This window comes from Mus caroli, unplaced genomic scaffold, assembly GCF_978045245.1.
Source record: "Mus caroli unplaced genomic scaffold, Mus_caroli_1 scaffold_4, whole genome shotgun sequence".
In the NCBI taxonomy this organism is placed as follows: domain Eukaryota; kingdom Metazoa; phylum Chordata; class Mammalia; order Rodentia; family Muridae; genus Mus; species Mus caroli.
The window spans coordinates 126,760,413-126,903,617 of record NW_028227259.1 but is presented as its reverse complement, the minus strand read 5'-3'; the positions used below and the strand labels follow the sequence as shown (position 1 = coordinate 126,903,617).

Genomic DNA, 143,205 nt, shown 5'->3' with positions numbered 1-143,205 from the left:
GCAGGCGGATTTCTGAGTTCGAGGCCAGCCTGGTCTACAGAGTGAGTTCCAGGACAGCCAGAGCTATACAGAGAAACCCTGTCTCGAAAACCAAAAAAAAAAAAAGAACTTTACCCTGCGAAATGAACTGCTCACGGCCTCAGACCACGGCATTGCCCACGCAGTAGACCAAAAATAAAGATGCAAATATCATTGCTGCTGAAGAAAGCATCATTTTTATCCACAGAGTGACATGTCACCCTCAGGAGAGCACCAGTGGCCAAAGGCACAAGGAAACGCTAGAAGAGTCCAGTGGTCAGTCACTGTCTGAAGCCTTAGCAAGGCAACATAAGTACACTCGGAAGCAAGCATCAAAGATAAAGGTGTAGAGACTGGGAGGCTACAGGGAGGGAAGCCTGTAGCTCTTCCATAGAATGCTTGGAGTAAAAAGCTCAACTCTGAAGTCAAATACAGTCTACTTTTAAAAAATATCTCTGAGCCTGGTGGTGGTGCTACACCCTTTAGTCCCAGCACTCGGGAGGCAGAGGCAGGTGGGATCTCTGAGTTCATGGCCAGCCTGGTCTACACATGAATTCCAGGACAGCCAGGGCTTTCCAGTCTTGAAAAAGAACAACAAAAACAAAAACAAACAAAAATACAGTGAAAATGGACTTAAATTCATTTACTGGGAGACTAGGAGTGGACACATGCCATGCTTGCATGTGGAAGTCGGAGGACAGTTTGTGGGAGTCTCCACTGTGTGGGTCCCGAGGATGGAACCGAGGTCATCCGTCTGAGGTCATCTGTTAGGCTTGTGAGCATGGGCCTCCTTCACCAAGGCGCCTCAGCCCTACCCTCTCCATTGAGAGCATGGCTTCTTGATCTTAGACGCCTCAAAATCGCAAGTTTTAGAGTCAGCCATGGCATCTCATAATACTCAAAGTCTCTGTTCTGTGAGAAACAAGTATCTAGGTCTAGAAGAAAAAGACAACTATCAAAATGAAATCCCGAGGCAGGACCCCAAACCTGTGAAGGTTCCCTCGTCCATGTTTAGTGGTTGTAGAAAACGGTGAAGGGCACTGGCTTTCCTTAAAAATTACATCTATTTTATTTATTATTAGTGTGCATGTATGATGTGTGTGTGTGTGTGTGTGTGTATGAGTGTATGTGTGTGGCTCATGTGAAAGTCAGAGAACATGGCTCTCTAGTTTCACCATGGGTTTCAAGGTCATCAGATTGCAAGGCAAGCTCTTTTCCCACCCCCACCCCCCGCCCCCGCCAAGCCATGGTGACAGGCCACATCCAGACTTTATGTGGCTGCTGTGACATAGGTCCTCATGCTTGAGGAGAAAATGCTCCAATCCATGGAACCATCTCCCTAGCCTCTCTTCCCCTCCCTTTTCTAATTATCATGATTATGATTTTAAGACATGGTTTTGAAGATGGAGAGATGGCTCAGTAGTTAAGAGCCCTTGTTGCTATTGTGGAGGACTCAAGTTCACTTCCCAACATCAACATGGTGGCTCCCAACCACCTGCAGTTCCAGTTCCAGGGGGTCCGACACTCTCTTCTTACCCCCACCGGGACCAGGCACGCACATGGGTGCAGGCTAAACACTCAAACATAAAATAAATCTTACAAAAATAAAAAATAAAGACATGGTATGTCATGGATGTAGCTCAGGCTGGCCTAGAGTGCCTAACCTTCCTGAGTCGGCCTTCTGAGCATGGGTTGACTCCCCTCCTCGCAGCTTGGGCTACTTTCTAAAGGAGCGTTCAGATTGCCTCGGACTCATTGGCTGTACAGTCCGGGACGTGAAAGGCACAGAGGCAGCTTTTACCAACCGGTGTCACACAATACTAGTGACTTGGAACCACAGGAGAGCAATGCAGGTCAGACTGTAACTTGTATGCAGTTAGATTTGATGGCTTCTAGTCTGGTTAATGTGACCCCTTACAGCTGCCCAATAGAAATAGTTGTTTTATTTTGTAGCAACTCCGGGCCTCAGCATCTCTTGTCCCAGTTGCCTATTGCTGTGTGACAACCCACCTCCCCCAAATGACTTAAGGCAGCAGAGTGGTCCTTGGGGCTGACTGGGCAGTCGTCTCCTGCAGTTTAAGTCACGGATCTGAAATCACCTGAAAGTGGCAGCTTCTCTCCCTGTGTGGTAACTGCACTTAGAGGTGACGAGCTGGCTCGGATTGGGTACTTCGCCTTATTAGAGCTGCTTGGACTTCTTCACAGCGGAGAAGCTCTTATTGTCAGACTCTTAACTTGGGCTGGCTTCCTCTCAGCAAGAGTTCTAAGCATAGGAATCAGAAGTTGCTAGCCTCTTAAAACAAGGGCCCCAAATAAGAGATGTAACGTCACATCTGCTACCGGATGAGAGGAGAGAAAAAACCACCTTTGGGTCTTATGGGTTGGGTTGCGGAGGATGTCAAAGAACTTGCGGCCATATTTAATTTCTCAGAGTACTCTCAAATCTCTAAAGGTTTGGTTTTCGGGGTTGCACCTTTGCATCCATGGAGCCGTGTAAACGTGGACGGGAGAGAACACCTTCACCATCTCCACAGTGCTAGTTCAGAGAAAGTAGGTCGGGGAGGTTGGGATATGAGGAGCCTATGTACACATTTTAAGCTGAGGGTGGCGCCGCAGACCAGGGTCAGGCTGCAGGCTCAGATCTGCATCCGGTTCTCATGCACGTGGAGAAGGGTTTGCGAGCTCGCCCTTGGTCTAATCAGCTCTTCTTCAACACAGCTTACGAGGGAGCAAACCTTAAGTTCCCGTGGGCTGAAAACGTGTCTCTAGGTCTTTCCAAGGGAAGCTGTATTGTGAGCCACCATGATGTGGCAGCTGTACCATCAGTAGGGATACTTGAAGCCACTATACTGCCCCTCGGTCTTGGGGAACTCTTTCCGGATCCTCCAGCGGCAGCAGCTGGGCAGAATGGCAAAGTCGGCTATGTCCTGGGAGCTGAAGCGCCAGGTGGTGTAGCACCTGTAAGCACAGTGTCGCAGCCTACTGTTGGTGGCCTCTTCCCCCAGCACCAGCAAGGGATCCTGGTAAAGCAGGAGGAGCTGCAGGGCGTCTCGGGACAGCACGAGCTTATGGAAGAGCTTGGAGGTGGTGATGCACCGCCCCGGCTTCCTCCGGCAGCACAGCTCCTCCAGGGCCCTGCGTTGCTCCGGTAGGCGAGACGGGAGGCAATTTCCACACTGGCACCAACTCGGGCTGTCCCCGGACCTAGGGGCCACCTCTTCATGGAGCAGCTGGATTTCTTCAGATTGTCCAGGAATTGGGGGTGAGTCGTGGAGAGATAGGGACAGCTTAGACAGGTCTGAGAAGTCCATCTGGGGTCTCTGAAAAAGTCAAGTTTCCAGATGCATCAGCAATGACAACCCCTCAAGTGATAAGTTCGGTAGCTCTATCAACCGACATAATCGCATTCAGTATTACGGTATCTGGCGCAGCTACCACTTATCAAATGTCTGTATCAGGGCTGGGCTGCTGTTAAGCCTGCTAAGAACCTCTTGTAGTATAGATGCTTATCTTTGGAAAATGAAAGTTCAGAAAAGGCAGCTGTCAAATGGAACAGGGCCTCTTGTCCTGGCTGCCTTCTGAGGGTGGGGCTCTTCCTGGGAGATTCTCTCACATCAAGATAGTGGACTGCAGCTGGGCAGTGGTGGCACAGGCCTTTAACCCCAGCACTCAGGAGGCAGAGGCAGGCGGATTTCTGAGTTCGAGGCCAGCCTGATCTACAGAGTGAGTTCCAGGACAGCCAGGGCTACACAGAGAAACCCTGTCTCGAAAAACCAAAAAAAAAAAACCAAAAAAAAAAAAAAAGATAGTGGACTGCCTTCTTCATGGAATTGGCCCCCTTCTGAAAAGATCTAACTAGTTAGTATGTCTGCTGGTTGACTGTTGTCTTCCATGGGAAAGCAGGAACTCTGTTTATCTGCTGCATTTCCTTGGTGCCCGGGGCAGAGCACAGTAGATAGCAAACATTCATTGATTCATTCCTACACTCTCCATGCCTGCCAGACTCTCTCTACTGGCATAGCCATCTGTCATCTCCCAAAGAAGTTGCCAGAATAGCCATGCCTGGTCTTTGTGACATATGCCTTTATTCCCTGGATGAAGACTCGAGTCAAATACATTCAAACTGTCTAGTTTGTGTATGGGAACAGTTATAGCGGCACTGTTCATAATAGCCAAAAGGCCGAAACAACGCCAGCATCCACCAGCCAGTGGGTGGGTAAGCAGACCCTGATCTATCCAGGCAGCCTGTCTATCCAAGAATACTACTATCAAGCCACAAAACAGACTGAAACAGGCACCCAAAGCAATGTAGATGAGCCTGGAAAAAGCAGTGCTAAGTGACAGAAGTGCTACAAAGGGTCACATGGTATAGGACCCATCTTATGCAGAATTTTGAGAGGAAGCTGGCCAGTAGGAAGTAGGCGAGTGGTTAACAGGAGCAACTGGGAATGGGAAGTGGCTGCTTGATGGGTAAAGGATTTCTTTCTGAGAAGATACAGGAGTTGGTAGCCTTGACTGAATAGCATTGTGACATATGGGACATCACTGAATTATGCACCATAAAATGGTGAATGGTTACAGATTCAAACTTTTTTTTTTTGAGACAGTTTCTTGTAGCCCAGGTTGATCCCAAAAACTATGTAAGGCTGGTCTTGATCTCCTGGTATTCCCACCTGTACCTCACAAACGCTTGGACTACAGAGATCTATCAGGACCCTCAGCTAAGTAGTTCTCTTTCTACCCATATTCCACAAGGATATTACAAGAAAGGAAGGTTTTGATCAAGTTCTCCCCAAGATGAGGTATAAAAATCCTAAGTCATGTCATCAAATCCATTAGTAACGACAAAGAGTGGCACATCACATTAAAATGGAAAGGTATAGGATCATGCAAGCATAAGGACCTGTGTTAGGTCCCAAGTCAAGCCTGGTCCACCTCAGGTCCCAGTGCCAAGGACACAGACAGGAGGATCCCGGTCTGGCCAGCCAGCCTAGTGGAATTAGCAAGCCTCAGGTTCAATGAGAGTCTCTGTCTTGAAACAATAATGTGGAGGGCAATTGAGGAAAACTAGGGGTGTCAGCTTCTGGTGTGCACCACACTTGTACAGACGTTCACACATACCTCCACACATACCTTAGCCTTTGTAAGTCAATAAGTCCCAGCAGCCTGGAAAGCCAAGGCTCATCAATTTGGACCATCCCTAGCCATTCGCCAAGACTTTGTTCCCAAATAACACGCAGAGGGGTGTGATGCAGTAGTGCCACATTTACCTATGATATGCAAGGCCCTAGGCTCAAGCCCCAGTATTGCCCAACTTAGATCAGTCCTTGAAATTCATGACATCACAGGGAAAAAAAGGAAACCTCACTGATTATTTCAAAAGAAGTAGAAAAAAATAATTTAAAATTCCAAATCCATTCGGAATAAGAATTTCTGACAAACTAAACATGAAAGGGAATTTTCTGGAATCTGATACCACATTCTTAAAAGCTCACCAAGGGCTGGCTAGATGGCTTGGCGGTTAAGAGCATGGACTACTCTTCTGAAGGTCCTGAGTTCAAATCCCAGCAACCACATGGTGGCTCACAACCATTTGTAATGAGATCTGATGCCCTCTTCTGGTGTGTCTGAAGACAGCTACAGTGTACTTACATATAACAATAAATAAATCTTAAAAAAAAAAAAAAAGCTCACCAAAACCCTGTGTCAGAGAGAGAACTAGACAGGCTGTCTGCTGAGACAGGAAATGAATCAAAATCCTGTGATTCCACACTATTGAGGCAGCCTGCTGGGGGCCTAGCCAGTGCTGGGACTGGGGGAGTGGGGGGAAATGATTCCCCCCTGAAGCCTCCAGGGGGAACCAATGCCCTGCAAAGACCTTAGCTTCAGCCGTTTACCCTCCGGACTGGCAGAGTAAGCTCTGACGGTTTATGATATTTTCATTTGTGGTCATTGGTTATGGCCACAGGAAATCAATATGGCTGGCAAAGGTGCCCAAGGACCGGAACTGTGAGGGAGCACAGATGAACGCAGCCGCTTTGTGGCTGTTTGCTCATAGCCTCCGACACTGAATATATGCCAGCCGAGACTCTCTGGTGATCACCCGACAGAATGCTGGATGTCTGCCATCATGAAGTGATTGGCATTTGTCGCCACCCCCACCCCCCGACCACCAATATTCAAAACTTCCCAAATGCCCTTCTGTGCTGAAATGGGTAAATAAACTGAATGCTTACAAAGCAGAAATTATACAAAAGTGAGAATGAAATACCCCCATAGGCAGTGTCAGGTAGCTCACTAAAATGATATTGAGTGACAGGTCAGACTTGCCACCTCGTGCATAAGGAGACTTTATATACAGTTCAGTTTTCCTCTGTACCTCGGTCTCATTTGGTTTCCCAAGCTGGTCTGAATTCCTGGGTCCAAGTGACCTCCCTGCCTCAACCTCGAAAGTGCTGAAGTTATAGGTGTAGACAGCTGTACCCAGCTTGCACAGGTCAACTTTTATAAAATTCCAGAATCAACAATCCTTAAACTGGTGTGGTGGCACACACCTCTAATCCCAGCCCTCCGGAGAGCTCTTTGAGTTCTAGGTCAGTCTGGTCTCCATAAAAGTTCCAGTCCAACCAAGGCTGTGCAGTCTTGTCTCAAAAGAGGAGCAACAAACACCTAATCTTTAAATGCAGGATGAGGACATTTTTAAGGGAAGATGGCAATTTAGGAGAGGCATAGAAGGGACTTTTGGAATATTCAGTCTTTCTCTGTCTTTTCTCTGGATAAATACTCTCTCTCCTACGAAATCCCAGCAGTTAGGAGGCAGAGGCAGGCAGATCTTTGAGTTCAAGGCCAGCCTGGTCTACAGAGTGAGTTCCAGGGCGGGCAGGGCTACATAGAGAGACTCTGTCTCAAAACAAAACAAAACAAAACAAAACAAAACAAAACAAAACAAAACAAAACAAAACAAACTAACCAAACTTAACTTCTACCCGCCCCCCCCAAAAAAAACCCTCTAATATGAGCTATACCCTAACCATTTAACTTTAAATCATTTTATATGTGTGTGTGTGTGTGTATGTGTGTGTATGCGTGTGTATGCGTGTGTACCACAGCGAATGTAGGGGGATCAGAGGCTAACTTGCTGGAACTGGTTCTTCCCCTTCTCATGTGGGTCCCAGGAATCCAACTCGGGTCATCAGCCTCGGCAGCAACCCACCTTTACCCTCTGAGCCATCTGACCAGTTCCCAAAGAACTGATTTTTTTCATCTGGATGTTGGATTCTCGGGTATGTTTATTTTGCTAAAATTCATCAACTGTGATTTATATAAATATCTACAAGTGTTTATATTGATGAGAAAAAAAAAAGTCTCCTAAAAAAAGACTCAGTGTTTTCACTTACTGGAACTTCTTGGCCTTTGACAACTTGCAGACTTTTCCCAAGCAGCTGCTGGTCCACCATGCGAATGTGCGGCTCGTCCACAAAGGACACATACTTCAACGTCTAGGAAACAAAGGTTAAAAAGTGTGTCTGCTTCTGTACAGAAGTCTCAAGAACCCCCTCTTCTGACATGCGTGGACACATCTGCTAAGCACGTTTACCACGGGATAAGGCAGGTTAAAGTCCCAAAGGGAAGTCAGACACAGACCCCCCCACACACACACATGCTGACTTGGAGAGTCACCTCGCCCACAGTCCAGCTGGACCCCAGCACGGTGTAATGGCCTGTGCTGAGCTCGACTCAGTTCAGTTTACCCAGATGCAGTTTTGGGAGGGTGATAAATTTTACTCATCCAGGCAGGCTGTGGAGAATGTAGTTAAAAAAGTGAGCTAACCTCTTTTCTTCCTCTTCCACTTCCTCCCTCATCCCCTGCCCCCTCTCCTCTTCTTTCTTTCCTTCTTATTCTCTCCTGATTTTCTTCATCTCTTCTTTATTTTATTTTATTTTATTTTGAGACAGGGTTTCTCTGTGTGGCCCTGGCTGTCCTGGAACTCACTCTGTAGACCAGGCTGGCCTCGAACTCACAGATCTGCCCGCCTCTGTCTCCTGAATACTGGGATAAAAGGCGTGGGCCACCACTGCCTGGCTCTGATTTTCTTTTCTGAGGCTCAGTCTTATTCTCCAGTCTGGACTAGCCTCACAGGTGCCATCCTCCTTCCTCCGGCTACCTACTGCCGGTGTTGTGGGCCAATGCCACCACACCGAGCTTGGCTGAACTTTTCTTTCCATCATGAGCCCAAGGACAATGGACAATAAACAGTGAACTGTGCATCCTGCTGCTGGAAAAGACAGTGATGTGCCAGGTGGGGGAAGAGCAAAGTAAGCCTATTCGTCTTCACGGAGCCAGTGGTTTCTCTGGGGGGTCAAGGAAGTGCGTGGAGTGGACCTGCCCCACAAAGTCCAAGTTAGTAAATCAAACAATACATATGTGCCTACTCCTCTACCTTAGGCTCTTTGACAGAACCCACCAGCAACCATGACTACCAGCACTCCTGTGTGTGCCCAGGACCCACCTATGCATGTAAACATGTGTGTGTGTATGTATGAAATGTACATACAGAGGATGTATGTAAACAGTTATCTTTCTTTTCTTTTCTTTTCTTTTCTTTTCTTTTCTTTTCTTTTCTTTTCTTTTCTTTTCTTTCTTTCTTTCTTTCTTTCTTTTTTTTTTTTTGGTTTTTTGAGACAGGGTTTCTCTGTGTAGCCCTGGCTGTCCTGGAACTCTGTATACCAGACTGGCCTTGAACTCAGAAATCCACCTGCCTCTGCTTCCCAAGTGCTGGGATTAAAGGAGTGTGTCACCACTGCCCGGCAACAGTTATCTTTTCAGCGTACAGACAGTGACATATGGTTCTTTTATTTACTTTTTCCCCCTCTAAACAAAAACATCTTGGATATTTGCTCATGTCATTAGCTATACCTGAGCAGTTATAACAGATTCAAAGGCCAGCCAGCCTCAGGTGGGCCCTCAGCTCTACTGTTTATTGTCTGTATGACTTTGGGCAAAGTCATGTTTAATCTCAATCTCTCTCTCTCTCTCTCTCTCTCTCTCTCTCACACACACACACACACACACACACACACACACACACAGAGAGAGGGAGAGAGAGAGAGAGAGAGAGAGAGAGAAGGTCTTACTATGTAGCCTAGGCTAAACTTGAACTAAAGGCAATTCACCTGCCTTAGCATCTCTTGTGGACTATAGGCATGAGCCATTGTATCCAACTTTTTTAGGTATGTTTGCTGTTTGAATCAAGATCTCCAGGATGCCTTAACCTCCTGCAATGGGGTTACAGGCATATGCAACCATATCACACACACACACACACACACACGCCATATGAAGGCTTTCTTTTCTTTCTTGCTGTCAGTTACCTGAGTGGTGACTAGTATTGTTTACTATGGATTTTCCATGCCATCTTTCGCCCATTTGGGTAGATGTGTTTTGTTTTGTTCTTCCTATTTATTATTTATCTATTATGCAATACTGGGGATCAAGCTCAGGCCCCACACAGGCTGAGCAAATCCTCTATCATCAGTGAACATCCTGAACACACATACTGTGCATGTCTTAGGTGAAGGTTTCTCTAGAACAGTATGGGGAAAATGGGGAAACTAGGATATGAAGCAGCCCTGTTTAAATATTACTGGTCACTGCCAAATGACTTGTTCTCTGAAGCCATTGTGCTTTGTGGGTGGCTCAGGGAGGTGGGGGAGGGGGGCTGTGCCAATGTAATAAATGACAGGAACCTGAACATAGCAGCTTGTCTCCCTGGATATCGAGCATCTCCATCTTCAGCTCTCTTCTTTCTCAAAACCAAGGACTCATCAGAGACTCAGTTGTTTGGGTTGTCAAGGAACGTACCCACTTAGGGACCAAACCGTGATCGCAGCCCATTCTTTCCCACGTGTCTTAGCCTCCTAGAAGACTCTGTGTGTGGGCGTCTGAGAGCGGCAGCTTGACTTACCGGCTTGGGTTCCATGATGGGCTCACACTTCTTTCTGTAGTAATACTCGTTCACTGTGCAGGGCTCACAGCACTTACAGTAGGGGTAAACCCCTGACCTGCAGAAAGCACTGGAGTATGTGTTGATGAGCAAGTCAATGCACACAGTGGCCTGCAGGGGAAGTAAGCACCCCAACCGTGAGACAACTCTTCCCAAATTGGTATTTCTTCATTGGTTTTTTTTTTTTTTTGTTGTTGCTACTGTGTTTTCGAGACTGGGACTCACCACATAGACCAGGCTGGCCTCCAAATTACAGAGATCTGCCTGTCTTCGCCCTCCTGAGTGTGACAACCCCTCACCTGCCCCAAGCAAGATCACTATCTTAAAGGATAAAGAAGAGAATCTCTTACCAAGCCAAAGTAGGACAGGGTGGATCCAATGTATACAACCAGCTGGATGATGTCAAATTTTCCTCCCTGAAACAGAGCAGGAAGCATAACTCAGTTGAGCCGGGTGGTGCCTTCCTTCCCCCCCTCGCCCCCCCCCCCCCCAATAACTTGCACTCGCTGCATCTAGTGCATGCAGTGCCTGGGGACAGCATTGATACACACACTGGAGTGCTCACTGTCACTGTCAAAGAGGCCGAGAAATCTCGTGCTTCCCCTTTCTGCCATCTAGAATGTTTTAGAGAGATGTGGTCAGTAAGGGGAGGCACACCAAAGGGTGTTTTCCGTATGAGATGGGGAGTTTCAGACAAGCTCTCCCATAGCGTGTGATTACTTGGGAAGCAGAGATGTCTTCATGCGTGTTTGTCTTCTTTTTGGTCTCTTCAAGGTCCCCTCTCAGTAGACTTTCTGTTATATCTTATGGGTTCTTTACTCTTCTTTCCTATTTATTTATTTATTTAGGGACAGGGTCTTCATGTATGTATTTAGCTTTTACTGGCCTAGAATTTGGTATATAGGCCAGGCTGCTCTCGAACTCCCGAGATCCATGTGCCTCTGCCTTCAGAGTGCTGGGATTAAAAGTGTGGATCACCACACCCAGCTTTACACTTCGTTGACACCTATGCTACAATGTGACATCAATCATGTGCTGCCAAGCAGGGTGCTGTGGCACCTGATGGTTTCTGAGTGCCTGGGCATCTTCTCCCTTCCTTCATCCCAATTTTCCTCTGGAGAATTACTTTATCCTTAGTACATGCCTAGTCCTGTCCTCTGGCCCCTTGCCCCGGTCTGAAGTGGTCCAAGAGCAGCCACTGAATATATAGCATGGCTCTGATCATAGTGATGGGTGAAGCAGTGGCCATCTGACCCACACGGAGCCAAGCAGAACCAGTGCTTTCTGCCTAAAGCCTCTGCTGAGACTTCTGGCAAAGCAATACTTTGTTTCTGGCAAAGCGATACTTTGTTTCCATGGAAGTTGCTAACCTGCTAGATGCCAGAAGCTATGGGATGCCACTGTGTATAAGTGACCAGCCTGGGGAGAGTAGCAAACAGAGTGGATGGTAGAGCAGAGGCAGGTTCCTGATTATCTTCTCTAAACACCTAAATTCCACCGCATCTGAAGCCTGCAATTTTGACTCCATTTCTCTGTTAAGTAGTCCTCCGGGCAAAACAAGGACTTCTCCCTGAGCCTGATTGAGTTAGAATCTGTTACAAAATATTTTGCAGAGAATTTCATTTATTCATTCATTATTATTTTTTTAAGTATCAAAGGTTATTTATTTTTTATTTATTATTTTCTGTGTATGAGTGTTTTGCCTACATGTCTACACACCACCTGGGTACCTATGCCCACAGAGGCCAGAAGAGGGCATCGGATTACCTGGCATTGGAATTACAGATGGTTAGGAGTTCCCATGTAAGCCGGGAGTGGTGGTACACACCTTTAATCCCAGCACTCAGGAGGCAAAGGCAGGCGGATTTCTGAGTTCGAGGCCAGCCTGGTCTTCAAAGTGAGTCCCAGGACAGCCAGGGCTACACAGAGAAACCCTGTCTCAAAAAAACCAAAAAAACCAAAACCAAACCAAAACCAAAACCAAAAGGAGTTCCCATGTGGATGCTGGGAATTGAGCCAAATCCTCTGAAGGAAGAGCACTCACTGTTCTTAACTGCTGAGCTATCCCTTCCTTCCTTCCTTCCTTCCTTCCTTCCTTCCTTCCTTCCTTCCTTCCTTCCTTCCTTTCTTTCTTTCTTTCTTTCTTTCTTTCTTTCTTTCTTTCTTTCTTTCTTTCTTTTATAAGGTAGAATCTCACATATCCTAGGGTAGTCTTGAACTCCACATCCTCTTGCCTCTGAATCTCAAAGGCTGGGATCTCAGGTGCGCACCAGTTTATGTGGTGATGGAGATCAAATCCAGGTCTTCTCATAAACACACATTCCTCTAGTGACACACACCCTCAGCTCAGTATCAGATCTATCTATCTATCTATCTATCTATCTATCTATCTATCTATCTATCTATCTATCTATCCATCCATTCATCTAGTGTGTGGCATCTATAATATGCACATGCATATATGTGCAGGTGCTTGTCCACACAAGCATGTAGAAGAGGCTAGTTTTGGTCTTTCCTCAGCTGATCAGTTGGGTGATTGTTTTTTTGAGACCGAATCTCTCAGTGACCCTGGCTGGCCATTGATTTCCCGGGGTTTCTCCTCCTGTGTTTACACCAGTTTTAGGATTACAGGCATGCATTGCCACGCCCAGTTTTTTACCTGGACTCTGGTGGTCTGAACTGGGGTCTTCACTTTTGTCCACTGAGCCATCTCTCCAGTTCAGTATTAAAGTATTTGAAAAGTTTGACTAGCAGAGCTAGGCGTGGTGGTGCCACGCATATAGAGGGGATAAGTCAGGGAGATTGAGAATCTAAGGCCAGCTGGCTATGCAGCGAAAGTCTGACCCAGAAAAATGAAAGCAAGCTTGGATCTTCGAATTCTTCCTCAGTCACATTCTATGTTTTCAGATGGTTTGTACATCAGCAGACCCCCAATCACATCTCTTCCTCCTCTCATACCACATGTGGGTAGCACAGAGCCAACAACTGACAGCTACTGCTAGCATTCATTCCTCACTATATCCGTGATTAGGCAGTTGTAGGATGGAGATGCTGGGGCCAGGAGAGACTTACAGTGCCAAAAACCAGGATGTCAAAACGGATGCCGAAGGCTTTGATCAATGTCCGCGTTTCCACGTTGTTCTCCTTATAGTACTTGGCATATCTGTGGGAGAAAAGCAGCCATCTTTATAGCATCCTCTCTGACAAGTGCTGGTATCTTATGGGGAGAAAGAACAAACCAGTAGGTATTCCAGTCTTGTCTGCTCTTGAGGTCATTCTAGATCGTAATGGAGGGCAAAGATTATGTGGGGGAAGGCTATTCAAAAAGGGGGCCTCTGGACCTGAATGAGTGCCAAAGAGGGGTTTCAGAAGGTCTGAGTAGCTCCAGGAGTCTACCTTGGTACAGGCAGGTGGTGAGTTGGTGAGGGGTACTGGACAAGGTGCTTTTCTGCACATAGTGGATTAAATAATGCCCTCCCCGAAAGAAGATAGGCTCAAGTCACCCCCGCCCCCAGGCCAGCACCACGATTATGACCTTATTTGGAAACAGAGTTTTTGCACATGTAAATAAAACTCTCAAGATGAGATTCCTGGAGGTCCTACATCCCATGATTAAGCAGGCATCCTTATATATTAAGTAGAGAAACCCTTCAGGGATGAAAGCAGAGGTTGTTCAGCTACGAGGTAAGAGATTCCTGAAGCAGATAAAGATGGAGGATGCAAGAGAAGACTTTCAGAGAGCAACAGCCCTTCTGACACCTGGTCTGCTCAGACTTCTAGTCTCTATGAGAGAATGTCTACAGCCTTATACAATTTATAGTAATCTGCTATAGCACCAGGAAACTAATATGTACCCAAACATGTTCTGGACCCAAGAAGTGCATCTTATCTCCCCTGTATCATACGCGAGTCAACGGAATCAGGCGCTCACCAAAGGAGGACATTCTGTAGTGTATCTTCTTCATTTTAGTGTGTGTGTGTGTGTGTGTGTGTGTGTGTAGACCAGTGGTCTGTATCAGGAATCTTCCTCAATCACTCTCTCTGCCTTATTTCGTCAGACCTGGTCTCTCTCTGAACCTTCTGAACACCAGTTTGTCTGGACCAGCTGGCCAGTGAGCCCCAGGAATCCCCCTGCATAAGTTTGCGTGGCACTGGGATTCTAGTCACACACCATTAGGCTTGTTTTTCTGCACGGATGCTGGAAATCCGAACTCATGTCCTCTCGTTTGCATGACAAGCACTTTTCTGACCGAGCCATCTCCCCAGCTCCCATAAATCTTTTTCTTGAGGACTAAGTTACATAATGTGAACTTTTAAACTTCCTGTTTAAAAAAAAAAGAAAGCTATATTTTCCCCCCATACCTCATATAGCCAGTCATTTCCTTCTCTCTTTTGATGCTCTTTGAAAACAACTTGTCCTCTTGCCTATCAGATCTCCATAATTTATTTTTGGCCAAAGCTTTCTCCTGGTGCTCATTCAACAACAAATTGGCTAACGTTTTATTCTAAAAGAATACTGACGTCACAGTGCTTTCGGGTCTCAGGAGAGCTCAGATCCCACCAGGACCGAATGTTCTTAGGTTTAGCTCTGAGAGCAGGCAGATGCCGGCTAATGTCTGCTTGGTACACTGTCCTTGCATGCTCTGTCTGCTTGATAAATTAAAATGCCCAGAACAGCCAGGGGACCATTCATTCTGGCCATAGCCTATTCAGCACATCACATTGTTCTGCAAGGATGATCAAAAAGATGCCTGAACTAAGAGCCTCTTCCTGAGCCCAGGATGAGAGTTCACCGACCCCGAGGAGGCAGAAAGCCTCAGCCAGCTTGAGGGTTGAGTCAAGAATCTCCAGAGGGGCTGGGCATAAAGCATGCCAGTGACATATAAAGACAGAAAGGAGTGGCAAGGACAGTAACATCACAAAAGTTATATGCTCTTTCTTCAGGGGGGCTGATCTCCAGCTCCCAGCAGTGCTGTTGTAATGGGATAGGAGCCCAGTGTTATTAAAAGTTAACCTTTTGTCAGATACTTCAGTTTCTCGGGAAGAAGAGCCCAGATCTTTGTGTAGAATATCACAAAGTTGAAAACATTCTGTACATGCAGAAACAAAAACAAAAACAAAACTGGAATCTCCAGGGGATCTTGTTCCAGTGATGGTATTTGCTAAGTCGGGATAGCGAGGTAGGGCACTATGAACTTCAGCATATAAGCAAGCATCCAGGGGAGGCCCATGACCCAGGATCCAGGATGGAGCTCTGAGAACAGGCATCTGGCTCAGCAGTATTCAAATTCCAGCTAAGAGCAGAGCCCCACGGAGACCTGTGATAATACAGGTCATGGACCGGGCCCCTATACACTCTGACACAGGCTGAGCATCTAGGCTGGGCCCAAGAATGTGTGTTTTTGACTCACTGTGTTGCTGGTGATGAGGGCTGCTTTTGGAGAGCAGCTAGTCCAGGCTGTAGACACGAAAGGCATTCATTCACAGAGGCTACTTGATTTTGCAAGTTGCTTCTCAGAGCCCTGTTCTCTTCACTAAGAAAGGGAGCCATGCCTGCAGGAGCGCCTGCTCCGAGAGGCTTCCCTGGCCACGTTTGCCCATCCCCTTATCTTGCTGAATTTTTTTTTTTCAGAGCACTTTTCCATCGTTAGACGCACAATACTTTGATTTATCTGCTTGTTCTATTGAGATACCATGTGCACGTCTTATAATGCATATGTCTTAAAGGCTCTGTTCAGCGGGGAGGGGGTTGTTTGTTTATTTTAGGGTTTTTTTTTTGAGACAGGGTCTCTCTAAGTAGCTCTGGCTAGCTTGGGGTTTGCTATGTAGACCAGGATGTCCCCAAACTCACAGAGATTTACCTGTCTCTGCTTCTGCATGCTGGGCTTGAAAACACATATACCGCCGTGCCTGGCAATGGGTTTTTGACAAGCAAAAATCTGTATCATCAAACAACTAAGAGAGTTCCATTTTCTCAGAAAACTCTCTGACTCTTTTTTAAAGCCCATAACCCACTATTCTGTCTTCTTTCATCATAGAGGAGTCTTGCCTACTGTTTTTAAAGTATTGCTCTAAGAGAGAGAGAGAGAGAGAGAGAGAGAGAATGCAAGTGCGAGTAAGTGGGGTCTGTCTGTGTGCATGCCATGGTACTAACTGAGGAAGAATGTCTACAGGGGGTGTTTGTCTCCTTCCATCATATGGATTCTGGGGCTTGAACTCAGTCACTAGGCGTGGCAGCAAGTGCCCCGCCCACCAAGCCATCTCCAGCCCGTGTTTTGCCTATTCTTGAACTTCATCTGAGCAGCGTCACGTCTTGCAGCATAGACCACTGAGGTCTGGCTTTTCAACATAATGCCTGTAGAACCAACTCCCAGGTGGCACATGTGTCGCTAGGTCTCTCCTTTCTCATTCACACTGAGTGACGTGGCCCTGTACCAATATACCGCAGGGTGTCCACTCATTTGTGCTTGATATTGAAGGTCATGAGTAAGGAAAAATGAGAAGTCCTGAGAGTGGGAGAAGCCCCCGAAGAGGGGTACTTGTGTTGTGATGTTGTATTCTAAAATGTATCTTTATTTTATGAGTGTTTCATATGTATGTATGTATGTATGTATGTATGGATACCTCATGCATGCCTGGGGCCCGAAAAGGTCAGAAAAAGGTATTAGATTAATCCCTGGAATTGGATATATAGATGGTGAGCCACCACGTAGTTGCTGGAAGTCAAACCTGGGTCCTCTCAAAGAGCAGCCACTGCTCTTAACTGCTGAGCTATCTCTCCAGCTCCTATCTTTTAAAATGATAGCCATTCCAGTGGCTGTACAGTCGAATCACTTTTTTTCAATGTTAATCTTAACAGGCATGGACACATCTGTGCACTCGAGTGTGCGTGCATGCGTGCGTGCGTGTCGTGTGTGTGTGTGTGTGTGTGTGTGTGTGTGTGTGTGAAAGTCAGAGCACACTTGTGAGAGTCAGTTCTATCCTTAGACCGTGTGTGTTCTGAGGATCGATGTTAGGTTTATGGGCTTGGCAGCAAGCCACCCTTACCCGCCCAGCTATCTATCTACCTGGCTCCGCAATATCATCTTATTGTGGTTTTGATTGACATTTCCCTAATGGGTAGGAAGGTTGATAAGCTACGATGTTTTATTTACTTACATGTTCATCCGTGTGCCCTTATTCAAATATAGCACCAAGCATGAAGTGGCACCTTGTCTGCTCTGTCTGCTGATGTCTGCCCATGGGCACTGTTTGGTACTGTTACCTGAAGTTGTAGCCGGGGACGAAGGACTCATCCGTGTTCTTGTCATCCAGGCGGCGGAAGCTGTACCTGGGTTGACAGTGATGGGACCAGCTGTCCAGGTTGCAATCCCAGTAGATCTCGATACCCATGATTCCTCCCTGGGGGACGGGGGAGGGGACAGTTAAATAGAGAGGTCACTAAGTCTGTTGGGTGTGGCTTATGCAGCCACCAGCCACTGTCCTGCTCCGAAATCATCTCCGGGAAGGTTTTCCTCTCTGGGGAAAATACCCATTAGAAGGTTTCAGTGCCATAAATGTGGGCCAGCATACCCACGACGGCAGCAGGCATGCCTTCCAATGCTGCCCATCTGGGGCCCCACTACCTCACACTTACTCTTAAAATGTAACTTTCAACAAACCATCCCTGCTTTCAAACTTCCCTCCTGACTCCTCCCCATTACAGATTAAGATGAACTTGTTAGCTTGGAATCCAGGCGGCTGCGGGAAAGGCCTTCTCTGCTCTCTGTCTGAACTCCCTTAGGAAAAGCTTCAGGGCTCCTGAGATGGACCCTGGTCTTATGTGCCCTTCCTATGAATGTCCTTCTCCTAAAGATAAAGTGGCTTTTTGTTGTTTGTTTGTTTTTGTTTTTGTTTTTTAAATAAGAGAGAGCAATCAGGCAAATACTGTATCACACTCGTCGAATCTTAGCACTTGGGAGGCTAGAGAATTCCATGCCAGCCTGGGCTACCTAACTCGACCCACTCTCAAAGAACTGAAAACAGTCAGTTCAGCAGTGGTGGTGCACACCTTTAATCCCAGCACACCAAGGGAGGCAGAGGAAGGAGGAGCTCTGAGTTTGAGGCCAGCCTGGTCTACAGAGTGAGTTCCTGAACAACCAGGGATACACAGAGAACCACACACACACACCCATCTCAAAAAACAAAACAAAACAAAACCCAAACGAAAAACAACAAGTCCTTGTGGCCACTGACACAAGATGCTTGGTTGCTGGCTTTAAAGATGGAGGAAGTGACTGCCAACCAATACAGGACCCGCCCCTCCCCCCCCCCCCCCCAGGTGGAAATGCAAACAAGCACTCTTCCCTGGAGCCTCCAGCCAGAGTGCATTGCTGCTGACACCTGGAGGTCAGCCGAATCTGGACTTCGACTCCAGACACAGAGAAAAGACATATGCTACTATTTTTTTAAAAAAGATTTATATATCTATATTATATATGTGAGTACACTGTCCCTGTCTTCAGACACAGCAGAAGAGGGCATCGGATCCCATTAGAGATGGTTGTGAGCCATCATGTGGTTGCTGGGGATTGAACTCAGGACCTCTGGAAGAGCAATCAGGGATCTTAACTGCTGAGCTCTCCAGCCCCAACATATGTTATTTTAAGCTGGCATGTTAGTGGTAAGTTGCTACCACAATCAGGGGGAGAAATGCACCTCACAAGCAGCTCACTCAGGACTGTGGGATTCCTTGAAAGAATATAGGGAAAGCCCTGGGCACTGGGTATAGTTGACCGAATATAAATTGAGTCATGATTTCAGAACCCAGAATGTCAGCCTCTACCATCGGACGCTGTCACTTGACATTTGACACCCTCTACCCCACCCCACCCCCCATAAAACCACTGTACAGAGACCTCACCAACCTGAACTGCTACTTCTGTAAAGTTCTCTCCTGCTTCCTGGAAGATGTCCCCTAGTCGGAAGATGGAACACTGAGGGTCCCAGGTCTTGTGAAAGGTACAAGAGCCGTTCATAGTTGGCAAGATGTTTCTCCTGTGCAGAATTGCAAACAAACGGATGCTTTAGCAACCATCTCTCTAAAAGAAAAACAAAAGCCTGATACATATGGCCTGCTGATTACCGCGGTGTAAATCCCTCTACCCCAGCTGCTATCAAGCTCCCAACTCGACATTACTGAACTTGACATTGATCAACTACAAACAGATTTATGTGAGTTATGTGGCAGCCCCCTTGTCTGCTGGGGTCCCTTGTAAAACGTCCTCTTACACTGTGCTAAGAAGCTGGGCAGTGGCGGCACATGCCTTTAATCCCAGCACTTGGGAGGCAGAGGCAGGCGGGCTAGCCTGGTCTACAGAGTGAGTTCCAGGATATCCAGGGCTACACAGAGAAATCCTATCTCAAAACACAAAACAAAACAAAAAAAAACACAAAACAAAATAAAACAAAAAACAAAACCCAAGCCAAAAAAAAAAAAAAAAAAAAACCAAAAAACCAAACAAACAAAAAAAACCCACTGCCCTTGATAATCCACTGCTATCCAAATTGTTTGCCCAGGCAGAGCACCCACTGTGTCCTAAGGATGCTCGAAACGTTCCTTGGTCAAGATGAACATGGTGAGGAACTTAGCCCTCCTGCTCCAGCTACATGGGGGAGGCTCAGAGAGGGGCTCAGCTCTAATCAAGTCTAGAGGCAAGCATAGCTCTGACTGACAGCTCTGGAAAGAATGAGAGCTGGAACCACCCAGCAAAGACATTTCCAGACTCCTGATCCATAGGTGGGAGAGATAGAAGAAGCTTTTGTAGTTTTAGGCTCTTAGGCTTGGAATCATTTGTCTCACGGCAGATCATGGATGACACGGACAGCCAGGCATCGGAGATGCTTACGTGGTATAGTTGTGGCCGGGGAAGTGGATATTATTCTTGATGAGTACGGTGAAATTTTCGGCGCTCCTCAAGAGTGCAGGTCTGGGAGAGAAAGACGAGGAACCGTGATGTCAGGGACAGAGTGCATGGACCAGAATGGACAGGAGGGTTATGGTTTTGTGTTTTTGAGTGAAGAGAAATGAGTAACTTAGTAAAACGTCCCAAAGTTCCCCATGAGCCCCGCAGCTTCTCCAAGAAGTCTCCTCCCTTCTTGAGAGCCCCCCCCCCCCATGGCAATGATGGGGTCACGTCCAATACTGATACAACTGTGTCTGTGCATGGTGGCATGTTAACATCTGACAGCTAGCTCTGCAAGGGAGAAGCTGGAAAGAGCCTCAGATGTAGCACTTGGTGATTGTCATGGCAGAAGTACCCCATACCATGGCTGGGGTCAATTCCCACCCCCCACTCCCCCACTGGTAAACCTTGAAACTGATACTGAACTAGCGTAATCAGCTTGGAGCCAGTGCTGGTCAGCTCTTGAGCAGCCATGTTTGTTGCTTCCTGAATCGGCTTGAAGTCCCTACAAGGCTGAATAATAATTTTACTTTGGTATGCCCAGCCTTTATCACAGGACCACACACAGAATTGTCTATATCATTCATTCATTCATCAGAGGCTTTGGGGAGTATTTAGTTCTCTACCAAGTTAAAGGAACTGAAATTCCAGGCCACTGGAAGGGGACCTTGGGGTCTTCAAAATAAGCTCTTGCTATAGTTGTTGGTTGCTCCCCATAAGTTAAATTGATAAGCACATTTTACTGAAATGCTGACACCCTTTGAGCATGGAGAACTGACCTGGAGAGTTCCTCCTTGCCTGCTAGTGCCCAAGAGTGCTATTCCGCCCACTGAGGGAGCAAAGTCCTCAGCAGTATTACCCAGGGGCAGTGAACTCTGTGTTGCAACACCAACCTTCCCCGCAAGATTTGCAACATAGTGGCATGAAAGTTATGGGGGTAACCAAGCGCTTTCATATTGGAGGTGAGGCCCGCTGCACAGGAGGGACTTCCTGTCTGGTACTGCAAACCTGGTTAAAAGCTCATGGCTTAAGTCAGAGGCCCTAGGGAGACCCTACTATTGTTTTTTGTTTTTGTTTTTTTAAATGAACATGTCAAACCGCCATCTATGTATTTGCTTCTACTCCAGTGAATGTTCCTGAATTATTGTAAAGGGGGCGGGGCACGAAGGGGGGAGGGGCATGAAATCAGAAGAAGAAACATTCAGAATCCTCAGTGAGAGAAGCTTCTCTTTGCAGTGGACAGCAGCGAATGCACAGACTCACAACTGGTCAAGGTGCTAAGGAAAAATAAGAGTTGAGCAATCAGCCCTGAATGGGCTATTTATATCACCGACTCCCCCGAAGACTCAGGACATATCAGAGACGAGGGCGTGGGAAGAATGTGAAGAAGTCGAGAACGGGGACCAGAGCTGTCTCCCGGGCATGGTGTGGCTGTTGCATTCATAAACTCTATCAGTTATGGTTCCCTACATAAGATCTACAAGAAATCAGCTAGTCAGCATCCCAGCATAGAGGGGAGCTGGCGTCAGGATGCTCCACCCACAGCTGAGGAACTGTTTGCAAACCATGAACGACTGCCTGAAGAGGGGTCCTTTCTCCTCATGCTACGTTACCCACTTTGAGGTGAGTAGGCCTACACCTGTGTTCATGCAGACACAGCTAACTGGACACAATGAATTATTGTAAAGGGGGAGGGGCATGAAGTCAAAAGAAGAAAGTATTTGAGAAAGGAACCCAGGGAGAGTGGGAGGGGATATTTGGGCTAGATATTATCAAATACATTATACATAATATGTATGAAATTGTCAGAATAAGTTTTAAAAATGAATGTGTATATATAAAGAATAATTAAATGTAAAAACTAAGACTCCAAAGACTGCAGCAGCATCACATACGACATTTATAGCATTTTATTTTGAATTATGCTTTCTCTGCATATCTTACCTCATCCATTACAGAGCAAGATCCCTGTCTGGTTTTTTTTTGTTTGTTTGTTTGTTTTGTTTTGTTTTTTTAGATTTTCATTTTATATGAGGTGACTTGCAGGAGAAGTAACTGAAGAAAGTCAACTCCTTGGTAGCTATCCTGAATGAGCGGAGAGTTACGTGAACCATCGTACCCGGTTCACATGCCACGTGAGGAGACTGCTTGCCTAAAGTCCTATCAAAATGCTACCCAGGAAGCTGGTTTAGTGGTTTATGCCTGTAATCCCCAAAACTCAGGAGACTGAGGCAGGAGGATTACAAAATGCAGCCAGCTTCAATTCCACAGTAAGACCTCGTCTCAAAAAGTAACAAGAATAAACAAACAAACAAACAAACAACCCTCAGCAGGTATGGGGGTACAGATCTTTAATCTCAGCACCGAGGAAGGCAGAGGATCTCTGTGAGTTTGAAGCCAGCCAAGGCTACATAGTGAGACCCGATCTCAAAGACAACTACAGTAACAACAAAAGGAATGAAGAATGTAGCCCTGGGACAGGCGAGTGGAGACGCACAGGACTTGTCTGATGAATGAATTGGTGGCAAAGCTGAAAGTTACAACCCTAGAGTCTTCTGGGAGGAGCTAAGCAGTCCTGGGTATAGGCTGGGGTCCCACCTACCCCGAAGTACCCTCTGCACAAAGAAACTTTCCTAACCTAGAAATAAAACTGGAATGATAACCGAAGGCCTGAGGGGGTTGGTACAGCCTACTGCTTGCACCTTGGCACTGGATGCTGGGGTGGATCTGGGCCTGGACCACCTATATGTCCGCTGGAGAATCACTTTGTCCCACATATAAAGTGGTCCTGAGTCCTGGAACGTCTGGGGAGCCTTAAAGCACAAGTGGCTATGGGATTAAAATTAGGGCCAGTGAGGCAGCTCAGTGGGTAAAGGTGCTTACCACTAAGCCTGATGGCCCGAGTTCACTTCTGGGACCCGCATGGTGGAAAGAAAGAATCAATTTCTTCAAGTTACCTCATGAGGTCCAGATGCATAGCATGGCACATATACAAACAAACAAATGTAAATAAGTATAAATATAAAAAATTAAAAGTTAAGTGTATTTTCAATTAAAATACCATTCCTGATTTCATGTGTTAAATCACCATAGGTGGCTACCATATTGGACACAACCCGGGTACCAAACGTTCCCATCACTGAAGAAAGTTCTGTTGAACAGAGCTGTCTAGAACCGCTACTCTTCTAGGAGGAGTGTGTATGTGTGTGTGTTGTTCATGTGTATACAGGTATGCGGGTCTTAGAATCCTCAGGTGTGTGGCAGCTAGAGACTGATACCTGGTGTCTTCCTCAGTCACTCTCCACCTTGTTTTTTGACGCAGTGTCTCTCACTGAACCTGGAGCTCACTGATTGGCTAGAGTAGCTGTCCAGCAGCCCACGGACACGCCTCACGCTGCCTCCTCAGCTGGGACTACAGCCATCAGGCTTGCTGGACAGCACTGGACTCGCTGAGAGCCCTCTCTAGCTCGCCCTCCTCATATCCTCTGTCATTTATATGAACGCCTATGCATCAGAAAAAGCAACCAACCCTGCTCTGGCTCTTGGGAAGGCTCTCAGGGCAGCCATGATGGCGGGGGCGGGGGGGGCAGTCACCCAAGGGTACTCCTGGGTCAGGATTACCATAACATGTTAAGGGCATATGAACCGTGCCACCAGAGGAACTGGCATAGAGTTGGTGAGGTAGAGCATGCTCAAACCCTGGAAATCTCAGACTTGAGACCAGCAGGAGTCCAGCTAACTCCCTCCCTGCTTCCATGGCTGCATGGGAACACGTTCCAGAGATACCCAACCAGGTGGTCACAAGTGGCCTGTCATGTAGCACAACACCTGGAAGCCTTCCCCGCGCAAATAGAGCATCGCCAGTGTCTTAGCCTCAGCCAATAGAATTTATTTACTGCCCCCCAAATCCCATCTCACTCCCCAAGGTTCATAGAGCCCCTGTCCACATGGAATAAAGCGCACAAGTTCTTTCACCAAGGATTGTCTAAGACTGGCTATTTTTACTGAGCTGTAACACTTGGGGGAAGGCTCTCTCCCCCCACCCCAAAATATTCATTCTTGGGCTTTTGGGCCCACCTGCCTGGCCAGGCTCCCATCCCTCACAGAGGCTCACATCGGAGCACCAGCCCTTGACGTTGTCACCTACCCCTCGCAGGCCACCTGAACTTCTTTATGCCTTTCCTCCTTTTTTTAAATTTAAGATTTGCTTTATTTATGAGTGCACTGTCACTGTCTTCAGACATACCAGAAAAGGGCATCAGATCCCATTACAGATGGTTGTGAGCCACCATGTGTTTGCTGGGAATTGAACTCAGAACCTCTGGAAGAGCAGTCAGTGCTCTTAATGACTGAGCCATCTCTCCAGCCCCTCTTTATTCCTTTTCTAAGAGCTGTTAACACTTAACGCCATTCTCTGCCAAACCAGAGTTCCATGGGCCCCTTTACCCCTTTCATCCCAGACCTCACTTTACCCTTTCTGGTCTGGCATACAGCAGCATATGATGCCCTGGAGGGAGAGGAAGACTATAGAACCCACTTGTTCCAGACTTTGCCCTATCCTCTCTGAGCTGGTATACCTGGGGCATCCGGAAGAGGTGGAACGCAGAACCGCAGAGCTGGCATAGAGATCTCCAAGCCCGGGCTTTGCAGCCAGGGTTATGTTGATCAGAGAAGCTTAGGAACCCTGGATAGGTTTGTCACCCCAACCATGCAACTCACCGGGGGGCTTCTTTCTCCTCCTCAGTAGGACACCAGGCAGAGACTTCACAGGTATTCCTTGTCTTGTCATATGGAACACACCTGCCAGTCTGGATTCCTACAAGTCCCAAGGGGTTGAAGAACCACAGATGTGAATGTACCGGGAGAGGAATATGTCTGAGGGCGGGGGTACCATGTGCTCAGCCCATGTATAGACTCTGCACTCATAATCCCAAGCATCTCCCTCACCCTCATCACATAGGCACCCCAAGCCAAACAGAACACTTGACAGTACATCCTTAGAGAGGCCCAGAGGGCCGGGCGGTGGTGGTGCACACCTTTAATCCCAGCTCTTGAGAGGCAGAGGCAGGTGGATTTCTGAGTTCGAGGCCAGCCTGGTCTACAGAGTGAATTCCAGGACAGCCAGGGCTATACAGAGAAACCCTGTCTCAAAAAACCAAAAAAAAAAAAAAAAAAAAGGAAGGAAGGAAGGAAGGAAGGAAGGAAGAAAGGCCCAGAGATGGAGAGATGGTGCAGAGAGATGCTGGAGTCTGCTTGCCTTTTCTTTTGTTTTGTTTTGTTTTTTCTTTGCAGGGACAGATGTCTGAGAGACGAGTTCTATATTCAATGTCTATTATACATGGACCCAAAGTATAGCCTCTTACATGACATCTGAGTACCTCCAGGGTACACAGCTTATCTGGGAATGTGTAAAGCCCCACGACAAAGGGCTGGAGAGATGGCTCAGTGGATAACAGCCCTGACTGCTCATCTGAAGGTCCTGAGTTCAAATCCCAGCAATCACATGGTGGCTCACAACCATCTGTAATGAGATTGCATGCCCCCTTCTGGGGTGTCTGAAGACAGCTACAGTGTACTTACATATAATAAATAAATCTTAAAAAAAAAAAAGCCCCATGACGAACTAGGGAGCATCTTTCTGAGGCCTGAGGAAAGTAGAAAGCTTCCTAGAGGGCAGGCCACAGTGCAGTGATCTCCATGGCAACTCACACACGCATGTTATGGAGTGAAAGTCAACACTCGGGTGTCTTCCTCTGAGTGTAAGTGTATACATTGTAACCGCTGGTCATCCTTCTGGTTTTGAGATGGGATCTGTCTATTTAAGCTCTAGCTGGTCTGGAAGGCCTCAAACTCAGAGATTTGCCTGCCTCTGCCTCTGCCTCTCTGCCTCTCCTCTCTCTGCCTCTCCTCTCTCTCCTCTCTCTGCCTCTCCTCTCTCTCCTCTCTCTGCCTCTCCTCTCTCTGCCTCTCCTCTCTCTGCCTCTCTGCCTCTCCTCTCTCTGCCTCTCCTCTCTCTGCCTCTCTGCCTCTCCTCTCTCTGCCTCTCCTCTCTCTGCCTCTCCTCTCTCTGCCTCTCCTCTCTGCCTCTCCTCTCTCTGCCTCTCCTCTCTCTGCCTCTCCTCTCTCTGCCTCTCCTCTCTCTGCCTCTCTGCCTCTCCTCTCTCTGCCTCTCCTCTCTCTGCCTCTCCTCTCTCTCCTCTCTCTGCCTCTCCTCTCTGCCTCTCCTCTCTCTGCCTCTCCTCTCTCTCCTCTCTCTGCCTCTCCTCTCTCTGCCTCTCCTCTCTGCCTCTCCTCTCTCTGCCTCTCCTCTCTCTGCCTCTCCTCTCTCTGCCTCTCCTCTCTCTCTGCCTCTTCTCTCTCTGCCTCTCTGCCTCTCTGCCTCTACCTCTGCCTCTGCCTTTGCCTCAGGAGAGCTGGGATTAAAGACCTGCATAATCACTGCTCTTTTAAAGATAAAACACGAAGCAATGTCTTTTTGCAAGGCTGAGGCTGTAGCTGAGTGGTACAATGCTTATCCAGCCTGCATGAAGCCCTGAGTTCAATCTGGGTAGAATGGAGAAAGAAAGGAAAGTAGGAAGAAGGGAAAGAGGGTGGGAGGGAAAAAGGGAAGAAGGAAAGAGAAGTAAAACTGGAAAAGTTAAGTCCCCAGGTCCTTGGAGGTTCAAGTTCATATTTCTCCACCAAGTGTTCCAACAATTAGACCCTTAACTGGCTTCTCTTACTGGGAATTGAAGTCCTGTTTATAGGCTTCAGCTGGTTGTGGGGTACAAATCAGGGGACAGACAAAGTCTCACCTATGATTTGGTAGAGCAAAAGACGACTGAAAGCCAGAGACTAAGGACCCGAAACTGGACATCATGAGTGTCACAAATATGTCAGACCACCCCCTCTCAGCAGCCCAGGGAAAGCCATAGCAAAGTACCTTTGCTCTGTGGGTCCATCCATCCCTTTTTACAACGCCGGTCAGAAGAGCACTGTGCACCTCGCCTGGGATACTGCAGGAAGTAACAGAGAGTAAATACTGACCCGTGAGCCATCAAGATTCCACAGTTCATTGCAACACTACTTACAGTAGCCAGAAAGGGAACACAGACCGAATCCGTTAGTGTGAGAGGAGACAAGAAAAGGTGGTACATTCATATGTGGACTGTGTGTGTGTGCTTATGCATTCTCAGTGTAGGCCAGAGGTCAGCATCAGCTGTCTTTTTCTATCACTCTTCCATATATATATTTGAGACAGGGTCTCCCATTGAGACTGTAGCTTACCTATTTGACTGGGCTGGCCAACTACCAAGCCCCAGGGCTCCACCAGTCTGTCTCCCCAACAGTAGGATTACAAGTGTGCACAGCTGTACCCTGCTCTTTATGTGGATGCTGGGGATCAAACTCAGATCCTCACACTTGATAGTAAGTAGATTAGACTGATCCATCGTCCCAGGCCCCCATATGTGGCGTCTTATTCAGCCAGGCCCTGACACATGCTACATTGTGGACTGCCTTCAAACCATGGTGTGGGGCAAAAGGAGCGAGCCACAAGAGGACACGTTCTGTGTGGTTCTCTAGATGGGAAATGTCCTGTGCACGTGAATAGGCAAATCCAGAGTCAGAGAGCAGATTGATGGCTGTCCATGGGAGGGTGGAAGAGATTGATCGCTAATGGGGACAGTTTGTTTTGGGGAGTCAAAGTTTCTTTGGGGTGGGGGTGATAGAAAATTTCTAGACTTGGGCGATGATTTGCATGATATATACTTGGAAGTCATGGGTTTTAGAGTATATGATTCTATCTCAATTAAAAACAAGAATAAAACAAAATGTAAATAGCAGATGTCAAGGCAGCCAAGAGGCCTTTTCCGGGATGGTCTCTGGGGTGGAGAGCAGGTGGCGAGGTTGAGGGTTATAGTGGCCTTGCCACCACAGAACCAAGTGAGCAGACCGGTACCACGATGCAGCGGGCAATGTGGGGAGGAAAGGACTCAGCCAGCACACACCAGCACGCTCCTGGCTGGAGAAAATGGGTCAGCTATGTCTGGGGGCTCCAGGGCAGAATAAGGGGAGAGGGATGAGAGCATTTTACTTTCTGCATTTTTGGCTTCATGCAGCCGGTCTAACAGCAGTCTTGGGAAAGACAGAGCAAATACCGGTGCACAATAGCCTCTGCCCATTGTCATCTGGGCATTTGTGTCTAAGATCTAGGCCAAGGTTCTAGGTCTTGAGTCCAGGTACTCCTGGGTTATGTGAGATCAGGTTTCTATGTGGGTTGTGCTGCCTTGGCTGAGTCATTTCACGTCCTTTAAGCTTTGACCCCTCTGTTAAAGGAGGGTAACTTGCTTTGTCTGGCATGGCGGATGTGAGGGTGGAATGGGTTTGGGAATGGGTTTAGCATGTAGTCCTTGCTCAGTGGATAGTTCACACAGTTTTCAGACTCATTTTCTCTTTACTGCCTGGATTGCTTCCTTTCTGTGACCCACCAGGCCCCAGGGTCCTTCTCTAAGTGACCCCTAACTGCAACTGTGACTCTTTTTGCCTGCAAACCCCAAGTCACATCTTTCTAGCCTAACCACCTGCTGGGTTCATTATAGGTCCTGAAAATCATTGAATGAATGAATGAATGAATGAATGAATGAGTTATTATGTGCTAATGCTCTTGGGCTACTGTGATTTTCCTTTATCAGTTAGAAGGATCTCCCAGGAAATAAACCAATTCTGGGTTTGTTTGTTTTCTTTGATTTTTTGGGTTTTGGTTTTGTTTTGTTTTGTTTTTTAATCTCTAAAAGAAACTCTATTAGTTTTGTGGTTGTTGCATGGGTTGGGGAGCTTTTTGACCATTCTCCTGGCTGACAGACCAAGTATTTCCCTCCCTTTTGAGCTGGGCCTCTCTATGACCACAGAACTACCAGGAGGCAGCAGAACTAACACTTGAGGCCAGCTCCAGGCTTAAGCCTTCTTCCTTCTTGGCTCTGGGATTCCTGAGCTGTTGGAAAGACCCTGAGGAGGGAAAAACTCTTTAATAGAGTCCCTGGAAGGGGAGAAGAGCCCAGCACTTTTGAGCCTCCAAAGGAGCCTAATGGCAGCTCTGTGAGAAAGAAGCCAAAACAACAGAAAACCCACCCCGCAGGGATCAGTCCACCACAGAACTGCGATAACAACCCCAGCTGTGTGAAGCCCTTCAGGTCCACAGGAGTTTGAATAGCTAGACCACACTGTGTATGTTCAGATGCACATTAGGGCTTGGATGTGTTTACTGAGTGGACCAGAGATAGAGTATGGACAAACGAGAGGAGACACTCATGCAGGTGGAATGGTCCAGGCCAGAATGTAGTGTAGACTAAACTCCCCTCCCCAGAGTCATGTGGTGCCCTCCAGGCTGGCTGCCTTGTGGAGGCCTTGGGTTTCATCTGCTGTGGGTGATCCTCTTGGTTCAAACAGCAGCATGTTTTCTGAGGGCTCACGGTGTACCGTGAGGCTATGCCTTAAGTAGTCTCTGGTATAAAATAGGGCCTTCCAGTTATCCTCCTGAATTTGTGAGGCTTCAGTGAGATGTGAACTAGATCACACACATGCCAGGAATCATACTGTTGTGAGCTGTTGCACAGAGCGCCAGCAAAGGAAAGAGTAGGTGTTTGCACTGGCCCCTGGGCTGCAGCCCGAGACCAGGGCGTGGGCAGACGTTCCCAGAATGCATCTCAGCCCTGCGTCCTATCAGAGTAGGTCCCCTGCTTACCTCAGGACACAGCTTCTGCACTTGGCCTTCTGACTTGACATAGTTTGTCATGACAAAGAACGAGTTCCCCTGCAGAGAGAAATGGAGGGACAGAGGCCAGGCCTTAGGGAGCAGAACTCCTTAAGCTGTCATAATGTGTTTTGCTAAGTGCTAGGGGGGGCGAGCCTTTGTACTCTTGGAAGCCTTTTGAAACCAGCCGTGGGCAGCGCACGGACTCTGCTGAGGGCTTAATATCAAAGCCACAGGAACTGTTCCCACTGGGCAAGGGGGAGCGGAGGAGATTTCAAAGGAGGGAGAGCAGTCATTTTCTGAGCCAGCCTCAAAAGCAGCTGTGTCATTTTCTGACACAGTAAAAATCCCATTAAATCGAGACTCTGGAGAGCCAGGGATGCGGAGGTGGGGTGTGGGCTGCACCCTGGGCAGGCTGTTCAGATTTCTCAAGGCTTAATGGAAGGCCACAGGGCTTCCCACTACCTGGGCAATCAGTGGCTTTTGTGGTTTCTAGTTGGAAACAAATAGCAGCTTGGGTCTGATGCTTTTGCCAAGTGCCCTACCTCCCGAGGGTGGCGAATGGGCCATTTTGTTCCTCCCCCTCCATCTGTTCCTAACTCCTCGGCCCCTCTTTTATTTCTCCTTTTTTGGTAACCGCTTTCATTTTCTCGGCTTTGCAAACTCAGCTAACCATACACTTCTCTGTGGTCTACCCCTTCTCTTTCTTCGTCACCACATCCTTTCTTTCGAAAGACTTGAGAATCATCTCCTGGCGACCTTTTTCAATAACAGGACACGCAAGCCTCATAGAGGACACGCCCTCTGCCCTTCTGAACCCAGGCTGGGATCGCCAGGCGGTGACCCTACTCCTAAAGTCCTGTGCGCCCCCGTGTGAGTGAATGAGATCGTGTTTGGAACGCGCCAGGATGCTCCGTGCTATTTTGAGCAGCCCGGTAGGACTGGATAAAGCAAAGACGCATCTTCTTTGATGCAGCTGGATGTGACCCAGTTTTGCCATTTTTAGGTTTTCTCAGTTGGGATTTTTTTTTCTCACAGGTTTTAAATAGGGCCAGTGCCTCTCTTTTCTTTTGAGACAAGGTCTTATGTATTCCAGGCTGACCTCAAACTCACTGTGCAGCGGAGGGTGACCTTGAACAGCTGATTCTCCAGCCTTGACCTCCTGGGGCTGCAGGGTTTCGTGCTTACTAGCCAAGCGTTCTACCAGTTGAGCTACAATTCTTAGTCCCAAGCTCTTTTTTATTTTTATTTTCTAATGAGGCCCTAGACCCCTAAGGATGGGGATGGGGACAGAAACGTGGCCCGGAATTCCCCGGCACTTACCTGCAAAGGGAAGGTGTAGTCTGCAGTGTCAAAGATGCTGGGTACTAACTTCGTCACCCCACCCTCTGTGACATTCTCCATCACCTCTGCTATGCCTTTGACCTTGGTGTGCACGGAGCTGATAACAGGCTCTTTCCGCTGGTACAGCTTATCGCTCACCAAAGCAAAGCTGAGGACAGAGGAAAAAACTTCAGTGGCTTCCTCACAACAGAGGACAGTAGTTTGGGCGGCTGATTCTGGGGGAAGGGATGTCACTGGACCTGCTGCTGGTGACAGTCTGCTTCAGTTTCCTTGGGACTCTCCCTGCTACAAACTGGGGCTAGCAGCCATACCTGCCCCTCCCGTTATCACTACCTACTTTAGATGGCAATCTCAACTCAGAGGTCTGCTCTGGTCGAGTTGAATGGCTCTGTCTAGGACTCAGCGCCACACTGGCTTGGCTTGCTCTTGTTTCAGGAGATTACATTCTCTCTCTCTCTCTCTCTCTCTCTCTCTCTCTCTCTTTCTCTCTCTCTCAGACAGGGAGACAGGGCCTGTCTATCCTGGTGTCATCCCGGTCCACACCGGGACACCCTTCAAACTCACAAAGACCCTCCTAGCTCTGACTCTTGAGTGCTGGGATTCAAGGCATGTGCCACCACACCCTGCATTTATAAGAAATGCACAGAATCAATAAATCTATATAGAAGGAAAATGGGTAGTTGCCAGGAGAGGAGAAACGGAGAAGGGCAGTTAATGGGTATATTACTTCCTTTTAAGATGACAGAAATACATTGCTAGACAAAGGCATTATTACAGGATATCGTGTACCTCTTAAATGACACTGGTGACATTAAATGACATTTTTACATTAAAATAGTCCTTCATTCCTCCCCCTTTTAGGTGGTCAGTTTTATGCTCTATGAATTTCACCTCCATAGGTGAGATGAATATCACACATAGACAGATGCCTATAGAAATATCAAAACAAAGGAACAGAGATCTAGGTCAGGATGATGCTTATGGAGAAAAACAGTGAAATGGGGCAAAGGATAAGTTTACAGGGCACAGAGCTGGATCAGCGAACTGTTTCTTAAGTCGCACAGAAGCACATCGATATTACATTATCCACAGTACATTCTAGTGTTTCTTCAGGAGGGATTAAAGAAGGAAAACATTGGTCTAGTGAGGTGGTCTCCATGCGTAAAATCACTTGCTGACAAAATTGACGACCCGGGTTCAAACCCCAGGCCCCACCTGATGACCGAAGGCAAGAACTGACTTCTGAACATTATTCCCTGACTTCCACATGCACACCAGGGCACATGAGCATGTAACTGCGCACAAAATGTAAACAGTTTAAAAAAAAAAAAGACATTAGAGCTAGAAATCCAGATTTGGGACCCACTCAGCATGTCTGATGCAGAGTGCAATAGAACACATGTAGACAAATCCAATTACGAGTGCTCTGTCTCACCCCGGCCTCAAATCACATAGAAATACTTGGGATTTTCTTTCAAGCTATCCCTTGCAACTTCATCCCAGAGCAACTGGTGCTCTACCTCAATCTGATGTATCATCCCCATTCTAGAATATGCAACACATGATGATCTCCGATTGAATCCGATTGAACTTTTTCGAACTAGTAAAGGCTTTGCAAACGTAATGGACCTTTGTATCATAATGAACACGAAAATTCTATTAACATATTCCAGAGATGAATCAAAGGAGGGACGAGGCAAAGAGAGTCTGCAGCGCCTTGCCCTTTAAAAAGAGTAGTCTAATGATCAATTCAGTCACCAACTCTTTTGTTTGTTTGTTTTTGTTTTTCTTATTTTTATTTTTTTTTTTTGGTTTTTCGAGACAGGGTTTCTCTGTGTAGCCCTGGCTGTCCTGGAACTCACTTTGTAGACCAGGCTGGCCTCGAACTCAGAAATCCGCCTGCCTCTGCCTCCCAAGTGCTGGGATTAAAGGCATGTGCCACCACACCCGGGCCCAGTCACCAACTCTTGATTTCATGGAATGATTCAAGAGAAGCTAGGCCTCTTCTCTGGGCCATGGGTTCAGTCCATGAATGGGAGTGTGTGTGTGTGTGTGTGTGTGATAATTCTCTAATCTGTAATCCCAGTGACTATTAGCTCTAAGAAACAGATGTTCAGTGCTTTCGAGTGCATGCAAAGCCACCAGCCCCCAGAGCAAGCACAGTATCAAGGGGCTGGAATCTAGCTGAACCTGGTAGGATGGGCGAGATTGAGAGGAACTGGAGAACCTGGCAGGCAGAAGAGATCAGACAGAGGAGAAGCTAGGGTCACCCAAAGTAAGGGTAGCCTGGAAGAGAAGGGATGCAGTGGAGGTAGAGAAAGAGGTTGGGCCAGGGAGCCCTGAGATTGGCTCTGTCTGGACTCACCAGATATAGATGCAGATGGCCCCTAGGAAGGTGTTCTTCAGAGTCCCAATCCATATGCTATGGATTTCAAGGACTTTCCCGGATTTATGGCTGCATAAGTGGCTCACGGGCAGCATGGTGAGAAGGTTCTCAGAGCACCCCAGGGGAGGAAGTGACTCGAAGCAAAGTCTGCCTATTTCTTTTAAAGGAACCCCAGAGTTCTGAGCAAAGGTAACTCTAAAGCAAAAGCTCTGAGAGAGACCTCCCTCTTCAAGGAGCTGGGGCCTCCCGTCAGGCTTTGCTTCCTGTACTCACACCCTCACTCATGGGGCCGGGCAGCATCTGTAGGAGCATCTTCTTCCCCAGGTCAAGGGCAGACACATTTATGGCTCAGTTCCTTGGGCCAAACTACAGAAGGCTACATTGTTTCATGCAGTGAACATCAGCAAAGCAACAGTGTTGCACACTGCCTTTCACAAGTCCGTCTCTCCCCCCCTCCCCCCATAGTTTTTCGAGACAAGATTTCTTTGTGTGACAGCACCCTTGGCTGTCCTGGACTGGCTTTGTAGACCAGGCTGGCCTCACAGATATCCTCCTGTCTCTGCCTCCCAAGTGCTAAGATTAAAGGCACGCGCCACCACCCCTGACCACAAGGGTCTTGACAGCTCTGTCTACATTGACATGACTGAGATGATGAAGGGTTCCAGACAGCACCTTGGGTATCAGTCCGGAGATGAGGACAGATGACACAGCTGTGAGAGCCCTCTGAAGGAGAAGAGTGCAGGATGGACCTGTCACCTGTCATGGGTGATTACCAAAGGAAGGGGACCAGGCAAGCTCCCCCCCCCCCCGCCCCATGGTTGCTGGCTGGTCCCCGTGAAGATGACCACGGTGATGGTGGTGATTTTTCATTGATCTGTATCCCTCTTTTCCCCATCTACATTTAAATATAATATTCCCATCTTAAAAATAAACCTTCCCCCCACCCCCCGCCTTCCATTCTTCTCTGCTGCCGCAATGCAGGACCTGACACCTCCTATGATCCCTAGTCTTTTGAAAGAGTGAGTCACCGCATCCATTTCCGCACTTCCATTCACTCCTCCACCCACTCCAGTCTGGCTCCCACCCCCACCCCACCGCTTCTCCAGAGCCTCCTTCAACAACCCGTGCTCTCTCCCTCTCTCCCACCCGGGGCCAGCGGGCAGGCTGCAGATGCCGAGACTGACCCCAGTGACTTCCTTCTTCTTCTTCTTCTTCTTCTTCTTCTTCTTCTTCTTCTTCTTCTTCTTCTTCTTCTTCTTCTTCTTCTTCTTCCCACAGCCTCAAGGAGTCTACATTCTTCCGACCTCCTTGGATATCCCTAACGTCTGTCTCAGAATGCTTTGGGAAGTTCTGCATCTCCCTGCTCCTTGAATGTTAGTGCCACTCAGGGCTCTCCCTCTCTTCAAAGCTTCTTGCTTTCATCTAGTTACCTCTCTTGCTGGTCCATTGACGATATCCATGGCTTCAATGACTATCTATAGGTTGGTGGTATATAATCTGTCTTAAAGCTCTGAAGCAAATAACTACACAACCGATATGCGTAGTTCTGAATCTCATGGACCCGTCTAACTAAAAACCTTAAGTTCTGAACTCAGCCTTTAACACCGATTGCCTTTTCTCCTGAATGTATTAGCCCTGAAAGGTATTCTACCAACTTCTCATTAGCTGCCCAAGTCAGGAATGGGGCACACTCTTGATCCTCTCTCTCCTTACCCTCACCCACCTGCCCCTTGTTCATCCAGTCTATGATAAGTCCTACTGTTTGAGCTTGGCAAGGTGGCAGTATTTGCCAATAATCCTTCCACTTGGGTGGTGGTGGAGGCAAGGGCATAGAGTAGATGTTCAAGGCTAGGTACAGCCATGTATGGCGCTACTAAAAACCTCATCTCAGAAAACCAAGATCAAAGAAAGTCCACTACTTCATCTTCCTCATGTTATTCAACCCCACCTGTCTTCTGTCACTGTCACCTCCTCAGGCCAGGCCACCATCAGTTCACAACCGGGTGATCCAATACAGTTGAGTCTCCCTCCAGGTCTTGGTCCTGTCCCCTCCAGTCTCCAGTCTCCAGGGTGAGCGTGAACTCTGGATGAAGTCTGGATGAACTTGGTCACTGTGAAAGTTCGATTTTGGCTCGGCCGCCGACTGGCTATGTGACTCTGGCCACCGAGGAGATTTGTAAATCTTGTTAAAAAAGACAGTTCATCAGATGATCTATCATGTGGTCAAAGGCTGGATTCACTTAGGCACTGAATAGTCAGGATAAAGATCTCTGTGGACCACTGTCCAGTGGAAACCCACAAAACCAGCAATGTGAGAACCAGACACCAGTACCTCAGCTGCAGCTGCCTCCTGAATAGGCTGGATCCTCCCAAGTCACCCATCCTGTAGCAGGGGCCCAAGGATCGCCAATCCTCACTCATCTCTGGAACCAAGCAGTGGTACCTGATCAGGGAGCACCGTCTAGACCTGTGACTGAGGACTTTGAGGTTTAAGTTCACCTTAGGTAACCTGGGTGAGTCTCATGCTCAGTGCCCCTGTGAAAGAGACTGAGGGTGGCCTGGCAGACAGAAAAGGAGACATGATGGAAACACAGTGGCTAGAAGACAGGAAGAGGTCGCCTTCCTCTTGATGTTTCCCAGGGTCCTCAATATAAAGCTCAATTCTGTCCGCAGCCTGGGCCCTGATGGTTTCTCCAGCCCCCCCCCCCCCCCGCGCCCCTCTCCCCCGGCCTCCCCTCTGAGACACTGTAACACCAGCCTGATGCTGCTAATCCCTGACCCAGTGCTGTGTCAACAGCCAGGGAGGCTGAGCTGGCACAGACTCCAGAAGCCCTGTGGGTATGCAGCAGTCTATTCAGGAGTAGTGCCGTGGAGCCTAGGAGCCAGCTGTCCCAGGGCAGTTTTCATAAAGCTAAAAGAGAAAAGGGTTGTGCTAATTTTTTTTTTTTTTGGAGATTATGTGTTTCAGATTTTGCTTTTAACACTTTGGGGCTATCATGTTATAAAAGGATATCACAAACTGTCTGTCGTAGGCAAAACATTTTAAGCTGGGCAGTGGTGGCACATGCTTTTTTAATCCCGACACTAGGGAGGTAGAACCAGGTGGATCTCTGAGTTCGAGGCCAGCCTGGTTAGAGCAAGTTCCAGAACAGCCCAGGCTACACAGAGAAGAACTCTCTTGAAAACAAAACTAAAACCAAAAAAGAAAAACCAAGAAAACAACAACAACAACACCCCCCCGCAACAACCTCCCCCCGCCCCCAACAACAACAACAACCAACAACGTTTTAACTGCTTGTTCAGCATCCCTACCGGTGCTGAGTAAACTTGTCTCTCTTTGATCTTGCATGGAAAAGACAAAGACACCCTCATCCACAGGTCCCCCCAGCCATCTTTCCCCCAGAGCCATCTCAACTTGGCTCATATCTCTCCAACCCCACCACTCCATTCTAGGCCAAGCTGCAATCTTCTATCAGCTAGGTGACTCCAGCAGACTCTCCGTGGCCCCTTGTACCCTGCTCTCATCCTACCTAGTGCCCCATTCATGCTCTCTGCACGGTAGCCACCGGAGAGTCTTGAGATACACCAATCAGAAGGTTCCACTCCCCAGTGATAGATAATAGGCTCTGCAGAGAATCACAGTCTTCTCTGCCCTGGCTCCTGTTCCTCCCTCGTCTCAAGAGCTTCTGGATCCTGGAAGTCCTTGCTGCCCCTCTTGTTTGCGTCTTCCGTCTTTACAGTTAATATTCTTTCTGTTTTATGTGTCACGTGGCTGGATTCTTTGCCTCCAGGGGTCTCCTCCTAAGTGGGTCTTTTCTAATCCTCCAGCCGCCCAGACTCTATCTTATCATCCAGGGCCAAGGTCATGAGTTGCACATTTCATTCCCCCCCCCCCCACCCCGAGGCCATAGAGACTGTGCCAGGGTTGGTTTGGTGTCTGGTATCTTCTCCACCTACGTCTTGGCTTCACAGAAGAGGCCTGGCCTTACAGGTATGAGGCCACCCTTTGGGGAACAGCCAGCCAATCTGGGAGTACATTTTGAAACCCATAAATAAGCACAAGCAACGCCTTCTCCCCAGCAAAAGACAGCCTGGGGCTTTCAAAGGGCAGCACCGTGCCTGCAGTTGGTGGAGGTCGGCTGGGCCTGGGGAAGCTGCTGTAAAGGAGATGAGCCCTCTCCAATCTTCTTTGGCCACTGAAATATTTCTCAGCTCGGTCTCTTGGGAAGAGGAAAACCTCTTCCCAGTAGCATCGGTGATAAGGCAGGTACCTTTTCTCCCATTGTTGTCCAATGAGTGTATGAACAGACAAACTGAGGCTCGGGCAGGCTAAGTGACTTGGCCAGGAAGATGTATCCAGGATTATAGAATAGGCCACCTCCGAGCTTGGTAAATGGCTCCGTGGGCTAAGTGTTTGCCCTGAAGGCAGAAAGATACAACTTCGACCCACAGCACCCACGTAAAAAATTGAGCATAGCAGCAGGTGCCTGTAAGCCCAGCACCGGGGAGGCGGAGACTGTAGGATTCTGGGTACTTGATGGCCAAGCCAGTCTAGCTGAATTGGTGAGCTTCAGGTAGCTCACCCCTGGCCTCCACATGCACACAGACCCCCCTTACACACCAACAGGTACACACTCAGAGGCTACTCTCACTCTCTGTAAACCACAGCAACGCCACACACGGCGTCAAAAGCACCATCTGTATCACCATCAGGGACACGGGAGCCAAAGCCACAATGAGAGAGCACTTCACACCCACTAGGTTAGTTCCAGTCTGAAAGCCACAGCATCGCCTGTTGGTGAGGATGTGGACAGAGTGGAGACTCGGATGCTCTAAGGTTGTGAAAAGGTGAAGCTGCCACGGAGGACAGTCCAGCAGTGCCTCCCAGGGTGACATGCAGTTGTCACGTGACCTAACAAGTCCCCCTCTTCCACCCCACCCCCAGGTAAACCCAGGAGAGATTAGGACATATGTCCAGGTGACAAAGAGAGAAGCAATCCCACGTAAATCTGGTGAATGAGTAAAAAGTCTCTAGGGGGCTGTCTACTTATATAGTATTGTACTTACATACAGTGGAGTGTTATCCAGTCATAAATAGTCTACAGCATCAATACACTCGTTCTAACACGTACCTGAACACTGAAAACACGCTAAGAGGAAGAGTCAGTCACAAAGGACCGCATGCCATGTGATTTATTTATATGAAATATATGTGTGTGTATACATACACATATATACATACACATATACATACATACATATGTAAACCCACAAGAACAGAAAATGGATTGGTGGGTCCCTGGTCTAAGGGACAACCTTTTAGGCTGATAAACAATGTTCTTGTTTGGTTGGTTTTGTTTTTCACAAAAGGGTTTCTCTGTGTAGTCCTGGCTGTCCTTGAACTTGCTTTGTAGATAGACAGGCTGGACTCTGCCTCCCCAGTGCTGGGACTAAAGGCATGCACCACCATACAGGGCTGAAAATGTTCTTGATTTTGGTGACCGCTGCACCGCTCAACAAATACATGGAAAGCCATGGACATGAACGCTGTAAATCAGTGAAAGTCCGGGGTACACATTTTGTACCTTCATAAGAGGTTTTTAAAGGACCCCCTAGATGCTCTAAAAACGACATTTGCAAACCTGGTTCTATCTCTCCTAAGCAGGAAGATAATTCAGAGCCCACAAGGGAAATCCCCTCGTCTCTGTGGGAGCCCAGGGTGTTGGCCTGTGTCTTCCAGGTTCCCCGGGCATGCCCTGCCCTGCTCGCTCATCTTGGCAGGCCTTGGCTGCAGTTGAAAAGGCCAAAGGGAGGCACACAGCCTGCCACCCTCTCTCTCTGTGGCTTCCCTCCAGCTACAGCCAAGCACAGCTTCCTCTTACTGTTTCCTCCCAGCGGGCTATGAGAGTGTGTCTCAGATTTAAGGACCCACATAGAATCCAGCCAGTGCACCAGCAGCTGCCTCGTGGGGCTGCCGACGCTGTCCAGTGCTGCAGAGATCGGCCCATCCCACGCCCCGCTTACCTAATGTAGGAAAAGACGATCATGTGCAAGATCCACTTGACGGTGCCGTAATTCGTGCTCTGGATCCGGGTGACTTTGTTTGTCTCATACTGCAAGACATCGTTCCAGCTGCAGCAAGCCGGCATGGCGACAGGCTCGCTCCGTTCAGGCTGGACTTGGGCTAGACCTACTTCCCAGGCTAGACCACAGCAAACCCCCACCTAGGAGCAGCCAAAGGAAACACACGGATTTCTCAGCAGGAACGGTTAACTTCCAGTTCCTCCAGCGACTGCAGCGGGGGCGGGTCCTGGCAACTGCCCTGAATGTGAGTGGAATAAACAAGAACCAAGTGCTACAGGCCTGGTTGGCAGATGACCCCGCCCCGCTAGCCTCCCCCAGACGCCCGCACAAAGATGGTGTTCAGAAGATGGGCATTTTTAAAATTCCCCCTCCCCACCCCCTTTCCTTTTACTCTTTCGGAACTCATTTCATTGGAGAGAAAAGGGCAGTCCTTCAAATGTTGTAAGACCCAGTGTGACTCAGACAAGGGCCTAGATGCGACCACTGCCTCAAGCCCCCCCCACCCCCACTCAGACGCATCCATTTCTTTTGTTGCCTGTTTGAGACCTGTTCTCAAGCAGCCAGGCTGACCTTAGTTTTGTTACTTACTCGAGGCTAGCTATGAACTTCTGATCCTCCTGCCTCCACCTCCCGAGTGCTGGGATTATAGGTGAGCCCCACCGCACCCCACAGAGATTATCCCTTTGTTTTCCGGACAACCCTTTGTTCAGTCCACATGTACAGGTGCACCCAATGGCTGAATGGCATCTTTGTCCTCCGCTGCTCCACGCGATACTCTGGTCTGCCAAAGATGGCTGCCAGATCAGATTCATTGTGGGATGGGACGATTATAGCCACACTTGTCTCACTCTCTCCTCTGTCTACACTTCATCCTGCTCGGGGGGCCCGGGAGGTCATCTCATGACCTGGTCCAGTCAGTCCTAGACCACCAAGAACAAAGCTGCATCCAGTAGCCCTCCTGACTATGGAGACACCTCATGAGAGAGGACCAATGCTATCTCCAAATAGTAGAGGAGGTAGCCTCATTGTAGAATTCTGAGGAAGGTGGAGTTGAGAGGAAATCTTGTTTGGTTGATTTTTTTTTTTTTTTTTGCTGTGCAGTTTTGTTGTCTTATTGTCTATTTGTTTTGTTTTGAGACAGGGTCTCGTGTAACTCAGGCTTCTCTGTAACTTACTGTGAGGCTGAGACTGACCCTCAAGCCTTCATCTTTCCCACACCTCCAGCTAACAAATTCTGGGACTATAGTTGTGAGGGACCACACCTGGGCTGAAACCCTGCTCGAACAGGCTGAAGGAAAGCAGGATGTATAAAATGGGCCTTTCCCAGACGGGTTACACAGTGGATCGTGGTCCTGGGTGATAAAGACACGATCGTCCTCAAATGAGTCACCTGCAGACCCTGGTGTCTGAGGCTCTGTCCTAACATAGCTATGGCTGCTGCTTCTCTGGATCGAGACTTGGAATCTTCCAGGCACAAGTGGAATGTCAGAGCACAAGGCTCTTCTCCCCGAGAAAGGAAGCAACAGTCACTCAGGTGTTGTCCCTCCCTAGCTGGAAAGAACCATCTCTCCGAGGCAAGCATCCCAACCTACTGCAGTCTTGCCTGCTGCATTATGGGCCAGGCAGACTTACATGTTTCCAGCCTAACTTAATTTGTACTTTCTCCTCCATTTACATCAAGGCCCCTGCCCCTGTTGGCTCAAGTTCAAGGGACTAGAAGGCAGCGATGCTGGATGAGTCTCCCAACCCTCTCTGTTTACTTGGGAGGCCCCGGAGGGGTAAGGGCTTCCCTCTGTTGCCCTCTCCAGCCAGCACACTCTTACCGCTTTCTCTTAACTCTGCCCCGACCTTTGTCACTACTCTTTCAAAACTCCGAGGAGTACAGTAACCTTCAATAAATGGGACCAGTGAGATGATGAAGGTGCTTGCCACCAAGCCTGATGGCCTGAGTTTGATCCCCAGGACCCAAATACTCGGAGAGAACTAACTCCATTAAATTGTGCACACAGATGCACAGATGTTCACACAAGCTACACACATATACACATAAACACACACACCTCAAAGATGAATGTAACAAATAGTAGGCCAAAGGGCTTCCATTAGAGCAGTAAAATCTAGTGGGTAGAACTAGAGGGCTAGCTGCCTGATTTCCAAACCTGGCTTCATATTGTAACAACTCTATGGCTTCCGACGGTTCAGTTCCTGCCCTGCATTCATTTCTTCATCCCCCCTAGGAGCCCAAGGAACTAGCGGATACAGCAACGGATGGGCGTACAAGTCCAAAAAATATCCATCCACTAAAGAGCGCATCAACAAAACCGTGGCACATCCGTATGAGAGAACAGTAGTATCCAGTCATAAAAAGGAGTGAGGAACAGCAGGCGCTTGCTGTAATGTGGACGAGCCTTTGGAGACGTGAAAGGAACCAGACACAGAAGGACATCTCATGATCCGATTTCTAGAAATGCCCACAACAGGCAAATCAGTAAAACGCTTCCCTTGCCCCCTCTGCTGAGCCTTTCCCATGGATCTTCTATGGTATATCCCTTGGGGCTTTTTCTTTTGCCACTATAGCAGTCCGTGAAGGCTGTTGTCTTAGTCTGTGTTCCATTGCTGTGGAGAGACGCCATGGCCACAGCAACTCTTATAAAGGAAAGCCGTTATTTAGTTGGAGATGGCTTATGGGTTTAGAAGCTTAGTCCATTATCATCATGACATGCAAGCAGGCATGGTACAGGAGAAGTTCTACATTTGGATCAGTGGGCAGCAGGAAGAGAGAGAGGACGGGGGAGGGAGAGAGGGAGACAGACAGACTGACTGACTGACTAGGCCTGCCTTGAGCATTTGAGACCTCAAAGCCCAACCCCCACTCCCTAATAGTGCCATGCCCTGGTGACCAAGCATTCAAGTCTATGAGCCTGTGGGGGCCGTTCCTATTCAAACTATCAGAGAGCTGTTATTAATAAGATTACCCATACTCCTCAGTGGCCAGTTTTCCTGGACATATATGTATTCCTTATGTTGCTTGGCCTCTTGGACTCAATCAACATAGCACAGCCACTTACTCTCTATTTCTTGGACTAACTCCTCCCCTGACATCTGTGAGCTCCTGGTCTCAGGTTGTCCTAATTTCTCATTGGCCTCTGGGACTCTTATCCTTCAGTGACTCTCTTCTTCTCACACATCAGCTCCAGCGACCCTTCCTCAGAGCTTCTGTGTTCCTGTCAGTCAGCACAGGACAGACTATGCAGCCGTAACACAGCATCCTAGTGGCTTAAAGTAGCGGCTTTATTTCTCATCAGTGCTACATGTCCATTGCTAACAGAGCAGCCTCATCTTGAACTCTTGAATGAGAACTCTGGATTCTCACAGCAGCTAATTAAATGCTGACCTAGAAACAAAGCACTCTCTCCTGTGTGTCACTGATTGGCCAAAAGTAATGTCTTGGTCCCACCTATCCAATAGCGAGCCAGGGAATTCAGTCCTACCGTGTATCCTTGGTGTACCCAGAAACAGAAGCAGCAGAACTGTTTGGTGAATAGTGTTAATGACTATGGTTGTGTGCACATGTGAGCACACACACACACACACACACACACACACACACACACTTCCTCCAGGTATGTTGCGTTAAGAAGTACACAAAACTTACCCTGGAGAGATGATTCCACAGTTACAAGTTCTTGCTGTTTTTCCCAGAGAACACAAGTCCACTTCCCCAAAACTGACTTGGGTGGCTCACAACTGCCTGTAACTCCAGCTCTAAGGCATCCGACACCCTCTTCTGGCCTCTGTAGGCACTTGCAACCCCATGTGTGGTTGCGTACATACAAGCATACACACATACACACCTGAAAGTAAATCTTTAATTAAAAAATATCTTCAAAATCTGGGGCTTGGATGTGGCTCCCTGATAAAGCACATAAATAGCATGTGTAAGGCCTAGAGTTCTATCTCAGCAGCGCTTTAATTGATTAATTAGTTAATTAATTAATCATTTCATCACTAGATGCTAAAAGCCAAAAGGATAGGAGGCGGGACACATGTATATGTTATTATATATTTAATAAGGCGTGGACTGTGGCTGGAAACAGGGCCTGCTATGTAATTTTTGAAGCCCCCCTGATTTTTTTAAAAAATAAAATAAAGTCAAGAGTTTCAAGATGGCGACAAAGCCACATTGGGTCCCTTTAAGCATGGGTAGGACTTGCTGTGAACACACAGCTCCCACACCCACAAAGCGGATGCATCTGGAAGAACAGAAAGCTGGTCTCTAGGAAGGGAAGTCACTGGTGGAATTCATGACTAACAAGAGACTTGTCCCCTTTCTTGTAGCTAGTTGCCCCCCACCCCCCCACACCATCCCTAGCATTTACTTCTCATTCTTGTTGACAAAGCACCAAATATAAAATCTCCGACTCCAGATTAACTTCCCTTCTGAGCCCTGAACCCCTGTAGTACCTAGATAGCCCACAGACAAATCACATCCTCAAAACCCTGCACGGGCTTGTAGCTCCACCTAGGCACTTGCCTGTCATAGCTGAGGCCCCTGGTTCTAGCACGTGTGCCATCCAAACCCTCCAAACAATCAAAGCCACACTCCCAGCAGAACAAGCATCCTAGTAAGGAGTCATGAAAGCAGGAGAGAGGAGGCAGCCAGAGATTTGCCATGTCCGGTGTAGGTGTGGCTCTGAGGGAAACAGACACAACAGTTGATTTGTTGTTGTTGTTTTGTTTTGTTTTGTTTTGTTTTGTTTTGTTTTGTTTTGTTTTGTTTTGTTTTGAGACAGGGTTTCTCTGTGTAGCCCAGGCTGTCCTGGAACTCTCTCTGTAGACCAGCCTGGCCTCGAACTCACAGATCCACCTGTCTCTGCCTCCTGAGTGCATAGGCGTTGGTCTAAATGGGGGGATATGCAGTCAAGGGAACACTGGGCAGGGGGCTGCTGAGACAGAAGCAATGGAGCCTTTCAAAGAATAAGCTGGCTTGAAAAGTATGTCATCATTGGTGATCTATTTCTTTGTGAAGTAGAAAGCCAGGTTGTGATGTGAACAGAGGTTGTAGGATTTGAAGGATGACTTTTTTGGAAAAGGGTGTGTGTGTGTGTCTGTCTGTCTGTCTGTGCATGTGGTGTGTGTATGTGTGTGTGTCTCTGTGTGTGTAGTATGTGTGCTTGTGTGTGTCTGTATGTGTGTAGTATGTGTGTCTGTATGTGTGGTATGTGTGTGTGTCTGTATGCATGTGGTGTGTGCGTGTCTATGTATGTGTGTATGTTTTGCATGTTGTGTATGTGTGGTATGGGTATGTGATGTGTGTATGTATGTGTGTGTGTGTAATTGTCTGGTTACAAATTACTGAAGGCCCAGTATTTTTAGGAGAACCTGGAGGTTTTCTCTGAGTAACAGATAAAGTTGTCTGCAAAGATAACAGGAAACGGTATCTCTCTGTAGCTATGGGAGTGTCTGAAATGTGGCCTGATCTCCTAAGGACCTATGCATAGCATATGAAGCTAAAATCTTTCCCTGTGCTGAGGCTGCTCTTTCAATTCCACCTGAGCTCTGTGGTTCTGTCTCTCTGGACACCCACTGGGTGTCTCTAGAACACACAACTTCTCTGCTTCTCAGAAAGCATCATTCCACTGGGCTCTAAGTCCAGATCCACCGACTCCGGCATCCTAGGAAAGCAAACCTGGTTGATTTGGTCATTTCTCCCTGACCAAATCCATTATGACTACGGATGGGGCCACAGGACAGATGTCATCTGGAGCTACCTTCCAAAAGGGGGGATAAGAACGATGGCATGAGGGTGCGCCTCTCAGAATAAACCCGAAGCCAGGGGGCCCCAGGTCCTCTCTTGGGTAGGAATGCTTTCTGGTTCTTCCAGGCCATTTCCCAGGGCACTAAACCTTACTGGTAAATGCTTATCAGCAGGGACTTGCCCTCAACTGCCTCCACTTTCCCTATCCCCCAGCCCTGACCAGCCCCCAAGACTTCCCCATTATCTTCCTGTTGTCACTCCCCGAGGAAACTACTGATTCTAAAACCCTTGCTGGCGTGTGCGTAGAGGGAGACCCCTGGCATTATGTGACTTGCTGCTGAGTTTGAGTTTGGAAGCCTCAGGGGAAGCAGCCAGCAGGCCCAGCAGAGGGAATCTAAAGTGTCCTGATGACACCAGACCATGAGAAGAGGCAAGTGGGAAATTGGGGGGGGGGCGACAGGAGGCACCTTGCCCTCAGAAGCCATAGGAAGAAAGCTACTCCAATAAGCCAGCGGGTCACAGACTTAAGGGCTGGTACAGAGCTTTGTCATTAAGCTGCACTTAGTCAAGTGTGGGCAGATAAACCATGGGACCGGACAGAGTCAAGGATTAAGCGCGGTGAGAGTGGGAGCTAGGCGTAGGAACAAAGCCTACAGCATCTGGGGAGAAAGGATTCATTTACGTCACACACTTTGGAAAGGACAGGCTAGCCAAGTGGTGTGGAGGTGGCTGGAGACGGGGGACTGTGGTACTTGAATTCACCAGGTCTAAGATGTTTAGTTCTAGGAGACAGAATGGAAACACCAGCAGAGAACTGGTTCAGCTACACAGGATGGGCTTCTTTGTGTTTCGACTGCTTGCATTTGGGATTAAGGAGAAAATAAAGGTAACAGGTTGTTGCCCTTTGCAATAGCTCAGCGATGACGTCATGAAATGACGTCACCACTGGAGGTTTTACCTCCCCCACTCCCTCTTCAGCAGCTGGTGTTGGACTCTTCCTCCTTCCAACTCCGTTCATCCCTGTCAACACTGACGTGGCTGCATTGATGACTGCCCCTCAGGTGTGTCATGTGTCAGCACAGTTCATTGTGGCCGACCGTCGAGAGCAATGCCAAGTGGTACTTTCCCTACTTTGTGGCTCCGTGGCGGATCCTGGCTGCAATCCTCTCAGCCTTCACTCCTCCGCCTCTAATCCAGAGTTCTTAGGTCCTGCTGCTCAGCGGTGGCACAAGACTAAGGGGAAACTCCGGATTTAAAAACGCTTTCAAATAACTAGATAAACAAACAAACAAATAAATAAGGCTTTTTGCTGAGTTTTAAGCCTCTCCCACATGTGGCTATTTAAAAAAAATAATTTAAATAAAATAATATAAAATAAAACCCTGAAGTGTTCAGTCACACCGGCTGCACATGCCTAGCGGTTCTCCTTTTAGGCATTGACGGTATAGAAAGTTCTATGGGACAGACCAACTACCCGTGCTAGCTGGGAAGGAAAAAGAGGAGAGTTTAGTGCCAGGTCAGTGATGAAGGGGAAGACAGTCCCAAGTCAGGTGGCCTCTGTTTTCTGCATGAAGGAAGAGGAAGAGGAGCCTGATGGGAGGGAAGACACGGGGCGAGGCCGTGGGATAAGAGTAAGGAAGAGTCAAAGCTGTTGCTATGGTGAACCGGGGAAGAGAGCCAACAGGGACCACAGGAATTCCAGGGTGCTGTGGAAAACTGGAGATCGTGGATTTGTTATTGCAATTGTCTGCATGGCTGCCCAGGGGACAGGATTGAGCCTTTCCCCGAGGACAACCTAACGGCCCACCAGTGCTTCCCAAAAAGTTGAGCGGCTCTTAGGATTTGTAGCTGTTGGTGCCATCGGGGTATGTTATGGGCATCAACTGCAAGCAGAACCCCAGACACGGGAACAAGAGGAGGACTCTATGTCCCTGCTGCCTCTTGCCCCTAAGCCACATTTCTCTGACTCTCACACCCTTGCTGGCCCCATGATGCAGGGAAGTGAGCTCTAAGTCAACTCAGGCATGGAGAACAGCTTCAATCACTCTCCTTTACCCTCCTCAAATTACCAGTCCCCAGATGTAATTGACACCCCTCATGGCCCACTCAGAGCCCACTCTTCCTTTCTTGGATAACAGAATCCTCGTTTGTTGTTTGTTTCTGACAAGGTTTCCCTGGGTAACAGTCCTGGGCATGCTGGAACTCACTCTGTAGAACAGGCTGGCCTTGAACTCCCAGAGATCTGCCTGCCTCTACCTCCTGAGTGCCGGGATTAAAGGCGTGTCTGGATATTATTTAGTTATTTTTTAAGACAGTGTCTTGCTACTCAGCCCAAACAAGCCTCCAACTCCCGATCCAATTCCTGATTCACCTGCCGGAGCCTCCTCAACGCTGAGAGTTCAGTCACGCGCCACCAAAGCTGCCCTTTCAGATCCCCCAATTTTATTTGAAACCCTTGGGAAAGATACCTCTATCCTCCACCTGTATCAAGCTGGTCCCGTTTAACCTGGATGTGATCGGGTATGAAAGCTCGTGGGGCCACGTAAAAAAAAAAAAAAAGCATGAAGGGAATTTTACCATGAGGAGGGGCCTCCTGAAGAAAGATTTCATTCAGAAAAGACCAGGAGAAGAGGCGGGACTTCTATATTCTCTGAGTGGCAGAGCAAATAGGAAGGGCTTGACGGGAGTTAAGTCACGTGACCTGACTTTTTTTTTTTTTTTTAAAACTTATAGCCAGTGTGCTCTGCAGTATGGTTGTGGCTAACTGCTACTACAGTCTGTGTCACAGGTCCCTTTCTGTCATCTTCCTCCTAGCAACTCTAGAAGTTCTTTGGCACTGAAGCTTTTGATAATTGATAAGATGAGGTTCCATTTCTTTTTATCCTTTTTCTTCCTGCCCTGCTTGCAAGGGCCCTGACAGCTTCTTTGTTAGTGTAGCTAGCGTAAAAGAAATCTCACTCTAGTGATGAATGGGTTCCCAACCTCTAACTCCCATAAATCAAAAGAATTTTGTAGTTGTTGGAGACAGGGTTTCTCATTTGCAGCCCTGGCTGTCCTCCAGCCCTGTGTAGACCAAGCTAGCCCTGAATTCAGAGATCCACAAGCCTCTACTGTCCAAGCACTGGGATCAAAGGTGTGTACCACCATACCTGGTTTTTCATTTTATTTTTGAGACAGGATCTGAAGTAGCTCAGCCTACTCTCAAACTCCCTATGAAGATAACTTCTGACCATCTTAGGTCCTACCTCCCAAGTAGTAGAATTCCAGGCACGTGCCAGCACATGAAGCTTGAATTTATTTTTATTGATGTGTGTGTGTATGTGTCTTTGTGTGTACATGTGTGCTACCGCATGTGTGTGGAAATCAGAGGAGTGGGAGTTGGTCCTTTCTTTCCACCTTGTTGGTCTAGGTGACAAATGCAAGCCTTCAGGCTTGGTAGCAAACTCCTTTACCCATCGAGTCCTCTTGCCAGCCCTTGAATTACTTTTAAGTATACAGTGGAGGGTTGGAGAGGTGGCTCAGCAGTTAAGAGCACTGTCTGCTCTCCCAGAGGTCCTGAGTTCAATTCCCAATGACCACGTGGTGGCTCACGACCATCTGTAATGGGATCCAATATACTCTTCTGGTGCGTCTGAAGACAGCTACAGTGTAGTCATAAAATAAAAAATAAATCATAAAAAATATAAAATAAACCAAGCAGTGGTGACACATGCCTTTAATCCCAACACTTGGGAGGCAGAGGCAGGCAGATTTCTGAGTTCAAGACCAGCCTGGTCTACAGAGTAAGTTCTAGGACAGCCAGGGCTATACAGAGAAACCGTGTCTAGAAAAACCAAAAACCAAAACAAAACATAAAAATAAAATAAAAATATCTAATATATATACTCCACTAATATATATACATATATATGTGTGTGTGTATGTGTATATATATATGTGTGTATGTGTGTATATATATGTGTGTGTGTGTGTGTGTACTTGTGATGGTTTGTATATTCTTGGACCAGGGAATGGCACCATTTGGAGGTGTGGCCTTGTTGGAATACAGGTGTGACCTGGTTGGAGTAGGTGTGTCATTGTGGATGTGGGCTTAAGACCCTCACCCTAGTTGCCTGGAAGTCAGTCTTCCACTAGCAGCTTTTGGATGAAGACGTAGAACTCTCAGCTCTACCTGCGCCATGCCTGCCTGGATGCTGCCATGCTCCCACCTTGATGGTAATGGACTGAACCTCTGAACCTGTAATCCAGCCCCAATTAAATGTTTTTTTATAAGACTTGCCTTGGTCATGGTGTCTGTTCACAGCAGTAAAACCCTAACTAAGACAATACTCCACTGTGTATACATACATACATACATACAGTGAAGTAACATTAAGTATGCACACGTTGTTATGCAACCATCAACAACATCTGTCTTCACCCATTTACTATTGCAATAGCAATGCCTGGAACCAGGCAATTTGTAAAGAATAGAAGTCCAGGAGCATGGCCCTGACATCTGTTTGGGGTTTTATGAAGGCTTCCTGCTGCATCAAAACATGGGAAAATGCATCACACAGTGGAAAAGCACACTTGTGTCTCAGATGTCTCCCTGACTCCTTTGTTATCAGGATCTTCCTGCATAGCCCAAGGTGATCTTGACCCTGTCCCCACTCTGTCTCAGCCTGGTAAATGCTGAGATTACAGATATGAACCACCATGCCTAACTGTTCTGTTGAGACAAAGCCTCGGTCTGTAGTCTATCGTGGCCTCAGGTGTAACCCAGGCTGGCTTTGAACTTGCAACAGTACTGTCTCAGTCTCCTGAATACTGAGATGATAGTGTGAGCTGGCACACCCAGCTCCTGCCTTTAATTCTTTTAGGTATAAACAGCCCCTAGAGGAACTACTGGATCATGTGGTAATTCTATATTTAAGCTTTGTGGAATGGTAGTCGGTTTTTGCTTAATCTACAAAATATATATCCATTATCCATATGTACCTGATAGCAGCTCCTTTTTAACCCTAAAACTTCTCTCTCTCTCTCTCTCTCTCTCTCTCTCTCTCTCTCTCTCTCTCTGAAACACTTCTGTATTAGTGAGGAATCGCCAGCTTCATCTCTTTCCCGGATATCCCCAACAGAGACTTGCTCCCAAGCAATCCTGACCTAAGTGCTGCTTCTCTCCTCTTTTCTGTGAAGTGCCATCCCCCACCTTAGCATAATAAATCCTCATAGTGTGACACAGGATTACTGCCAGTTACATACACTCAAGTCACTTAACAATGCAAACTCATTCTGCGTAGACAGACAGCACCTTCATGCCAGTGACCTTGACTCTCATGGGCCTGTGTTGTGGGTATCCATCAGAGAGGTCTCAAGAGACCCAGACCAAAGGGAGAAGCCAATGGAATAGGCTGGAGCTAGGGTTAAGTTATCAGGCCATGGTACTGCAGGAAAAGGCAGGATCAGTGAACAGGAAGAGAGATGAGAGCCAAGGAACAGGTCAGGGGGCTAAGCTCAAAATGTGTGTGTGTGAGGGGGGGAGGGCTCAAGAATAAGAAGTGGAAAGAAACCCTTGATCCTGACTCCTGCTGAAGAGGAGAGGGCGTGGCCGCCGAGCCCAGGGCTTTGTGCTTTCCCACCCAACTCATTGCGCCTGTGGTGGTTTGTATACTCTTGGTCCAGGGAGTGACACTATTAGGAGGTGTGGCCTTGTTGGAGTAGGTGTGTTACTGTGGGTGTGGGCTTTGAGACCCTCATCCTAGCTGCCTGGAAGCCAGCCTTCTCCTAACTGCCTTCAGAACAAGAGGTGGAACTCTCAGCTCCTCCTGCACCATGCCTGCCTAGATGCTGCCATGCTCCTGCCTTGATGATAATGAACTGAACCTCTGAACCTGTAAGCCAGCCCCAGTTAAATGTAGTCCTTCTAAGACTTGTCTTGGTCATGGTGTCTCTTCACAGCAGTAAGACCCTAACTAAGACAGCTCCCATTAAAGCCTTTCTTCTCACTGCCCATCTTATGGACTCAAGACGTTCCCCGGGTGCTTACACCCATCTTCTCTCTTGCTTTTTGCTTACCCACCCCCCAGTAACACTCTCCCACTTAGCATCTACATGCCCTGCCCGTTGCCTTCCCTTTAGGCTCCATCTACCACTCAGCAGCGTGTCTCTGATGAAGAGCAAGTTGAATATCAGTACTTGTTTCTCTGAAATGCACATTTTAAATCTCAAATGTCCCTGGGGTTGCTATTCACAAAGAAAGAGCTCTGATTGCCTAATTCTCATTAAGGGAATTGTGTGAGATTTCTAAGAATAAGCACCATGCCCAAAGTCTAATGAACTGCAACTATTAACATGATTGATGATGGTGTTGATGATGATGGTGGTGGGGGTGGTGATGATGATGGTGTTGATGATGATGGTGTTGATGATGATGGTAATGACAATGATGACGGTGATGATGGTGATGATCATGGTGATGTTGGTGGCAGTGATGATGATTGTGGTGATGATGGTGATGAGCTATAAGTTCTTGGAAAACAAGGATAGTGACCAGTCCATATCCAGGTTCAGAATTCCACTATTTATTGTTTAATAAATAGTGTATAGACTAGTATATATTTTTTCTGCCATGCATGCCCGTGGTGGTTTGAATAAGAACGGCCCTTATAGGTTCATATTTGAGTGCTTAGTCACTGGAGTGGAACTCTTTGAAAGTCTCCCATTCTCTCTCTCTCTTTCTCTCTCTTTCCCTCCCTCATTTTGGATCAGGATGTAGCTCTCAGCTGCTTCTCCAGCATCATACTTGCCTGCTACCACACTCCCCACCATGACAGTAACGGCCTCTGAAACCGTAAGCAATGCTTTCTTTGATAAGGGTTGAGCTGGACACAGTGTCTCAGCACTGCAATACAACAGTGACTACGACTATGCCCTGCTTTCCTTTCCAGCCTCAACCTGAAGTCAATAGACCCTGGTGTGGCCAGACTGTTGGCTGGCTGGAGGCTAGTCATGACTTCTCTATGAAGACTATAAAGAGGGGTGGAGAGATTGGCTCAGTGATTAAGTGCACCGGCTCCATCTTTGGGTCACTGTGCACGGTGCTGCTCTAGGCAAGTTCTCTTTTGCAAGGATGTGTTTGGGCAACTGGTTTTTTTTGTTTTGTTTTATTTTTTGTTTTTTTGTTTTTGTTTTTTAACTCTTTGGGGGTAAAAATCTAAGAGCAGAATTCTTCCACCATACCATCACCAGCTCATGGCAGCTGTTCTAAAGACCTTCCCTTTACCATTGCTTCATCATGGTTTGCCCAGAAAATACCACTTGGCACATTTAGGCATTCAAAACACACATTAGTTTAAACCATCATTTTGCTTTATTTTATTTTATTTTATTTTATTTCTGAGGCAAGATCTTCCTTTGCAGAGCTGAGGGACCTGGAACTTTCTATGTAGACCAGGCTGGGATTTTTTTTTAATTAAAAAAAGATTATGTCTATTCAAGTGAGAGCATGTGGCATTTGCAAATGATCCATAGTGTGCCGGGCCGTGGGTGTGTGGGAAAGAGGGGAGTGGGAGAGTGCCCGTGTCCCTTCAGAGTTCTGGTGCTCTGGGTAGGCAGATGAGGGAGGACTGCCAGACAATATCCATGTGGCCCCGGGTGGAAATCTGGCTGTGTTAGGCCACTGACCCCACATGGCAGGTGGTGGACAAGGGGCAGCCCCAGGTACCAGGTTCTCAGCCTCCGGCATCCCACACTGGATATGGCAGAGGAGCTGAGAACAGAATAGGGGCCCTAGGGCAGTACTCAGCCCTGGGGATAAGGGAAGTCAGGAGAGGACAGGGGGAGAGGGGGTGCTGGGTGGTTCCCACACAGGCGAGAGTCCTTAGTCCGGGTCCATGGTTGCAGCATTGGAAGGCCTTCTGGTGGGAGGTTAGACACGGCTTGCTAGGAAAAAGCCTATCCCATTGTTCAAGCATGGCGGGCCTTCATGATCAGAGACAGTCTATGGTTTTAGAGCTTTATTGTAGAAAGTCAGGGTGAAAGAGAGAAGGTAGAAAGAGAGGGAGAGAGGCCAGCCATGGCCACATGGAGAGAAAGGGGAAAGAGAGAGAGAGAAGGAGCTAGAGAGTAAGAAAGGTGAAAGCTTAAGAGAGCGAGGAGGGGCCAAGCAACCCCTCTTATAGTGGGCTGGGCTATCTTGCTGTTGCTAGGTAACTGTGGGGAGGAGTCTAGCCAGAATGCCAGAAGCTTGGGACATTGTCTATGTGACTGATAGTCATATGCCCCTCCTGTGGAGGGCTGAAGGGGCAGTAACTTTGACAGGAGCCAGGGGTCCAGGAGACATGATCAAATGACTTCCATCCCATGTAGGTGGAAATTACCACCCACCAGGTCCCACTGGGGTTCAAGACCTAAGCTCGACTGGAGACCAGGTTGTTTGTGCATAGCCCATAGCCCCACAATAGTGTGTGTGTGTGTGTGTGTGTGTGTGTGCGTGTGCGTGTGCGTGTGCGTGTGCGTGTGCGTGTGTGCGAGTGTGTGTGTGTGTGTCGAGGTCAGAGAATAATCTGTGGGTGCCATCTCTTTACTCCCACTGTATGGGACCCAGAAATTGAACTCACGCCTTCAGGTTTGCTGGTGTGTGCCATTTCTCTCAGTGAACTCTTACATAATAGTTTCAATACAAGTCACTGTGATGGTTTGCCTCATTTTGAATTTTGGTGGTAGAATCTTTACTCTGAATTTGAACTCAAGAGAGTTCAAGTTCGGCGTCCACATTTATTGACTGTTAGAGCCCAGACAAGTGTGTTAACCTCTCAGAGCTTTGGTTTCCTAGCCTACCTTACAAAAGACACCAGAGAGGTAAGCACCTAGCACCCAGCAGAATGTAGGGCCTTGGGTCTGGGGGCTCCTACTCCGGTTTATGTCAAATGACAAGAACTCCAGTCAGTTTGAGGCTCTCTTAGCTTCTTTGCTCTAACAAAAGCTTCCTTAGGAAGAATGGGTTTATTCTGGATCACAATTTTGTGGGACTGTGAAAGGCAGCCTGTTTTGGTTGAATGAGGCTTGCTCTAGTGACCCAGTAGAGACAGACCCACTAGGAAACTCTACAAGGGACAGAACAGTGAGCCACGTTCCCAGAGACAAGTGCCTGACACCGCAGAGCCCCCAACTTCATAATTCTGTGACTATAAATCATGCAGACAATGTCCTAAACTTCTAGCATTCTGGCTAGAGTCCACCCCCACAATTACCTGACTATATCCAGGTATGCTCCTTCCTACAGTTACCTGGCAACAGCAAGGTAGCACAGTGCACTATAAAAGGGGCTGCTTGGCCCCTCCTCACTCTCTTTAAGCTCTCACCTTTCTTACTCTCATCTCTAGCTCTCTTTCTCTCTCCCTTCCCCCTTCTCTCCACATGGCCATGACCAGCCTCTCTCTTTCTTTCTACCTTCTCTCTTTCTCCCTGCCTTTCTACAATAAAGCTCTAAAACTATAGACTGTCTCTGCTCATCAAGGCCCACCGTGTTTGAATGTTGGGATAGGCTTTTCTCTAAAGAGCCTCATCTAACCTCCCGCTGGAAGGAAGGCCTTCCTGCTCTCCAACCATGGACAGGACCAAGGACTCTCGCCTGTGTGGGAACCACCCAGCGCCCCCTCTCTCCCTGCCTTCTCCCTTTGGCCCAGGGGCTGACTGAGCCGCCCCCAGGGCCCCCATTTGTTCTCAGCCCTTCTGCTGTGTCCAGCAGTGTCTGGAATGCCCAGACTGAGAACCTGTTATCTCTGGCCTCCATGAGGCCCAGAGATCTAAGACTGCCCCTTGTCCACCCCCATAGGATAGGTCCGTAGCTTCCTACATTCAGACACTCACCCAGGGCTGCATGGAAAGGGTGTGATAGTCCTCCCGTGTCTGCCCTCCCAGAGCACCAGAACTCTTGAGGGACGGGGTTTTTCTCCCACTCCCTTTATTCCCCCATGCCCACTGCCCTGTACAATTTGAAGGTGAATCTTTGATGGCAGAGAGAGTCGAGGCAATGGGAGCTTGTGGCATGGAGACACATCGCATCCACACTCTGAAAGCAGAGAGATAAGAATGGATGTGCGGGGGCTGGTGAGATGGCTCAGTGGGTAAGAGCACCCGACTGCTCTTCCGAAGGTCCAGAGTTCAAATCCCAGCAACCACATGGTGGCTCACAACCATCCGCAACGAGATCTGGCGCCCTCTTCTGGAGTGTCTGAAGACAGCTACAGTGTACTTACATATAATAAATAAATAAAATCTTAAAAAAAAAAAAAAAAAAAGAATGGATGTGCGGTTAGGAGCACTGACTGCTCTTCCAGAGGTCCTGAGTTCAATTCCCAGCAACCACATGGAGGCTCTCAACCATCTGTAATGGGATCCGATGCCCTCTTCTGGTGTGTCTCAGAACAGCTACAGTGTACTCATATACATTAAATAAATAATATTTAAAATGAAGGAGGAAAAGGAGGAATACGCTCAGCTCCCTTTCTTTCTCTTTCTCCACAAGCCCAGCCCTGGGAATCGGTGCCATCCACAGCGGGAGAGTGTTTCTACACTAGTGAGCCAAGTTAGGATAACCCCATCCCACCCCCACCCTTGTGGGTGTGCACAAATACATCTATTGCAGGAGGTTCTAGATTATGTCAACTTGACAGCTAACACTAGCCATCACAGGTAGCAAAGGAGAGAGAGAGAGAGAGAGAGATCCCAGACTTTGGAAAACCCTGAGAGTCTGAGCAAACTACACCACATAGGTACATTTTCTCTCTTGTTATGCAGATCAGAGATTAGTCCCCAGTTCAACTGTCTGCTCAATCCAAGGAGAGATAACTCTGTGCCTTTGGCTTGCTTGTTGTCCAGGGGCTATGGGCATGACCAGCAGAGGGCAGCAATGCACCAACATTCAGTATGGCATCTGCACTGTTTTTGTCTGACCCTGGTGAGATAATAATGCAGTATGTCGCTATTTCCAGATAAGGTTATTTTACCCTCAGTGCACAGTAGAACAAGATCTTCCCACTGGATACAGATGAAAAGGTTGGGTCTCCAAAACCTAAGGAACGGAACAAGGCTCTGTCTAAACCATAGACTCATATATAGGGTCACAAGCGTCCCAAATTTAGACAGCATTGAAAGGCATGACTGCTGTGTCTGGGCTGCAGAGCATTGGTGACCTTTTACCTGTTTTACGTCTCACAAAGCTCTTTCTGAGCCTTGATATGAGAGAATTTGCATCCTAAGCACCCCAGTTTACAGGTCAGGAAACTGAGGCCCCTAAAACTCATCTGCTTTGCTACTTGGCTTGATCTTAGAGGTTAAGAGTGGATTCTCAGGAATAGAAGCAGAATAACAATGCACTCTAGATGTCCTGTAGCATGTTGGTTTTTAAATTTTTAATTTAATTTTATAGGTGTGTATACCTGTGTATGTTTATGTGCATCACATCTGTGTGTACCATGCGTAGGCAAATGCCCAGGAAGCCCAGAGGGCATAAGGCACCCTGGACCTGAAGTTGAGGATGGTCGTGAGCTGCCTGATGTGGATGCTGGGAATTGAACCTGGGTCCTTCCCAGGAGCAGCAAGTGCTTTTAACCACTCTCCAGCCTGTTTGTTTTTAGTTATGTGCATATATGCTAGTTTATGTCCCGTTGTGTATGTGAGTGCAAGTTCCCCTCAGAGGCCAGAAGAAATAAAGTGTGGGATCCCCTAGGGCTGTTGTTACAGGTGGTTGTCACACACACACACACACACACACACACACACACACTCAGTGTGGGTACTGGCAACTGTGCTCAGGTCCTCTCTCTAAGAGTAGCAAGTGCTCCCTATCTGCTGAGTGGTCCTCTTGGCTCCTTGCGGAGTGTTTTGATGCAATAATACAAGATAATTTCTAGCCCAGGTATCAGCCCTGCATTCAGATAGTTAGGCAGGCTGCTTCTCTGTCTCAGCGCCTGCACCAGCGCTTAAGGATTCCTTCTAGAACTGGAATCGCTTTTGATCAATCACAGTCCTCAGAGGATTATCAATGGAAGCGCCAGGAGCAGCTTCCCACCACCCTCTGCTACCCACTCCACCCTCTGCTACCCACTCCCTGTTGCTGATGGCTGTTTGGCCAGTTTGCATGTGCAATGTCTTCAGCAGATGCCTGGGTTGGAGAGGATGATGTAATAACAAAGCTCGACTCAAATTAGCTCCAACATAAGGAACATGTAACTTGGATGTAACAAGATTGCAAGGTGGTGCGGTCAGCTGTTCACCAACTTCCAAGGGGCTGGAACCCATTTGCGCTCTCATTTCATTGGTCAGAAGTGTCACATGACTCCGCCTAACCCAATCTCAAGCGGGGACAATGAGGTTGCCATAAAGACTTAGACCAGGTTATCAACTAGAGACTTGATTTTGTGGGAAAGCGATTAGTAGTGTCTTGGTGATCCCCGCTGCCATTACTGTAGCTTACAGAGAGCGATAACCCGTTCTGATACTGTGGTCCCTGCCTTCAGGAGTGAGGGACTAGGAAAGAATCAAGTCCGGGTTCTGGTCTCCCACGGGCCCTGGGATGATTACACCAGGCTCGCTTTACTTCCTTTACGCTATGGCCGCTTCTGTCTCTTTCTCATGGTGGAGAATTTGACAAAGAAAAGGAAAAGCACAGGCCTGATTTCTCAGGAACCCGCCATTCAGAGGTGGCCGCTATGCTACTGACAGTCCCCACCCCACAATCCCAACTGTTTTCTAAAGATTGAGGTTCAAGCGCAGTGTCTCCTGGTCGTCCGTTCAGCCCCAGCGCTGCAGTATGTGATTCAGATTCTCTGTGTACCAGGAACTTTCAAACCGTTTCAATGAGACCCAGGGATGTTGAATCCAGGAGGCTCAACCGGGACGCAAATGTCCATTTGAACCGAGGAAGAGCGTTTAAAGGAGGCCTTGCCCAAAAGAGGGCATGCCTCAGGACCACTGTAAGTAGCAAACACCTTTTTCATGAGAAGAAGGCTCACTCAGCATTCAGGCTCTTTCCTGATAACATCAGCCAACCGTCCTCGAGAGGACGTATTTTTAATCCTTTGTCCCTTCCTCTTTTTCCGGCCTGTCCCCGCTTTCCAGTGATTGGTGGAAGGTGGGCACATGACCACATCAGGCCAATCAGGACCAATGAGGTTCAATTTCATTTGGTAGGACGAGGTCTGCAAGGGCCGTCCTGTTGGATATGAGGCTAAATGGGAATCGAGAGCTGGCAATTTTCTTGCCATTATGAATACATTGGTTGCTTATCTATAGGGCCAAGGGGATGGAGATGAGGCTCAGTTCGTAGAGTGCTTGCCTAGCCTGCGCAAGGCTGTGGGTTTGTTCCTCTACACAGAATCAACCTAGGGTGGTGGCACTGCTTGTAATGGCTCGACTTGGGGAAGTACAGACACTGGTATCAGAAGCTCAGCTATGCAGTAAATTCAATTGTCATTTTTCTATGTATGGCTGTATTTTGAGGTAGGGTCTTTCCATGTGGCTCATATGACATTGAATTCATGATCCTCTTGCTTCAGCCTGGTGAACACCGGACTCTCAGGCATATACCTCATCGCTACCCGGTTGCCTATCTTTGCATATACAAGTTTTAGTTAATTTCTGTCATGTGGGTTGGCAGGGCAGCGCAGTGCTTGCTGTACAAGCGCATATGATCCGACTTCCATCTCCCAAACCCCACAATGGAAAGACAGAGCCGACCCCCAAAAGGATAGCCCCTGGCCACACACGCCTGTTGTGACGTGCGCGCTCCTGCATGCAAACTCATCAGACATACAATAATTATAAGCGAACTAAACATTTCGGTCTTGTGCAACAAAAGCTGGATTCCATTTTGTTACTAAAAGTAAAGGGGAAATGTATCAGAATTAAGTCAGCGAGGGGTTGGAGGGGGTGCTTGCTGTGTCCCCGCCAGCCAGCTGTGCGGTCGACCAGCTCAGCTCTTCCTCTCTCCAGGCTCTATGCTGGGAAGTAGGGGAAATAACCCATACTTTGGGGGAGCGCGGTGGGGGGGAGCGCGGGGAGCGCGGGGGGGCGCGGGGGGGCGTGATTGACTCTGTAGCTGATAGTGCTTCATGAATGTGATGAGAAATAAAAATGTAAGAAAAAAATTCTTCTGAAATGTCAGGGATAATTTTAGAGATTCCAGAAGGGCTTCAGAAGGGCGGCAAATCAGAAAGTAATCCCATGCGCTGCAGGAGCTAACTGGCCACGGGAAGGAGCGAGGTGACTGGAGGGATAAGAAAGCTCCCCTACTTCCTTTATTATTATTATTATTATTATTATTATTATTATTACTATTATTATTATCTCACTTTGTAGACTAGGTTGGCCTCGAACTCAGAAACCTGCCAGCCTCAGTGTCCACCACGGCAAAGTTGAAATGCCCTGTGTTAAATGGAGATATTCATGGGCGCTACTTGAAGAGCTTGTCTTCAGAACCGAGGGCTCATCCCTATCTGTCATTTCTGCCTCCTTTCAGTTTCCTGAGTCTATGAGGGCAGAGGCCAGATGACTCTCTGCCAATGTTCTGCATCATCAGTAGTAATGAACATGGGCAGAGTTGAGCAAATATTTTTATTTGTTGAAATATGGGTCAAGTCTTTCCAGCCTCTGGAGCAAGGTCCGAAAATAAGTGAGTCTCAGTATTTGTTGAATGGCTGGTTCTGTTTGTTTGTTTGTTTGAAAATGTCATTACTGTTGGTACTCTGTCTGGACTCCACCTCCACAGTTACCTGGCAACAGCCAGGTATGCTCCTCCCTACAGTTACCTGGCAACAGCCAAGTAGGCCTGGACCACTATAAAAGGGACTGCTTGGCCCCTCCTCTCTCTCTTGCCTCTTCTTACCTCTCTTGCTCTCTTGCCCCCCTTGCTCCCCCTCTCTCCCCATACCCTTTCCCCACTCTCCACATGTTCATGGCTGGCCTCTTCTCTACTCTCTCCCTTTCTCTGCCTTTCTCTGCCTCTGCTACTCTCTTAACTCCCCTCCCCATGCCCTGAATAAACTCTATTCTATACTATACCGTTGTGTGGCTGGTCCCTCAGAGGGGAGGGATGCCTTGGCATGGACCCTCTGAGACACCCTCTTCCCCCACACCTCACCACACCCCTATAGAACATATCTTACTAGCTCTTTATATTTTTACAATCACAACAATTACCCACTAATGTATGTGCTTTGGGAGACTTGTATGTGCTTCTTTCTCCTTGTGTTCTGTGACAAGGTAGATGGTTCTTCAAATAAATGACTTCCAAAGGCCTGAGACCTCTGTCAGCCAACCATGGAGCAGGGAGCCAGAAACAAAGTCATGGAGAGTTTTGGATAAAAGTCTTGCTGTTTAGGGAAGAAGAAGAAGAAAAAAAAGAAAGGAAACCAGGCCAGGCTTTGTGTAGCCTCACTGTGAAACAAGAGCTGTTTTCTGGGCCCAGAACCTGCTGTGTCCCATGTTTAATTTCTTCCATCTGTCTGGTATCTGACCTCTGCTGCCCTCTAAGCCATTGCCACATATTGTCTGCCTATGTTCCCATATAAGGCCATCTCTCTCTCTCCCTCCCTCTTGTCCTCTCCCTCTCTCTCTCTTTCTCAGGGTTGGACAGCAACACTGCTAGCTTCCTCCCCCCTCCCTCCCCCTGCCTTCCCTGGCAGCCTCTGCTGCCTGGATGGCCGGCTGAGAGGGGCAGGGGGCTGCCAAGGAATTCGATCGGTTTATTTTTACTCCAGCTGAATTCTTTGCTTGGCCCGCAGGCCTCAGCCACTCGGGGATGTCACATGCCGATAAGCTAGTGGGGTGACTAAGATCTGTGGCTCAAATCTACAATACCCCAGGTGTGAGCCTTCGTCATGGAGTTGGGGGCAGAGGGGAGGGAGCAGGCAGGGACATTGAGGTCATGGGATTAGCCTGTTTCCATTGCTCTGGGTCCTGTTCCCAGAAGGGCAAGTTTGGTCCTTCTGAGAAGCAATGTCAGGGCCTGAGTTCTGTAACCACTGAGGCCCGTCTCTGGGCAAAACTCCACACCTGCTAGGACGTGGGGTGAAGCTAGGTATCAGAGTGAACTGAGTAGCCTTGTGACCCTTTGAGACCTCACTCTGTTTTCTTCTCTATCAAAATAGCAACAGTACATTTGTTTGACACTATTCTGTTGTTGTAATGAAAACGTGCCCCATCGGGCAGGATTTTTTGGTCTGTCTTGTTCTGTACTATTGTACTGTTGTGGCCCTTGTACGTGTAGTGCCTGGCATACAGTAGGTGGACACATATGTATAAAGCAACGCCATAAAATGTTTTTGTTTAGTGGCACCCAAGAAATAAAAGCTGATTTGACCTTAGCCTATTTTGTGCTCACGGGCATCTGATAGACACCAGTTAAGTGCCAGACCATTTTAGGCACTGAACAACATAGCAGTGGACAAGGCAAGAAGGCTAGAAGATGGCTCAGTTGCTAGAATGCTCACTTGCTCAATATATGTCCTTTGGGATGGGGTCTTTCCCTCAGCACAGCGTCCTACGGGTTCGTCCATGGTGCAGCATGTACCAGTACTTCATGCGTGTGTGTTTATATACACAGATACCTGCAGATGCACATGTGTGCCCATACTAATGGAAGCCAGATATCAATGTCCACTGTCTTTCTCAATTACTGTCTGTCTGTCTGTCTGTCGAGACAGGGTTTCTCTGTAGCGTTGGCTGCCCTGGAACTCACTCTGCAAACCAGACTGGCCTCGAACTCACAGAGTCCCTCCTGGTTCTGCTGCCTCCTGAGTGCTGGGATTAAAGGCAGACGCCACCATTGCCCAGCGCTACCTAAGTTACTTTCAATATGGTCTCTCACTGAACCTGGTACCCATCATTTTGGCCTAGACTGACGAACCATTGAGCTCCAAGCGTCCTCCTGATTCTCCCTTTCCATGCCTGACATTTCCCCATAGACTCTAAGGATTTAAATCAAGTCCTCACGCCTGCACAGCAAGCCCCTCACTGACTCAGCCCTCCAGCCCCTATTTTCTCTGCTTCTTAGGCAGACTCTCGTTTTTACAGTACAAAGCACGAACCACGGTTTCCTTGTTCATTCATCGGCTTACCCATCCTTTGGGTTCTGTCATTCCATCGGGGGCCCTATCAAAGACCTTGCCCTGACGTCACCCGTTCAGGAGACTGAGAAGGTCTTGGTCACGTGATGTCATCCGTTCAGGAGACTGAGAAGGTCTTGGTCATGTGACGTCATCCGTTCAGGAGACTGAGAAGGCCTTGGTCATGTGACGTCATCCGTTCAGGAGACTGAGAAGGCCTTGGTCATGTGATGTCATCTGTTCAGGAGACTGAGAAGGTCTTGGTCACTCGAGGGATGAAGCCCACCTGTGTCCCTCTGTTCCTGGCCTCTTCTCATCCTCTCCCACCCTCCCGTCAACCTTTTCCCGAATGGTTCTGAGTTTTGTAACGGCCCCAGAGGCAGCTCTATCACTGGCTACCCTTAAATACTCCCCCTGAAGTCTATAAATACACCAAACATTTAGCTCAGGAAAAGAAGAGAGAGAGAAAAAAAAAAGCATCGGAGAAGCATCCAGAACAAAAATATACTTTCGTTTTTCCATCACTAGTCAATGTGTGTGTGTGTGTGTTTGTTTGTTTGTTTTTGTCCATTTTCCTCTGCTTTAACTCTGAAGTGTTTGCTTGGAGTTTTGTTTTGTTTTTTCCAACCATTAGCCCCACATGGGTGGAGACAAGGCTGCTTAGCTGAATGTAGCAACACACGCCTGCAATTCAGTGCAGAAGACAAGAAAACTATGAGTTCAAGGTCAGCCTGGATTCTGAGGTTCTAGCTCAGAAAGGGAGGGGAGGGGAGGCAGGTAAACGTGTTTGCCACACAAGCCTGATGACCTGGATCCAATCCCCAGAACCCATAAAATGTTGGGTATGGCAACACCTATCTATATCTCCTACCTTGGGAAGTGGAGACAGGAGAGTTTTCCCAAAGTTCACAGGTCAGATAGCTTGGAGTAAGAAGACACAAGCGAGCTGCTATTTAATGAGTCAGAAGGGAGGAACTGACTCCTCAGGGTTAGTCTCTGACCGCCACACAATCAGGTTTCTTCATGCACATATTCACATAAAATAATACCAACAAAAGCTAGACTATAGGAAGAGCGGGCTGCTTCAAGAGCCCCCTACAGGCAAAGAAAACCCCACAATATGTTGATGTCAACCCTTGCAGAGTCCCTTAGCCACCTACCTTAGCCACCTTCCTTCACTCTTCCATTACCCTGGGGGTGGGCCGCCTCTACCTTAATGGGATTGCCAACCGACAGAGGTCATCATTGATCTGCATGGATGACTTTATTATTTTGTAACTGCTGAAGTCTGACGTTGAGTCCCTCTTGTACTATGAATGGACTCTCATGATAGGGTGCCCCCCCTCCATGGGCACACATGCTTAGGGATGCCAGCTTCCAGGGGTTTTCTGCAGGAGTGAAACTTTTGAGTATGCCCACTCATCATCCCAGCCTGCAGCTCCATTCACAACCAACAGCTCTTCTGCCTCCATGAGAAGCCCAGGACAAGGACCGAGAGTCATTCATATCGGAAGCCACAGGATTTGTGGCGTGGCCTCTGTGAGAGTGCTCCCATCTTTTCTAGGGCCCTGTCTCTAACCTGGAATACCTCTTGTCTCTGTTGACCCCCTTGAAAGGGGGGGTGTTTCCTCTTCTCCCCCAAAGATTTCACGGCTTCTGTAGCAAGTGCAGATTTGCTATGGGAAGCATAGCCCAGTATCGGCAATGGGAATTGCTTCCAGAGGAGGAGAAATTGGGCCGTGCCACACACAGTAATATTGGAGTCAGTTCTGACAGGTTTGTGAAGTGTTTCTCAAGGCTGCTGGTAAATAGCTCTCAGCCTTACTGATGATGGTTTGAGCCCCTGGGAGAATGTCGGGTGATGACTATATTTCAATCCAAATGGATAACCAAGGAGTCTATATAAATTGTAATAGAATTTTGGCTACTTTATTTAGCCCATTCATCTGGACGGCGATTTTCGGGCTTTGCAAAGTGTAGTCCATTTGCAAACACAAAATCCATTACTGGGAAAGCCTGACAAAGTGTAGCACCAGGCATGCATTTAATTAGACCTCCTGGAATCTCGTCCGTTTAGCTGAATGTTTCAGAGACTATTTATCTTTCTGCCTTTTAAGAGAGCACATCCTGCTACCACATGTGCCCACAAGATCCAACCGCCAGAGCAGAGAGAGCTTGGGGTACACTCAAACCTCAATTCAGGTTTCCATTTAGATCTAATGACTTTCATCTCCAAGTAGCCTAGATGGCCAAGGTGTTAAATGACAATTCTTGGGTCACGAAATGACCCACTTCTGAGTGTGTCCCGGTGTCTGGGTCATTTTCCCCTGTTTCCAAAGGATAAGATAACTCGGGTAGTGTGCACAGCCACCCCAGATGGGATGGCATCTTGGAAACTGGCATTCACTGAATGCTCGTTCAGGATCCAGAAATATCTCCTGGTCAGGATAATAAGTCTAAATTTAAGGCCCCAAACAGAAAACTGGCTTGGATTCCTTGGATTCTGCACAGGGAGGCTTTTGTTTGGAAGTTCTGAACTGAAAAGGGGCTGGAGACGGTACATGTGTGGCCCCCCTCAGATGTCTGTGAAGATCTAGGGACTCTACTGTTGCCCCTGTGGACCCTTGTCTCCCAGTGGGGGCCAGCTCGAGAGACAGATTTTTTTTTTGGGTGGGGAAACAAAGAAGAAACATTGTATCCACTCCATACAATGAATACATGTGCATTTCCTTTCATTTTAAATTATCTCCTGTGCCCTTGTGTGGAGCTCAGAGGATGAGTTTCAGGAATCTGTTCTTTCTGTCCACTCTGTGGGCTCCAGAGATCAAACTCAGGTCATGAGGCTCTGCAGCAAGAGCCTTTACTACTGACTCAGTTTCCCCCCTCCCACCTAGCACAGGCTGGCCTCAAACTTACTATGTGGTTAAGGATGACCTAGAATGGCTGAGAGTCTTGCCTTTAACTCCATGGCACTGCGATAACAAGCACACACTACCCTGCTCCGTTTTAAGTGGTGCTGGGGATCAAACCCAGGACTTTGTGCATTCTAGGCAAGCGCTCTACCAACTGAGCCACATTCCCAGCTTTGAGACATAGCGGTCTCTCCCAACACAACTGGCCAATACTTGCTCTTGATAAAACAGCATCTCTTCCTCTGCTAACAAGCCCAGCCCTTCCTTTTGGAGAGCCACCCTCATCTACTGTTCCTGTTGCTGTAAGAAAAGAATTGATTGATTCAAGAATGGTTTGAACCGGGGTGTGGTGTCCGTGCCTATGTAAGGTGGAGGCAGGGCAGAGTTTGAGGTCAGCCTGGGCCACACAATGACTTCAGAACAGGTCTGGGCTATATGTTAAAGACCATGTTAAAAAAACAAAAAACAAAAACAAGCAAACAGAATGGAGTGTGGCACAGTGGTATCCCAGCTACTCAGGAGGAGTACCCCAGCTGAGACAGGAGGACCAAAGATCCAAGGTCAGCATGGGTGACTTACCAAGACTGCTTCTTTTCCTCCTCCTCCTCCCCCTCCTCCTCCTCTTCTTCTTCTTCTTGACTCAGGGCATCTCTGTGTCTGTTCTTTGGCTGTCCTAGAACTCACTCTATAGACCAGGCTGGCTTCAAACTCAGAGATCTGCCTGCCTCTGCCTCCCAAGTGCTAGGATTAAAGGCGTGCACCATCAATGCCTGGCTTGTAAAACTGTTTCAAAATCAAATATGACCAAAAGAATTTTTTAAAAATGTAAAAAGGGAATCATCTGGGGGTCCTGGGAGATGGCTTATGCATTAAAATCATGTGCTGCTCTTCCAGAGAACCCAAGTTTGATTCCTGTCACATACACATAGTGGCTGGTAGCAGTCTCTAACTCCATTTCCAAGGGTCTGATGCTCTCCCTTCTGGCCTCCATGGGCACTGCATGCACGTGGTGTACACACATGCAGACAAAAACATCTGTACACATAAAATACATAAAATAAAAGTGAACATATCGGGGCTATAGTCTAACATCTTTTGGGCCAATGGGAGTCTTCGCTGAGAACTTTCTGGAACACTAGGCTGCCAGGACAGGGGTAAGCCTCCCAGTACTAGCAGCCCATTCAGAGCAAAGGGGGAGGAGACAGAGAGAGATGGAGGGAGAAAGCAAGTCAAGATGACAGTGAGCTCTTAGATTAAGTCATACAGGAGTGATAGCCTCGACCTTCCCAAGGACACAGCATCTAAGCACCTGTTTTAGTTTGCTTTCTATTTCAGTAATGAACTACCATGACCGGAAACAACTTGGGGAGGAAATGATTTACTTAGTTTACAGATCATAGTCCGTCATCAGGAAAGAAAAGGCAGGAGCTTGAAGCAGGAGCCACAAAGGAATACTTCTTACTGGCCTGCTTCTCCTGAGATTCTCAGCTCCCTTTCGTACATCGGCCAAGCCCACATGCCCAGGGGTGGCCTTGCTCACAGTGCGCCCGGCCCTCCTACACACAATAAATTAATGATGTCATAAAAGTAAAAAGCAAGGTTGGAGGTGTAACTCAGTGGTAGAGTTCTTTCCTAGCACAGGCTATAGGAGAACAGGATGAGGAGGTGGAGGAGCGGGAGGTGCGGTAGAAGTGACAAGCTCTCAGAACCGCTGTCGCATAGGGTTAGAGCCTGTTAGAAATCTATTCAAAATCTCAAACACAGTTCAGTTAAAAGGTACCATTAGGAGCTTACATACCAGACTTGACCAGGTGTCTGCGGGGGGGGGGGGGGAAGAAAAGCTGCCCACAGTTTGTTTCAGACAGAATAAGCAAGGTCTCTATGCTGTAAAACTGTTGCTAGGCATGTCTTCTTAGACTCCTCAGTAAATCACACCAAGGAATCACAGGGTGAAGTCAGTTCCTCCTTTGGTCTGTAGCAGGTGGGGACACAATCTGTCTCTGTGGAACCTGTCGCTAGGTTTGTGTGCCAAGTGTCTTTAACCAGTTGAGCTACCTCACCGGGTCATTTGGATTCTTTTTACTGGTCTTTAAACAGGGCTCTGTCTAATGGAGACATGACAGTATGATTCCTCCAGCCATCCCTGTCCCCCAGTAAACATCACACGTACTCTCTCATCACTGGGACATCTTGGTACATTTCTCTCGGCCGTGGGCTGTTTAACTATATTGCCTCTCTTTCCCCATCATCTCTGTAAGGACAGAACCAACCCTATTGGGTCTTGCTCTCTATTACATTCCCAGCAGTCAGCAGTATGGAATGCCTAATTTATCATTTGTTAGTTTGAGATGGTGGCAAGTCTGGTATTACATTTACTGTCTCTCCAAGGATGTCTGAGCAGCTAACCTAGTTTTCAGAGTAGGCCTCCATTTGTCCCTGTCTGTCTCTCCTCTCCATGTCTGGGTCTCTCAATCCATAGTTTATAATTGTTCCATGCATGATTTAACCTGGAGATTCTTTCGTCGAAAACCTAAATTCGGAAACCACGCGCAATGCTTTCTGACCCCAAACCCTATCCAGTCCTGCTTCAAACAAGTCGTTGCCCCAAGTTTGGTAAATAAATGAATGAATGAATGAAACAGCACACGCAAACAGCACAGGTTAAGCCCTTTGTCAAGGTGAGAACGGTAGACGGTTCGCAAAGGTTATTATCAGCAGGAGTCTAAGTGGGAAAAACAGCCCGAGTCACCCTAGGCTTTCTGCAGCAGTTCTGAACCCCAGGTACCAGGGCCAAGCTTTCCAGCCCGAGGCTCCGCCCTCCGGTGTACGCGCGCCCCCTCCTTCCCGAGCCAGAGGAAGTGACGTCACCGCATGGCAACCGTTGCCAAGGAGCGGTCTCTAAGAACCCGCAAGCGCCCCAGTGCCTCCCGAGGGTGGGGAGGTGGTTTCGTGAGGAGGTTTTGAGGTAACCCCGCCAACTCGCGGTCGGGAACTCCGCGAACCCCCGAGTCCCGTCAAGCTGCGCCCGCTCCCGGCCGGTGACGGCAGCAGGGCCTGGCGGGGGGCGGGGGGTCGGCCGCGCGGGTCCCCCTCGGTTCCCGGGCGTCGCAGGAGGCCTTGGGCCTGCGCGCGCTGCCCCGGCTGGGCCGGATACCACGCGCGTCCTGGTTTTAATTCTTGCCCCGGCTCCCCCTGGGTGCTGCAGTGGGTGAGTGCTGGTGAATTAGCTCGGCCGGTTGCGCTGGAAGAGGGAGAGTAATTGCTTTTGCTAATTTTAGCACGCAGCGCCCGGCGGGCAGCGACAGCCCTACCTGGTTCAAGAGCATCTCTGTCCTCTGAAAGCTGGTGGGGCAACGCGGGGCGCGGGCACCCCAGCTCATTTCTTTCCTTAAAAAAAAAAGTTTGGAAACTTGGCGTGTATTAGTTGCGCATAATGGGTACCATTGTATTCACACATGCATACATATAGTGTATTCCATCACCCCATCCCCGTTTCTCGCTCTTCACCTTCCTGCTCCAACTGAATCCATTTCCTAACCCATCTCCCTTCGACTTTTTTGCCCCCACCTCATTCCCCTTTTCTTTTTTGGAGGTCCAATGAGTTTAATTATGGTTTCCCTCCCCTAGCAACCATTAAGTTGCCTGTAATAATCGTGAGCCCCTCCCCTTTTCTTCTCTTGACAACATTTCCTTGCTTATCCAGATATTTGGTTTGGTTTTGTGTTTCTCAAAGAAGAAAAAGTCGTATGGACAACTTCTAAATTAGTTTAAATATATGTGGATATCAGGATGTGTATTATATTTTTACAGTTGAAAACTTGAGCCTCCCAAGTTTTTAAAAAGTAAAGATATTCCCTGTAATTTATTTATTTATGGCTTGTTTTTTGAGACAATGGTTCTCTGTAGAGCCCTGGCTGCCCAGGAACTCACTCTGTAGACCAGGCTGGCCTCAAACTCAGAGATCCTCCTGCCTCTGCCTCCTAGCACTGAGATTAAAATTGCACACTACTATCCCTGAGATAGTCTTTATATATAAACTTAAAAGAAACCTTAAATTTAGCAACTATACTGGTTGTGCCATCCTTTATCTTTTAAAACAACTTTATTTCCTTCCTTCTAGCTTCCTTCCTCCTTTCCTTCCTTCCTTTCTTCCTTTCTTTTTAAATGTCTTCTAAATGTAAGCTTTACCCACCCAATTAAAGAACCCATTTCATGCCAGACTTGGTGGCTCTTGATTTTAATCCCAGCACTCAGGAGAGAGAAGCTTGGTCTACACAGTGAATTCCAGGCCAGCTAAGGCTACACAGCAAAACCTGTTTTAAAAGGAGAGAGAGAGAGAGAGAGAGAGAGAGAGAGAGAGAGAGAGAGAGAGAGAGAGAGAGAGAGGTATGGAGTAAGATGCTCAGGGCTTACTTTATGTCTTGAGTGAAACAGTATCTGTCTCATAGTTTTAACTAAGAAAGCATTGAGATGACTTTGTCTTCTTGTCCGCCTCATCTTTTCCAGTTTAAGAGGGTCTTATAGTGCAGCCCCGGCTGGCCTTAAACTTTGCCTCCTTCTTTCTCAGCCGCCCCACTTCTGGGCTTACAGTGTGGTGCAGTACTCAGGAATAGCAGTTCAGTTTTGTTGCTGTGATTTTGACAAGGTCTCAAGTCGCCCAAGCGGCTTTGACCTCATACTGAGTAGCCAAGCAAGGGCCACCTTGAACTTGTGATCTTCCTGCTTCCACCTCCTGAGTGCTGACGTTACAGGCCTGCTCACGGACCTCCAGTTAATTCAGTGCTGGGAATCAAACCCAGGGCTTCCTACTACATGTTAGGCAAGCCATCATAAATCCCCAGCCCAGCACTTCATTTTGTAAAGCAATTTCCCTTGGTAAAGCCATTTCAGCTGTTAAGAAATCAGTTATTCAATTTTAATTAAAAATTTAAAAACTAAATTTTAAAATATTTATTTTATAAATATGAATGCTTTGCTTGTTATGTATGTGTGCCACATGGATGCCTGATGCTGCAGATGTTCAGAAGATCCCCTGGAAACGAAGTTAGGGGTACTTGTGAGTCACCACATGGGTTCTGGGAACCAAACCCAGGGTACTCTCCAATTTTTTAAGGCTATGATCTTCTGTAACAGCCTTTTATGCTCAGGCTTCCAGGTTGTTTGTTTTGCTTTCCAGCTCGAGGCCAATGAACAAGTTCATTCAGCCTAGCAGAAAAAAATCACCGCCTCAGTCTCGATATGTGTTCAGAATGGAACTGGATAGATTCTGAGAGAGAGAGAGAGAGAGAGAGAGAGAGAGAGAGAGAGAGAGAGAGAGAGAGAGAGAAAGGCCCCTAAGAAACTAGAACAACAAAAAGTTGCCTAAGGAAAGCTGTGCTGGTGGTGTGATGGGCACGGAGGACAGACAGGCTGTGTTCCTTGAGGATTTCCTGAGAGATTGTGAACCCGAACAGGGCCTTGGAGAGTGGTGAGATCCACTCCAGCTAAGGAGGGAAAAGGAGGAGCAATCATTGCTAGGCAGAAAGAGAACAGCGTTGATTGAACGTAGGCGGAAGTGGGAGCAGCGACTGGGCTCAAGTTTCAGAGTGAAAGGTTGAGTTGAGTTGGGTCATACAGGTCTTGAGAGCTTTATTTCATAAGAAATGAGAATCTTACAAATGATCTGAGGAAAGGTGGAGGCCAGAATGCTGGAAACTGCTTCCTCACTGAAGGCAAATGGAAACCAAGGCCTGAAATACACAGGGTAGCAGAGCTGAGGTCTACCAGGCTAACCCAGTAATAGTAACATGGGGGCAGGGAGCATTTGGAGATCTAAACAGCACTGAAGAATAGGCCTGGCCTGAAGTGTATGGGCCCCATTTGCATTCCCTGGTTGAGGCAAAGCACAGATACGGGCTCAGGGTTGCCAGATCTGATTTTCAAAGGGATAAGATCTGGATTCTATCATGAAATATGATTTTTTAAAAATATGAGTTAACCAATTAAAAAAAAAAAGCTTGCCTATAATTCTGTCTTTAAGCCAGGGTAAAAACTGTATTGGGGGCGGTTCTAATGCGGGTGGACATTATTGTCCATTTGTCTGTGTTTAGGTGCGTCAGAGTTGATACTGAAGCAGGTCGATATTGAATATTAGCAGCATATACAGACTTCATACTGAAATCTTCATATTCTGATTTCTTTCAATAAAACTGGCTTGTCCTAGCATTATGTATGTAGTGCAGAAGTATCCCTCTCTACCTACTTCCTATGAATTTAATTCTGATTTCTCCCAACACGTTAGCTACCAAGATTGAGGATTCCTCACTCCTCTTTTTTTCTTTTCTCTCTATAGTTTTAAGCTATAACATTAATCATGAGTGACCAAATCAAATTCATCGTGGACAGCCTTAATAAGGAGCCTTTTAAGAAGAACTATAACTTAATCACATTTGATTCTTTGGGACCAATGCAACTATTACAAGTTCTCAATGATGTCCTGGCTGAGATTGACCCCAAGGTAAGTTTTCAAGATGTTTCTTTGTAATGAAAAGTGTAGGAGGATCGCCCACCTTTGCCTCTTAATTAACTGTTGTGGGTGTGTGGAAGAGTCCGTTCCTGGGTCTCATTTACCTGCTCGTAAGGAGGAGTTAATGAACTTTCAGGCGTCTCTGCCAACCCACATTTATGTTACCTACTTAAAGGTTTTAGTTTTTTACATTTCATTTATTTTGTGTGCATGTGGGTGGGGCATGTACATGCTGTGTGCATGTGGGTGGGGTATGTACATGCTGTGTGCATGTGGGTGGGCATGTACATGCTGTGTGCATGTGTGGGGACATGTACGTGCTGTGTGCATTTGTGGTGGGTGTGTACATGCTATCAAACCCGTGTGGAGGTCAGAGGACAACTTGCAGGCATCAGTTTCCTTCACCATGTGGATCCCTGTGATCCTTGCCAGGCTCGGTGGCAGACCCATTTTTACCCAGTGAGCCGTTTCACTGGTCCCTCAGTTATCTACTTATTTAGACATTATTTCTCTTCTTCTAGACACAAATAGATTTGGTCCTGGAATAAAGATACATTTTATAAAAGGTTTTATTATCTTGCAAGTTAGTTCATGTCTTTTATTCACTTTCCCATTGGAGACTTTAGAAGCTTGACATTAAAAATGTGAATCCTGATCTGACTTGGAATTAGGGAGTCTGTGCTTAATCTGTTTTATGAAGAGACCATTCTTTGTGGTATGCTGTAGCAGAACAAACTTGTCGATGAGTTTAAATATCTTTCTTTGTTAAACACACAAGGATAACATATCTTTCAACTTCTTTGTTTGTTAGCAAGATGTTGATATCAGAGAGGAGATGCCTGAGCAGACAGCCAAACGAATGTTGAATCTTCTTGGTATCCTTAAGTACAAACCTCCGGGAAATGCCACAGACATGTAAGGATCTGCTCACATACCATGCTTCTTACAGCCGCTTTAAAGTCTGAAACTCCAGATGATACAGTTGGTCTTTTTGGGTGCCACTTGGTCCTCCCTCATCTGATGGCCTTAGGGCATCACAGAATTTGAAAATCAACAATTCTAATCCTTCTAACGCTGTTTTGTTACATAGAAGTCTTAAGTAGGTCAGTTCTTCCTCTCTCACCAGCAGTCAGGCACATACCATTTATGATTTGTGTCATTACATAAAAACAGCTCTGGGGCCCGAAGAATCTGCTGCTCCTCCAGAGGGCCTGAGTTTGGTGGCTCACAACCACCTACAGCTCCAGCTCCAGGGGATCATACATTCTCTACTGGCCTCTCAGGGCATAAACACACAGACACACAGACACACAGACACACACACACACACACACACACACACACACACACACAGAGCATATACTTACACAAATATACACATGCACGTTAATATAAATAAATAAATCTTAAGAAACCAAACCAACTAGAATGCTGGCCAGCCAGTACAGTATTAAGGTTAACTCTGCCGACTAATGGTTTCAGCACAGCTTCTTGGATACTTGAGTGCTTTCCTGAGGATGTAACTTTCTGACTAATGTAAGGCTCATCAGCCTTGTATCCATATTTTAAAAGTAGTTGTCTATAGCAATCGGGATTAACCCTGTAAGTCACCCTTTGAACAAAGGCTGCCTTTTCTAGCTGTGCTGACGAGCATCTCTGTGTTTCCACTTTAGGAGTACCTTCCGTCAGGGCTTGGTAATTGGAAGTAAACCTGTGATTTACCCAGTGCTCCACTGGCTTCTTCAGCGGAGTAATGAACTAAAGAAAAGGGCATATTTAGCTCGTTTCTTAATAAAACTGGAAGTGCCAAGTGAGTTTCTTCAAGATGAGACCGTGGCTGACACCAATAAACAGGTACACAGCAATGATGAACACTGCCTGAGCCAGTGTAAATCGCTTTTTAATTGTTATTTTAGAGTTCCAGGTGATACCAGAAGGGAAAATGGTATCAGCTCATGGTCAGCTGGAGTTAAGTCTAAAACTGTGGCTTTTTTTTTTTTTCCCCACAAATACTGTTTAGTGCTAGGACCTATGAATAGGAAATGAAGATGTTCAAGTACTTTCTGTGCTTAGTACTTCTCCCAAGCTTGAGATTGCAGGGCGCTGTGCTCATCAGTAAGGCAATCGTGTAGTTTGTCATCCGATTGAGAGAGAAGCTGATCACCAGGACAAATGATAGACGTTCATTCATCCTCCCTCCGCCCAGTTGGAATATGTGGGCCCTGCAGCTGAGCTAGGCCTTGCAGTTTCTCAGGACAGAGGGAGGATGGGAAGTTTGAAGTTGCAATGTATTTTTCTCATCATCATTGCATTCTGACCTCGGGTCTTTATAGCTAGTGATGATGAGGATTCAGCTGCTCTGGGTCCTGGGTCCTCATGTCACCAGGTACTTGCCTGACCAAAGACTGTAGAAACAGAGTAACCAGTGTAGGCTTCAAAGAGTTTTAGTTTTTTATACTTTCACCTCATAGTAGTTAGGTTGATTTGGGGCAGTTTGTTACAAAGTTTGTCATTCTGTCTTCTTTTCAAGTAGACTATGAGGTCCATGGAGACAGGTGTCAAGTTTATAATGTCCATCTTTTTTTTCCTCCAGGATTTGGTACAGTAGCTTCTGTATGTTGATTGCTCAGTACTGGACTGAATCAAAATAATGAACTGGAGGCTTTCATTTTTCATCAGTGTAGTGTTAATGGTGGCACTAAAACTGTAGTTAGTATTGATGTCTTAAAGCCGCAGCTATACAAGTACACAGGTCAGATGCCCTAGTAGGCATTTATCTGATAAAGGAGACAGGGATGTGTGTGTGTGTGGAGTGTGTCTGCTCCTCCCAACACCCTTCATAAATGCTCCCTATATATCATGTAGACCACTAGCAGGGATTTTAAAAGAGTGCATTTTGAATATATGTTTGATATGTATTTGATAATGTAAATAAACCTTCTAGAGGAAGTTTATTAATAGTATCTTTTAATATGCTCAGCCAATTAAGGGGATAAAAAGTAATAAAGATGTTGTTCTTGAAGCATGTCCAAGGGTATATGTTCTAAAAAAGAGACACATTTAGCAAAAACACTAATAAACATTGTGTGCTATCTTTCTCAATGAAAAGCTTTAGAGTGGATACTTTGTAGATTTATAGCATATTATCAGTCACAAGTATTGATTTTTCTGATATTGTTATTTTAAAAAACCACAGTGGTGTGTGTGGTGCTAGAGATTGACCAGATCTTAGGCATACTAGGTACATGTTCTACCACTGAGCTACACTTTCAGACCTGACAGTGCCCTAAAATTAGGATAAGAGCTGTGGATGGTGAGTTTCATTAACTCGACTACTCTGTATTACGCACCTATGCAGATCATGTCCTACAGAATGCCCGAGGGCTGTGAAGGTCTGTATGACAAGTTCTTACCCTCCTGGCTCTTGCTATTTCCTGGAAGGAGCCAGACAGGCAACTCCTCTGTTATAACATGATATCTCTGATAGACAGCCTTAGGATAGTGGTATCTATACCACTATTTATTGGGATGAATCTGTGATTCGGATTAGGAGGGAATGTGTCGTGAGCGTTCTCAGAGGACATAGAGCAGGTAACCTGCAGGTGGGAGCATAGACTGTTCCAGGTTGGCAGAGCTAGAGGGTAGACTGTGAGGAGCCGAGCAGTTCTTGTTTTTAGATACTATCTAGTGTGCAAAAATGTGAGGAGGTTTTGTTTTGTTTTGTTTTGTTTTTGAAACAAGGCTTTGATATGTAGCCCATTCTGAGTTCACACTCGAGATCCTGCCTCAGCCTTCTAGGGCCTAGAATGATGCTTATGCACCATACTGTTTTTAGTGCTGTTCCTCCAAGGACTGAAGTGATTGGTGAAGGGAGTGGGTGGTTCGGTGACGAGGACACTGCAGGATGGCGCTGCAACTGCTAACCTGCTGACTTCCTTTCCAGTATGAAGAGCTGATGGAAGCCTTTAAAACTCTGCATAAAGAGTGTGAGCAGCTCAAAACATCTGGGTTCTCTACAGCAGAAATCAGAAGGGTAAAGAAATATCTATTTGGACTTGAATAATGCTGTGTTTAGCTTTTTCTGATTTTAGTTATTCAACATGAGTTTTAACTGTATGGAAACTAGGTATATGACTGCTTTTAATGACCTTTAATATGTTGTGTGTATGTCTTTGCATGTAGACATACGTATCCGTGTGTGTGCATGTAGAACCTAGAAGTCACCTGGAGTCTTTCCCTTCTATGTATGTTAGTTTTTGAGGCAGAATCTCTAATTGAACCCGAAGCTTAGGCTAATCTGACCGGGCAGCAAGCTCTCAATACCCATCTCCCCTTACCCCCAGCATTGAAATTAGAGGCACGCTCAGCCATGCCCAGCCTTTCCTCTGTCGGTCTCTACTGAAGAAATCAATGAGGGCACCAAGTGCATGTTTGATGTTGATATCTAGCAGGATTTAGAAATACTTCATTTTGAATCTTTATTTGATAGGTATCCTTCATATGATACAGAAAATGCAGAAAAGAACAAAAAGGGGAAAGTTGCATTGTGTTTATTTGAGAACACAGAACACATAATGACTCCATTTTGCTTTTTAAAATGAGGGTCAGAGGACTCCCTCAGGATCCCATCCTCCTTAGAGACAGGGTTTCTCGTAGGCCTGCAGCTCACTAATTAGGTTAGACTGTCTGGCCAGCAAAGCTCCGAGGTCCTCCTGTTTCAGCTCCCTGGTGCTGGGGTCCCAGGTGTGTGCTACCATGCCTGCTCATTGCGTAGGTCCTGAACTCCAGTCCTGGCTGCAGTTTGCTTGGCGAGCTTTGCTGGCCTAGCCATTCTCACAGTCTCACCAGTGAGTTTCACTGTTTTTTGTTTGTTTGTTTGTTTGTTTGTTTTTAATGTATCTCTGTGCGCATCTCTGTGGGAGCATGCACATGTGAGTACAGGTGTCTGCGGAGTCCAGAGAAGGATGTTGAAGCCCCAGGAGCTGGAGTCATAGGCAGTCATGGGAAGCCTAACGTGGGTGCTGGAAACTGAACTTGTGCATGTGTGCTCTTAGCCACTGAGCCATCTCTCCAGCTCCTGCTGCTTTGTAGTCATCCCATTGCATTTTCATTGTGACTACAGTGACCAAATCTATTTTCTGTTGTGCTTACACATTAATCGTGTTTACACTTTGGCTTTATTTTCTTTTGTTATTATAAATAATGCCATGATTTGCATGGCTGTATTTGTTTCTTTGCAGTGGTTTTTAAATGTAGAATTACTTATTAACGCACATAAATTACTTTAGGGCTTTTAATATATGTTCTCCAGAAAATATTTTTACATTCTGCCCAGGCATTTAAGTACTTTCCTTAAAGACTTGCTATTCTGACTTGCATGAATCTTGTATTTTTAGAATTCCTGAGTTATGAGTGCTATCTTTATATTCTCATTAAATCGGGGACATCAAAGTTTCTTCCTCAGGGAAGCTGTCCCTGACTCCCTAAATAGATCACGTTCCCTAGTTCTTTTCCTGTGATGGCATTCATTGCCCTTATAAGTGCCTTAATGTCTGTCTTTCTAACTGTGTGAAGCCCTAAGAAGGCAGGGATTGTGTCTCTGCGTCTTCACCACTGTATTCCCAGTGCCTGACATGGTCCTTGTCATAGGACAGGCCCTCGGTAGGAGTCTGTTGAATACGAGAAATGAAAGGTGAGCTCAGCTCTTTGAGATAAGGATGTCATCTCCTGTGTCCTGTGAGTGAACATAGAGATGGAAGAATCCTGAGGCTGACTTTAGTTTCATTCATTATTACTAAATATCCTTGAACCTGTTCTCTGTAACAGATTTAAAAAACCATGGTGACAGAAGAAATTAAAAAAGAGTTCAGTCCCAACCACATGCTCTCAGGATACCTGCTGCTGACATTTCTCTCCCTTGAAGGTGAACGATGCACAACAATTGCAGTGTGCTTCTTTCAAGCTGTGACAGTTTATGACTTTTTCTCATGTCATTAAATAGTCTTCTGTGTCATCTTGATGACTTTTGTTTTGTTACATTGTGGTTAATCATTGTCAGACATTTAGATTCTTTAAAATTTTTGCTGCAAAAAAAAATTTAGCTGCATTGGCATCAGTAGGAATCCTTATAGAAAAAGTCTGGGGGCTGGAGAGATGGCTCAGCGGTTAAGAGCACTGGCTGCTCTTCCAGAGGTTCTGAGTTCAAATCCCAGCAACCACATGGTGGCTCACAACCAACTGTACTGGGATCCAATGCCCTCGTCTGTTGTGTCTGAAGAGAGTGACAATGGACTCATATAAAATAAATAAATTAAAAAAAGAAAAAGTCTGACTCTGCTGGGTAGTACTAATGCATAGTTTTTGTTGTTGTTGTTGTTGTTTTGTTTTGTTTTTTTGGTTTTTCAAGACAGGGTTTCTCTGTGTAGCCCTGGCTTTCCTGGAACTCACTTTGTAGACCAGGCTGGCCTTGAACTCAGAATCCGCCTGCCTCTGCCTCCCGAGTGCTTAGTGCTTAGTTTTGATCCCAGCACTGGGGAAGCAGAAGCAGGCAGATTTCTGAGTTAGAGGCCAGCCTGGTCTCCAAGTGAGTTCCAAGACAGCCAGGGCTACACAGAGAAACCCTATCTTAACAAACATTCATAAACACACACACACACACACACACACACACACACACACCATGTAAATCCCAAGAATTGATCTCAGGTTGTCAGTCTAGGCACCAATTATCCTTACCCAATGACCAATGAGCCATCTTGTTGGCTGTTGTGAATATTTTCCTAGAACAGCCCATGTACAGAGTTCATAGCCTGAAGGGATACACGTTAGTTTTATGACTTCTTACATTATTTTTTTTTAACACAGCACTATCAATATTTCCTGAAATCCTACCAGTAATGGCTACCATTGTACATGTGACCTATAGGATTTCTGCATGAGCTTTTGGGTTTTGCTCGTTTTGTTTTGTTTTGCTTTGCTTTTGCTTGTTTGTTTAAGACAGAAATTTGTTTGCTTCTCTGATTTCTATATGAACTATTGTAGAGCTGATTTAAAAGAAGGTAGTTTATTTTTAATTTTTTTTCTTTTCACAGAGGTTGACAAAACAGTTTTAAAGGTGTGAGCCACCATGCCTGGCCATTCTTTTTTTTCATTTTAGTTTTTTGAGACAGGGTTTCTCTGTAGCCTTATCTGACCTGGAACTTGCTTTGTAGACCAGGCTGGCTTCAAACTCAAAGAGACCCAATTGCCTCTGTCTCCTGGGCACTGGGATTAAAGATTTGTGCCCCTACCACCAACAAACTTCAGTTTTACATTTTAAGAATACCATATGGGAGCTGGGCGTGGTGGCACAAGCCTTTAATCCCAGCACTCGGGAGGCAGAGGCAGGCAGATTTCTGAGTTCGAGGCCAGCTTCGTCTACAAAGTGAGTTCCAGGACAGCTAGACATATACAGAAACCCTGTCTCAAAAACAACAACAACAAAAACAAAAAAACAAAAAAAAAATACCGTATGGATAGGGCATGGTGGCACATGCCTTTAATTCTAGTACTAAGAGGCAGAAGCAGGTGGATATTTTGAAATTGAGGCCAGCCTGATCTACATAGTGAGTTCCAAGGCAGTCAGGATTATCTAGGGAGACCCTGTCTCAAAAACAAAACAAAACCAACCAACCAACTAACCAACCAACTGAATAAACAAACCCCCCATCATAACCTTAAAAATAGTTTTGATGGGAAATTGGCAGGATGTGTGGTTGGTATTTAACAGAGCAGATGGGCTGTCAGCAGCTGTTCGTGCATTTAGACCTGCACAAATTTCATTATGGAAGGTTTTGGAGACTCATGTAGGCATATTTGGAATCAGAGCACAAATGTACTGGCTGGCAGCTTTACCTTGCTGTGCTATAACCTGCTTCAGGTACTTTTCTAGATGAATGCCACGCTACCATTGTTTTTCTTCTTGCATAAATGAGCCTGGGGGAAATGAGAATGCCCTTAAATCAAAAGAGGGTCTTTGTTACTTGCTGCTCTGGCTATGATGGGATGGGAGACACAGGGCTTGGTCAAGCCTCACCTCATCCTGTAGACTGAGTGTGTTTTTTTTAATAACCTCTTTACTGCTTTTTAGGATATCAGCGCAATGGAGGAGGAAAAAGACCAGCTCATGAAGAGAGTTGAACGGCTGAAGAAGAGGGTAAGTTGTGAGTTACCCCATACACCTCAGCCCCGGTCCCAAGGACTGGCAGAGACTTAGGAATACAAGTAAAGCTTAAGCCAGGCCTGGGCGTCCAGTGGAGGACGGACTCACGTAACGCAGAAGGAAAGGGATCTCCCAGGCAGTAGCCCAGAGCTTTCAAGGACCTGTGTTGAAAGCTTGGCTGTCTTCTCTGGGGAGTACTGTTTACCAAGAGGAAATGATAAGTGGATGTCGGGTCACGTGACCTGCTAATGCCTTTCTCCAACTTGACAGTACCATGCACTACTTATTCTCTTGCTGTAGGTGGAGACCGTTCAGAACCATCAGCGAATGCTTAAAATAGCAAGACAGCTTCGAGTTGAGAAAGAGAGAGAAGAATTTCTTGCACAACAGAAACAGGAACAAAAGAATCAGGTATCCACAGGAAGTTTATACTCAGGACCGCAGAAGTAGCTCCTCTTGGCATTCAACTTGAAAGAAAAAAAAAGAAAATTTTTACAGTTTCTCATTTTCTATTGATGGATCCACTCTTTTTCTTTTGGATGGGTTTTATATGAGTGCATGAGTATGTGTGTGTGTGATTGTGTGTGTGAGTGTGTGTGTATGTGTGTGTATGTATATGTGAGTGTGACTGTATGTATATGTGTGTGAGTGTGTGTGTGTATGTGTGTGTATGTATATGTGAGTGTGAGTGTATGTATATGTGTGTGTGTGTGTGTGAGTGTATGTATATGTGAGTGTGACTGTATGTATATGTGTGTGAGTGTGTGTGTATGTGTGTGTATGTATATGTGAGTGTGAGTGTATGTATATGTGTGTGTGTGTGTGTGTATGTGAGTGTATGTATATGTGTGTGAGTGTGTGTGTGTGTGTGTGTGTGTGTGAGAGTTGCTGGGAATCAAGCCAGGAGCCTTTCTCATGCTGCACAAGTGCTCTATGATTGAGCTGTATCCCCAGTCAAGACTACTGTTTTTCTTTCCTTTGTTTCTTTATTTCCTTTTTTTCAGTATTTGAGGGTTGACCCTCAGACACACGTTAGACAAGCACTCTACAATGGAGCTGTATCCCCAGTATTTGTTTATTTTTTATTGTAACATGCAGTTTGCTTATTTGCCACTGGAATGAAACATGCAGGATCATGTGATCAGTGAAAGCAAAAGACTGTTCTCACTGCCTCAGACGCAGGGAGCCCAGTAATACTGTATGGTTAGCAGCTAACCTTAACTGCTACACAATAGAGCGATCTGTAGAGCAACCTGAGGCAAGTGCAGCCCAGAACACAGCACTTACACGTCATATGGAGCCTGAGAGGGTGCTGCTGGTGGTGACAGTGTCACAGAAACTCTTAAGTAATAGTAGTTGGGGACTCACAGTCACCCATACTGCCATACTTTGAAACTTCACCTTAAAGAAGAAAATATTTGGCTTTAAAGTATTACTTTAATTTATTAAACATCTGCCTTAAACTTTAAACATATATTTCAAATCAGTGTAATTTCTAAATTGCCAATTTAAGCTGGCAGCCAAGACATTTAGCTCTGTGTGATCTGACTTGGCAGCTCAGCAGTTTACTGCAGTGGTGGGTTCCATTCTCTGAGCCTCGGGTGGTTATTTAAGGTCAGGGTCTGGTGCCGAGGCATTACTGCCAATGTGTACAAGAAAACCTTGTTACGCAAGGGAAGGCAGGCACCTCTCTAAGAAATAGTTTCTTTAAAAAAATTATTCTATGAACTTTATTCTTTATTTATTTTGAGACAGGATCTTCCTATATAGTCCTTGCTGTTCTGGAGCTGACTATGTAGACTGGCCTTGAACTCACAGAGATCCTCCTGCCTCTGTCTCCCGAATTCTGGGATTAAAGGTGCATGCCACGACCTCCAAACTGAAGAGTTTTCTTGAATCGCTAGCTTAAGCAGTAACTAAAGAAAAATGTTCTGGAAGAATTTTTAAAATTTTATATGAGGGGCTAGAGAGACGATGGTTTAGTAGATAAGAGCATGTGCTGCTCTCGCAGGAGACCCCAGTGTGGTTCCCAGCACCCACATAGGACAGCTCACAGCTTCCTATGACTAATTCCAGTGGATCAGACACTCTTGTCTGGCACACATGCACACAGTCATGAATACACTGAAGCACACACATACACACACACACACACATAAACACACACACTCACATACAAAATACAATAAATAAACAGTTAAATTAACACAAAAATACATTGAGAAAACTAGTTACGTTTTTGGTTTAGTGCAGTTATTTTCTCAGTACTTCCCTGTTTCTTCTATAGAGTAGGAATCCCGTATATCTCCCATTGCTTGTCTATGTAAGCATTATCTCAGCGGACTGAGCAAGTAATAAGTTGCCTTATCGTTTAAAGCTGTTTCATGCGGTGCAGAGATTGCAGAGAGTGCAAAACCAGCTGAAGAGCATGCGGCACGCAGCGGCAGATGCAAAGCCTGAGAGTAAGTGAGTCACTCCGTGATGCAGAGGACTAGAAAGTAGTAATTTACCCCAGGATAGCCCTGAAGATGACTCGTAGGCATTAGTTGTTTCAGCATTTTAGAGGATCATTTTGTTACCTGTCTGGTCAAAGGGAATCCTGATTTTAAAAACAAAAACAAACCATGGGTTTTCAAAAATGGTTTTCTGCCTCCTGTTTTCAGTCAAATGGTGAACATAATGTAACTGTGGAGGTTGCTCGTCCCTGTGTGCTTAGGATGCGTGCAATGGATGGAAAAAATATGAATCTTGTCAAGGCTCAAAAGAAGAAGAATCAAGGTTGGCGATTATAGCACAACCTTTAATCCCAGCACTTGGGAGGCAGAGGCAGCAGATCTCTGTGAGTTTGAGGCCAGCCTGGTCTACAGAATGAGTTCCAGGACAGCCAGGGCTACACAGAGAGAAATCCTGTCTCAAAAAAAAAAAAAAAAATCAACTACTAGACCTTGAAGCTGAATGTTTTCTATGGCCTGGTTTGTAGGGTAGTGAGTGGGTAATAAGGTGGATGTTCCGGCTGATCTCTTCTTAGCTCGGGCAGGTGACAAGCTGTTTTCATGACCCACTTAATCCCATCCCAGGCACTGAATGTCTCCTTGCTCATCCCAAAGGAGGTCACACAAGCTAAGAGCAGAGCATGCTCTCATTTGTGTTTTGAACTGGAGAAATATCACAATGTGAATATCTAGCCGAGGGTGGGATAATAACCTATAAATAGTACATGATACATAGGATACCAGTACTAAATGCAACAGATAATCACAGGTGTTGGCAAGATGCACAGAAATTGGGATCCTCATATTTGTTTGTGGAAATGTAAAGGATGTAGCTTCTTTGAAAAACAGTTTAGAAATATCTCAAAATGCTAAAAATTATTATCATATGAACTTCTAATTCTTTCCTTTTTTTTTTTTTTAAAACATTTGTGAGGGGGCACATGTGCCGCTATATGAGTATCAAGGTCAGAGGACAACTCGTGGGAGTTGGTTTTCTTCTATCGTGTGGGCTCCATAGCAGACTCAGATCGCCAGGTCTGGTTGGTGGCAAGCACCCTGACTTGCTGAGTCATGTCACCAGCTCCAGAACCACTGTCCCTACTCTTAGGCATATTCTTAAGCAATGTAAAACATCTGTTCACACAAAAACATACATGTGCGTAGCAGCATTATTTGTAATAAGCAAAAGAGTTGAAGCAACCCACATGTACCTAACCTGTGTATTTATACAGTGGAACATTGCTTTGTCACCAAAGGGGATGAAGTTCTAATACATGCTTATGACATAGGTGAACCTCAAAAATATAACTTTAAGAAGCCAATCACAAAAGACCATGTATTGTATGGTACTATTTATGAGAACATCCATAGAGGACTGGAGAGATAGCTCAGTGGTTAAGAGCACTGACTGCTCTTCTAGAGATCCTGAGTTCAATTCCCAGCAACCACATGGCAGCTCACAACCATCCGTAATGTGATCTGACGCCCTCTCTGGCACGCAGGTGTACATGCAGATAGAACATACATCATCATCATCATCATAATCCTAATAATAATAATAATGAGGAGGAGGAGGAGATGATCTATAGAAATAGAAATCAATAGTTTTCTAGGGCTGGGAAGAAACAGGTAGAGGTAAGTGCCTACAAATGAGTTCAGAGACTTCTTTGCTAATAATGACCTAATAAATTGTTCTGGTGGTTAGATAACTGTTTATATACTGAAATTATTGAATTGTGCCTCTGAATGAGTGAACTTGGTGGCAGTTGAGTGCTAGCCCAATAAAGCTATTAAGGGATAGTGCAGGGGCTGGAGTAGTGGCTCAGTAGTTAAAACGGTAAAATGACTTAGCACTTGTAGCTCTTACAGAGGACCTAGGTTCGGTTCCCAGCACCCACACAACAGCTTACAACCATCTGCATCTTCAGCTCCAGGAGATCTGCTATCCTTCTCTAACATCTGTGGGCACTGCATACATGTGGTGTACAGACATACAGTGTAGGCAAAATACCCAGACACAAAATAAAATAAACTCTAAAAAAGAAAAGGAAAGGAAAGAAAAAAAGAGAAATGAATAGGAACCTTGCATTGACATGCTGAGTAGCCAGTACTTGTCATTTCCGGCTTTGTGTATCATTTCTCATTCATCCCGGGCTAAGTTCCAGTTCCAGGAGTAAGCATACAGTTAGTTGTGGATGTCCTTTATTTAATTCTTTGTTTACTAAATTTTACTTTTTAGGAGAAAAATTCTCAACAGATTTTCCCTACATGTATAGGACATGTTCTTCATGTTTCTCTTATAAAAGGAATATGAATGTCCTAACCATTTCATTATATTACAGCTACAATACAGTATCAAGAAGTAATTCATGTGTCGGGGATTTAGTAAATAGTCCGTTAGTAGTTGGGGCGGGTTGTGTCATACAACTTTTCCTGGGGAGTTGCAGCACATGTCCACTCACAGACCAGTGTCAGATGCCAAAGTCCAGCTTAGTGAACTGTGGATTTCTTAGGGCTACTTAGAGGAATATAGGCAAGGGTCACTTATAGGAGAAGAAGGGACTCAAAGACAGCTGCATCACCAAAGCCCACCCCAGAATGGGTGACAGCTCACAGAAGCTGGGAGCCTGGAGCACACTGCCTATTGAGTCTGTAGGAAGCTCAACGGGTTGGAGAATGTCCTTTCCAAGTGATCCTGGTCTACACCTCTCCCAGGAAACCAGGACAATCCTCCTCCTTTCTGACAGCTTGCCGGTCTCAGGGTCTTCTTCTCAGTTTGAGTAGTGTATTAATCAGGTTCTCTAGAGTAATGTAACTTATAGAATGAATATGTATGTGTGTGTATCTGTGTGTATACTGTTATATACAGGCTGTGCTCCAGCTAATCCAACAATGGTTGGCTATGAATGAAAAATCCAAGAATCTAGTAGGTGCTCTCAGTTCCTGAAGCTGGATATCTGAACTGGTCTTCACTGGAATCACAAAGAAGTAGACTTTAATGCCAGTGAAGTAGTGGACTTGGTAGCAAACCCAGAGCACACAGGCAAAGAGAAAAATTTCCTTCTTCCATGTCCTTCCTTACATAGGCATCCAGAAGAAGGTATGGCTGATATTAGAGGTGGGTTTTCTCAGCTCAAAAGATATGGATTAAAGGCTTGCCTTCCTACCTCAAAGATCCAGATTAGAAGTGAATCTTCCTATTTCAAATTAAGCTAAAAACCCCTCACAAATGTGCTCTCCAATTATGGGTTTTAGTTAATTTCAGATGTAGTCAAGTTGACAACCAAGAATAACCATCACAACTAGTCCAAGAGTAACTCTCAGCAGCTTTATTCTTACTTCAGGAGGGAGGGGCCTGGTGAATCTGGTCAATTTCAGGAACTTCCTGAAGCTATTTTGAGTTGGTTACCTTCCTGGTTAGGGGGCTTCTCTGCAGGAAGTAGTGCTTCAATGTATAGTTTCTAGGAAACAGTTACACAATAGGAGATAGGAGCTGAAGTTTAAATTTGGATAAAAAAGAACACAATGTTTTCCACAGGCAGGAGGGAAAAATCAAGTGAGGAAAACATAGATAAAAAGAAGATACTATATGTTATGCATGTACTTTGTAAGTGGACAGGAACTGAGGCCTAGCCTTTCCTGCTCATAGCTCATGCATGCTGAGCAGGCACTCTGTCATGCTTCTCAGCTCTCTCCCCAGACTGCCATCAGCCTTTAATCAAGATAGCTGACAAGCCTCTCATCACTGTGGCCTTTGCAATGCCTCCTCTGGTCCTGTCCCCTTCCTCAAGCAGGTATTGATCTGTTTTTTGTTACTGTAGGGTTAATTTGTGTTTTCAAAACTTTTTAAAGTAGAGAAGTAATTAGGGCCAGAGAGATGGCTCAGTGGTTAGGAGCACTGGCTGTTCTTCCAGAGGACTGGGTTTAAGCCCCAGCACCCACATGCAGTTTGCAACTGTCTGTAACTCCAGTTCCAGGGCCCTGACACCTTACACAGATCTACATGCAGGCAGAACACCAATGCACACAGAATAAAATAAATTATTAAAAATAGAAATAATATTTAAGAGTCTTATGTGTAAAAAAACATTTTAGACTTTGATTCCATGCACCTGTGCTTGTAGGAAGTATGTAACTGCCTGGACATGACAAAGAAGATGGGATGGGGAGTTAGTGAGAAGGCATGTGGGGATGGGCGCCTGAGAGGACCCCAGTGCACCCTTCCCTCCTCTACCTTCTCCAGTCCTGGAAAGAAGTGGGGGGAGCGCTGAGAGAATGAATGGAAAACTCGTGAATTTGCATTAATAAAATTTTACATGTCCTATTTGTACAGCAGAACTAAAAATAATTGTAAGGCTTTGGGCCAGATTTGTTATGCAATCTTATACGTAGGTTACTTAAGCTAGAAACTCATCATTTTTAAAAGTCAAGCCAGAATTTGTAAATGTGTAACGGAAAGATCAGAAATAAACTATGTAAATCTCTCCAGGCTGGGAATTTACAATAAAACCATTATTCACTGAAAATCTGTATATAGTTGTACATCTGCCAAAGTAAGAAAACTATTAAATCTTAAAAATATTTACTATAAATTAATACTTTAAAAAACTAAAAGCAACTAAATCTAAAACATTTTTTCAAGTGGGCACTTTTCTTTCTCTTCTCCGGATTTGAACTTGTTGACCTCTAGCTCTGTCTGCATTGGTCTGAAGCTGGCATAGTACCATGCGTTGCTGTTTATGATCTATTCAAAGTTTAAGAAGCCAGGCAAGACTTTAATCCCAGCACTGGGGAGGCAGAGGCAGGAGGATCTCTATGAGTTCAAGGCTAGCCTGGTCTACAGAGTGAGTTCTAGGACAGCCAGGGCTACACAGAGAAACTTTGTCTTGAAAAATAACGCATATAAGAACACACACATATACACAAAGACGGGAAAGGGAAGGGAAGAGAAAGAAGAATAAAATATCCATGTGTAGGAGAATTCCTGGGGGAAATTTGTGTTTTACTTTGACCCACTGGTTTCTTAAATACATAGAAGGTGAAATAGGACACTGATAGACCTGCTCCTGTAACTATTATTTGTGTATTTCGTAATTTAAGGAACTAGTTTATAAAGTTAGAAAGATCTTAATACACTTTTGCTCTAACGATCTAAATATTTTATGTAAGTTATGATTTATACTCATACTAATTAACCCGGAAAGACTTCAGTGATCTCTATGGTACTGTATAGATGCTGCACAGAGAGCTTTAATGCATAGCCCCACTCCTCGTTCTGATCACAAAGCAGGATGCGGAATATCACAATACCTGCCCTTTTGAACTAAACTTTCACTTACTTTGTCTTTTAAAGGTTTAATGAAGAGGCTAGAGGAGGAGATAAAATTTAACTCATACATGGTCACTGAAAAATTTCCAAAAGAACTAGAAAGCAAGAAAAAGGAATTACATTTTTTACAAAAGGTGGTTTCTGAGCCAGCTATGGGCCACTCTGATCTTCTCGAACTTGAGACTAAAGTAAGTGATGGTCTTCTTATAGTTTAAGTGTATCTGTCCTGTGACAAGGACCTGTACTCTTCCTGTGGTGTCCTCCTTGTGACTCTAGAGCTAGCCTTGGCTAAGGGTTGATAGCGCTGCTGATCTGTTGTCCTTGTGGAGATTCTAGAATGTTGTATTCTTTAGAATAATCATAATATATTATCATTTTTTGTCTTTAAGTATAAAACAAAAAATGTGTACTTCTCATGTGTACTTTGACTGGACTTTGCTTCAGAATCCACTGGATGCTAATGTATTATAACATCTTGTTCCCTATAAATAAAACACTAATCATTTGTATATTTTTAAAAGTTCTCAGCCAGGCAGTGGTAGCACCTGCCTTTAATCCTAGAACTTGGGAGGCAGAGGCAGGTGGATTTCTGAGTTCGAGGCCAGCCTGGTCTACAAAGTGAGTTCCAGGACAGCCAGGGCTACACAGAGAAACCATGTCTCAAACAAACAAACAAACAAACAAAAAAAACAGTTCTCATGAAAATTGATTGAAAGGTTTTTACTTGATGACTCTTTGATGTATTTAATAAGCTCTCCAGTTAAATGTCTCATTCTGAACACATTGCCCTTTTAACTCACTTAGGCAACATGGATACTCAGGTCAGATGTGGCTTACATTGGAGGTCACAGGTTAGGGGGTTCAGGCTTTTGAAGGATGGATATACCCAGCCGTGGTTGGCTTGTTTGCTTTTCTTTGTAGAAAGGACTGGTGTTACCCGGCGGGTGTCATTACTTTGGAAAGGGTTAATGAGTAGTATAAATGGTGTCCATCAGTGAGCTTTACATGTTCCATGTCAGCTTTCAGCTGGGTCCGTGAACTCCCTGTCTTCTGCCTCTGGGGAATGTCTGACTGGGTTCACATTGTTACCTGGTGATTTGTAAGTCACAGCGGAGGTATGTGGGTAACTTCAGATTTCATATAATAATGTAAGAATAATTCCTATAAATGCTTCAGGATTGTGTACATATCTGATTCCATCTGTAGAAGTAATCAAATTGTATATTATTTATTATTAAATTTAAGTTGTTTCTAAAAGTGCTCACAATAGTCGACTTATACAGTAGTTGGGACTTTGCTCCTGGTGACTTCTGTAATGGATAACTGTTACATAAACTCAAGCTGAATGTGGCCTGCTGCTAGGCCGAGCTCGCTTAGTGCACATAATCTTGGGGATGTTGGTATAGTTGTCTGGTTATTTGATTGGTTGCTTGGTTTTTCTGAGAGAGTTCTACTGAGTAGCTGAAACTAATCTTAAGTATCTATCCTCCTGCCTCAGCTTCCCTAGTGCTTAGGGTTTCAAGTATGTACTACCACTCCTGGCTGTCAGGGAGAGTTTTAACATCTTTAACTTTTACACTGATTTAGGTCAATGAAGTAAACACGGAGATCAATCAGTTGATTGAAAAGAAAATGATGAGAAATGAGCCAATTGAAGGCAAGCTCTCACTGTACAGGCAACAGGTAAGGCGATTGGTAACTGCCTGGGAAGTTCTTCTGTTTCTTGTCTGATGGAGTTAACTCATAGCTTCAAGGTGGTGCTGGGCACTTTGACCTTGGGAGGGAGTCTCATGTCTCTGTTATGTGAGAGCTCAGTTCCCACCCAGAGTGCACTTCACTCCCTTGTCTTTTAACATGGAGTCCTTGCATGAGGGGAAATGCTCCTTCATCACTTCCCTTTTATTTATTTTTAATCAAAAGAAAAATAGAATTTTTAAGGGGTTTGTGCACAGTGTACCCATCTCCTGTCGTGTTTGTTTTACTCTTTCGAATTTGTACTATGTCACAATTTGGCTGATAATATTGTAAGAATCTAAGAAAATTCTAGAAGGCTGGGTGTAGTGGTGCTTGCCTTTAATGCAGGAGGCAGAGGCAGGAGGATCTTTATGAGTTCAAGGCCAGTCTGCTTTACATAACAAGTTCCAAGACAGCCAGGACCACATTCAGGAACCCTTTCTCCAAAAAAATAAACAAACACAAACCATCTCTCAAAATTAAATAAATAAATAAATAAATAAATAAATAAATAAAAGACAGAAAACAACATTTCCAGAGTTCTAGCTCATTTAAATGTTCTTTCAGCTTTAAGAACATCCATTTGGATTATGTAAATAATATGTACAATTCTGATGATTCTGATGTTTGACTTTTAACCTATATCTTATTTATTAAAATGCTGGAGAGATGCCTCTGCAGTTAAAAGTTCTTGCTGCTCTTACAAGGATCCCAGTTTTGTTCCCAGTCCCCAGGTCAGGCAGCTCACAGAAGCCTGTGACTTCAGCTCCAAAGGGTTCATCACCTCTGGTTTCCATGGACCTACACATATACATGATGTGCATGTGCGCACATGCACGCACGCGTGCGTGTGCGTGCGCGCACACACACACACACACACACACACACACACACACACACACACACGAGTGAATCTTGGGCTGGAGAGATGGCTCAGTGGTGCAGAGCAAGTGCTGCTCACAGAGGACCCAGTTTGGTTCCCAGTGCCCTTGTGGCACTGACAGCCTCCTGTCACCCCAGTTCTGGTGCTCTCGTCTGACCTCCATGGGCCCACGCACACACATGGTGCATGCAAACACTGAGGCATACACACATACATTTAACAGAAATATCTTATAAAAATAAATTGTTTATTAAATGTACCAAATGTAGTAGATAGTTTGGCCTTTTGTTTTTTTAAATATTGGTATTAACTTTAGTGAGCTGCACTTCACGGTATTTTTGAAAAGAAAGTATTCTTATTTTCTTCCAGTGGGTGGAAATGTACAAACTGTACACTGGGTCTTGCTCCGCGTCCCTCCCTGGAAGGTGTTTTCATTGCCTCTCAGCATTTGTCACTCGAGGGCTTGAGTATTTCTCTAGTGCATATTTGGGGGTTTGAGTGTTTCCCCAGGGCCTTTGTCTTTCAGAATGTTGTGAGTTTGACCATCCATGTTTGTTCATGGTAAACACCCACTGGTGAGAAGGGCCAGATGAGCAGGCAGTATTGGTCAGGAGCAGCAAAGCTGACCCTGAAAATTTTTATTGGTGCAAATCCTCCCCCAAAAGGTAATTTCACAAGATAACAGAAAACTGAATGTATTTACTATTTTATTCTCATATTAAATATCCAACTAGGCATCCATCATTTCTCGTAAGAAAGAAGCCAAAGCTGAGGAGCTGCAGGAGACCAAGGAGAAGCTGGCCAGCCTGGAGAGAGAGGTGTTGGTGAAGACAAACCAGACCCGGGAGTTTGACGGCACTGAGGTTTTGAAGGGAGATGAGGTAAGTTGAAGCATCCCATGACTAAAGGTTATGACAGTGAAGTTTTGTTCCAGATCACTGACACGGTTAACTTCTTAAGTGTATGTTGGTGTGAAGTTAATTTCATTTAGTAAAAGTTACAAAAGCTGAAGTATTAAATGTTTTGTCTTTTTTGAGGTAATATTGACAATTTCTTGATATAAGATATGAAAGACTGGTGTTTTGTGAAACAGTATTCCAGAGTTTCACTTGTCTTTTGATTTAAATTGTGTGTGTGTGTGGGGGGGTGTGCTTGTGAGTGTGTGTGGGGAAGTGTGTGCCTGTGAGCATGCATGACTGCAGAGGCCAGAGATGTTGTGTTCCGTGGAACTGAAGTCACAGTAGTTGTGAACTACCTGATGTCGGTGCTAGGACCCAGACTCAGTCCTCTGGAAAAGTAGGGCGTGCTCTGAGCCATCTCTCCATCACCAGTACTTTTACATTTTAATGACTTAATATTGGATTTATTTAAGTATTAAATTATAAAAGGAAAGCAAACCTAGTAGAATCAAATAGATAATAAGAATTTGTCTTTGTTGATTAATAAAGAAGTAAGAAAGCTTTATCACTAAATTGCGGTCAGTAGTATGCATTTGACCAACAGCCGTCAATGTGACCTCAACCTGCATGCTTATCTGTTTTAAAATGCTACATTCCTATGCCCTTTGCATTTTGAGCAATGCTTTAATAGTTGCGTTTATGGCGTCAGACTTGTAAGTTAGTGGGGCAGTTAATCCTGATTGCTGATGGCTGAACTCGAACAGCAAAAATACTATTCTTCATTGTTTTCCATAAAGTTAGCTCAAGTGCAGCTGAGGGTAAAGCCAGACATCTTGAATAAAGCCCAGAGTCTTATCTCCGCCCAGTGCTTTCTTACTCAGCAGTTCAAGTGGCAGGCCACAGCTGGACTCCAACACCTTGCCTGTGTTCTTTAGCTTCTAGACCCCAGCAGAGGACCCTTCGAAAAGCTGCACATAGCCAAACCTCATTTTGGACTTTGAGAAGTTCTTGAGTTAATACTGTGAAAAATTGGCCGTGTTCCTTCACTGTGCCCAGCACAAATGGACTCTTCCTCTGCTGCAGAGTGTTTCCCCTGTGCTTCTGATTGGCTTTCCATGTGGCTTTTAGTCTAAAGGGGAGTAGCACCTCTAGTGAAGCAGCATGGGGTTGAAACATCCTTCTGGAGCTGGATAGGAGACTCCTGCCTGCTTCCTAGTTTTTATCAACTGTGAAGGCCCAGTTCCAGGACAAGTGCTGTGACCACAGTGTCGTGGATCCTGCTTCAGGCTCACTGGGCATTCTCTCTATGCATATGTGGGGGAAAGAACCCAGTGCCAAGCTGTAAGCCTTTATTTTCAAGACATCATGTTGTGTAGAGGTATCTGACGGCAGACCAAGAATACTTTTTAAGTGGAAAAAGATAGCTTTGGAATTGCTATGGTCAACTTAATTTTTGAGAAATGTGTGATCAAAACTAGAACAAATCAAGTAAATTATTTGGCATTTACCTAAAAGAACAGAAGGTATTGGGGAACATTATGCGTAATTTCTAAAGAACAAATCTTGGTAGATCAATTTTATTTTCAACTTTGATAGAGGATAGACCATATGGGCAAGGGGAGGAAGCTTGCTCTACTTAACATTACGTAAGATAGGCGGCCTTCTCTGGAGTTTCTTATTTGGCATCACATGGTAGTCCCCCAAACCCCTCTTACTTAAAATGTTATCTGTCAAAGCACTTGATGAGAGGTGTTAGGAGATAGTGGCATGAAGCTGGCTGGCCGTGGCTCGTGCCTGTAAACACAGCACTCAGGAGTACCTTGAGGCAGGAAGATTGTCAGAAGTTTGAGGCCAGCCTGGGCTACATAGCAAGTGCCAGGCCAGCTTGGATGGACTACATAGACTCTGAGAGAAGGTGGGGGAGGAGGGAGGATGGGTTGGTTGTGTAGTGTTTGTAAAGGATGCCATGACGGAACCTCATGCAGAGTGAGGACGAGGAAGCAGAGCTGCTAGTTTCGAGAGCTTCTCGTGCAGACATGATTTTCATCCTTAGCTTACCGGTTAAGTGCATCCAGGGAGAGCATTGCACAGCTGAGACTTGTCCAAAGTACAGTCTATGTTTTTACTGACCTTGAAAAGATTCTTGACTTTTCTGAGGATTTTCCATCTGTAAAATGGGGATGATGGTCTCTAGGAAAACCACATCAAATATTTGATATCAAAGCTTCTTACAAAGTGGGCTGAGTCACCACGTCGCACGTGGAGCCATCATTCTATGGGGGGGCGGGGGATGTTAATGCACGTAGGAGTCCTCTGAGTGCTACTCATCCACTGGGCACACGTCGGCAAGTGTGAATGTACAGAGTGTACAGAGTGGTTAATGCCAGACGACTAGGTGTGTTTTCCCTGCTCACGATGAAGACTGACTGCGTTAGTGCCTACAGGGTCCGTAGAGCACCAGACGCTCCGGTGCGTTGGCTTCTGAGACTTCTCTGGTCTCATTATCACTGTGTGGATATTGTGGAAGCTAAAATTCTAGTTCACAGCTTAACATTTGAGAGCAGCATTCAAACTGGAGCTATTAGAAAACTATGAAATAATTTTCTACTTGATACATAACCTAGATTCAAGATGGAGTAAGACAGTGTTGGTAAGAATTATTGTAGCAGCTGTTCACTGAGCCATTATCATGTGCTCAGTCTTTAAAAACATACCTTTGGTAACAGTAAATAAATAAATAAATAAATAAATAAATAAAATGAATGGCAAACAAGTTAACAAAAACCTCAAATACCCATATCTTTGGTGATGGATGTCCAACAATAGGAATGTACTTGTGATGGTCATCTTGTTAGTATAATTAGAGTAAGAGACATGTAGAAGATCAGTGAAGCACCATGCCCAGTTCAAACTTTTTATGTGTATGTGGGTTTTTTCTGTATGTGTATCTATGTGCCATGTGCATGCCTGGTGTCTGGGGAGACCAGAGGAAGGAGGTGGAGCCCCTGAAGTTACAGAGACTTGTTAGCCACATGTGGGTCCTCTGGAAGAGCGGCCAGTGCACTTATCTGCAGAGCTGATTAATCTGCCCAGCTTCCTGAATAGATTATTATAGTATGAAAGTCGGACTGTTTCTTATCCCCAAGACAACCCTCCCAGAGAGAGACAAGTGATAATGCATCTTTAAATCATGTCAGGCCTATCTCTGGAGACAGACACAGAAATACTGTTCTGTGGGTTTGAGAAATTTGAGTAGCATTGTTTTGAGTAGAAGCCAAAGAATCTCCCCAAACACCTGTGTAGATTCTAAAAATAATAATTGCATATATTTTTGACACATTCTAAGGTAGTTTTATTCGTTCTAGCCATGGAAACAGTTTTAACTATTAGCTTACTTCTTATTTGAGTTAACAAATTGCTTTATGGTGTTAGTTTCTTTTGTTTTCCTCAGATACTTTGTAATTTAGGTGATATTAATGTTTTCTTCTGTAACTTTTATGGGTTTTGAGTGGCTCAGAGTGTCTGGGGTTTGTATAGCCTTTCCTCAAGCTCAAAATTGTATTTTCACACTATAGCAGGGCAACATCTAGAAGAAGTGTCTCAGCAGACAGGTGGGGCATGTTCTCATCCTCTGTTGAGAACAGCCACCTCAGTTCTTTTATCTGAACAACATATTTGGGCTGAAAATAAGACTTTGTTTGAGAGTAAAATTCCATGTTAAAAAGATTTGAAAGTTACTGGGCAGTGGTGGCACACACCTTTAATCCCAGCACTTGGGAGGCAGAGGCAGGTGGACTTCTGAGTTCGAGGCCAGCCTGGTCTACAGAGTGAGTTCCAGGACCGCCAGGGCTACATAAAGAGATCCTGTCTTAAAGCTAAATTAATTAGTTAATTAATTAAGAGTGAAAGTCAATGAATAAAGTAAGTGGGAATCACCCTCCACAGAGCATATAGGAATATCTCAGTGTGACTTTTCTAAATGTTATCACTTATAAGAGAAAACACATTTTAATTTGTAAGTCAGTTTGATATTAGATTCTAGTTTAAAATCTTCATATGGAGGCTGGAGAGGCAGCTTAGTGTTTCTGAGCACTGGCTGCTCTTCTGGAGGATCCCAGGTTCAATTCCCAGCATCCACATGGAATCTGTAATTCCAGGGGATCCAACACCCTCCTCTGACCTCTCGTGGACACCATACTTATGTGATGCATAGACACAGTTGGGCAGACACTCCACACATAAAATAAAAATAAAATTTAAATCTAAACAATAACATAAATCCATATATGGTTTAAAGTTCAAGTCACTGCCATTATTCCAAATTAAGACAACTTTGAGTATTGGAACAAGGTCTTAAGTGATCTTACCTTTTCTGTTTTGAAGTGTTTACATGTATTACACAGAAGTATTGGGATGGAGCTAGAGCAGCTACACCAGTAGCTGCAGTAATGAGAAGGCAGGACCACGTCGGTGTCGTTGGTGGCAGGTGCTGCTGTCAGTGGGCTTCTCTACAAGTAGCAGGAAGTGGAGCCTCATCCAGGATGCACTCCCTGATGCTGTCATCCTGATCACACGGTCACTGTGGCCTTCTCCAGCATATGCTATGCTGACAGCAGTCTCTGTGGACGGTTATAGTCTGTAGCGCTCTTGAGCTCACAAGTCAGGAAACAGACCACAGATGCGGCCTGGGTACCAGACACTTGGAATGAAAGCTTCCTTGCTTCCTTCCTCCCTCCCCCCATCCCCTGCTTCCATTTCTATCTACATGGTTTTATTGTGCAGCCTAGGTGGCCTGGAACCCAATATATAGAGCAGGGTAGTCTCAGACCCACAGAGATCTGCCTGTCCATTGAAAAGTTGTTTGTTTTTGTTTTAAATCAGGCTATGCGTATTAACAAATGTCTTGGCACTATTTTGCAAGCCTCATTTGATGAGAAAAATTAATCATTCTTCACCCTAGCCAGGGCTGTTTACATCTTTAAGTAGTTTTATATTCGTGATCACAAGGTTAAACTTGTTATTTAATATGGTAGCCTGTAGCCAATTCTTTTGGTGTGATATTTTGCCATTTTTTTTTAGTCAACAATCTAAGCTTGTAGGCTATGTTCCCAGGGTTTTCATTCAGATTGGAGTATGTCTTTTGGGTCTAAATTCTTTTAAAGCACCAAATGAACCTGAAGGGTGCATACGTTCCCCTGGTCCATGTGTTGAGAGGTCACCGCTGGGTGCAGCCCATTGCACCCTCTCCCCCACCATCACCAGAATCTCAGCAGCTCGAAAAATGTGCTTAGTCAAATACTATTATAAGCAGCTTTAAAAACAGCCAAGCATTTCATTCTGCAGCCACCACCAGAAATCCTAGAGCTAAATAGGGAAGATTATGAAATCTTCTTTAAGGACTTCAAAGAGAAGCAGCGTGGAGATAAGGGAATCCTGGCAAGATCTGCTGCAGCTGTCAGTTCCCAAAAAATTGGGAACCAAATTTTGACACTTGTGGTTGAATCATCCGCCCTTCCAAGTGAGCCGAGGCAAGCCTGCCTGCCTGCCGTATTTTTAGAGCCTTTCAAATCGCATTGTTCTCTATCATAGCAGGGCCTATGGGTCCTAAAGTTTCCTAAGACATAGAACAAAATTGGACCAAATAAATTTGGCTCAGCTTACTATAATAGAAGTAGTATGTGATGCAGGCAATATTAGATTTTCAGCTTTTTTCTTGGAACATTAACGGCAGGCAAAGCGTTCATTAGAGTGAGCTGTGAGCTAGTGGTCTGATTCCTAGGAGAAGCACAGAGACTTGGGAGGGCATGGTCCGCTCTCTTAAGATAGACATTCCTGGGCCAGCCTCTGCTTAAGGCTGATTGCAACCCGCACATAGAACACTGTTCATTATAGACTGTAAAGAGGGCACAGCTAACTAGCTACTACCATATGCACATAATTACATTGTTCATGCTTGCCTGCTGAGACTTTCTAATTTAAAGTTTAAAATGTAATACTAACAGGTTGGGAAAGGTTGGGATAGTATCTGTGTACGTGTTTATGTTACACTGGTTATGCTGGGTGTTGTGAACAGATGGCCATTTTAGCAGAAAACAAAGGTTGCTTTGAAACATTTTCTTTTTGCTTAGAATAGGTAGCAGCTCTGAGAGCAAACTTCTGAGCCTGTGAGCGGAAAAATAGCCTGACCAATAGGAATGCTATCTTTGAACACAGCATGTCGTTTGTACATGGTGGCATCCCGTCCCCGAACTCCTTAGCTCCCTCAAGTCTATTCCTATGCACTTTTTATTTAAATATCATTTGACTAGACAATTGACAAAGATGTGATTTAATTGAGAGATGGAAACTAGCACGGGGGTTGGACTAATGGGATTTGAGAACAGACTGTACTCATTCTGGTCCAGTTGTTGTAAGAAGAAACTTCAGAGCTTGGTGGAATTTCTCATTTCTCCTTTAAACTATGCATGGCTCTTCATAGTCGTGAGCAGCAGAACGTTTGTTCCTATTGTGTAGCTGTCTTGTGAAACCCTTCCAGCTTAATTGCTCAGAATATAATTTTCATGATGGCTATTGAAGCAAAAAAAAAATTTTGGAGTAGGGGCAGATTCTTGTTTTCATGTAAGTGTTCAGAACGAGGTTGAAAGTCCAGTAATTCTTTTGTAGTTCCCGATGGGCTTGCAAGGTGTCAGGAATAAGGCAGCCCAGATCCTGATCATCACTGTAAAAGGTTAGGAACACAGTAAGCAGGTAAAAGGAGAAAGAGCATTTGTCAAATTCCATTTCGATCACGAAGGAGCTGAGTCTATAATATTGTTCCTAAAGGCACAGCTAGTACTGTAAATCATTAATCCATTACCCACACCAGTGCCTGAAGATAGATTAGTGTCCACATAAGAGCGTGTTCCCTTAGCACCTACGGGCCTAAACCGAAAAACATGAATCCTACTGACCTAAGCATTCACAGTGGGCGCTGCTCTTTCCCAAATGACAACATTGGATTCCATGTGTATAGTGGTGCACACGATTGGTGACAGTGCTGAATCGCACTTTTCTACCCAATGGCAGGCTTGGAATTTCACTGTAATGAGGACACATTTGTTTGAGTGACCTATTACAGTGCACAATGGGAAGCTTTTATCTTGTACAAATGTATTGCTTATATCCTATGCCTTTATTTTCCCCCTTTAAAATGACTTGTTTTTTTCAAACAAGTCTCTTGACTGGTGAAATAGCTCATTGGTTAAAAGCACCTTCTTTCTCTTTCAAAGGACCAGAATCCACATCAGGCAGCTCACAGCCACCTGTAACTCCAGCCTCTGGCCTCTGAAAACCTGTACGCACACTTAGGTGCATGTGTGCACATGCACACACACACACACACACACACACACACACACACACACACATTCCAAATGATGATGATGATAATGATGATAATACTACTACTACTAAAATCGTTTAAAGCCTGGGATGGCACTCTGTTTAAGCTTTTGTAAAAGACCCAGGTTCAAGTTCCCATCATTCACACAGTGGTTCAGAACCCTGCCTTCTTGTGACCTCCGCAGGCACCAGGCACACCTTTGCCATTTTGTTTGTGGCTGGGAAGGTGGCACAGTCAATAGTGTTTGCTGCTGAAACATGAGGGCCCCAGTCAGTGTCCTCCACCACCACATAAAATCCTGGTGTGATATCAGCCACATACATGTACAAGTTCACACACATGAACACATGCAGTGAAACACTGTGTCTTTAAAGATAAAATGCTTAAATTTTGGAATGACTTCCTTTCATTTGCTTACATGTGACAATATCTGTGTGCTCAGAGCACTGTGGAGGTCAGGGGATGGCATGAGGGAGGCAAATCTCTCCATTCACTCTGTGGGTCCCAGGGTTAGAGCTCAGGTTGTCAGGCATGGCTGCAAGTGCCTTCACCCACTGAAGTGCCTCATTAGCATGAAACTGATTTCTTTTAATAAAAGACTTACGTATTAATTTGAGTGTACACATGCACATGCCTGGCACAGGCGTAGACACAGGAGGAAGCTTCTGAGAGCTGGTTCTCTCCTCCTGTCTCCTGTGCATTGCAGTCTCTGTTGTTTCTGAGCTGCACGCTCCAGCATAGCTCAGGCACTTCTGCTGATTCTCCGCTCTGCTTCCCGGCACTTTTCAGACATGCTAGGATCACAGATGTACACGGACACGTTGGGCTTTCTGCATAGGCTCTCGGGATGGAACTCAGGCCATCAGGCTCAAATAGCAGGGACTGTTTCCTGCTGTGCTGCCTGCCCAGCTGCTTACAGTGATTCTTGGAAACATCTACTTTGGAATTATTCTTCTTTGGAATTATTCTTCTTTAGAACTATTTTAAATCGCCACATCTACATTTTAAACATTTACTTATTTTAAAGTGTATAAGTGTTTTTCTACATGTGTGTTTGTGTAGCACATGTACGTGTGTGTCTATATGTAGATATACATGTACACATACATGTATGTATGTATGTGCCTGGTACCCTCAGAAGTTAGGAGAGGGCAGGAGATCCCCTAGAACCAGAGCTATGTGGTTGTAAACGCCATGTGACTGCTAAGAACCTAAGTGCTTGTAACTGCTGAACCATCTCTCCAGCCCCACTCTAGGATATATATATATTTTAAAAACTTTTACAACTAAGCAAAGAACATTTAGGGTTTTTAGGCAGTGGTGGTGGAGGGGTTTTTTTGATGTTGGTTTTGTTTTTCGAGACAGGGTTTCTCTGTGTAGCCCTGGCTGTCCTGGAACTCACTCTGTAGACCAGGCTGGCCTCGAACTCAGAGATTTTCCTGCCTCTGCCTCCCCACTGCTCAGATTAACGGTGTGCATCACCACTGGCCTAGTCAAGGTTTTACCTTTCAAGCATAATCTAAGAAGGAAAAGTTCAACTAATTGTTTAAGTTAAGATGCGTTTATTTGCCAGACGTAGTAGTGTACTTCCTTAATCCCAGCACTTGGGAAGCAGAGGCAGGCGGATCTCTGTGTGTTTGAGCCAGCCTGGCCTGGTGTACATAGTGAGTTCAGGATAGCCAGAGCTACATAGTAAGATCCAGTCTCAAAAAATCAGAACAACAGCAACAAAAAATTATTTATAACAATATATGTGTGTCAGTAGCAAAACAACAGCCCTTTCATTTAGGACCAGTGTGTTGATATTTAAACAATGGATTGCACTGTTGATATTTTAACCCATGTTTGCTGACAGAAATAAATATAAAAGCCACACAACTTTCATTACCACCTCCCTTCCCTCTAAAGGTCATTTACTTACCTCTTTGATCAGTCTGACTTGTAAAATTCAGCAATATTTTTGAAGTATGTCCGCAGTTACTTTAATGAGAACACTTTGAAGCACTTTTCCCCAAGTGCTCACAGACCCAGGATGGTGGTGGTAGCAGCAGGCTCCTTTTAGCCTAAAAGTGGGAGGAGAAGTTTTTCAAATCTTATTTTTAATGATGGTTCTTAAATGTTTTAGCTTCCCTTTTAGCCTATAACCCACCAGAGGTAGTGGGAAAGAAAGGATACAGAGTGGGAGGGTGGAGAAGTGAATCTGCTTATAGAAAGGTTCTTTGGAGCACCTTCTATCTGTGTTGTCTGGAAATCGGCAGTTCAGTTCACAGGTAGCGGTGACAGCTCAATCCACTGGCAAACACTTCATGGATACACTAGTAGTCTAATTCAGTACAGTCAGGAGAGCAAACTCGAATCAGCAGCAGTACCTAGCAGAGAGAAACAGGCACCAGTCTTGGTACGAGTCAGTAGGAGGGATCCGGAGTGACATCAGGAGAAGTTCTCAGTTTGTATCTCAGCAGGGCAAAGAGCAGTGAAGGTGAAAGACCAGCAAGCATTTAAGGCTACCTCAGCCAAACTCAGCCTCTGTCACTGTTCGTCAAGTTCTTTTCATAATCCCTCCAAATTTCACATGTCCTCCATGGGTCTTGCCTCAGCATGTGCGTCTGTCTCAGCTGACATCACTCGGCCAATCAGCCTGAGTCTGCAGAAGCGGCAAGAAGCTGCAGCACACCACTAGAAGGTCTTTGGTGCGTTTCTATGGAGTCCCAACAAATGCAGCTCAACTACACAATGTAAGGTGGATCAATACATGTGCGTCATTAGCAAAGACTCTTTGATCATGTGTCCTTTTACATGCTTGCTTTAGCAGAACAGCCTTTCTCCTGTGTCTTCAGCAGAATGTTCCTTCATGAGTCTGCCTGAAACACTCCTTCGCCTGTTTGCCCCAGCAAAACACCATCGAACACAGCTGACTTTCCAAAGAACCCTTAAGTTTCCATTTCAGGGGCCCAGAAAGGGGGAGGGGAGAATATTTCAGAGCAGCCAGTAGATCTGAGGGAGAAAGGCAGATGCAGAAACATGGACTGTAGGCAGGGACTAGAGCTCCTGTCCCTGTCCTGTCTTGGATCAGCGTGCCAGCCAAGACAGGGAATGGGGTCTCATCAGTTCTTTACTCCACTATCCTGATGGAAGAATGCATTAGTGACTTCCTTTGTGGCCACTTGGGGATGAGTTGTCTCTGTGCCAGAGGCCACCAGGCCTACAGTTGCTCCTCAGTGTCCTTGCCATCACAGGTGACACCACTGAGTGTGATGCAGACTTCCTGCAGCAGTCTTGCCACACTGGTATTCAGGGATAGCTCGCTTCTTTCCCTTCTTGTTCACCTGAGAGAAGAGCTCATCCTTGCCTGCCGTGGATTTGTCATGCTTGGCCTCAATGTGGCCACCACTCTCACCTCCCTCCTGGTTCCCAGGATATAGCTGGGGACATTTCCTCTCTGGCTCCACAGTGGTGAGCCTGGTGAGATGGGCATGCAGCTCGCTCTCCTGCTGGATGAGCTGCTCCTCGTTACTGCTCTGGTGCTGCCGCCTGTGCAAAGGAGGCTAGTGATGTCATCCCAGAGGTTGGACTGACGCTGCTCCTTGGGCAAGGTGTAGGCTCACTGCAGATTGGCAGGGGGGGCAGGCAGTGGTGCATCTTCACTGCATCTCCAGCTGGCACTGCCCAGGAAGAAGTGCACCTCGACAGACTGCCAATTCACTCCAGGACACACCGGCAGTCAGCAGCTGTCTGCTAAGGCTATTCCTGAATCCCCAGGTAGTACAGGCCCCCACAGTGTGTTCTCAGCAGTGCTGCTGCCACAGCAGGACACCACCTCTGGGTACTTTCTGTGCCTAGCACCTCTATCCTTTCCCTCCTGGCCCAGTTGCCACACCGGTAGAAGCAATTCTTACAGTGAGCAAACGCCTTAAGATAATGTTGAGGTGTATTTCAATAGTAAAAGCTACAACAAAGGTGAGAAATTACAGGAATCATAATTCCTAGTTTACAGAACTCATCACAATAAAACATTCTTTTTACATTGGTTCCTCCTCAATTATTTGCAGAGGTGCCTTATGGGAACCATAATGCACCAGGCTTTGGTTCTCAGTTGCAACTACCAGTTTAAAATCTTCCCACCATAAATATAAAACAAGATATGATGAGGCTGGAGAAATGGCTCAGTGCTTAAGAACATTTGCTCTTCCAGAAGATCTGGGATTGATTCCCAGCACCTGCTTAGCAGTTGACAGCCATCCACAATTCTAGTTCTAGGGGAGCAGGTTCCTCCTCTGGCCACAGAAAGTGCACATACATATGTGCAGACAAACCATTCATGCAAATAAAAGACATCATTTTTGGTTTTCAAGAAAGGATTTCTTTGTATAGCCCTGGTTATCCTGAAACTTACTCTGGCCTCAAACTCACAGATTCATCTGCCTCTTCTTCCAAGTGCTGGGACTAAAGGTGTGCACCCCCACACGGGGCAAGTCTTTCTCTTCTCTTCTTCCAAGTGCTGGGACTAAAGGTGTGCACCCCCACACGGGGCAAGTCTTTCTCTTCTCTTCTCTTTTCTTCTTCCAAGTGCTGGGACTAAAGGTGTGCACCACCACACGGGGCAAGTCTTTTCTCTTCTCTTCTCTTCTCTTCTCTTCTCTTCTCTTCTCTTCTCTTCTCTTCTCTTCTCTTCTCTTCTCTTCTCTTCTCTTCTCTTCTTCCAAGTGCTGGGACTAAAGGTGTGCACCACCACACGGGGCAAGTTTTTCTCTTCTCTTCTCTTCTCTCCTCTCCTCTCCTCTCCTCTCCTCTCCTCTCCTCTCCTCTCCTCTCCTCTCCTCTCCTCTCCTCTCCTCTTCTCTCCTCTCTCTCTCTCTTTTTAAAGAATTTTGTGTTTTGTTTCATTTTACTAACCTTATAAATTTTATTCTTATAATTTATTTCTATGAATTTATTTATTTACTTCTCATTGCATTGTCTAATTCCCTCAGATCAGAGATGAGGGAGCACGTGGTTCTCTGTGTATACAGATTGACACTCACGCATAGATCCTTAACCTTCTGTGTCTGTCTTCATTGTATACACAGACTGCTCATTCTTATCAATATGCTATACCACTCTTGGTACTTTTCCCTTTGCTGGTTCTAAAAGATCTCTTAGATCATTGTGAATGTGACTTCTGGCTCTTTTTTCCCCCGTTGGATTTACTTATTTACACAATCAGTTAACTTTTAAACAACAACAACAACTTACATGTATGCCAGAGACCAGAAGAGAGTGTCATGCCTTAGAGCTGGAGTTACAGGTGGTTATAAGCTGCTAATATGGGTGATAGGGACTAAACTTGGGGCCTCTGGAAGAACAGCATATGTTCTTGCTTGCTTCCTTTTCTGTCTTATTTTGTTTTTTTGGTTTTTTTTTAAGATGGAATTTCTTATAACTTAGACTGACCTTGAACTCTCCATGTAGTCAAAAAGGACCTTGAACTGTTTATCCTCCATCTTCCAAATGTTCTGATTGCAGTATACCACAACATCTGTCTGAGTCACTAGTGATTCTATTGCTGTGAAGCAAAAACCATGACCACAGCATCTCTTATAAAGGAAAACATTAACTAGGGCTTGCTACAGTTTCAGAGGCTTAGTCCATTGTCATCATGACAGGAAACATGGTGGCAGGCATGGCAGGCCTGGTGCTGGAGAAGTAGTTGAGAGCTACATCCTGATCTGCAGACAGAGAGACAGAGAGAGACTCTGACTGGGCCTGGCATGGGTTTATAATACATCAAAGGCCATCCCCAGTGGTAGACTTCTTCCAACAAGGCCATATCTGCTAGTCCTTATAATCCTTTCAAATAGTACCACTCCCTAGTGACTAAGCATTCAAAGATAGGAGCCTATGGGCGCTATTATTATTCAGACTACTACAGCATCTATTTTTATGTAGTTCTGGATATCAACCTGTGTTTCATGCATGCTAGGCGAGTGCCCTATGCACTGAGCTACATCCTTACTGTCTGTTTTTGTTTTGCTTTGCTGTGCTTTGTTTTGCAATGGTGTTCATCTAGCTCAGGCTGGCCTCAAATTCAGGTTTGTTTGTTTGTTTGTTTGTTTGTTTGTTTGTTTCCCTCAGACTCCTGAATGTCAGAATTACAGATGTATGCCACTATGCCTGTATTATGAGTCCCCTCACGCAGTGCTTAATTTAGTCAACATACCAATTACTCCAGCTTCTTCTTCCACATGCCATCCACATATCAATCTTGTGCCCCACAGGTCACGTTATCACCTTAGTATGTTTATTTCCCATGCTCTCACTGAGCCCTCCCTATGCCTGCGGCTGACTAGTCTGTGTCTGTCATTTCATCCCCTCAGTTCTGTCCATCACTCTCCATCCTTGGAATCCAGCCTACTGATCTTATTTACTTCCATAAACATTCCCAGTCTGCTCAGTTATAACCTCTGCAGGCTTCCTCTGTCTATTCGATTCCCTCTGTCTTTAGTGCCTGGACACTCTGACCGTGCCACTTTGCTCCTGAGCCTTTGACATTGGCCATCCTTCCAGGCACCATTGTCACTGCTCTGAGACAGGAGCCTGAGGGGAGAGCTTATTCTGACCATCTCATGGTACACAGTTGAGCTTACAGAGGCTTCCTGTGCAAGCATCCTACAGGAGCCAGAAGAGCTTGTGCTTGCTTTTTTGTGTGTTTTAGACTTTGCGGTACACCATATTGCTAATTTTCATTTCTAGTGTGGTAAACATCAATAGGTAGGATCTACATAAAATCTTGAAATCCCTGATGATTTTAAGAAGATCACTGGGTATGGTGGTACATTTCTGTCATCTCAGCTCTTGGAAGAATGCGACAGGAGGGTGATGAGTTCAAGACCAGCCTGAGCCAAATAGAAAAGATTATATAAAGGGTTCTTGAGACAGGAAAGTTTGAGGATCACTGTTACAGACGCAGCAGCAAAACACAGCAGACTGGTGACAAGATGAGTCAGAGGCAAGCAGGTTGTTCCACAAGATCTCTGCAGTGCTCAAGAAATGATGGAGAGCCAAGCTTCCTAATAAAGAAGTATGGGCTAACGAGGGCAATCGGTTCACTTTTTAGATCGATTATAAAAATATTATAAATAGCCTTCTGAAGAGCAGTGTGGCAGAATATCAGAAATGCATGTTCCTTTTGACTATGTCTGGGGAAAATATCCCATAGAAGTTAAGAAGTGTATATTTAATGTAGCACGGTGACACAAAGCTGTAATCCCAGCACTCAGAAGATCTGGGGTTGGAGGCCGGCCTCTGTTACATAGCAAGATCCTTGTCTCAAAAAAATAAAGTGTTTGGAGAGCCAGAGTGTTTGTGTTGCTTTGTATTTAACAGCCCAGAAATAACCTAAAGTTCAAGTGGGAATTAGGAGCGTCCAGGAATGAGAAGAGGGTGATGTGTTTCCTTCTCCTTAGTTAGCCAGGAGCAGCAGAGCACTTAGAAGGTCACCTATTGCTTCTTTGTATGCAACTGTGATTCATTGTGACTCCGCTGTACCCTCCCCTAGGTACAATGTACAATGAAGGCCAAATAATAACTGGTTCTCATAGAGTACGGTGAGTAATCCGTGGGGTTGTTCTTCCACCAACAGCATCTCTGGCTTTTAGCTTTTAAAAATAGTTATGGAGCCCAAGCTAGAGAAGGGAGACTGGCCTCGATGTTACACGGGGTACCAGATGAGCAGGGCTGATTTCATCCTGGGCTCTTTGCCCAGGACACTTTTAATAGAACGTATAGTTACTCGGGATTCTGAGGCTGGGCTTATAGCTGGTGTACACATTTATTCTTGAAAGGGAGAATTAGCAAGTTATTAGAATTAGACTCTGGGTACTTTGGATTGCTCAGATTTTTTTTTCAGCAGCTTTTGTAACCCAGCCATTGAAAAATTGCTGTGTGGGGGCTGGATTCCTGAGTAGCAAGACTAACTTAATTATAGAGAAATATTTGGGGAGCCAGTCATAGTGATGCATGCTTGTAACCCTAGCCTTGGAAAGTGCAGGCACGAGGATCAGTTCAAGGCTAGCCTGGCTACAAGGATCATCTCCCCTCCCCCTCCCCCTCCCCCTCCCCCTCCCCCTCCCCCTCCCCCTCCCCCTCCCCCTCCCCCTCCCCCTCCCCCTCCTCCTTCCCTTCCCCCTCCCTTTCCCTCTCTCTCTGTCTGATTCTGTCTTTTTCTCTGTGTGTCTGCCTGCCTATCTGTCTCTCTGTCTCTGTCTCTTCCCCATCCCACTCCCATATAATCAAACTCAGTGTGTTGTCACCTGCCTGTAGTTCCAGCACTAAGGAGGCCAAGGCCAAGTGTCATGTTTAGGTTCAGTCTAGCCTGGACTACATAAGGAGACCCTATCTCAAAAATCCACAAAGAAAACAAAGGAAAAGTATTTTTGAACTTCCTTGCTCTAAGGCTCATTTTCTAAAAGTGTGGATGGCAAGTCCATGGGATGCTGTGACAGAGTTTTAAAGATATATATATATATATATATATATATATATATATATATATATATACACACACACCACTCACACACATACACACTGACACAACACACACACATACACACACAACACACACATACATACATACATGCACACACACACACCACACATGCCATCACCTGATAGCTCACATTGAATATCATTGGCCTGTTAAGAATTGTAATGTTTCTACTGCCCATACAAAATTTTTTGCTGTATAGCCAGGCATTGGTGGCCTTGAATCACAACACTCAGGAGGCAGAGGCAGGTGGGTCTCTGAGTTCAAGGCCAGCCTGATCTATAGAGGCCAGCCAAGGCTACACAGAGAAACCCTGCCTCAAATAAATAAATTAATTTAATTAAATTAAATGCTGTTATAGAAACACAGTTGTCTGGTTATAGGAAACAAAGACTTCATATTTCCCCACCATCACTCCTCAGTGTGTAAATATCAAATTAATCTATCTTTGGTTTGTATTGTGTTATGTGATTTGATCTTAAAAATGGCTGTCTGAGTTGCTATTCTTGAGTCTCATTGAAAAATGTTGTTAAATTAATTTTAGCCCAGGATTAAGACATTTTCAACAGTTCTGAGATGGCCATAAACATACTGCTGCCATTTTGTCCTGTGTGTTTGTATGAGTAGCATTTTCACCATGGTTGATGGTAATAAAATCAAACATTGTAGGGCTAAAGAGATAGCTCAGGGGTTAGGAACACTAGCTGTTCTAACAGAGGACCATGTTCAATTCCTAGCACCCACATGGTGGTCACAACCATCTGTAACTCTACTTCCAGGCAATCTAATTTTCTCTTCTAGCCTTCACCAGCATCAGGCAAGCACACAGTACACAGACATACATGCAGGCAACACACCCATACACATAAAATAAAATTTTAAAAAATCAAATATTTAAGTGGAGCATGGTGACACCCCACACACCTTTAATCTCAGCATTCAGGAGGCAGAGGCAGGCAGATTTCTAGTTCAGTATCAACCTGGTCTACAAGGCCAGCAGGGCTACACAGAGAAACCCTGTCTCAAAAAACCAGAAATATTAAAATAAATGTATAAATCAAATATTTGAAGAAACCCAAATATTTATCAGCTCTGAAAATTATTGATGATACTCTGTATCCTCTAGTGTATCTCAAATATTCAATTGAGATCTAATTAATTATTTTACTCATTCATTTATTTATTTTGATTTTTCGAGATGGAGTTTTTCTGTGTAGCCCTGGCTGTGCTAGAACTCAGTCTATAGACCAGGCTAGCCTTGAACTCACAGAGATCCAATTACCTCTGCCTCCCAAATTCTCAGGTTAAAGGCGTGTGCCATCAGTCCTCTGCTGAGATCTAATTCTTTGGGTAAAAATAGCGTATCTTTCTTATCAACAACAAAGGACCAGCTTAGAAGAAAAATCCTCATTGGTATAGTGTCTTTGAACTTTATCTTTCTCTCATTTCTAAGATTTTATTCAGTAGTATAGTCATGACTTTATTTAGTACATTATTTATGAAACTCACCATCCTAAAAATTAGGTTTTTTTTTCTTTTTTTTTTCACAATTTTTTTTATTATGTATTTTCCTCAATTACATTTCCAATGCTATCCCAAAAGTCCCCCATACTCCCCCCCCCACTTCCCTACCCACCCATTTCCATTCTTTTGGCCCTGGCATTCCCCTGTATTGGGGCATATAAAGTTTGCAAGTCCAATGGGCCTCTCTTTCCAGTGATGGCCGACTAGGCCATCTTTCGATACATATGCAGCTAGAGACAAGAGCTCCAGGGTACTGGTTAGTTCATCATGTTGTTCCCCCTATAGGGTTGCAGATCCCTTTAACTCCTTGGGTACTTTCTCTAGCTTCTCCATTGGGAGCCCTGTGATCCATCCAATAGCTGAAAATTAGTTTTAAGAAGCACCATACAGCTGGCTCTCATGCCCTTAATCCTAACACTGGAGGGACAGAGACTGGAGGATCTCTGTAAATTCAAGGTCAGCCTGGTCTACATCATAAGCTCAGGACAGCAAAGGCAATTATATAGTAAGACCCTGTCTCCAAAACTCAAGAAACAAAACAAAACGAAGCACGGTGTATTCTCTGAGGTTGGTAACTGTCTCAGGTGAGGGGGACAGGCCACCTGAGAAGTTATATGGAAGTGGTATGCATATGGCAGCCTGGTCCCTATGATGGAATTTTCAATTCTATATGTAATTAAATGCCTCTTGTGTTAGAGACGTTCCACAGCAGGAGAAGACCTGGGCACGGTAGGAGTGGGGGTCAGTGTTCCTCATCAGCAGTTTCTTGTGTACCTCCAACCTTTCCTTCTCACCCTGAGTAGTACTCATGTGGAGCCGGTGTCTCAGGCTGTGCACAGGCTGCTCCTACTTCCTGGAATGCTAGTCACGGCTTCCTTCTCTGCCCTTTAAGGCACTTCCATGCCTTCACTTTTGGTTAAATGTAACTTATTCGGGGAAGCTCCCTATGAGCCCCCTCCTGTAACCTGCGTCCCTATTTCTGACCTTTGCCCCAGCGCAGGCTTAGCTACTCCGTGCCCTCGGGGTCCCTTCAGTTCTTTATAATGCTCACAGCATTGTAAACCTGGGTGATTTCTTTCAGCTTGGTGAGTAGAGAGCCTTGTTGAGAGTAGTCGTCTCTGCCGCAGTGTCGTAATATGTAATAAGTAATGCTTATCATACGACTTTCTTGAATATTTGATTTCACTTGGCTTTTCAGACTCCAGTTGGTATTTCTTAATACTAGGTCTTTAGTTAGTGTAGTATAGTCATAGCTTGGCTATCCCATGGAGGTAAGTGGCCCAATAAGTGACTGAGTTCCTGCTCTAATGGTCAGTATTCTTAAGTTCTTCCATTTTAGGATGAGTCCCTATCCTGTGCCCGCAATGCTTCCTAAGGAAACAGGCACAGGCATTTCTCAGGTGGCAAGTAGTCCCTGCAGCTGACTCCAGTTCTCAGTGAGTCCAGTGCACTCTGGCAGCACACAGTCATTCACAAGACTCCATGGTGAGACCAGGGCCACAGCTGCTCAGAGCAGCTTCCTTCTGCTTTAGACCTTCCGACTGTTGTGGGTTCAATGGCTGGGTGGGTTTTTTGTTTGTTTGTTCGTTTTGTTTTTTTTTTTAATTTCTTATTTGTAAAGTTTAAAGTGAAGAGTTTTTTATATGAGGACTCAGAATATTTAGGTGAGTTCAAAAATGAAGATGTATATATATTGTTTAATTAAGCAGTTAGTCTTAAGGCAGGAGAGATGGCTCAGTGATTAATAGCACTTGTTGCTCTTAGAGAGGAACCAGGTTCCTAGCTGGGTATGGTAGCACATACCTGACCAACCTGGTCTACATAGCAAGTTCTAGGACAGCCTGATCAGAAAAAACAGAGAAGAGCAGGTTCAGTTGACATCACCAATGTGGTAGCTCGCAACAACCATCTGTAACTCCAATTCCTAGGGGTCTGACACCTTCCCTGACTTCTCTGTCTCTGCGTTGCATATGGTGCATACATGCTAAGTGCATAAATATTAAGCAATTAGTCTCTACTAGTTTTCTAAGAAAGCTAAGTTTTTATGTATTAGTGGTTCACGGACAGCTGAAAAGAGAAGAAAGGCTTTCTAATACAGTGAGTTTATTTCTAATGTCTGGGTTCTTTTTGCAGTTCAAGCGATACGTCAGTAAACTTCGAAGCAAAAGCACAGTTTTCAAAAAGAAGCATCAGATAATAGCTGAATTTAAGGCTGAGTTTGGCCTCCTGCAGAGGACAGAAGAACTTCTGAAGCAGCGTCAGGAAACCATTCAGCATCAACTGGTAATACAGCCTCATCGTGGCTGCTAAAATACAGATGTCAGGAGGCTTGCTTATGGCTCGGAGCTTTCTGCTGAGGTCACTGTTTTCACTGGAAAAATTATCCAATTATTAACTTTCTTTGATTAATTACAAAGATGTCATATAAGCTGATTCATTTATTTTTTTTAAATACAGCAGTAAGCACTGCCTTTTAAAAAATGTGTGCCTACTTTGGAGTTATTAATAGAAGTTGGAAGTCCAAATGGGTTTTTCTTCTGGTTAGCTAGTTAATATGAGTAAAATTATCATTCCAAGCGAGTGACTGTAAAACATTTATTTATCATGACTTACACACTCGCTCTCTAAGAGCTTTGGAAAGAAATGCCCAGGGAAGATGCTGTGTGGAGTTTGCCTGCAGGCTTGTTCCTTGTGTGTGTGCTTTGGTTGGCACGTGATAGCTGAAGCATTACTGTTGAGCTGCTCTGAGCTCCAGGTCCCTGCAGCTCTCTTGGGGTGACATTTTCCCTCCTTTTCCCCATGGGGGAAGCTATTTCATCAGGACGTTGCTGTGAACAGCAATCCTGGTTGAGGTCAAGGGCATTTCATATGTTGCAGTTCGACAATATGAACTTTTCAGTGTTGTGATAATGAACAGTCTGTTTGTAGAGATTTTAAGACTAAAATTTACTGTGAACCAAACATGGATCCTGACGACACTAGTTTGAAAACTGACAATAATACCTGCATTATTGTTTAGACTATTTCCTAATTTCCACTTGGATCCCTTAGCCTTGACTTAAAAATCAAACATTGGGGGCTTTTCAGTTTCCTCTTGTGCTGTGGACTTGTAATTCCATGTGGCTGCGTGGGTTGTCAGTGTCTCTCCCCCCTCTTACTTGGACTCCTGTGACATCCGTGTTAGTTCTAGCTGCCACTGCCCCTGTTCCTCTGTTATTGGTGTTACACTTGTTTATTTAGTGTTATGCTCATGTGCATGTGTGGATGTCAGAGGATTACCTGTAGGAGTCTATCCTCTCCTTCCACCACATGGGCCCTGGGGATCAGACTCACCACATCAGGCTCTGCAGCAAGTGTCCTTCCCCTGAGCCACCTCATTGTCCTGTTTTTTTTTTGTTTTGTTTTGTTTTTAATTAATTATGTGTATCACTTTTTGGTTTTTTTGTTTGTTTTCATTTCTCAGTATTGTTTTTCACAGGGATTTACTTTGGGTTGCTTTATTGTCTTGTCCTTTGTACCTTCTTTTGTTCTTAGATTGATTTATTTTTATATGTATAAGCATATCCTGCATGTATGTGTGTGTGCCCCATGTGTCCATGGTGCTCACGGAGGTCAGGAAAGGAAATCTTAGAACTAGAGTTAAATGGTTATGAGCTGCCTTGTGGGTGCTGGACCAAACCTGCTTCCTCTGTAAGGGCAACAAATGCTCTTAACTGAGCCATGTTTCTAGGCCTGTTTTTCGGCCTTCTAGTTCATTAGTTTGTGTGTGTGTGTTGTTGATGTATGTATGCCAGTTTTATGTTTAAAACATTTATAAAGTTCTTAATCTCAGTTATATTGTTTTTCCATCTTTGAATTTCCTGTTTATTCTGTTTTATAGATCCTAGTTTGTGGTTTCAAAGTTCCTGTCTACTAAGTTTATACAGACACCCATTTCTCTTCTCTATTTTTTTTTTCTCGTTTTTGGGGCTTGGTCCTGTTTCTTTATCTATAATATTTATTGGATGTCAGAAATTATGTGTAATTATAGATTTGTGGCCCTAACTATATTAACTACCTTCCAAAGAAAGATTTAACTTTTTTTCCTGAAGATTTCTTTAATCCAATTGATGGGTAATGTTAGAGCTGATATTCTTCTAATTTTTATTTACTCATAAGGACAGTCCTTATACCACAAGCAGAGACTTTATTCCTCGGAATTGGTTGTTACTATTGGGCCTGGGTCTGGCTGTTAGGTTATCCCTATAATCTCTAAGATGCAGCCCTCTGAGGCATTAGCTGGAAGCCAGGGCATTTACCAGGCCACCTATATGTTGACAGGTGTTGAGTTCTACCTCTGTGTCATAGTACCATGGAAATGCTGAAATCTGTGTCTGTCTCTTACGTGGTCACATCCCAGTCCCGCTCAGTGTCTGCATGTCTTCCTCCTCAGTGCACAGCTGAGGACTTGGATTGTCGCCCACAGATGAGGCTGCTTGCAGAACTGTATGCTAATTCTCCCTGATTCCTTCTTCTCTTTTTACGCTAGTCCTATTGGTAGCCCAGAAATCCAACCCTTTGGAATATTCTTCAATGATACTTTTTTATTTTTCTTTGAGATAGGGTCTTACTGTGTGGGCTCGGCTGCCCTGAAGCTCACTGTGTAGTCGGAGCTGGCTTTGAAGTCATGATCTCCTTCCTGCCTTAGTCTTCTGAGTGCTGGGATTACAGTCATGTGCCACTATGCCTGGCTTCCAATAAGGTTTTAAAACTTGACATTGCACAGAAACTTCTCATTAGATCACAAGTGCCTTCAATTTTAAGTATTTGTCTCCCTCTCTCTTCCCCTGGCCCTTCTCTCCCCTCCTCTGGTGTTTTGAGACAGGGTTTCTCTGTGTTGCCTGGGCCATCCTAGGACTTGCTCTGTAGACCAGGCTGGCCTCTGCCTCTGAGTGCTGGGATCAAAGACATACACCACCACCCAGCTTGAGTTCTTTTCTTATTCAGCCTTTTAGCAGCATTTAACGTAGCTGCCCATTCTCTCTTCCCTGAAACATTTTTAATAGCAGTCCGTGCCTGCCATGTAGGAAGGAGGACCTGAGCTCAGTCCTTAACACCATAGCAAAGAGAAGCACACCAGTATAAGCCTGGCCCCAGATGCAGAGACTTAGTGAGCTCCAGACACTGTCTCAAAAAACATGGGAGGGAGTGACTGCGAAGACACGGGGGTCTGCCTCTGCACACATGTGCAGCCTCACACACGTGTGCATCCACACTCGCATTGTTCCACTTGTTGTCCAGGATGTTGCACTTGTGTGTTTTCTTCCAGTCTAAGTTTGCTGCTCCATTGCTGGGTCCAACTTCCATATGCCCAGCAGAGCTTTGCTCCTATGTCATATACTTTCTTCAGCAAATATGTTCTCACCTTAAGTGTATTCTACTTACTTGGTTTTTTATTGTGTATGTTTCCTACTAGAAATAAGCTAGTTTTAGAAAGAACCCCCTCCTTTATTATGCTCACCCTGCGTACTAGTGGCTAGAACTGTGCTCAGAAAAGCTAGTGCATACGAGGCAGCAGATAAGTGGATGAGTTCACTATCACTTATGAGTGTGTGCATTCTCCACATAGCTATTGGGTGCATTGTGTGTTTTATAGTCTATGCTAAGTATGTGCCATTATTTGAAGATCTGAACTTGGATACACTTCCTCTGCATCTCAAGACAGTATGGCAACTTTGAATACAGGTTTATAGTGTATAAAGTCCTGTTTCTGGATGAAATAATAATTGAAGTAAATGCAGATTGTCCGTTTCTGAATGACTTTATGGTATTCACAACTTTTCAACAGAAATAGGAAGTATTTCTTATGGGAAGAAGATGCCAATACTCATGGCCTATTCATTTCTTATAGCGAACTATTGAAGAAAAGAAGGGGATATCTGGATACAGTTACACCCAAGAGGAACTTGAGAGAGTGTCAGCCCTGAAGAGCGAGGTTGACGAGATGAAAGGCCGGACCCTGGACGACATGTCAGAGATGGTAATGGCGCCTCTCTCCTGCTTGCTTGTTGACTTACTGTGTGTGTGTGTATGTTTAATTTTCAGTTAAACATTCAAATATTCATCTCTATACAATGCTTACTTTCTATTCTTTTGCCATACATGCTTGTATGGTACCAGGGTTGACCTCCTGGGGCAGCAAGGGAAGGAACAAAGGACAGACACACAGACACATAAATAGAAAAGCGGGGATCAGGTGGTCCAGGCTCTAAGAAGCTGCCACTGCATACCCACTTAGCTGTTTACTATGCACAGAGGAACAAGGAGGGGGCTTAGCTAGTCTTTTTAGGAGCAGTCTCTGTAGGGTAGCAATTTTCAGGCTGTAAACTCTACGGGGGAAGCTATGGTGGACATTTTCTGCACACTGTCAATTTGCACACTCAGGCCAGAGGAAGGATTTGCCTAGAGAAGGCCTTATCTCACCCTCAGGACTCAGGCTCCACTCACACCGACAGCAGCACACGTGCTCAAGACTTTACTCTCCCGCATTCTTACATCTATGTGGTGTTTTTTTATCAAGGAGTTGTTCCATTGTAATGTTCAGCTTAAAACAGTGCTTATTTTGTATCTTAATGTAACATTAAAGAAATATCTATATTAAAAATAAGAACTAGAAGCCGGGCGTGGTGGCGCACGCCTTTAATCCCAGCACTCGGGAGGCAGAGGCAGGCGGATTTCTGAGTTCGAGGCCAGCCTGGTCTACAAAGTGAGTGCCAGGACAGCCAGGGCTACACAGAGAAACCCTGTCTCGAAAAACCAAAAAAAAAAAAAATAAGAACTAGAATTATTTCATCTTTGTGTATGTCTTTGATATTCCAGATTCAGGGTTGCTATCACCCAAATACACTGGGACATTTTCATCAAGCATGATATTAAAATGTTTTCTTATTTATTGGTAGATAGTTGCATCCCCAAACTCAGAGACTTTCCAGAATGTATTCTACAAACTTTCTGGATTTCGCCCAAATCTAGTTTCTAAAAATGCTTAGTGTTTAGCATAGAGGACGCCTCCAGGACCCCTCTTCTGTCAGGTTATTCACATTACATATATTGAAAATCACCCGTGCATATTGTGTTCATTTATGTGACCTCCTGAGTTGTACATGTCTCATAGACAATAACATTATAATGGCACACAGGTAATTTGTAGTTGCTTTGTGCTTCAGTGTTAGATTGCAGACACCTTCTTAGCATGGTGTGCGGTCATGATAACTGGCATTTAGAACCAATAAGTGGCCCTGCACTTTGCTAAGGAGTTAACATCTATTAACCAGGCCTCGTGCACACATCTATAATCCTAGCACTCGTGAAGCAGAGACAGGCAAATCTCTGTGAGTTTGAGGACAGCCAGAGCTACATAGTGAGACCCTGTATTCCCCTCAAAAATAAGAAAAAATGAAACTAACATCTATTCAATCTCTTTCCTACTATTTGGCACTAAAGTAATTAAAGGTTTTATTTCTTTAAGTCTTTACTTGACTGCAGTAGTATTTTTATGTATGCAGCACTTTTTTCATTTTTTTAAATGACATGTCTTTTGCTTTAAATGACAGGTGAAAAAACTGAATTCCTTGGTATCAGAAAAGAAGTCAGCTTTAGCCCCAGTTATAAAAGAACTACGGCAGTTGCGTCAGAAATGTCAAGTAAGTTTGATGTTTTTGCTGTCTTGCTTAGGTGGACTCTTAAGTATTTTTTAAGGGAGATAATGGAAAGGAAATTAGTACTGAGCTGACACAGCACAAGGCAGTGATGGTGGGGCCCACAAGTCAGTGAGGGCTGGGAAGAAGGAATTCAAACTGAAATGCAAAATGCAGCCAGATGAAATTTGTAAAAATCATTTGCATTTGAGTGCTGTAAATACTAAATCTTATTCTTGTGTGGCCAAGTGAGGCAAAGTATCCAAGGACTAGCAAGGCAGCCTTAGATGGATGGGCTTACTGTTCTGGCAGGCACAGCGGGCAAACGGCAGTAGGCTAAGCACAAGTGCCGTTACTTGGAAGCTAGTTGTAACCACGGCTTTAAAGGAGAACTGTCAGAGGTAAGTGCCCTGCAGGAGCCAGCGGCCAGCCGCTAGCATTTGGCAGTAGTGTTGCTGCTTCATCAGTCTCTGGAGTAATTGTAAGTGTGAGTGTGAGCCATCTTGCCTGTGCCTGAGGACGGAACTAGAAACCCAGTTCTACATGAACACCATCTGTCAGAGTTAGCTCCAGAGTAGAAAATCACATAGACTTTGAAGTCAGTTATAGACATCATTTCCTTTTTATAGAAAGTGCCACACAGTCTGAGATAGGTTTAGAAGCTTATCCAGACAGACAAATGGGAGACTCAAGTAAGGGTCTTACTTTAGCCTGCAAATTCCTCCCCCCACCCATTTTACAGAGCTCTGGCTGTCCTGGAACACTATGTTTACACCATGTTGGCCTTGGATTTAAAGAGATCCATGTACCTCTTCCAAGTGCTAGGATTAAAGGTGAATGCTACCATGTCTGCATGTCCGGCCTAAGTTGCCTTATCTCAGACTGTCTCATTACACACTGCTGCCATCACAGAGGAGATGGAAGAGACAGCCCTGCTCTCTCAGGTTTATGCTCTAAGCGGTATGGTAGCAGGACATAAGGAAATTCAAGCAAGATAAAAGAAATCATATCTAAAGAGCAAGTAATGTATGTATTACTTAGTATATTGTGGAATAGGCCAGAGGGATGCTATGAAACCAGAAAAGCTGTACGAGTGTTAGCAATGGGGACTTATAGGTAGTGATGGTAAATTTGGTATTAACAATATTTATTAAGCACTAGCTATGTACCTTGTACTCTGACATTTCTCATTGGACCTGACAAACAATCCAAAGAGAGAGGAACTTCCTTTATGAAGAGAAAGAAAGGAACAGAGGTGGGGAGGGAGGCAGGCAGGCAGGCATAGAGACTAGTGACTTGTCTAAGATTGTATAGTGGCAGACGGCAGAGCAAGTGTCTCTAACACTGCACTAGTAATGTAATGTGACCCCTGAATCTTTGGGGATCTTTCTCTATTCCTGCCACCTTCAAGTCTTTTTACCACAGTTTCTTTTTCCCCCGTATCATGGTCCCCTCCTCCTCCTGTGGGAATTAGTTATGCCTCCAACCACATGATGGCCTTTCTAGTCCTGTTATACCAGTGTTGACTACTAACTTCTCTGTTGCCCTTGATTTATTTGTGTGTTTTGTGGTGTTAGAGATGGAATCCAGGGCCTTTCACATGCTAGACAAGCACTAAACTAGGCCTGCCACTAAACTATTCCCTAGCCTTTCAGAGGTTTTTGTATGTTTTGTTTTGTTTTACTTTTCTGATGTTGCAGATGGAGTCCCACATTTGACACTTGTGCTGGTAAACTACACCCCAGTCCTAACACCCATTGTTTACATTCAGATTGTCGTTGCCCAGAACTCAGGAGCTAAGGGAATCCTGCAGCCTTTGAGGCTGTGCCTTTTTATTTTGTTTTTGTTTCAGTTTGTTTTAAGTGAAGATCTCACTGTGTAGTCCTGGCTGGCCTTGAACTTGTAGAGCTCAGCCTGCCCCAGTCCCAAAGAGTTGGAATTAAAGGTATGTGCCACCATGCCCAGCATAAATCTCTTTTTAAGTTTATAAAAGTAAGAAATCGCCTTTGTTCTGTGGCTCTGCCCAACTTGTGAGTGAGCAAGCAGTGTTGCTAAGGCGCTGTCTCGATGCTTCTCTGCTAAACCCAAAGGGATCTTCATCAGAGAGAACAAGTTCAGCTGAGCGTGGGGCTATGCGCCTTTATCCCAGCACTCAGGAGACAGAGGCAGGAGGATCTCTGTGAGTTCAAAGCTAGCCTGGTCTACATAGTCAGTTCCAGAACAGCCAGAACACTTATACAGAGACCCTGTCTCAAAAAAAAAAAAAAAACCAAAAAAAAAAAAAAAAAAACAGTTCAAAGCCAGCTAAGGCTACCTGAGGCCTTGTCTCAAAGATACTATTTTTCCTGTCTGCTCCTTCATCAGAGAAAGAGAATATAACTTAATAGGGCCTTAAATATTTTCCAGAAGTTTTATGGGAGTTAGTAAATAGATTTTATTTGTTTATTTGTCTGTATGTCTATTTATTTACTTGTTTACTTATTGGCAGAGTCTAATTGTATAGCCCTGGCTGGCCTGAAACTCACTATGTAGACCAGGCTGGCTTTGAATTTACAGAAATTAACCAGCCTCTGCTTCTACCTCCTGAGTGCTGGGGTTAAAGACACACAGTAAAGACGTATTATTATTATTGTTGTTGTTATTATTGTTGTTATTATTATTATTTAGTTGTGTGTGAGTGTGTGTGTGTGTGTGTGTGTGTGTGTGTGTGTGTATGCAGCAGGAGTGGGACAACAATGAGAGCTAGAAGAAATCCTTGAATCCTCTGGATCTGGATTGTAGATGGTTGTGAGCTGCCCAGTGTAGGTGCTGAGATCTGAACTTAGGTCCTGTAAGCTGTCTAAGTACACACAACTGCTTTCTTTCTCCACTTAGAGACATAGGATTGCTACATTCATTTATTTATTTTGTGGAGTGTGTCTGTGTGTCTGTGTACATGCACAGATGTCAGAGGTCAACTGTGAGAGTCAGCTTTTTCCCTGTGTGTGGCTCCCAGGGGTTGAACTTGGATATTAGGCTTGTTGACAAATCCATTACCCCCCCCCAAGCCACCTCCCTGTCTTCTGCTTTAGCTCAGTGTGACCCATGGAGTGGCGGCTCCTCTCTGCAGCTTTCGCTGTTCTAGTTACACCAGCCATATGCAGTCCCAATCCACAGAGACATCACAGGCAGCAGGACTCAGGCCTGCAAGGTCTCAGCATGTGCCCCGTGTGTCCAGGGATGCTCAATGTGTGCCCGTGTGTCCAGGGATGCTCAGTGTGTGCCCGTGTGTCCAGGGATGCTCAGTGTGTGCCCGGTGTCCAGGGATGCTATGGCTAACCACGGTTGTCTTCAGGCTAATCATAACTCTTCCTTCTTAACCCTTTGGAAGTTTCCACACTGCGAGCAGCTTGGGTCTACTATAGGGTCCTCAGTTCCACCTCCTCACCCTGGTGTTCCCAGTGCTTTCTCCTACCCTGTGGCTGGTATCATCCCTCTGCAGTACAACCTCCTTTCCCCAAGATAGCACTGCCAGTCTCTGGTTCCCAAGACTGATGGTTCTAACTCCTTGGCAATTCAGTTCAGCCTTGGATTTTAAGAGACATTTGCTTCTCCTTAGCAAGCATTTGCAGATACTAATCATCTCTGTGTATTTGCTAGAGATTTTCAGATTATCTCCTTCAAAATATCTAAATAAATGTTCAAACTACTAAAAGAGCTTGAATTCACCCTGCCTCTGCCCTTCATAGCAGTATAATCTCAGCAAGGCACTGACCTTTCTGCATGTTCTTTAAGCTTTATGTGGAGGTGACAGTCAGCACCTCCTTCAGTATTGAAGATTTAATTACTGTCCAGGGTTCTAATAGGATTCAGAGTTCTTATCACAGCCCACATACATCTTCCTCCTCTTCTCTCCCTGTTCTCAGATTCAGTCCAAAAATGGACACTATTCACACATCCCTGAATTTTTGTTCTCCCTTGTTTCCAATCCTTTACACACAGTGTTCCTTAAAAAAAAAAAAAAAAAGCATCTCCTTTCCCTTGCTCACCTTCTCCTAATTATTCTTACTAATGCCTCATTCTCGGTTTAGATATTGGTTTCTCCAAGATGTTGTCTCCACTGATCCCCAAGCCTAGATTAGGTTTGAAAGTCCTGTGTGCTCCTGCACAGATCACACTGCAGCCCGTGGCTCTAGGCATCACTGAGGGGCGTGCTGTTTGTTCACTGTTGTATCCCAGGTCATAAGCCAGAGCCTGGCACACAGATCAGTACACGGCAGCCATTGTTCTTATCAGCACCTCCGCCTGTCATAATTCTTGACTGTCCAGTTGTTGTATAAAGAACTCGTCAGCATGCCAGGGAGCTTAGAGTTAAGTTACAGGACTGACAAGGACAAGCATTGTTTCCGAGGCATGGTTTCTGCCTTTGTTTTCCACTTAATCATCTGCCCTTTTCAAACTAGGAACTAACCCAGGAGTGTGATGAGAAGAAAGCCCAGTATGATAGCTGTGCAGCAGGCCTTGAAAGCAACCGGTCCAAATTAGAGCAGGTAAGAAGAGGGCTTCTGTTTTAACAGTGCAGCCAAAGCTGCCCACGTGTGCACATTTTCACCCCCTGAGTCATGGCGTTCTTACACCTTACTGCTGCCTCCTAGTATGCCTCCACGGGACCAGAAATTCTATTTCTTTAAACTTGAATTTTTCAATCTGTATGGCCAATGCCTAAGGTCATCTCCTAGAGCAGATGTGATATCATATGTAAGCCACCCTCCATTGGCTTCCCAGTACACTTGAAGTAAACCTAACCTTCAGGTTATGTTGTATGGGGTTCCTGCTGCTGGTCAAGGTCATATCTGTGTCCTGTAGTCCTCCTCCTTGTCCAGCATGGTGGCCTTGTGTCTTAACTCCAAACTGGCCAAGCTCCATTCTACTTCCAGGTTACTGTGTGTGCTCCTGTCTGCCTGGGACACTCAATGTCTTCTTCCCTCTTATCCTCAGCACAGAGATCTCAGCCTGAAAGTCAGCTCCTACTGACCCTTCTACCTAGAGATTCCCACTCCCCGCCACGGGCTGACACACCTTACAGTACCATCTCCCCAGGGCTGAGGTGTCCACATGAACCTGCACCCATGGGGACCACTCTTCATTCCTGTTTCCTTGTCTATGAGAGGAAGAACCCCATTTCTTCCTCACTGCTATGTCCCTAATTCTTACAAGAGTGCTAGACACACAGTAGGACTTAATAAATGAGTAAGTGCTCCTGAGGTTAAAAGGCACTAGGACTAGTCTCAGCACCAGCGGTGCAGCCTGCACAGTCATCGTAAAGCAGCTTGTACTGAGGAGCTGGTTCTGATGCTTGCTCTTCTGCTGCTCATCTAAAGCAATGGGTCTTTTGTTCTTTCAATCATGTGTTGCCCCTGTAACATTATATACTGTAGGAAGTGCGAGGACTTCGTGAGGAATGTCTTCAAGAAGAAAGTAAATACCACTATACAAACTGCATGATTAAGGTAGGCAAAGAGTGGGCTCAGAGGCTTTCTTGAAAAAGGTTAAGTTTTTTTCTTTTGTTTGTTTGTGTTTTGAGACAAGGTCTCTCTGTAGTCCTGGCTGTTCTGAAGCTTGCTACATAGACCAGGCTGGCCTCAGACTCACAGAGATCCTCCTGCCTCTGCTTCCTGAGGGCTGGGATCAAAGATGTGCACCACCATAACTGTCCTAAAAATGATTTTATTGATTGTGTATGTTTGTGAACATATACATCATGTGCCCTGGTGCATGTGAGGAGATCAGAGAGCAACTTACAGGACTCAGCATTCTCTTTCTACTGTGTGGGCACTGGGATGGAGCGCAGGTTGTCAGACTTGACGGCTCTGGCCTTTACCCACTGAACCATTTTTAGGCCCCATCTGAGACCTCCCTCTCAATATTAACAACGTCCTGACACTTGTTTTTACGTAGAACCTAGAAGTTGAGCTTCGTCGAGCTACTGATGAGATGAAGGCATATGTCTCTTCTGATCAGCAAGAGAAGAGGAAAGCAATTAGGCAAGTGATTTTTATTCTTATATGAATGATTCTTTCTCTTTAACTATACAAGATTTGTAAGTAAGATAGGAACATAGAGAATATTTCAGCTTTCAGATGCTAAGCTGCTGTTGAACACTGAATCTTAGGATAGTCTAACCCTCCTAACAGGGTAGGAGTACATATAATTGTGCTGCTTGCTTGCTTTTTTTTCATGTAGCAAATATAAAATGTGTCACCTTAGCCACTTGTAAGCATGCGATTAGTGGCCCTGATTACATTCACTGTGCTGAGCCATCACCACTGCCTGGTTCCAAAGCCTTTCACATTACATGAATCATTAGTCCCACCTCCAAGCCCCAGGAATATGTGTGCTTTTATATTTGCTCTCTGTAAGCATTAGCGTTTTAATGTCATCTCGTTAAGCACACATGGCTGGGACTCTGGTCATCTACCTGCTAATAGTGCAGTGTGGCAGCTGCCTTTTAACTAGAAGCATGTGACTGCGGTATGCCAGCCTCTGAAATGAGAACTGTATGTAAACACTGCTTAGTCCTTGAATGGGGAGTTTATTTGTAGTCTCAACTGTGTTGTAGTCTTGCCTTAAATCAACTTGAATCAACTCTTGCCTTAAAATAATAAATTTGTAAAATATTTGCAAGTTGTAATAAAATGCAGTTGTGGAAGCTTATCCTTCCTCACTCACCATCACAGCTATGTCTTCTTCTTACTCTCCAGCAAGAACACTAAAGGGAGGAGTCATTTGTCTGAGCCTGCACTTGAGATTTTTGAGGGACCGTGCTTGCATTAGTGTTACCAGAAGGAGCCTGGGAACTTGTCTGTTGTAGAAGCTGTCTGTTGCAGAGTCTGTAGTGTGCTGGCAGGCGAGGCAGCCCGGAGATGTCCTATAAATAGAGAGACTTTAGTACATACTCTTAAACATTAACTATAAAAGTCCTCATTTAGCTTCGTTTACACAACGTAAACTTTAGGGTTCTCCTTTTCTTTTTCTCAAGACAGAGTCTCACTCTGTAGCCCTGGCTATCCTGGCATCCACTCTGTAGACCAGGCTAGCCTCAAACAGAGATCCACCTCCCTCATGCCTCCCGCTGCAGGGGCATGGCCTGGCTCTGCTTGTGCTGCTGGGTTTCTCATCTTATCTTGCTAAATTCTTCTAATAGGACAATCTAAGTTTGCACAGAAAAATAAAACATATTTGCATTGAAATATAAGAGCTAGCCAGGCATGGTGACACATGTGTTTAATCACAGCTCTTGGGAGGCAGAAGCAGGTAGGTCTCTGTGGGTTTGAGGCCAGAGATGTTACACAGAAAAACCCTGTGTAACATCTGTAACCCTGTTACACAGAAAAAACCTAAACAAACAAACAAATATACAGAGTGTAAAGACTCCTCCCATGTTTCTTGTATGGTTAAGGTCTCTATTGCTGTGATAAGATACCATCAACCAAAGTCAGTTGATTTCAGCTTATAGGTGTTGGGAAGTCAGGGCAGAAATTCAATTAGGGGGAAAGCTGGAGGCAGGAGCTGGTGCAGAGCTGTGGAGGACGGCTGCTCACTGGCGTGCTCCTCATAGCTTGCTCAGCCTGAGTTTGTAGAGCACCCAGGACTGACAGCCCTGGAGCAGCACCACTGCACTGAGCAGGGCCCTCTTACACGCATTGCTGATTAAGAAAATGTATTCCTGGCTTGCCTGTGGCTGGATCTTATGGAGGCATTTTCTCAGTTGAGAGTCCTTTTTCCTAAATGACTATCTTGTGTCAGATTGGCACAAACTACTCTGGACACTTCCATCTGTTCCTTAATCCTTTGACCTTAATATGTCACCTACCTTACACAGCATTAAAATATCATTGTACTGTAATTTTTCAATACTTTGAATTTTTCACTTTAAATGAGCTTTTAGCTCATAAAAATTATCTGAGAAAAAAAAAAAAAAAAAAGCTGGGGATGGTGGTGCACGCCTTTAATCCCAGCCCTTGGGAGGCAGAGGCAGGCGGATTTCTGAGTTCAAGGCCAGCTTGGTCTACAAAGTGAGTTCCAGGACAGCCAGGGCTACACAGAGAAACCCTGTCTCGAAAAGCCAAAAACCAAAAAAAAAAAAAAAAAAAAAAAAAAAATTATCTGTAAAACCAAAAAGTAATCATTATAAGTAGAAATTCAGTGCTTTCCAGACAAACCGTGGTGAGCATAGCGGCAGATACCTGTAACCGCAGCACTGGGAGGCTGAGACTAGAGGATTGGGGGTCACTGGGAGACTGAGACTAGAGGATTGGGGGTCACTGGGAGACTGAGACTAGAGGATCGGGGGTCACTGGGAGGCTGAGATTAGAAATCAAGGGTCACTGGGAGGCTGAGATTAGAGGATCCTGGGTTTAGGGCTGGCCTGGGCTAGTGTGTGTGTGTGTGTGTGTGTGTGTGTATTTCCAGCACTCAGGAGACAAAGCAGACAGATCGCTGTGGGCTCAAGTCCAGCCTGGTCTACTTAGGTGAATTCAAAACCAGCCAGATACCTAGTAAGACCCTGTTGAAAGAAAGGAAGAAAGAATGAAAAAAAGAGGGGGAAAGGGAGGGAAGAATAGAGGGGAGGTGAGGGAAGAGGAAAGGGGAAAGGAGAGGAAAGGAAAAGGAAGAAAAGCAAAGGAAAGGACCTAGTGTGTGGTGGCACACCACTGTAAACTCCAGCACTTGAGAGGTGAAGGCAGGTGGACCAGTAATTCAAGGCCAGCTAAGTGTGAGACTATACTGGGCTCTGTGAGATCTTTCAAAAAGGGCAGGGGAAGGAGATGGTGGGTGGAAGATGACTGGAGAGATGGCTTAGAGCAGTGGTTCTCCACCCTTCTAATGCTGCAACCCTAATACAGTTCCTCACCTTGTGGTGACCCCTATGCAGACAAAATACCCAAACCTATGAAATAAAATAAAAATGTTTTAAAGATGTAGGCCATATTGTCATGGTTCATGCTTTAACAGTCTACTATTAATGCTTCAGTGTACACTGTTGCAATTCAGCCATGAAAATGCTAATATATCTGCACTTATGTGTGCATGTTAGCCAATACATGGGAAATATATGTATACATACATGTGTGTAGACAAAAATAATATTAAATTACCTTTTGTTAAACTTTTTTATTAGATTTATTTATTTTGTGCATATAGGTACAACATAGCTGTCTTCAGACACACCAGAACACACCAGAAGGCATCAGATCCCATTACAAATGGTTGTGAGCCACCATGTGGTTACTGGGAATTGAACTCAGGACCTCTAGAAGAGCAATCACTGTTCTTAACCTCTGAGCCATCTCTCCAGCCCCAATATTAAATTATCTTAATATTCATTTAGAGTTTTTTCCACTTCAGTATGTATAGGTTTACCCCATTTTTCACAACTCTGTGTTACTCCTTTCAATAGATTACTATAATCTGCATAAGCATTTCCCCATCTATATGCATTTAGTCTTCCAGCTTTCAGTATTCTATACATTGGTGAAATAAGTAGTATTTGCTCTTATGTTTCTTAAGTTGTGGAGTTGTTCTTCAGGCTGATTTCCTGGAAGCGGAGGTAGAGTCAGACACTTATTTAGTTAATAGACTCTAAAAAGCAATGTGTAATTTAAGCACACGGGTTGTCAATTTTAAGGGTAGATAATCAGAACTAGTAATATGTCTTAATTTTCTTAACTTAATTTCCTATATAAGGCTTTGCCCTTTCCCCCTTTTAAATGACTGTTTACTGGAACAGTAATTTAAACATGAAGAAAAACGAAGTGTCTGATGAGTTCCTTTCTCATTCTGCCGCAAACTGTAAATGTATATAAATGTGCTGATTTATAATTTTGTTGTGTGATGAAATCATTAAAGCTAAGATTGAATATTCTGTTGGCTCTCTAGGGAACAGTATACCAAAAATATTACTGAACAAGAAAACCTTGGTAAGGTAAGAATTACTTTTTAATGTTTCTAATTGAGGCTTTTTATTGCATGGCTCTGACACTCATTCTTTTGGAAGGCACCTCTTTCAAGGGGTTGTTACTTCCTTTCTTAGGAAAGTAAAGGGACCAGTGAGGTGGTGCTGAATGTTAGCATGTGATACGGTCAGTCTCCAGGACTCACACACTAGAGAGAGCCAAGTCCTATCAGAGGTCCTCTGACCTCCAGACACGTATCAAGTGTACACACACACACAGAATGAGAGAGAGAGTCAGAGAGAGAGAGAGGGAGGAAGAGACAGAGACAGAGACAGAGAGACAAAGGGAGGGAGGGAGGGAGGGAGGGAGGGAGGGGGAAAAAGAGAGAGAGAGAGGGAGAACTTGTAAGTTCTATATCTTATTTCTTTATAGCAATGGTTCTCAACTTTCCTAATGCTATGACCCATCCCCTCATGTTGTGGTGACCCCCAGCCATGAAATTATTTGTGTTGCTACTTAATAACTGTAATTTTGCTACTGTTATGAATCATAATGTAAATATCTGTGTTTTCTGATGGTCTTAGGTGACCCCCGTGAAAGGGTCACAACCCACAGTTTGAGAACTGCTACTTTAAGGGTGGCACAATTGCATTCAAAAAGGAAGCAAATGGAATTTTATGTTAGAAATTAATGTGTTTGAATTAGTGTATATAAACCTTCATTTACATTAACAATAGATTGTTTAGATTTTTAATATGTTTTTCAGTAGGCTTTCATCTAAAGAGTCCACGTTATATTAATAAGAAACTATTCCCCTTTTTCTCTTGTTTAAAAATGGAGCTGGAGAAATAGCTCAGTAATTAAGAGTACTACCTGCTCTTCCAAAGGACCTGTGTTCAATTCCCAGCACCCACATGGTGGCTCATAATAGTCTAAGTCCAGTTCCAAGGAATCCTATGTCCCTTTTGTTGTCTGTGTGAACCAGGCATACATGTGGTACAGACATACATGTAGGCAAAACACCCATAACACATACAGATAAATATACAGTAATATGTTTATTATTCATTTTATAAATATCTTATTATATATTATATAAATATATTTATTATATATTTTATACATATATTATATAAATATATGTATATTTAACAGCTCATATAACCATAATATATACTGTAAACATATAAGTATATTTATATAATATATAAAATAATTTATACATTAATATCATATGTTATATTAACATATTGATATCTTAATATAATAAATATATGATATAATAAAGATATGAATATATGTTTCTGTATTCATTATGGGTCTGACATATCTATATAATCTTTTAATTAAAATATCTGGATGAATGTTGATGTGTATAGACACACTTATAAAACCTTAAATATCTTTACAAGCTTAATTTCTAAATCCAATTACAGCTGTTTGTTGGGCTGTGAGGCTCAGTGACAGTGCAGTGCTGATAGAGCCTGCAAAAGTCTGGTTTCTGTCTACAGCACCAAGAAGTTCTTGCTCCTTCCAGTGTAATGTTTTTGGTTTTGGTTTTGGTTTTTTTCAAGACAGGGTTTCTCTGTATAGCCCTGGCTGTCCTGGAACTTACCTTGTAGACCAGAACTCACAAATCCGCCTGCCTCTGCCTCCCGAGTGCTGGGATTAAAGACGTGCGCCACCATGCCTGGCATAATGTTTTTCTTAACAAGATCTTGGGGAAAGCTGTAGGAACAATCAGATATAAAATATTTTTAAGCAGAATGAGTCAGTGACTAACCCATAACAGAATTTGGACACTTCTTCCTCCTCTCACTTCTAGAGTGATTTCCAAGGCAGCCCCGAGTAAGCTAGTGTTTCCATGTGTGTGCTGGCACACACAGAAGTCCAGGGCCCTGTGTGTCCTCTGCCATCATTCTCCACCTGGTCCCTGTGAGTTCCCAGGTCCCCCTCACCAAGGCCGGGGTCCCCCTCCCCATGCTGAGGTTACAGATGTAGCTACTGGGGATCCCAACTGAGGTCCCCATGACTGAGCAGCAAGTCCCCTCCCCACTGAGCCATCTCCTCCACCTCTGGCTGCTTCTTTAAGACATTCCTATAGATTGCTAGCATTTAGGGGTGAGAAATTATTTCAGTAATACAAGAAAAATTTTAATTTAGATTTACCATATCTGAAAAAGTCATGCTGAGAACTCCTAAAATTCTTAGCATACTTCAGTGGTCTTTTCAAATACTTTTAATTTGTGAACACCAAAATGTTTGTGGTGACATACATTTCTCCCAACATAAGCTTACATATACTAAGCCTGTGCTTTTCTGTAAAACCTGTTTTTAAATGGTTGGTTATATTCCAGTTATTTCTGAAAATTCCCCTGCATGCTCTTGCATTGCTTTTGTTCTGTTTGCTTTCAGTACCCATAACTGGGGTGGGCAGTATTTAATCAGTAGTTTAAATCTCGCCTTCATCCCGGTTCTTTCTCTTATTTGGGCAAGCATCAGCCACCAGCACTCTCATTTGTCCCGAAGATCGGTAGATGAGCCGAGTCCTAAAAGAGGAAAGATGAGTGTGTCCCGGGTCGCGGCTGCTGTGTGCCTGCTTGTCTCTCTCCCTCCTGAAGATTTTCTCACAGTGCGTCTGTTGGCATTTCTGTCACAGTGGTTCCGTGTGTGTACACTGCCACCCTGCCCTTCTTTCTTGCTGTCTTTGTTCTGACTCCTCTTTTCTGTTAGCCTTCCTTCATTTACAGAACCAAAATATAATTTTGCAATTCATTGAAAACATTTTTCACGTCTATTTATAATTATAGTCAAGAAGTAAACAAGTTTTAGCAGGTGGAATCGTCTCATCTGGACATTAACAAAAATAATTCTGGGGACTGGAGAGATGGCTCAGTGGTTAAGAGGATCCAGATTCAGGTCCCAGCACCCACATGGCTGCCCACATCTGTCTGTAACTCTAGACGGGTGATCTGACACTCATCTGACCTCCATGGGGACCAGACATGTATGCAGTGCACAGATATATCTACAGGCAAAACACCCATATATACAAAGTTAAAAAAGGAGCTTCTCTTCTCTTCTCTTCTCTTCTCTTCTCTTCTCTTCTCTTCTCTTCTCTTTCTGTTTTTGGAGACAGGGTTTCTCTGTATATCCCTGGCTTTCCTGGCACTTGCTCTGTACTCAGGCTGACAATAAGTCTTATTTTTAAAAAATATTTCCCATAAAGATTTTGGCCTATTAAATGGTAAAAAAAAAATTCATGATTTCTCTGAAGAAGATAATGCATGTGGTTTGATAACTTGAACTTACATAGAATGTATATGATTTCAGGGTACAAGATATATTTAATGATAACAACACACAATTTAGCTTATCAAATATTTCCAACTCTGTTTTCACTTGAAGAAAAAATAGTATAAAGCACGCACTTTTATTGTTCCCAATCTTTAGCTACAGTTGGCAGTTAAGAAAACCGAGATCCAGGGAACCCGAGTACCTGCTTATAACTAGTGACAGGACCTCAGCTGGCCATCAGGCCCTTAGACGTGGTCTGTTCCATGCTGTCAGACCAACCTGCTTCTAGAAGTGCTCCCTATGAGTTTCCTCTCCCTTCCTTCCCTTCCCTCCCCTTCCCTCCCCTTCCCTTCCCTCCCCTTCCCTTCCCTCCCCTTCCCTTCCCCTCCCCTTCCCTTCCCTTCCCTTCCCTTCCCTTCCCTTCCCTTCCCTCCCCTCCCCTTCCCTTCCCTTCCCTTCCCTTCCCTTCCCTTCCCTTCCCTTCCCTTCCCTTCCCTTCCCTTCCCTTCCCTCCCCTCCCCTCCCCTCCCCTCCCCTCCCCTCCCCTCCCCTCCCCTCCCCTCCCCTCCCCTCCCCTCCCCTCCCCTCCCCTCCCCTCCCCTCCCCTCCCCTCCCCTCCCCTTCCCTTCCCTTCCCTTCCCTTCCCTTCCCTTCCCTTCCCTTCCCTCCCCTCCCCTCCCCTTCCCTCCCCTTCCCTTCCCTTCCCTTCCCTTCCCTTCCCTTCCCTTCCCTTCCCTTCCCTTCCTTCCCTTCCCTTCCTTCCCCTCCCTCCCCCTTTCTTCCCTCTCCTCTTTTTCCCTCCCCTTCCTTTCTTTTCCTTCCCTCTCCCTTTTCCCTTCCCTTCCCATTTTTCTCATGACTTTTGTTTGTCTCTTACACTTGACCTTAGCCAAGAGGCTGGGAATCAGTGTGTCGTGGATGAATGGTGGCCTAGGTTGATGCAAGTACACCAAAGGTGGACTGGTGTCACAGATATTTGTGAGCTACCATGTGGTCGCTGGGAATCAAACCTGAGTCCTTTGCAGGAACAGCAGGTGTTTCTAGCCTCTGAGCCATCTCTCCAGCCCCTTTTCCTGACCTTTTTAATGTCAGGCTATTCTACATATACCTTCAATTTAGATAACTTTTAAATATTCTTAGTGTTTTAGAAGAGTTTTAGAAGAGAGCATATTTGCTTTATTAACATTCATGAAATGTACAAAACATACCATACTCCTCTGCAACATACTCCTCTGACAGAAGTAAATCTCTTCAACCACTAATTTATTATTCTTGGTGTTTTGTTTTGTTTTGTTTAATGATAGAAACTCCGGGAAAAACAGAAAGCTGTACGAGAAAGTCATGGTCCAAACATGAAGCAAGCAAAAATGTGGCGTGATCTTGAACAACTGATGGAATGCAAAAAACAGTGCTTTCTAAAGCAGCAAAGCCCAGCTTCCATCGGCCAGGTAATTCAAGAGGGCGGAGAGGACCGGCTGGTTCTCTGAGCCCTGTGTCGGCTGGGCTTAAGTCGCATCTGCGTAATGTGTTTTCTTCTCGGAAGTGACTTATTCATCCTTTGCTTTCAGACTAGCCGTCCCTTCTCAGTTGTCTTGGAAATGAAGTGAAGGCAGATGAGGTTTTAAAGGTCTTTTTAACTGCAGGAGAGGCTTTCGTTGTTTGTTTAGCTTAGCCGTCTAGTGGTGTCTCCTGAGTTTTATGGGAAAGGGCTAAGTTTGCTCTCTGTAATGTAAGCATGTGTCCATTAAGAACCACGTAGCTTCTCAGGCTGTGAGGACTGATGGAGTAGTGTTCTTCTCAGTCCGTTTCTGACTTGGAGGACTCTTCCAGGAACTAGGAGCTCCTCTGAAGAAGGGTTGTCTGAAGTCAGCAGTCGCTACAGTTTCACTTTAGTTTCTTTCTCTTCTATAAAATACAAACCAGTTAATGTTGTGAAAAGCAATTGTGATGTTCATGTGATTGCAAAGGAAATAAAGCCTGCAACCTGTCATGGCTGTTGATCTGAAAGAACATAGTTGTGTCAAGATTTTTTAAAAGTATTTTATAACATTCATGTCTCATCTCAGGATTCTCACTCATTTTCATCAAATGTAGACTTCATAGTACAATACTTGCATTGTCCTGAGGACTGTTATTATAAATATAAAAATTGTCATAAAATATAGATGCAACATAGGCTGGAAAGCTAACGCAGGATTCCTAGTGAAATTAAGAATCTCATGTGCTCCCAACCTCTGTTCCATGTGGACTACATACTTAAAGATTTCTTCGGTTTTCATTAAAGAAAGATATTAAACTTGTGTGTTCTCTTTTACTTCATTTTTGCTTCAATCTGTGTTTCAAAATGTCTTTAGAGTCAAAAACCCAGACTTTAAATTGTTAGTATGTCCTTTGTAGGCTAGTTCTTTTTAACTACCCTTGAAAAAAAATCTAATGAAAATTTGTATTGTGTAAAATATACAGACATGGATCTCTTTGTCCCAAGTTTAATCTACTCTTAATATTTGTTTGAAAGCTTTTTTGTTAGTAATCAGAATCTCAGTGTCCACCTCTGCTCTCCACACATCCGTGTACACACACACATACAAACACATACACAGGCGCGTGCACGCGCACACAGAGAGAGAGAGAGAGAGAGAGAGAGAGAGAGAGAGAGAGAGAGAGAGAGAGAGAGAGAAGGGGAGGGGAAGAAGGAGAGGATGAGCATTCCGGTGGCTGTGGCTGAGTCTGGTCCTCAGTTTGTTTGCCCTCTGGGCAGTGTCAACTCCCAGCATTGTCCTTCCTCCCTTTGGTAGATGGGAAGCTCAAAGAGGAAAGGCTGTGTGTTAGTGTATGTGTATGGAAAGAAACCCTTCTTAATTCAGTAATCATTTTTGGACACCAAGGTAGATTATGCTCCTGTCAGATCAGCTGTAGGCTTGGCATGTTTTTAGTAGTATAAAATGCTCCATTAGCCAGAATGTGAATTCTGTAACAAATACTTGAAAGACTAGATGGCATTTCAGAAAGGCACTTTACTCCCCAGAGGAAACCTCACAAGGTCGTTATACCTAGAGGCTAATCTGGTTTTTAGCCCCATACTCGTCATTCTCTTTTTAGGTTCTGGAATTGAGAAGGGCAGCCCCAGGCCCACTTCAGATTCTGATTGATTCTCACATTCCACCTTTACTCTGCGCAGAGCAAGTGTGTGGGTTACACACCAAGGCAAAGCAGAACATCCTTATCACTTCAAGAAAAGCAAAGTGGAAAAACCTCTAAAAGAACAAGTTATTTATAGCTTTTACGTAACATTGGACACTTAGTAACTCGGCTTAATGGGTTTCATGCAGACTTCCCTTCCACTCGCCCATGACTTGATTGGAACATTAAGAAGCTTTGACTAACCCTGACAGTTTTTGACAGCTTGTACTTAGTAAAGAAGAGCTTGCTCCATTATTTTCTTTCAAGGTTAATATGCTAACCGGCTAATTGATGAGCGCACTTAATCATTTTAGAAAATAATTGTGTCTTTCACATGATGGCCCAAATAAAGGAGAAAAATGTCGCCTGCGAATCTGCCTCTGCGGTCAGCTTTCCTTCTCTGGGGCTTGGGCTGCTAGCTGTTGTGAGGACTTTGACTGTCAGTGGCAACGCCCTCTTGCTCACTATTGGTTCAGGAAATAATCCTGTAAATATGCCCTTTAAGAAGAATCTAGAAGTCGGATGTACTTCCTGTTACAATTGGCTGAATTCAAGGTCACACTTTGCAGTGCTGGGGAGCAGGCTAGAAGACCTCAGAACACTGGAGAATGAAGGGAAAGGACCCAGAGACTGTGAACCGGCTAGCTTTCCCTTCAGGCTGCTGCTGGCTGCTGCCTTGCTTTAATTCAGGAGGCAGCAATTCTAAAACAAGCCATTGAGTCACACTTGTTTTTAATTGATATTTGTCATTCTGCTGAATTCTTAGCATGCGTGACATTTATACTTTTTTTTTGGAAAATTTTAAGGTCTATGCAGTTTCCAAGTGAATTTCTTAAGTTTTTAATGCTAAGATGATAACAAGCATTTTTTAAAATAATTTTGAGTAAAATAAGAGGCTATATATGCACTCAAACTAAAAATGCGTAAATTGGCAGGATTCTTGGATTTGAATTGGGGGGCGTGGGGGATGCATCATGAGTAACACAGAAAAAGCTGTCTTCACAGAGGCAAAGTTTATATTAAAAAATAACTGTGTTTCTCAGAGAAACCTCATCTCACACAGGTCCTCGCCCAGCGCTGGTGAATAACAGGTTTGTTCCCACAAAGAGTTCTAGGTGCTTACATCATGCCTCTGGCTTGGCAGAAAGGGGTTTGCCTCTGGGAGCAGGTAATGGGTGCCCACTCCGACGCCTGGCCTTCCCATAACCTGCTTGCCCACAGTTGGGCACTGTTGTGGTGTGGGAGGTGTGAAGCATGTGTACTGCACTATCTTCAGACAGTCTCCAGCAGCCAGGAAAGAGACAGAGCTGCACCTTTGTCACCGGTGTAATTACCTCTGTCCTCATGCTGACCGAGGCCTCCCTCCGTCTCCCCTAAACGAGGGCAGTCTAATTAGAGTTGTTTGCGGTGGCAGCTAGGCATGTGGTGACTGTTTCGTCTGGGGAGGGTAGAGATGGATCATTAAAGGTGCTCTGTGTGTTTTGATGTTTGACTCTTCTGTCTTAAGACAGTCTTCTTTAAAAAAACAAAGCAAGTTCACTGGGCAAGAATATGGCTTATTCTTACCCAGTCCTTGCAAAAGAAATAAAAAAATAAAACCCAGAGTCCAAATAAGTAGGGGTTTTTTTTGTTTTGTTTTCTTGGGTTTTTTTGTTTGTTTGTTTGTTTGTTTGTTTTTGCTTTTTTTTTTTTTTTTTTTTTGAGAGGCCTGGACAAACACGTGCTTTCTGCTCCCAAGCTCCCTCTTTTGGCAAACTGGGAGTACTTTCCTGGTCACTGGTCATTGCACAATTTCCTTTCTAGAACCAGAGAGCCTTGCGTCACTAAGCTAAGGTTTGCTGCTATGGAAATTCACAATTCAGAATATGGGGGAAATGAAGGATTCCTGCTTCCCAGTGAGGTCTTAAGTTTCCACTTGAGTTCGGGGTGTGACAGTCGGTCCCTGTGAGTTGCTGTTTAGTGTAGCACTTGGTGGGTAGCTTTGAGATCAGCAGAGAACAGCAGGCTCTGGTGCTTGAATGACTCACCCGCATCTTCCTTTGTTGGAGGGACCTCCGAGGGAGCCCTGCCAGCCACCGCAAAGCTGGTCTGCTGCTGCTCTTGCAGCAGATTGCCTTCCTGCTCTGAAGACGACGAGCTGCAATGCAGCTCCCTCCTTAAAGAGGCTCGGGCACAGTTCTGCGGTATCCAAGGATGGACTTAACTAAACAAAGGAACAAATTAGCAGATACTATCTCCCAGAGCTCTGCAGTCATGATAAAGAAGAAAGGGAATGAACCGTTGCTGAGTGCCAGGCGTGTGTCAGGCATAGTCCCAGAAGTTTCTGTGGGGAAGCAAGGTGATGCTCACAATGAGGCAGACCAGGTAGACTTCACACTATGACCCAGGCGATGACTGTGGCAGAGCCTGCATCCAAGACCTATGTTCTTAATTGCTGCCTTGGTGCAGAGTCTGTTGTAAACAGTACTTATTTGTAAACAAGTTGGTGTCTGTTTCTGAACTATTGCATGCATTAAATTCTGTATGGTGACATAAACTTAGAGGACCTTGTTAAAGAATGGATCTGGGGCCTGGAGAGATGGCTCAGTGGTTAAAAGGACTGGCTGCTCTTGCAGAGGACCTGGGTTCAATTCCCAACACCCACATGGTGGTTCACAACCATCTGTAATTTTTTAAATACAAACAAACAAACAAACAAAACAAAACATAATAAGTGAGACTACAAGATATGCTTATTACATTTATTCAACCAAAATTATTTTGACTACTTTATAAACATCTCTTGCCATTTTTTTTTTTAAAAGTGCCAAGACACAGCTTCTTTCTGAACTGGAGAATATTTACTTATCTATAAGTATTATCTTCTGTGTGTGACTCTTTACTAAGTTCCAAAATGTAAAATCTGCACGACCTCATTTTTGCTCTAAAAACCTCATAGCCAGACAGGCACGGTGGCTGAGCAGGTAAAGACTTGCCACCAAGCCAGGTGATCTGAGATGGCCCTTCAAACCCTTATGGAAATGAAAGTTGTATACACAATAAATGGAATTTTCCAAACACACAGACTCTACATAGAAAAGTAATGCTATATATTTTGAATGGTTTGAGGAATAATTTTAAAAAGAGGTGAGGCATGTCTAGATTTGCAAGACTGTGTTAAGATTTTATGGAAATCTGATGAAAGTTTTATGGGAAAAAAATGGAAGCTATACAAACATTTAAGGCCTGGAGAGATGCTCTACAGTTACGAGCACTGGCTGCTCTTACGGAGGGCCTGGCTCGGGTTCCCAGCACCTGAGTGGAGGCTTCTGACTACCTCCAGCATTGTAGCAACTGATATCCTTTTTCTCTTCTCCTGGAGCACCATACACACAGTCCACATACAGACATGCAGGAGCACGGACACACGTACATACAAACACAAGAGCACACCCATGATAAGTTTAAAATTCACTTAAGGATATGTATGGCATGTTCAGGAAATGATGAGAGATCTCAGTGTGTGGCTGGGTTGCCTTGCCTTGGGAGAGAACGGGACACCAGTATGTGTTAAGCTCCTGTGTTCTGTACACCAGTCCCTCCTGACCCACAGATCTGATTTTTGATACTTCAGTTGCATTTGATCAGCTGTACTCCAAAACTTATCAATGAAAAACGTCCTAATAAGTCATAAACTTGAACTAACTTTTATCATAGTATCTGATTTTAAATCATATTTTATTCTTACTGTCATTAAGTTAAAATTTATCATATGTGTGAATGTATAGAGAAAACGGTATACAATAAGAAGGATGGTTTGGCACTGCCTTTGGCCTCAAGGTTGCACCAGGGGGCCTCTGAGCTACACTATAGGAAAAGGCACAGGAGACTAAAAGGTGTGTCTGCAGGATTAAACAGACCTAAAATACGTTGAGCATCAGTAAACATCCAGACCTTATAGCCAGGTGTTAAATATGCTGGTGCTGGGGAAGTTCAGTCAAAACAGGCATCTAGACTATTCCTCCCTAAGCCCCTCCCACTCTGGAGAGCTCTTTCTCAGTTTTCCCAACTAAATCTATGCTTATTCTGCTTTTAAAACAAAACAAACAAACACAAAACCCCCAAGCATCTGGATCCGGCACAGTGGTTTATACCTACTGTCCTACTTCTTGGGAGCTGAAGCAAGACAAGAGGGCCCATAGCTCAGGAGTTCAATACCAGCCTGGGCAATGATGAGATAAAAGTGGGTGGAGATGTGGCAAACTGAAGAAGTGAAAAGATCAAAAACCAGGGATCTAAGGAAGACCAGAAGATGAAAAAAAGCCAAGGGGGCTTCCTTAACGAGATGGGGACTGACTGAGCTGGAGGTGACATGCATAGGAGAAAAGCATGAAGTCTAGGTATGAATACAAGCAACGGGGCCCACAATAGAAATGGCTTACAGTGCTTGTTTAGCTAATAAGCAGAACTACCCCAGATTTCCTGAAAACTACACTATTTCAAGATATCAACATGTATTACAGAGAGCAGAACTCCACTGGCCTTCCAGACACTCACTTTGTGACTTATGTTGGGTGGAGGGCACTGCTATCCTTTTGGGGTTTAAGAGCGCTAAGGAACCAATGCAGAAATCAAAAGGAAGAAAAGCCCTTTTGGCTGAGTAATCTCTGGCCCGCCCAATGAAGAGGGACACCCATGACTCCACCTCTTCTGGAAGCACGTGTAGAATCTGACTTGGAGAGGAGCAAGGATTCCATGGGGTGTATGAAACCTCCAGAAGAGAATTATCCTGTGGTACAAGCCAGAGCCTACCGGGGATGAGGGAGGGGCTGCTGGGAACCAGATGGCGAGAGCTCTGCACTGCAGCTCCAGTGATTGATGGGCAGCTCCAGTGATTGATTGATGGGCAGCTCCAGTGATTGATGGGCAGCTCCTGTGATTGATTGATGGGCAGCCCCAAGTCTCCTGTGGTCTTGGTCCTCTATCTGTCCCAGCTTCCTTATAGACTGTTGATGAAATGGAGGTTCTCTATGTAGAGAACACGTGATCATCTGGGGCTTAACCGCGGAGTTGGGAGGAGCAGTATAGACAGGCAGCCAGTTAATCTGTTTATTATATTAAGGGGAGGAGGGTATTTTCACACCAATGCAAAGACCCAGCCTTTAAGGAGGTATCATCCAATCTTTTTTATAAAAGAATTATATGTAACAGTTGGGATTTGTGTGTGTGTGAAAAAAGATTTGATCATTCTAAAGAATTTAGCTAAGGAACAGAATATCTCAAAGGGATATTTTTGTGGGAAAGATTTTTATAAGTTTATATGATTTCCTGTGTTTAAAAAAGAAATGGGAGCTGGTGTCTCACAGTGCTTGATTTCTTTCCCTTGAGAGTCAGGAGAGTTTTCATAGGAACAATCACAGCACTGCCAGGGAGAGCCCTAGCCATCAAGAAGACCACTTGCCAGGGACTTGGCCGTGTCAAACAAATGTTCAGCTTCTATTCTGACACTTCTCGAAGAATTTGATTGAAACTGTATATGTCCAGATAACACTCAGCAAAGTGGCCTTCTTACATTTGTTTCAAGATATATTTGGCAACAAGAGAGATGACCTTGGACTCAGCTGCTTTTCCAATTTAGGACTTCTCCCTGGGTCTACTGCACAATACTCCCCAACACTGCAAATTCACCGAATGGAAAAACATTCTTGTTACTCTGTGCCGTAAGTCCTGGGACGGATGGAGGACATTTCCCCCTAGCAGTATGTTCTGCCTTTAAAGACGGGCTGTTGTTTGTCCACAAACTCTATGTTGGCTTTCCAACCATCTACTTCAAAATACAGTCAGGGAGCACATTTGTTCTTCATCAGAACACCTTTTGCTAGTCTAAATTGAGCTGAACTTGGGTTTTAAAATATTTTAGCTCGTAAGAAATAAAAACCAGCCAACCTTAACCCTTTGCATTTGTTCTCTGGCCTTCGAAGTCTGGTTTGAAGCCAGAGTTCATAGCAGCTTGATGTAAGGTCTAAAGAAGATGTCAGAGGCATCGAGGGCCCCTTCTAAGGTTATGACCACCCGTCCAGGATGGCAGTAGAAGTCCTAGTGGTCCAACTTCCAGCCCAATGCCAACGTTAGCTTCCAACTGAATCTGCAGTTTGCCTGTGGAGGTGGATGGCTGGTCCTCTCTTCACAGTGACAGCCTCTCAGATGCTATTTTGCATATTTTAAAGGCAATTCCTTTTTCAGTTGTTGTCATGGCCTTTAAAAGTTTTGTTTAGATTTGCTTATTTTATTTTACATGTGTCAGTGTTTTACCTGCATGTATCTCTGTGTACTACGTGCATGTCTGGTGCCCACAGCAATCAGATGGGATTGTTGGAGTTCCTAGTTCAGGGACTCGTGAGCCACCATGTGAGTGCTGGGAACTGAACCCAGGTCCTCCACAAGAGCAGTCAGTGCTCTTAACCACTGCCCTTATCATGGTTCTAATTTGTGATATAAATAGCCTCCTTGATAAGGTGTATTTATTTTTAAGCAAATAAGAATTACAGTCTGATTATTGTTTTACCTAGCATATCATCAGGGATAGTACAGTCTGAGGTTACTTAGCATGTCATCAGGGATAGAATCATCTATTTTTGTATGGCTTCCTAGTGTGTTACGGGCAATCAGAGCATTTACAGAGACGGTTATGTTGTGGGCAACAGTCTCCAGCACACACGGTACGTTAATTTCTACTAAGATGCTATGCACACCCATACCGCATGTGGAAATAAAGACGCCATATTGTAATATTGTAAGGATAGCTGGTTCGCAAGAATTCCCTGTTGTTTGCTTTGGAATCAAGCATTGCGTCAGCTGTTAGCCACAAGGTAAATGATCTTGACTGGATAGAAAGTCAACACAAAATTCATACCTATGATACTTTTCAAAGATGGCCCTTCCCATCTGATGCCGGGCTCATCCGCAGTATTTAATTATGACAGATGGTTACATCAGCCTTACTTTGTAATTTCCCAACTTGAAAGCTGAAAACGTTTCTTGTTTAATCCTTTCCTCCTCTACAAAAAACAAGCTTCGCATGGCGGGCGGCTGCCCTGTGTACATTTCCATTATTGTATTGATGTTGAACCAGGGCAGTGGCTAAAGTCACTCCACTGACCCAATTAAGCAAATAAGAGCTTGTGGTTGCCCGGGCTGATTGATCTGCGCAGGATACGCAGTGAAGTTTCCTTTTCCTGGTTCGAGAGACTCCTCCTATTGCATAACTTGTGAACTGTGATTTGAGTGATACAGAAAAGGAAAATAAAGATGTTCTACAAAATGTTCCCGAGATCTGGAGTGCTTAGAGGAAAATTTTCATAAGGAGCAGGCCCCCAGAAGGATAGAATTTTATATGAAGTTAGAAAAATGTGGAGTTTGCCAAATGTTTTTCAGATAACGTTGTTTTTCAAAAATACACATTTTCCTCACCAAACCCAGGGTTTCACACCTGCTAGGCAGGTACCCTCTAGTCTGAGTCACATCCTCGGTCTTTCTCATCCTTTCTCCAAAATTACACACAGGGCTGAGGATACGGGTCACGGGTGAAGTGTACAGTCTTTGTGCCCCAGGTCCTGGGTTCGATCCCCAGGAATGGAATAAGCAAGCAAAAGCCCACAAACCTTTCAGCCTTAGACTTGAAGCATCACTGTGGTTTAGGAGGTCTGACTGTTTTAAGGGCCCCATTCTCCAGCTCTTCTTGTTTTCAGATTCTCTTGGCCAAGTAGGTATTGTCAGAATTCAATGGGAACAAGCACCTCTCTATTATCTCCCATCATCTTGTGATGAAGGAGTTCCAGAACTGGGGGGTTAGCATGTATCTCTAAGCTCGTTTAATGTGTGTCTTCCAGAGATGGAACCCGTGCCGTCCTCAGATTGATGAAGAGTCTGGTGTTTCCCCAAATACGCAAAGCCCTGCCTAACCAGTAGTTTCTAAAACATTTTTAGACTTCCTTATTTTATGTGTATGAGTGTTTTTGCTAGCACGTGTGTGCATCATGTGTTCATCTGGTGCTTTCAGAGGTCAGAAGATGGTGTTGGATGGTTGTGAGCCATGACGGGTGCTGGGAACCAGACCCTGGTCCTCTGGAAGAGCAGCACGTGCTCTTAACCACCGAGCTGTTTATTCTCCACAGACCTAAAGGCTTCTTTTACTTTTTCCCATCCTGCCTGTACATCTTATCTCAATCTTTTGATACAAGAGTCCATATTTGTTTACTTAAGGAGGCAGGCCTAGTGTGTGTTCATTTTAAAAATCTTAATTTTTTTTTCCTGACCCTTTCCATCGTTTTTCTTTACGTGCCATACAGTTATGTGTGGGTCCATGTGAGGTCATGTGGGGGGAGGGTTGCATATGTGTGTTGAGTGAATGCACATGCAAGTTGAGGCCAGAGGTCACATGACTGCAACAGGCCAGATTCAGGTCCCCATAGACTTGTGGGGCAAGCCCTCTACTGACAGACTGACCTCCCAGATGGGACACCCTTTAGTGGTAGTTGCTTTTGTTTGCTGTTTTTGCTGTTGTTGTTGTTGTTTTTACTCCTGTATTTTTCCTCCCTGTTCATGTGTATCAGATGGTTCTTATAATTCAAATCTTTCGATCTTCTCCCTATAGACAGCTTCTTACAGCTAAGTGACTCTGGAACATCTCTCAGAAATGTTTTCTATTTTTAAGGACATAGAAGCCATGTATGGTGGCGTCCACCTGTAAGCCCGGCACGGGGGAGACCGAGACAGAAGGATTAGCAGTTTGAGACCAGCATTGGGCTATGTGGCAAGACCATGTCTCAAAAACAATAAGCCAACCCCCAAAAGGAGTGAGAGCCCTGAGGAGGCCTGTGTGGCTCAGACAGTCTGAAGAGCACAGCACATGTGCACACTAACAACCACTTTTAAGGGTGAGTCAGTACTGTGAGGTGAATAAAACTTAAAAATATGTGCTCTGTGTAACAAAAGTTCAGGTAGCAGAGAATACATGATTTAAAAAAAAAAATTGGGCCGTAGGCCAAGGTGTGATGGTGCACGCCTTTAGTCCCAGCACTCAGAAGGCAGAGGCAAGTGGATCTCCATGAGTTTGAGGCCGGCCTGGTCTACATAGCAAGTTCCAGGAGAGCCAGAACTACATAGACCGTGTCTCAAAAAAAAAAAGAACCCAGGCCCAGCAACATGGCCGAGTGTGTAAGAAATGTTTGCCGTGCAAACCTGGCGAACTGAGTTGGATCACACCGGAACCAAGAACAAGGTAAGAAAGAGTAATTGCCTCTACAGAGGTAACCCTCTAAGCACCGTACCCACGGCTTAGCACTGCATCCACGTACACACAGTGATCAATTAAAATTTCAAATGAATAAAGTTCTAAGGGAACTTGAGCATAGTGGCGCATTCGTGGAATGCATGGTGAAGTGGTGGACCCGAGGGTTAAGAGCGCCCTGTTGGGGTAGAGAAGAGGAGGTGTATCTGGATAGGGTGGGGGAGGGGTAATATCAAACAGGTCCATCATTCTCAAAGAACTGATCAAGAAATACTTTAAGTCCGGGTGATGGTGCCACACGCCTTTAATCCCAGCACTTGGGAGGCAGAGGCAGGCAGATTTCTGAGTTCGAGGCCAGCCTGGTCTACAAAGTGAGTTCCAGGACAGCCAGGGCTACACAGAGAAACCGAGTCTTTTAAACAAACAAACAAACAAACAAAAACCCTTAAATATTTTTAAAAGGAACGTCCTATTTCAAGATAGAAATAATAAATAGGGCCAAATTGTGGCTGAGAAAGCCAGTCCCAGTGTGCATTTCCTCCAGCTGTGCATCACAGCACCTCACTGGCTCCAGCTGTACATCACAGCACCTCATGGCTGGCTGTCGGCTTCCCTAGGCGAGGTGTGCTAATGCTACAGTATCTCTCTGAGGATCATAGGGTTACAGAATTTGTAATTAGCCAAGTGTGGCAGTTCCTGCCTTTAATCCCAGCTCTCAAGAGTTAGAGCCAACCTCATCTACATAGTTCCAGGCCAGCCAGGGCTACACAGTGAGAGCCTGTCTCAAAAAGCCAACCAGACAAGCCAGTTACCTATTATCTCGCTCAGAGGTCGACAGCTTCGTGCTCAGTATTCTTTCTATGAAATCTATTTTTAATAAATAATGAAAGCAGCTAGTGGTATTATATTTCCAAATAATGTATTTTTTATGAAAAAACAAACAAACCTGAAAGTCGGATGCTGAAGCTGTCAGTGGTGACACTCACTTAGCGTGCGTGCGACCCTAAACTTGACCTGTCACCCAGGGAGAGAACGATGACGACTGAGCTACTCTGTGAGCTTTCCCATTGAGATGCCGTGGAACGGGTCCTCTGCCAACCTTTTAAGATCA

General features: G+C 45.2%; 2 protein-coding genes and 1 long non-coding RNA gene across 7 annotated transcripts in view; 2 read left to right on the top strand and 1 right to left on the bottom strand.

The window, feature by feature from the left end:
* The window catches only part of P2rx7 (purinergic receptor P2X 7), a 39,949-nt gene extending 240 nt beyond the window's left edge, over window positions 1–39,709 (bottom strand). Inside the window, exons 1-13 of one of the 2 annotated variants that reach the window (XM_021162383.3) lie at window positions 39,451–39,709; window positions 31,020–31,188; window positions 29,688–29,756; window positions 26,889–26,961; window positions 24,686–24,782; window positions 19,910–19,990; window positions 18,929–19,058; window positions 17,287–17,423; window positions 13,095–13,185; window positions 10,373–10,438; window positions 9,984–10,133; window positions 7,416–7,517; window positions 1–3,338 (exon numbers count right to left, since the gene is read on the bottom strand). The exon at window positions 1–3,338 is cut by the window's left edge and continues 240 nt beyond it. In XM_021162383.3, coding sequence (XP_021018042.1) covers window positions 2,841–3,338; window positions 7,416–7,517; window positions 9,984–10,133; window positions 10,373–10,438; window positions 13,095–13,185; window positions 17,287–17,423; window positions 18,929–19,058; window positions 19,910–19,990; window positions 24,686–24,782; window positions 26,889–26,961; window positions 29,688–29,756; window positions 31,020–31,188; window positions 39,451–39,575 — 1,788 coding nt within the window. In that variant the 5' untranslated portion in view covers window positions 39,576–39,709 and the 3' untranslated portion in view covers window positions 1–2,840. Of the gene's footprint in view, window positions 3,339–7,415; window positions 7,518–9,983; window positions 10,134–10,372; window positions 10,439–13,094; window positions 13,186–17,286; window positions 17,424–18,928; window positions 19,059–19,909; window positions 19,991–24,685; window positions 24,783–26,888; window positions 26,962–29,687; window positions 29,757–31,019; window positions 31,189–33,405; window positions 33,620–39,450 lie in introns of those variants that run through there. The other variant, XM_029477986.2, reaches the window with a different exon arrangement.
* LOC110294272 (uncharacterized) overlaps window positions 1–42,012 on the top strand; it is a 51,228-nt gene extending 9,216 nt beyond the window's left edge. Inside the window, exon 3 of the long non-coding RNA XR_002377929.3 lies at window positions 41,748–42,012. This is a non-coding gene — a long non-coding RNA (uncharacterized LOC110294272). The remainder of the gene's footprint in view (window positions 1–41,747) is intronic.
* A 26,132-nt stretch (window positions 42,013–68,144) lies between these two features.
* On the top strand, window positions 68,145–141,754 carry Ift81 (intraflagellar transport 81). Of its 4 annotated transcripts, none has more exons than XM_021162439.3 (20): window positions 68,145–68,235; window positions 71,602–71,766; window positions 72,587–72,690; window positions 73,449–73,629; window positions 75,719–75,808; window positions 79,904–79,969; window positions 80,276–80,386; window positions 82,353–82,437; window positions 87,821–87,984; window positions 89,384–89,479; window positions 91,148–91,294; window positions 110,872–111,021; window positions 114,629–114,757; window positions 116,331–116,420; window positions 120,857–120,943; window positions 121,832–121,903; window positions 122,352–122,437; window positions 126,333–126,378; window positions 130,951–131,094; window positions 141,519–141,754. In XM_021162439.3, the coding sequence occupies exons 2-20, from the start codon at window positions 71,623–71,625 to the stop codon at window positions 141,552–141,554; spliced, it is 2,028 nt and encodes a 675-aa protein (XP_021018098.1). In that variant the 5' UTR covers window positions 68,145–68,235; window positions 71,602–71,622; the 3' UTR covers window positions 141,555–141,754. The 4 variants fall into 4 exon arrangements, with proteins under 4 accessions (XP_021018098.1, XP_085693258.1, XP_021018096.1 ...); XM_085837132.1 differs by lacking the exon at window positions 141,519–141,754 and adding an exon at window positions 132,746–132,919; XM_021162438.3 differs by lacking the exons at window positions 68,145–68,235; window positions 141,519–141,754 and adding exons at window positions 68,253–68,478; window positions 132,746–132,919.
* Window positions 141,755–143,205: the final 1,451 nt, after the last annotated feature.

What these genes read in the sequence shown, in the direction of transcription:
- Ift81 (XM_085837132.1), top strand. Translation starts at nt 71,623, where the DNA reads ATGAGTGACCAAATCAAATTCATCGTGGACAGCCTTAATAAGGAGCCT. An exon ending in TGGCTGACACCAATAAACAG is followed by an intron (nt 73,630 to 75,718) that starts GTACACAGCAAT and finishes CTTCCTTTCCAG; the next exon opens with TATGAAGAGCTGATGGAAGC. An exon ending in ACCGGTCCAAATTAGAGCAG is followed by an intron (nt 120,944 to 121,831) that starts GTAAGAAGAGGG and finishes TATATACTGTAG; the next exon opens with GAAGTGCGAGGACTTCGTGA.